The sequence below is a fragment of the Sciurus vulgaris genome (genome assembly GCF_902686455.1).
Source record: "Sciurus vulgaris genome assembly, chromosome: 14".
Lineage (NCBI taxonomy): Eukaryota > Metazoa > Chordata > Mammalia > Rodentia > Sciuridae > Sciurus > Sciurus vulgaris.
In genome coordinates, this window is record NC_136475.1 from 64,689,244 (window position 1) to 64,833,422 (window position 144,179).

Sequence of the window (144,179 nt, forward strand, 5' to 3'; positions counted from 1 at the left end):
GCTCATTTTTGTTCTTTGCAATAAAATATTTTTCTCTCTCTTTCTTGGTTAGCTCAGCAATGCATTTAAATGCTTGCACCATTTTATCCAGGATCTCCATGTTCTGTGGCAGGGGGCTTCTCAGAACTTTTAGCCTGCCAAATGGATAGCCATATCCTCAAGTCATTCTTTACACTGAAACTAGACTGCAATCTCCAAATGTGAATCTGGTCATACCTCAGTTCATTGTCTGCTTGTCATCAGTGCTTTCAGCTACTGTAAGAATAAAGCCCACATCCTTAAAATGACCCCCCGCAGGCCCTGCCTGTTCTGGAGGCTTCTTTACCTCATTTTGTGCCTTGCCCTTCTCAGTTCAGTTGTAACCTCCTTTACTTCCTTGAAGGAGAAGTTTCTTTCAAGGTCAAGGCTTTTACATACTCTATTTTTTTTTGCCCTGGCTCACTTTGCTTGAGTCAGCTCCCCTGCTAGAACGTAAGCTCCATGAGGGCAGGAATCCTTCTTTTGTGTTCAGTGCTGACTGCTCCATACTCTGGTTACAGCAGCACTCCACCAGTATTTGTCGAATGATTGGAATCATTCAAGAGTGAATGCCTAAGGAGTGAACACTTTCTCTTCTTCACTTCTCCTATGTACCTTATCTTTTAAATAGGACCATGGATTCTGTCCTTAGGCTAGAAATTTGGAGACATCTTGGTTCCTCTTTCTCTTTCATTTCCAGTTGCTAATCATCTTCCTAAACGTCTAAGAAGAAATCATTGTTGCTTCCACTGCACAGCCTGAATTCATTATTTTTTGCTTGGATGAGTACATATATTTTCTAAATGATTTCATTGGTCTAAGTTGGCACCTGCCAGCAAGTTTTTGTTTCTTTTCTTCATAAAATCATTAAATAACTCCTCATCAATGCCTCAGTTTGACATGTATATCTTTTGGTTACCCTTCCTCACTCCCTTCCTCACCTCTATTCCACATACATCCCAAGCTCTAGTTAAACTGAACGAACACTCATGGAACACTTACTATATGTCATGCTCTGCACTAGGCACAGTAACACACATAACCTCAGTAGATTCTCAGAAACCATGCTGTGCATTCCTGGTGAGTAAATGGAGATATAGAGGGGAGAAGTGGCTTGGCCTCATGGTCATCTGACTCATCTATGGCAGAGACAGGATTGGAAGTTGGGTCTTCTGAGACTAAAGCCCATGTTCTTCCTGCTGGTGTTACCAGAAAAAAAAAAAAAACCAAAAAACAAAAAAACCTGCAGGATCTCTTGGGAAAGAATGAAGTGTATCATGTTATCACCAAGGTAAATGGAAAACTGATGTGATGTTCATATAACAATTGGATAAATTAGATGCCAGTTAAAAGAAATGTACTTGTAAAGGGTCCCTGAAGGAAGTTTGCATGTATATGTATGTGATTTTCTACCCCCCACTTCTCTGCATCTCTTCCTTTCCTGTACTATGGACCAAAAACATAAATAAATAAACAAACAAACAAACAAACAAACAAACAAACAACTGTGCTTAGAGACAAACTCAGACTTACTCTGCTTCTGGACAGGACTGGAAGCCTGGCTGTATATTAATAATTGTGACAAGGTTTAGAATTAAATTTTCCTCTGCTTGAAAGCTTATGGCCCACTTATTATTTCTTGGCCCTCGTGTTGTTGTTTTCCTCCTGTCATTCTTACCTAGAATGAACTCCTGGGACCTACACGTTCCCCCTATTTTTTTTTCCCCCTTGGGAATGGCCAGATCTCAAGGGCCCTATCATTGGCTCTCAGAGTTCTGATCCTGGCAGTCTGAATTAATCCATCTGCCTATCCTTGTTTTATCTCAAAATAACTTTTAAGTACCTCCACTATCCCAATAGACTTCCCCAACCCCCACAAGTTCTGATAGTTTTAGGTCCATTTCACACACTGTTTCCAGAGTAATCTACTTACATACAAGTTAGGACTGTGTCATTCCTTTGTTTAAAATCTTCAATAGTTTCTGGTCAGCACAGGCTTAGCATAGATGACACCTGCCCTCCAACAGTTTTGTCTCTCAAAATGTAGCAATACTGTCAAAAAAAGTCCTTCCTCCCATTAGTCTATCCCTTTACTTTGTCTTGTATTTTCTTCTTAATGCTTTCAAGGGGTCTGCCATTACAGTGCACTTTCATTCATTTATTGTTTGTCTCCGTGGGTGGAATGAATGCTTTGTCTTTTTTGTTCACTCCTATGTCCTTCCAGGGCCTAGAAGAGGACCTGGCATAGAGCAGGCATTCAATAAATAATTGTTGAATGAATAAATAAAAAAATGAAACTTTCCCCTCTATCTGAAGTTCCTTTCTCTTTCGTGGTTTATATTGCTCTATCAGTAGTAGTAAGCTTAGCAGTCACTTTCTTACGAAAGTGTTTCTAATTACAAAGCCCCTAACAGAATCTGCAGAAGGTGTCTCTCCTCAGTACCTCCATGATACCTCGATATGTGAAATAAGAATTGCTATGAGGTGAATATTTGTGTCTCCCCAAAGTCTGTATGTTGGAGTCTGAATCCCCAGAGGGATGGCAATTATAGGAGGGGTTTTTAGGAGGCAATTAGATTTGAGTGAGGTTGAGAAGGTGCAGGCTTCATAATAGATCAGTGCCCTTACAGAAAAGGAAGAAACTAGACTTCTCTGTCTTCACCATGTCAGTATAGAGTAAGGAACTGGGCCCTGACCAGGCACCAAATCTGTTGGCACCTTGTTCTTAGACCTGCTTACCTTTAGAACTAGGAGAAATCAATGTTATTTAAGCCCCCAGTCTATGGTATTTTGTTACAGTAGCCTAAACTGGAAAACTAGTTGTAACAATACATTGAGTACTTACCATATGCCAGGTATATGCCCAATGCCTTATATGTTATCTCATATAATCTCCAGACTAACTCTATCAAGTAGGTGTCATCAACCTCAGATTGTAGACAAGAGAACTGAGTCTTAGAGAGGATTTATTTTGCTTAAGGGTACCAATGAGATTAAGCAGTTGACCTGAGATTAGAACTCAGGAAAGTCCTTTTTTGGAATAGTGGATGAATAGAAGGATACAAGAAAACATGTCATAGTACGCAAAATTAACACCACATACACTGTGTTCAATTATCTGTGTTCAATAACCACTTTTTGTACTTCTCAGAGAGGTGATAAGATTGGTTGACTTATATTGTTAGCTTTGTACATGCCAGTTTTCTCTGAAGATACTCCAAAACAGAATGAGCTGTGTATCCCTTGGTCTCCAATTCAATCTGATGCAAATATGGAAGTAAACTGACTTACACAAAACATGGTACAGAAACCTTCATCAGATGTGGTGATCAGGTGAGGACTTGAACCAACTTCATTAGAAGGTGGATATGTGTATGGAAAGTCATTTAACTTTGATGAACCTAGGTTTTAGCCACTCTTATAAAGACATTCTCAAGAACTGACTGCTTGTCTCTTGTCAAAGACTGCATTAAACTTGAGTTCACTCTCCCACTCCTCAACTCCTGTACATTCAACAGGAAAACAAATATTGCAAACACCCAGTCTTCAAAGTGTAGCTTTGGAGGGGGTAAGAGCGCCAGTTGCAAGATATGATGGAATGGGTGCCAAGAGATTTCTATGCTGACTTTTTGGAGATTTAGGCAGAAGCAAAGAAATGGCAGGACAACTATGTCATTATAAAATTGCTGAAAGGAAACAAGCAAGAACATTGCATGCTGAGGAGAGTCTGAAATTAAACACAGTACAAAGAAAAACAGAATATGTTATAAATGTGCTTTATACTCTGGAAAAATCCAATAAGATTATGAATTTGATAAAAATGAAAGCCCCAAGGTATTATGATAAAGCAACAGAATTACAGGCAAGAGATGATTGTAGAGACAACACAATTCCATTGTAGATAAAAAAAATGTACCTTAAACACCAAGTGGCAGAATAAACAAACGATAAAGTCAAATTGCTGGCATGAAGTCATATATATATAAATAGATCAAGAAATATTCTGCTTGAGGTATAATATGTTGAAACAGTAAAGATATCAAAAAGGAAGAGAAAGAGAGAAAAAATGTGCCTCTGTGCAAAAGGAAAGTACACAGAAGAGAAGAGCTTTAGGAATGGCATCAAACATCTTCCCATCATCTTAGATCATCTAAGATGGTTAGACTATCTTCTAACCCTGGGAGACAAGGAGCAACATCTACAGAGAGCTGAAGAAATGTGCAACCCCCTTGATCTTAGACCTTCTTACCTCTGGAACTTTGAGAAATCAATGTTATTTAAGCCACCCAGTATATGGTATTTTGTTATAACAAAAGTTTTCATTAATCTAAAGGCAACAGGTAAGTATTCATAAATATGAGAGCATTTGTGGAACATGACAACTATGGTTCCCCAAAAGTGCTTCCTTAGAACAACAACGATGTCAATCAAAGAATGAATCCAAATATTGAACTCAGCAATGGAGGAGGTGGTAAAGGATCACTGAACCCAAAGACATTGAACAGGACAAAATAATTGGGGGATTGCAGTGTTGCGATAGAATGGAAACATGACTTGTCTTAGTTAAGAAGAGTAAAATGCCAAGATAAATGTGGAGGTAAGAGAAGGAGGAGGAAGAAGATGAGAAAGAAATGATTTTAATATCCTCATAATTCATAGTAGGGAGTCAGTTGATATAATCTAAGACTGAAACATGAGGTTATGACTAAGGAGAGCATAATGGTTCCAACATCTTAATGTACTTCATAATCTTTTTTCTTGCTTAAGAGGAGTATAATATTTTAGGTCAACAAGTCATTTATATGAAGTTTGGCAATTTCTTTAATTTTACTTCAGCTTATTTTAATTCTGTTAAATTCATGTAAAATTAAATTTAACACTTCTAGTTAAAATATTATTCATAGTATAGTCCTAAAGTCATAAACTTATTTCTATACATCTCTGCTTCCCTACCTGAGAGGAGAGCTGAGAGTTTAGAGCAGCTAACTCCTGCCTCAGAGTTTAAAGCAGAGTTTTCCAACTTTTCTGTGTTCAGAAATCCCTTGGGACCACATTGGAATGAGACTCTGCCATTGTAATAAAACCCCTAGGTGATACTGCTGCTGGCCTCACTAGGAGCAGCTCAGTATGTTATCCATGAGGTCACTCTAGTCCTGGATTACTTGAGTTAGATTTCTGATGCCACTACTTAATGGCAGTTCTATGCCTGAATTTACCAATCTAAAATAAAGAACAATAACAATATCCCCACATAACATGCTTAGAACTATGCCTGATAACAGATGATGACTATAAACTATGATGAAAATTGGCCATTTTATAGTCATTCATATACCCTGGAATAGAAATCTAACTTTTGACTTTCAATTTCCCCCTCTGCAAAAATAACTACCTCCCAGAGCTGTTGCAATAATTAGAAATAACTTATGTCAGAGGTGCACATTAGTCTGGCATGGTAGAGATAACCAATAAATGATTATCAATGATCATAATTATATAAAATTATAATGTAATAATACTAATAATTTCTTTTAAGAACCTATATAGTCTTAGCTCTGCCAATTCATTTGTTCAGCAGTTCTCACTCACAATTTCTTCATTTACTTACTACTTAGGTTTTGGATGTATTCTATTTGTTCAGCAGCCTGGCTCAGGTGCAGGGAATACTTCAGTAAATAAGATATAAACAAAAACAACAACAAAAAATTCCAGCAGAGCTTTTATTCTAGTAGGTGAGAAGAAACAAGGGAACAATAAGCAAAGCAACAATAAGTGTTATGAAGAAAACTAAACCCAAAGGACTTAAAATCAGCATACTACACTAAAGCAGTCACATTAATGTTTATAGCTGCTCAATTCACAATAGATTGTTGAACCAAACTAGATGCCCTTCAATTGATGAATGGATAAAGAAACTGTGATATATATATACACACAATGGAATACTACTCAGCCATAAAGAAGAATAAAATTATGGCATTTGCTGATAAATGGATGGAGTTGTGTTCCATCCAGTGGAACCGGCGCAGAGAAAGGAGACACCACCAATCTTTAGTTTGATGAGATTTATTGCATCCTCCCTGTTTCTCTGTCTCCTTTCTTCTCTCTCTATCTTCCTTCTTTTTCTCTCTCCCTCTCTCCTCCCCCAGGCTCCTATCCTATCAGTCAATTATAGCAAAGCTTTCTCTCATGCAGAAGAGCATGCAGAGGAATGCCAGCATAACGCTATATAAATCACGAGCTGTCCATGTGCGGCATGATATTAGATAGCCAATCCTTGAGCCTGGTGTTAACACATCATAAGTCTCCAAGGAACAAATAACGGCAAGCAGCCTTTTTGGGTACTTCCTTATTTTGGTAGCCAGTGCCCTTTGGCTCACTGCCAGGCGCCATCTTGTCCAAGATGGCCCTCAACAGAGTTGGAGAATATCATGCTAAGTGAAAAAAGCCAATCCCCCAAAACCAAATGCCAAGTATTTTCTCTGATAAGTGGATGATGATACATAATGGGGGGCGTGGCAGGGAGGTAAGAGAAAAATGGAGGAACTTTAGAGGAAAATGGGGAGGGAGAGGTTGGGGGAAGGAAAGATAGTGTACTGAGACAGACATTATTACCCTATGTACATGTATGATTACACTAATGGTGTGAATCTACATTGTGTACAGCCATAGAAATGAAAAGTTTTACTCCATTTGTATACAATGAATCAAAATGCAGTCTGTAAAAATAAAAAAAAAATGATAAGGAATGGATAATGATACTGGGGTAGGGAAAGAGGGTATTAGAAGTGGGTCTGCCTGGGAAGGCCTCGCTGAGAAAGGGGCAATTGTGTAGGTACATAATACAGTGAGGAAGTAGGTCTTGGGAAGGTCTAGGGAAATTATTTCCAACAGGGGTTCTGAGATTAGGAGGTCAGTGTACTCAGTTCTGAGGGAGCTCAGTATAATGTTAGGAGATGGAGAAAGGCAAGGCCCAATCTGTACTCTCCAGACTAAAAATCACAGTTAAGTAGTTGGTTGCAAGCAGCATTCAGAAAAATAAGTAAATACATAAGTAAATCAGAGTGCAGAGTATTTTGTTAAGAGTAGTATTTGTCTGAGAGCTGGACATGGACACGCTTGTGTATACCTCCTAGTGTTTCAGTCAGCTTTTTTGTTGCTGTGACTAAATGACTCGACCAGCACAACTGTAGATGAGAAAAGGTTTATTTGGGGGGTTCATGGTTTCAATGATCTTTGTCCATAGGAGGCCAGCTCCATTCCTCTGGTCTCCAGGTGAGGCAGAACATCATGGTGGAAGACTATGGCAGAGGGAACCAGCTCACATGATGGCTGGGAAGCAGAAAGAGAGGTCTCAACTTGTCATATGCAAATATATTCCCCAAAGCCATGCTCCCCATTCCCGCCTTGTGCAGTCAGTCCACTACCACTCCAGTTACCACTCAGTGAATCCCTATCAGGGGATGACTTCACTGATTGGGTTAAGACTCTCACAACCCAATCATTTCTCCTCTGAACCTTCTTGCATTTTTTCACATGTGTAGCTTTTGGGGGACACCTCGTATACAAACCATTAACACCTAGATTATAAATTTCTTACTCTTGGAACCAGTACAAAAACATTTCCCATACACAGGAGAATTATGTAGCACCTTTCGGTTTATGCTTCATTCTGAAGGTCAAGAAAAGTCAGTGAAGGAGTTTGAGCAGTGGTGTAACATGGTTATTGTTGTCAAACCTTTTGATTGCTGTGTGGGAAACTGACTAAAGGGAGCAAGAGTAGAAGAAAACAGTTACAATCTTGCTGAATTGCCTCTTGCCTGTAGCACTGTGGTTTGCAGAACAGTGTCCCCTCCTTCCATGACTTCCATGTCCTCATCCATGGAACGTGTGACTATGTATGTTCGATGGCAAAAGGGAGTTTGCAGGTGTGATTAAAGTTGACATGAGTAGGTTCTCTTGATTATTCAGGTAGACACTATCTAATCACAAGTCCTCATGCATAGAGAAGAGAGGCAGAACAGGTGGTCAGAGTGATGTGAAGTGAGAAGCGTTACTTTCTATTGCCAGCTTGGTAGATGGAGGAAGGGGCTATGAGCTAATGCATGTGAGTGGCCTCTAGTAACTGGAGAGGGCAAGCAAGTAGATCTGAGAGCTCACAGAAACATGGCTCCTCCAACACTTCGATTTTTGGTTGTAATGTGTGCTAGATAGCCAGCCTACAGAACTGCCGTGTTACAAATGTGTGGTGTTTTAAGCCTCGTGTGATATTTTGTTATAGCAGTAATTGAAGAGTGACATAAGCATGTTGCCTTGCAATCCTGTCTCACCTCCTTCCTCCTCATGGATCTCTTCAGCATAGTGGCATAAGTTGCCTGGGCAGACCTCACTGCCCTCTGGCTTCCTCACAGAATCCTCCACTCCTTCCTGCTTTCTACTTCATGTCAGTTTTCATTCTGAATTCCCAGACCTTCTCTCTGGTTAGTCCCAGTAGGAATGACTAGGAGTATGGTACGCTCAACCTGAAATCTTTTGTTGTCCAAAAGGGATATAGAATAAAGCTGAGGAAATTTGAAGGAAAGGACTGAGCATGGGGGAGGATTGCAATTAGCTCCTTTCATTAGAGGAACTTGTTTATTTTCATTAAAATGCCAAAGCAGGTGGATTATCTCATAAGCTGCTGCCATTAAATGATGAAAAGTTGGTGATTAATTCACTCCAGGTTTATCATGACAAAGGACAATGGTTTGATATTTCACCTTCAAATATGGGGTAGAGCAAATAACATTTAACAAACTCTATAAATATTCAGGCAACTGGGGCCAACTTTGTGTTTTGTCACTGTTGACTAGACCAGAATTTCTCAAGTAACTATGGGCCAGATGGTCTTCAGGTAGGAATGAGTTATTATCATTTTTATTTATGAAAGTACATCATTTAATTGGTCTAATGAAAAATATTAAGGATAATTACTTATGGTAATTTACTCACTTATGATATCTTGGAATGGAGAAGAACTTCATAATTTTGACAGTGTTCTCATGTGTAAAACTCATCTCATTCTCATAAACATCTTCTTTGGTAGGGAGGACAGATGTTAGTTAACTCTTCTGCAGGTGACAAACAAGGGTTTCCAGGATACTTTGGGCCCATCCAAAGTAAGTGGCAGAACCTGGAACCCATGGTGTTTTTGATTCCTAATTAGCGTTTGACCTGTTTTCATGAAAGGTTCATCTTGTTTGTGTGATGTCTTGGGGAAGATGATTCACAGGAACTTAGTAGCATTGGCACTTTGAAATTTCATGGTTTTGAAACATTTCCAACCATTCAAACAGAGAGACCCCTCTTCTTGGTGACCAGTGAAGAAGGAATATAATTTAGATACTTCACGATGACTAGGGTGTATTGTTTTATGAATGCTACTTATTATATTGTGAAGTTCTTAAAGAAGGAAATGAGAGGGAGGGAGTATAAAAAATGGTGGAATGAGACAGACATTATTACCCTATCTACATGTATGATCACATGAATGTTATGAATCTACATGGTGCACAACCATAGAAATGAAACGATGTACCCCATTTGTGTACAATGAATCAAAATGCAGTCTGTAAAAAATTAAGAGATAAATAAAAAAGAAAAAGAAGAAAAAAAGAATTTGGGTTGTTGGTACCTTTCCAATGTGTTTGTGCATAGCCGGTCTTTTAAAGTTTGTTTTATTGTCTGTTCTCTTCTGTTTTTATCTTCTTCAGGACCCTATTTTCTAATACTCCCTTGTTTTCTCCACCAAGAAGTTAGGAGAACACGTCTCACCTATGGAACAATCTGTATGAGCTTTCTGACAGCCTACCTTATTGAATCTGATGTATCCTGACTGGTTCTGATTCCTGAAAGTCTGACTCTTAGCTATTATAAATAATGCACTATTAAAAACAGTCTATGAAGATTATTTTTAAAAAATATTGCTTAAAGTCTTATATGAATCTGAAAACAAATATGGAATTATATGTGTGTATATATATATTTGTAATCTAATATATATGTAAGATTACAAATGTGGCATCTTGGAATTGGTCCTCATTGACAATTTCTTCTATGATGCAGCAACTAAGTAACAGAGTTTAAATAGCAGATTGCAAAAAAGATCAGGATAATGTCAATTTCATATGTTGTTTAATTTATTATTTCTGTAAGTTTCTTGTCCAAGTCTTACTAATCTTCAATCATGCTCTGCTCTGCCATTTATAAATAGGTTCTAATTTTTATTTGGTAATTAAATCAACAGTGTTCATATATTGGTCTGAGAATGCAAATTCCAACACTGTTTGTTCCCCTCTAAGACTCTTGCACTTTAAGCCACATTACTGATGCTCATTAAAAATGCAGAAACTATTTTTTGGGGAAATGTCTTTACTTTATAGGAGGTGGTTCATTGAATACCCAAGGTATTCACAATGCCCAGGAGAATCTGAAATGAAAACATTTTAAAAGAAAATAAAAACCATGTAAATGTGCAAAGGCAAAAGGTCATGATCAGGATAGAGAGCGAATTCCAAGGGCATTGACCTATAGTGTACTGGAGAGCCTCAGGAGCTTGTCAGCTGGGAGGGATGACAGAGCAGACTCAAACTCTTGCCATGTGAGCCAGAATCCCTTCTCCTTTCTTAGATTGTCTGAAGTTCTTCCCACCTTTATTTCACCACCTCTGCTATGGAGGCAGTGCAAAATAGGATGCTGAGATGCAGGCTTCCCTTGAAAAGTGGCACGAGAATGCCAAAGAGGATGCTGACCCCTTCCCCATCTAGGCAGATCTAAGTTTCACGTGCAAAGGCTTTTCTACCAGCACATTGAGCTGATTAAGAGCCTCTTAGGAGAAATGCAAATCAAAACTACCCTAAGATTCCATCTCACCCCAATTAGAATGGCGATTATCAAGAATACTAGCAACAATGGGTATTGGCGAGGATGTGGGGAAAAAGGTACACTCATACATTGCTGGTGGGGCTGCAAATTTGTGCAGCCAATCTGGAAAGCAGTGTGGAGATTCCTCAGAAAACTTGGAATGGAATCACCCTTTGACCCAGCTATCCCACTACTTGGCCTATACCCAAAGGACTTAAAATCAGCATACTGCAGAGATACAGCCACAACAATGTTCATAGCTGCCCAATTCACAATAGCCATTGTGGAACCAACCTAGATGCCCTTCAATTGATGAATGGATAAAGAAACTGTGGTATATATATACCATGGAATGTTACTCAGCCATAAAAAATAATAAAATTATGGCATTTGCAGGCAAATGGATGAAATTGGAGAATATCATGCTAAGTGAGATAAGCCAATCTCAAAAAACCAAAGGATGAATGATCTTGCTGATAAGTGGATGATGACACATAATGGGGGTAGGAGGGGGGCAAGAATGGAGGAAGGAGGGACTGTATAGAGGGAAAAGAGAGGTGGGAGGGGTGGGGAGGGAAGAAAAAAATAACAGAATGAATCAAAACTATTACCCTAGGTAAATGTATGATTACACAAATGGTATTCCTCTACTTCATGTACAAACAAACAAGATGTGTCCCATTTGTTTACAATAAAAATAAATTTTTAAAAAGAGCCTCTTAGGAGAGTGGTACAGAAGAAGCTCTAGGGATACATTGCCTGGATTCAAATCCTGGTCCTTCAGCTAACTAGTATTGTTGCCTTGAGCAAGTCACTGAGCTGCCCTGGGCTTCAGTTTCCTCGTCTAGACACAGGGCTAATGACAGTACCCACCTCATCACCTTGTCATAGAGGCCAGTGGACCAGTGTGTGAAGCATTTGGATCAGGGCCTGACACAGTGATAAATAACTGTGCCACATTAATCAGTATCACAATTAATACTACTAAACTGCAGACTCTTTGAGTTTATTGACTGTATATTTAAAATTTCCATATCACAGTGTCTAGCAGAGTACCTGGCACCCGTAGCAGTTCAGTGAGAAGGTTGAATCTGTGCATTGCCTTCTTCACCACAGCACATTTCCTAAGAATCAAACCTTAATAACTGACATTCAAATTTTATATTTCTAGTAACCAGTGTGTGTTAATAAAAGGTCAGGTTCAAAACATCAGATTGATGTTTTAGTCCAAAATGCTGGCATTCAAAGCTATTTTTCTGTTGAGAGAAAATACACACATAGACACATATTTATATGTATGATTTTTATGACAAACACCTATTTTAAAATTTCCATCTCTTTTTGGTTATCCAATGAGTGATCTACGATTACAGACTGGAAATTGATCCAGTGTCTGCATAGCAGTCCTTTTCCAAATGGGTAATACCTTGGGATACTAGGGTACCCTGCTTTACATGCCTCCCATCAGCACTGAGTACCTTATTACATTCTATGCAGTTTACTTATGTATTATGTTTGTTATTTACTATCTGCTTGCCCCCAGCTAGAATATAAACTACATAAGAGCAGGAGTCTTTCTTTCACCAATATATTCCAAGTGCTTAGAATAGTACTGGCTTTAATAGTGTTGAGATAACATAAGTAAATATTGCCTAAATGAATAATCTGATCTCATATGCTTAGTCATCTATCTATCTGTCAATCACTATCTATCTATCCCTACCTCAATATAGAAAAATACTCTAAATTTGAAGGCACAGGTTTTCCTGGGGGTCTTCAATGGGTTCTATTGCTTCTATTCCTCATTATCATGTAGATTCCTGATTCTCATTTAGTAAGATTATGCTTTCTTTGATGAAAGTGAGTTTAGATGGTACTAATATTTGATCCTTAACATAATCAACATAATCAAAATACTGACAGGGCATTAGAACATAGTGTATTTGAGAAGAGAGGATAATTGTTCAAAGAATTCTATGTCAGTGTCACATAAACGTACAGATCTTTCCTTTCTGAGAGAAGCCTTAGAATGTATTCCCTTCAACTGGGGAAGCTCCTGTGTAAGGCACTCACGAAACCTCTTGACTCTTTAAGGTGGCATCATTTCAATCCATTTGCAATGAGCCTAGCTTGTAGAGGGCATGTTTGAACTTTGTGGACCTGAACATTGAAAAGAGAGTTTGAAAAGTAGGCTGAGTTGAATTTCCTAGTGCCCGGCATTGTTTAAATGAAAGCAATTCACTGATAAGATGGATAAATTTTTCTTTGAATTTCTTCAAATTAAATATTTCAAAGTGTTTGAAATAGGTATTCTCTTTCCTAAATTCACTGGTGATTTCATCTTCTTAGGAGATACTAATAATCTATCCAGTGTGCTGCTGAATTTCTGTACAAATACCACCGTAATTTGGAACCTTCTCTGAATTCAAGCAATTCACTTTTATTCCTATTTTCAGACACTTAATCCAGGTGAGGGAACTATTCCCTAAGAAACTAGGAAGTTAGGAAGGCTTGTGATTTTACTTAATGATTTATAGTGCAGTAAACACAAATCTATTATTTAGCAGGGTCCACAAGCTAACGGTTTTCTGCATGTTGATCTTAATCGTTTATTATTAATTAATTAATTAATTATTGTAATGCAGAAAATTGAACTCAGGGTATCATTCATGGTAGACAAGTGTTCTATCACTGGGCTACATACCTATTCTTCATTTATTAATGTTTTAAATAAAAAGCTTTATTAATATGGTTAAACAGAAGTTTTTACAGACTTGTTTGTTACAAATGGTTCAAAGTCTTGAGGAAAAGAGACACTATTAAATTTACTAGTCCATGGCACAGAGTAGAATCTCTTAATATGCACAAAAGAAAAGAGACAATTAGAATGGATGCCTTCTTCTCAAAGATCATTTTCTTGGGAGTTAACACTTTGTTATCGTGTGACAGTAGGACTGGAGAGTGCAGGGGGAGACTTGGATCCAGAAGACTGGTAAAAGGGACAGAGAGTTGGCAGTGTATACCCAGTGACTTGGGGATCTTCAGGGAAGTGGGACCAGCTAAGGTACTTTTTTTCCAGAACACTCTGCTTCTAGAACATTTTAAAAAATTCCAATATCACAAAGTCAACAAGGATTTGTAAAGTCAGAGAAAAGGGAATGTGTTTCCATGAGGCATGGGGGGGCTATAGTATGGAGAAGAGCCACACTTTTTTCTTCTGATTTGGTCCCATAACTTCTCTGAAATGACCAAGATAACTGAACTCTCAGGATCAACCTGGGATGTGGGTGTGGCTTTTAAATTTTTTTTCATTAAAAAAAATTTTTATAAGGGAAGCTAAGGGATGGAATGCCACTGTTCCCCGTTTGTGATGCGACCACTTTCAAAGCACAAAGCAGCATGTTTCCCAAGTGTTTCATACTCCCTTCCCAAAACTAAAGCTCTTTGCTCCATAACAAGAAATAAAATGTTTCAAATGACAATAGGTCTGAGTGAATGAAAGTGAGCAATGCTGATTTGAAACAGACCAACGGCCTCTCTCAAAAGAGAAGTAGAAAGGGTGGCTGGATGTGAACTTGCAGACTTAGGGTTTGCCTGGGGTCTGCATGTTTATCTGCAAAAAATCTCCTTAAAATTTTCTGTTGCTATGGAAGAAAATTATAATTGAGAACATAAAAGCAATCTTATCTTGCAGATTCCCTCTTCCTGGCAGAACGAGACACAATCATTTTGCAAAAATGATAATGCTAGTTTTGCTGTAAGATATAGGAAAACAGTAAAATGTTTGCTTCAAAAAATAGATTTTATCATGGAGAAGAAAATAAAATCTAACAACACTAGCCTGGATTATACACAACATGTCCCAAAGTAACTGAAGTTACTCTCTCACAGAGAAACCAAAGCATAGAACAGGTAAATAAATCCTCGTCCAAGGCCCGAGAGGCTGCACCTTGTTCTCTGAGGCTGCAGAGGCGGAGGCCAGGATGACTCATCATGACCCTTTCTGCTTTCTCCAACTTCTTTGTTTTCTTTAGCCCAAGCCTCTGAGTCTCTGGTCCTACACCTCCCACAGGTCTTTGGTCTCTGTTCCTGAATGAGTAGGTCTGTTCATACAGAATTTGCACATTTAGAATTCTTTGGTTATTTTTACCTCTGACTGATGTGACCTAAAGATAATTCATTTCCAAGAATCACTTCCTTTTCCTGGACGTGAGCTATTTACTGATTGTCATTTAATGCTCTATGAAAGGCAATTTGTGTATTGGTAGCCTGAGGTAAATAACAACATTAAATACCTCTTATAATTGATTGCATAATTCTCTTCCTAAAAAAAAAAAAACAACAAAACACCCATGTCTGTAGTTTTTCAGTGTTAAAAATGCCATTAGTAAACCATAAAACAAATAACCTCAGTTTCTTACCACCCTTTAAAATACATATTTCATCTGCAAGGTATTGTTACACAGAAACATGGGCTATTGGGATTGGATTGGATTTTTTCACCTGGGTAGCCTCATTCCCTCACACAGGTGGCTAGTTCTTCAGGTAAATGGTGTATTCCTGTGATCACAACATGAATAGTTACTTACTGGGTATCAATGATTCTGTTAAGTCCTTCACATACACAATCCCATTTAGTTCCTACTAGAATCTTAAGAGAGAACTAAAGCTTGGAGTGGTAAGTTCCATGACTATGTTGAAACTGGTCTCTGAATGGAAGTCACTGACACAAAAAAGAACCTGATCTTAACTTTTTGCTTTGACAATAACCCTGAACATTGTCATCTCTGTTAGCTTTGACTCATGGATTCACGATTACCTAGGGTAGCCCTTTCTCTCTTTGAGGGTTAGAATTCCTCATTTTGCACTGATGTTGATGGACCTTAACATCTACCCATTGGCTCTAGTTGTCTCCTTGGGGCCTCTACCCTCTTCCAAATTTATTGCCCTGCCCAGAGTGGCACAGAGTGATGAATCCTAATAATATCAAACCACCTGTGGTGGTGCATACCTATAATCCCAGCTACTTGGGAAACTAAGGCAGGAGGATTGCAAGTTCAAGCTAGCCTCAGCAACTTAGTGAGACCCTGTCTCCAAAAATATTTTAAAAAAGCGGGGGGACAGGAGGATATAGCTCAGTAGTAGAGTGTCCATGGGTTAAAAAAAAAGAAGAAAGAAAGAAAATGACATCAACCTAATGCTTAGAAACATACTAGTCACTACTAACAATTAGTCTGCAGTCTTTTCTGATTCTAGCCTGATACCAGCTTCAAAGTACACTATGGGCTACCTATTTCTCTTGTTGAGAAAGCTGAGGCTTTTATTATTCAACTTAATTTCTCAGTAAGCAGTCACCAAGCTTTCTGGACCTGAAAAGGTTTACTAAACTCTCTCTCTTTTTCTGAGTGCATACAACTGGAAGTGGAAGAGGGGATAGGAACAAGTCAGATCCAATTTTAAAGGGATGTGTTTCATATAATACAAGGTTACTTGTTGAGATACCTGCTATCTTGTATTTTGCCTTTAGATTTTGGCCTTTATGCCACCAGGAGTTTAAGTCTTGAAGAGAAAGCTGCTTATAATAAATTCTATCTAATATATTGATTTTATTATATTTTACTAATTATTGTTACGTTGAAAACCAATTTCTTTTCAATTATAGTCTAAAACTAGAGGATTTAGGTTTTCTTACTTTTTCCTCTTTTATGCTTATTTTATTCTTTTCCTGTAACTTTCATTGCTAAGTTAAATATCATTCTATTTTATAGAGTGAAGTTTGTGCATTTCAGTTTCATGACTCGTTAAGAACATTGATGATAACAGATCATTTCCAGTAATTTATGCCAGCAAGGAACATTCTAGAATCTATTATTTACTATAAATTTTAATGAAGAGTCCTAACTGCTGCATATCTTTCAAAAAAGCAATAGTGCATCAATGTGGGATACACTATTGTGCCTTCTTCTCTTAAAAGTTGCCTGAAATATACCCTTGTAATGAGCCAAACACAGCTGAAATAAAATCATTTTTTGTTCCAGAGATTAGAAGACAGAAAGAGGTTTCAAGATGGCGGCCTAGAGGGTGGCTGCCTTTCATGTTGCTCCAGGACTCAGGATTCAAAAGAGGAGATATTGAGACACTTGGGACCAACTCAAAGCAGCCAGGTGACTCTCACCCGTTGGGAAGGTGTCCCGGATGGGACGGTGGTCCCGAAACGCAGGAAACTTTGTGAAGTAGAGCTGCCGGCGAGACGCCCCTCCCCCCACTGGAGCAGTGAACTTGGACAACTGGGAGCCCCGTAAAGGAGGCCGGTCGGCACAGCGCTGGGACTCGGAGCAACCACTGGGGCTCCGGCGGCTGCCCAGAGGAGGAGTGGCGAGCAGAGCTGTGTGGACTCAGGACACCGGGGCCTGCCCTGAGGAGGAGGAGGAGGAGCGTGGCCACTTGGATTCGGAGTGACTGCACCAGAGCTACAGGCGGTTGCCAGAGGAGAAGCCGCGCGGCGAGCAGTTTGGACTCAGAACGACTGCTTCTGAACACCCGGGCCTGCCCTGAGGAAGACGAGGAAGAGGAGCACGGCTGCTTGGATTCAGAGTGACTACACCAGAGCTACAGGCGGTTGCCAGAGGAGGGGCTGCCTGGCGAGCTGTTTGGACTCAGACCACTTCTGAACACCGGGGCCTGCCCGGAGGAGTAGGAGGAGGAGGAGGAGGAGCGCGGCGGGTCGTGTGGACTCACAGTGACTGCATTAGCGCTCCAGGCGGCTGCTCAGAGGAGAAGGCGAGTGGTGAGTTGTTTGGACTTAAAGTGACAGCGCCAAAACACAGAGGGGCTGCCTGGAGGAGAAGCGCGGTGGGTCGCTTGGTCTTGAGTGGCCGCACCAGAGCTCCGGGCGGTTGCCCAGAGGACGCGTGCAGCGGGTCACGTGGATTCAGAGCCACTCAGAGCGACCGCTCCTGAACACCCGAGGGGTTATTTGGAGAAGGAGGAGGAACGGGGAGAGTCACTTCGACTCGGAGTGATTGATTGCCCAGGGCTACGGGTGGTTGGTGGGTGGAGGAGGCACCCAGTGAGTTTCATGGACTCCTAGTGACCGCACCGGAATACTGGGCGGCAGTGTGGAGGATGAGGCGTGTGGCGGGTCTCTGGGACTCAGAGCGATTGTATGGGGCCCCACGTGGCTGCTCAGAGGAGGGGCCGCATAGCCAGGCGATTAGGTGCAGAGCAGGGTCCCAGGATCTAGGCAGCTTCTTGGTGGAAGAGCCGCACAGAGAAAGGCTTAGGGCGGAGCGAAGGTTCCAGGCCTGTGGGCAGATTCTCTGAGGAGGGGCAGCCTAAGGAGATTCATCTGCGAAGGGTGAGGCTCCCAGGCCCAGGAGGTAGGGCCGGGCCCCTGGGAACTTTGCAGAGGAAGGCAGCCCAGCCCAGGTGGTAGCTGTAAATTGAGGGGAACCTCTAGGAGGGAACTGACCAGCGACACCTCCCCACCGGGTAAGTCTTCCCTGCCGGGTGATGTTTCCCCACAAGGACGGTAAAACCAGAGACTCAGGCCCAAACAGGCCTTGCCTCAGCCCGCAGCCTAGTTCCCCTTTGGATGACCATTGGTCAACAAGTGGAGGCACCTCTGCCCACTAGCAGGGATTATACCCCACCTGAAGGCCACCACTCCTAGAGAGGCAGCTTCCTTGTGGAGCACCGCATTATCAACTTCCTCCAAGGCTTCAGCCTACTGAAGGCTAAGGGGGGATATATATAGAAATCTTCAGGGACATTGTAAGTCAATAGAGGAAATCTGCAATATCTCAGCGGTCCACTGATACCTGAACAATATGAGAAAACAAGGAAAGAAAATGCTGCAAACAAATCTAGATGTTACATCAATAAAACCCAATGACAGCATGCCAGAAGAAATGACAGAAAAGGAGTTCAGAATGTACATAATTAAAATGATCAGAGAAGCAAACGATGAGATGAAAGAGCAAATGCATGCACTGAATGATGAGATGAAAGAGCAAATGCAGGCATTGAATGATCGTACCAATTGACAATTAAAAGAGCAAATACAGGAAGCAAAAGATCATTTCAATAAAGAGATAGAGATATTGAAAAAAACCAAACAGAAATCCTTGACATGAAGGAAACAATAAACCAAATTAACTCCATAGAAAGCATATTCAATAGGATAGAACACCTGGAAGACAGAACCTCAGACACTGAAGACAAAATATTTAACCTTGAAAACAAAGTTGAACAAACAGAGAAGATGGTAAGAAATCATGAACAGGATCTACAAGAACTATGGGATATCATGAAAAGGCCAAATTTAAGAATTATTGGGATTGAGGAAGGCCTAGAGAAACAAGCCAAAGGAATGAACAATTTATTCAATGAAATAATATCAGAAAATTTCCCAAATCTGAAGAATGAAATGGAAAATCAAGTTCAAGAGGCTTATAGGCCTCCAAATACACAAAATTACAACAGATCCACACCAAGGCACATTATAATGAAAATACCTAACATACAAAATAAAGACAGAATTTTAAAGGCTGTGAGAGAAAAGAACCAAATTACATTCAGGGGGAAACCAATATGGATATCAGCAGATTTTTCAATCCAGACCCTAAAAGCTAGAAGGGCCTGGAACAACATTTTCAAGCCCTGAAAGAAAATGGATGCCAACCAAGAATATTATACCCAGCAATACTTACCTTCAAATTTAACGATGAAATAAAATCCTTCCATGATAAACAAAGGCTAAAAGAATTTACAAAAAGAAAGCCAGCATTGCAGAACATTCTCAGCAAAATATTCCATGAGGAAGAGATGAAAAACAAAGAAGCAAATCAGCAAAGGGAGGAATTATCCTAAAGGAATTGTCAAATAAAGGAGGAAATAAGTTATGTCAAACAAATAAATAAATAAAATTTTAAAAATGAACCAAATGACTGGGAAACCAAATCATATCTCTATAATAACCCTGAATGTTAATGGCCTGAATTCATCAATCAAAAGACATAGACTGGCAGACTGGATTAAAAAGAAAGATCCAACAATATGTTGCCTGCAAGAGACTCACCTCATAGAAAAAGATACCCATAGACTAAAGGTGAAAGGATGGAGAAAAACATACCATGCACATGGAGTCAGCAAAAAAGCTAGAGTATCCATCCTCATTTCAGATAATGTGGACTTCAAGCCAAAGTTAGTCAGAAGGGATAAAGAAGGTCATTTCATACTGCTTAAGGGAAGTATAAATCAGCAAGATATAACAATCATAAACATCTATGCCCCAAACAGTGGCTCATCCATGTATGTCAAACAAATCCTTCTCAATTTCAGACACCAAATAGACCATAACACAATAATACTAGGTGATTTTAACACGCCTCTCTCACCACTGTACAGATCTTCCAGACAAAAATTGACAAAGAAACCATAGATCTCAATAACACAATCAATAATTTCAACTTTACGGACATTTATAGAATATACCATCCAACCAAGAGCGAATACACTTTCTTCTCAGCAGCACATGGATCCTTCTCTAAAATAGACCATATATTATGCCACAAAGCTAATGTTAGCAAATACAAGAAGATAGAGACACTACCATGTATTCTATCAGATCATAATGGATTGAAGTTAGAAATAAATGAAAGAGTAAAACACAGAAACTATTCCAACATCTGGAGATTAAACAATATGCTATTATATGATGAATGGATAACAGAAGATATTAGGAAGGAAATTATAAAATTCTTAGAGGTAAATGAGAACAAAGAAACATCATATCAAAATCTCTGGGACACTATGAAAGCAGTACTTAGAGCGAAATTTATTTCATGGAGCGCATTTAATAAAAGAAGTAAAACTCAACAAATAAATGACCTAACACTACAGCTCAAAGCCCTAGAAAAAGAAGAACAGACAAGCACCAAAAGTAGTAGAAGAAAGGAAATAGTTAAACTCAGAGCTGAAATCAATGAAATTGAAACAAAAGAAACAATACAAAAAATTGACAAAATAAATAGTTGGTTCTTCGAAAAAATAAACAAAATTGATAAACCTTTAGCCACACTAACAAAGAGAAGACGAGAGAAAACCCAAATCACTAAAATTCGGAATGAACAAGGAAATATCACAACAGACAGGATTGAAATACAAAACATAATTAGAAGCTATTTTGAAAATCTATACTCCAACAAAATAGAAAATTTCGAAGACATCAACAGGTTTCTAGAGACTTATGAATTGCCTAAACTGAACGAGGAGGACATAAACAATTTAAATAGACCAATTTCAAGTACTGAAATAGAAGAAGTCATCAAAAGCCTACCAACAAAGAAAAGTCCGGGACCAGATGGGTTCTCAGCCGAGTTCTACAAAACCTTTAAAGAAGAGCTCATTCCAATACTTCTCAAAGTATTCCATAAAATAGAAGAGGAGGGAACCCTCCCAAACTCATTCTATGAAGCCAATATCACCCTGATACGTAAACCAGACAGTGACTCATCAAGGAAAGAAAATTTCAGACCAATATCCTTAATGAACATCGATGCAAAAATTCTCAACAAAATTTTAGCAACTCGCATACAAAAACACATTAAAAAGATAGTGCACCATGATCAAGTTGGTTTCATCCCAGGGATGCAAGGTTGGTTCAACATCAGGAAATCAATAAACGTAATTCACCATATTAATAGACTTAAAGTCAAGAATCACATGATTATTTCAATAGATGCAGAAAAAGCATTTGATAAAATACAGCACCCCTTCATGCTCAAAACACTAGAAAAAATAGGGATAGTGGGAACATTCCTTAACAGTGTAAAGGTCATTTATGCTAAGCCCATGGCTAATATCATTCTAAATGGTGAAAAACTGAAAGCATTCCCCCTAAAAACTGGAACAAGGCAGGGATGCCCTCTTTTACCACTTCTATTCAACATCGTTCTTGAGACTCTAGCCAGAGCAATTAGACAAACCAAAGAGATTAAAGGGATACGAATTGGAAAAGAAGAACTCAAACTATCCCTGTTCGCTGATGACATGATTATATATTTAGAGGAACCTGGAAATTCCACCAGAAAACTCTTAGAACTCATAAGTGAATTCAGTAAAGTAGCAGGTTACAAGATCAATGCCCATAAATCCAACGCATTTTTATACATAAGTGATGAATCTTCAGAAAGAGAAATTAGGAAAACTACCCCATTCACAATAGCCTCGAAAAAAATAAAATACTTGGGAATCAATCTCACAAAAGAGGTGAAAGACCTCTACAATGAGAACTATACAACACTAAAGAAAGAAATTAAAGAACACCTTAGAAGATGGAAAGATCTTCCATGTTCTTGGATAGGAAGAATTAATATTGTCAAAATGGCCATACTACCTAAAGTGCTATACAAATTCAATGCAATTCCAATTAAAATCCCAATGACGTACCTTACAGAAATAGAGCAAGCAATCATGAAATTCATCTGGAAGAATAAGAAACCCAGAATAGCTAAAGCAATCCTTAGCAGGAAGAGTGAAACAGGGGGTATTGCAATACCAGATCTTCAACTCTACTACAAAGCAATAGTAACAAAAACGGCATGGTATTGGTACCAAAATAGAAAGGTAGATCAATGGTACAGAATAGAGGGCACGGACACAAACCAAAATAAATACAACTTTCTCATACTAGACAAAAGTGCCAACAATATGCAATGGAGAAAAGATAGCCTCTTCAACAAATGGTGCTGGGAGAATTGGAAATCCATATGCAACAGAATGAAACTAAACCCATATCTCTCACCATGCATGAAACTAAACTCAAAATGGATTAAGGACCTCGGAATCAGACCAGAGACCCTGCAGATTATAGAAGAAAAAGTAGGTCCAAATCTTCACCTTGTTGGTCTAGGATCAGATTTCCTTAACAGGACTCCCATAGCACAAGAAATAAAAGCTAGAATCAACCACTGGGATAGATTCAAACTAAAAAGCTTTCTCTCAGCAAAGGAAACTATCAGCAATGCAAAGAAAGAGCCTACAGAGTGGGAGAATATCTTTGCCAATCATACTTCAGATAGAGCACTAATCTCCAGAATGTATAAAGAACTCAAAAAACTCTACTCCAAGAATTCAAATAATCCAGTCGACAAATGGGCTAAGGAAATGAATAGACACTTCACAGAAGATCTACAAGCAATCAACAAACATATGGAAAAATGTTCAACATCTTTAGTAATAAGAGAAATGCAAATCAAAACCACCCTAAGATTCCATCTCACCCCAATTAGAATGGCGATTATCAAGAATACGAGCAACAACAGGTGTTGGCGAGGATGTGGGGAGAAAGGTACACTCATACATTGCTGGTGGGGCTGCAAATTAGTGCAGCCACTCTGGAAAGCAGTGTGGAGATTCCTTAGAAAACTTGGAATGGACCCTCCATTTGACCCAGCTATCCCACTCCTTGGCCTATACCCAAAGGACTTAAAATCAGCATACTACAGAGATACAGCCACATCAACGTTCATAGCTGCTCAATTCACAATAGCCAGACTGTGGAACCAACCTAGATGCCCTTCAATTGATGAGTGGATAAAGAAATTCTGATATATATATATACAATGGAATATTACTCAGCCATGAAGAATGATAAAATTATGGCCTTTGCAGGCAAATGGATGAAATTGGAGAATATCATGCTAAGTGAGATAAGCCAATCTCAAAAAGCCAAAGGACAAAGATATCGCTAATAAGTGGATGATGACACAGAATGGGGGGGAGGGAAGGGTTAGTGTTAGGGTTAGAGTTAGGGTTAGGGAGGGGGACAAGTATGGAGGAAGGAAGTACTGTATAGAGGGTAAAGATTGGTGGGAGGGGTGGGGGCAAGGGAAACAATAACAGAATGAATCAAACAACATTTCTCTATGTAAATTTATGATTACACAAATGGTATGCCTTTATGCCATGTACAAGCAGAGAAACAACATGTATCCCATTTGTTTACAATAAAAAAAAAGTAAAACACTGTAAAAAGTAAGAAGAAAGCTGAATGACAGTAGAGAAAAGTCATGATATGTTTCAGACTAAAAGTTAATATAGTTAGTATTCAAAGAACAGTTACTAAGGAATGAATACCCTGGTCTTCCTAACGGCAAAATGGGCAAGAACCAGCAAGTGAAAAAAAGGAAAACTGATCAATAAACATGTGGAAATTATATTCAATATAAAAATACAAATATGGATACAGTAATTTTTGCAACTTTTGCCTAGGTGATCAAAAACTTAAAGCAAACTAATAAGCACTGCTGACAATGATGTGGCAAAAGGGACCACCGTTGTGGGTACAAATTATTACACATCAACTGAGACTTCCTAGATTTTCATGCCTAGGATTAACATTGGCCAAATGCATAAGGATAGGTTTAGAAGTGTGCTAAGCCCTGTAGTATTTATAACAGTTGACAATGCAAGGCACCAAGGTGTCCAACTATCCAGTATTAGTTGAAGAGATTGTGGCAAATCCATGTAACTAAGACAATCAATTAAAATGGACTTGTGAACTTCATTCATCTGGGCAGACTCCCATCATTTATTAAATAAAAGGGAAGTTGCAAAACTAAAAAAAAAAAAAAAAAAAAAAAAAGAAAAGAAGAGAGAAAAATATTCATTTACCTAAATAAAATATTTCATTGAACATGTCACCTTGAAGCTTATTTTATTTTATTTTTTTGTAGTCCTGGGGATTAAACCAGGGCTTCATACATCCTGGGGCGCTCTACCACTAAACTACAACTTGAAGCTTAATGTCCTTTGGAGGTAAAGTTTACATATGAAGAAATGAATGCATCTTCAGTGTACAATTAGATGAGTTTAGCTCTATGCATACTCTTGTCTGACCACAACTGCAAGCAAGATGCTGAACATTTCTGCTCCTTTGTGCTAATTTTCAAGTAATCCCTAAACCAGTAACATTCATTGCTCTGTTCTCAATCACTGTAAATGGATTTCAAATTACTTTGACTGCCATAAATGGAATTATGTAATTGTATGTCTGGGTTTTTTTGCTAAAAATAAAGATTTGAGATTCATTCACATTATCAGTAATTAAGCAACATTCTAAATATTATTTTATTGTAAAAAATACCATAATTTGTTCATCCAGACTCCTTTTAATAGATATGTGAACTGTTTTGAGTTTTTGATTAATATGTAAAGAGGTGCTTGAGCAAGTCTTTTTTTGTTGTATTGGTGATTGAACCCAGAGATGTTCTTCTACTGAGCTACATTCCCAGCCATCTTTATTTTTTGAGACAGGGTCTCACTAAATTGCTGAGTGTCTTGGTACGTTACCGAGGCTGGCTTTGAATTTGTGATTTTCCTTCCCTAGCCTCTTGAGTACCTAGAATTACAGGTACAGGGTGGCACTACTGCACCTGGCTTGAGTTAATCTTTTTGAACATACATAGTTTCATTTCTCCTAGGGAAATATGTAGATATAAAATTGCTATGTCATAGGTAGGTGAATACTTAACCTCACAAGTAACTGCCAAACTTGACTTTGTAAGAAATTGTCAAACCTGACGCCTCTTTATTACTCTAATAATTCGAGGACTTCCCAGCTGAATCCTAAAGACTGCCTTTGTTGTGGCGGTTTTTCTTTCCTTAATTAATAGCTTCCAATTTGACTTCCAATTCTTTGAGTTAGTCTAAAAATAGGTTCAATGTCATTGAAGTGCTATTACATAAGAGTCTTAAATTTTAATTCAAATAAAGGGTAAAATACCATAAATATTTTTGATGTGCTTATGGAATATGTTGCATATCCTCAGAGAAAATGTCAGGTTAAGATAAAATCTGTAGGAAGCTGTTCTAGGTCTCTCTATCTTAGTGATAAATATCAGAAGGGGTCCAGCAGGTGGAGGTTTTCAGATAGAAGAGTTCCCAGGGCTTTATGGAGAGTGATCGATCCATGGTGAGTCCAGAAGGCCAGCATTTCCTTTGTGTTTAGCAGTTCCTTACATTTCTTTATGTTCTCAAATAATATATTGCTTAAATTTGCATTTTTTGACATTTGTATGAAAGGAAACATATTGTAAGTATTTTAAGACTCACTCTGTTCACTTTTTATATTAGATTTATTCATGTTGATGCATATAGCTACAGTTTGTTCATTTATTCTTTGAACATTTGGTAGTTTATTCATTTCTACTTTTGGTAAAAAATTTTTGAGTTGTTTCTAGTTTTGGTTTACTTCATTATTAAAAACAATGCTGTTCTAAATATGTTTGTTTGTATTTCCTGATTAATATATGCAAAACTTTCTCTAGACTAATCTTGGGAGTAGAAATTGATGGATTTTAGGATATGTGGATTCTAATTAGGTAGGTAATACTAAGTTGTTTTGCAAAGTAGCTCCCTACACTCTCAACAATGGTATGCAAAAATCCTCTTTGTGTCAGCACTTTGTATTTTTTGGGTATTTAATTTTGCCATTTTGGTTGATTTAAAAGGAAATCCTGTGGTCTGATACACATTTCTCTGATAACTAGTGAGTGTAGTGCCTTTCTATATTTGCCATTTTTGTTTCTGCTTCTGTGAAGTGTCTGCTTGCCTTTTGCCCATTTTTTTTCTAGTAGGTTTTCCTTTTTAAAAAAATTTGTAATTTTTCTTTTTTACCTTTTTTGTAGATTATGTATTTGGCAATTGACTTCTCAGCCTTAATTCTGAAGTAGTTGAATGTATCCATGGGGCCTATGTTTCTTTGTCTTGTTAATAAATTCTTCCTTATCTGGAGTTCATAAAGAAATTCACCTACATTTTCTTCTAAAATATTTTCAAGTTTTACTCTTCTTATTTATGCCCTTCAATTTTATTTTTTTCCCATTTGAAAAATCATCTGCTCCTGCACAGTTTCTCTCCTGGTCCTTCCTACCTCTGCCTCATCTCTGTCATGGAAGCCTTGTACAGTCTCATAATTCTGTTCATGGGTTCTTTCTCACTTCTCTTAATCTCTTTCCTCTTTCTATGACAACACCACAAAATCACTTGGGGTTGTAAAATTCTCGAAGCAATATCTAACTAAATAGCTTCTTTAAAAATCGTCCCCTTTTGTACTCTGTAAAAGTTTGCACAAAATTGCAACTGTTTGTTCTTTGAGCACTTGACATACTTGCCTGTACAAGTTTATATGAAGAAGCTTAACTACTGATTAATTCATTTCACAAAAGGAATTTTCAGGTTGGTAGAACATTACCCATAATGTAATGTTCTTCTGTTACTTCATTCTCTGTTGTATCTGTAGTTGTATTCTTATTTTAATCACATTTTTGTTTATTGGTCCTTTCCCTTTCTCTCTTTTTAAAATTAGTATTGCAAGGATGATTATCAATTTAATATTCTTTTTGAAAACTGACTTTTGACTTATTGCATTTTCTCCATGATCTTTTTATTGTCCACTTAGTGTTTGTTGTTGTTCTTACTTCATTATTTGGCTTTCTTTTTGCTTATTTACATTGCTTTTCCCCAAGGTTTTAAGTTGAAAGCTTAGACTATTAAATTTTAGACTTTCACACTAAGTAGTAAAAGCATCTTTGGCTATTAATTTATCTCAAAGTACTATTTTAGGTGTATCCACAAGTTACACTCTGTGAGAATTTTCCTCTTTAGTTGTATTTTACAGCTTCCTCTGTGAGTATTTTGATTTTTAATTCATTTTAGACAAGCAGCACAGGGACTTTGTGTGTCTACTATGTGCAAGGGTCTTTTCTAGACCCTTGGGATATAGCAAGTAGAAAGGCCTCTATGGTAGTGAAGTTGTTGTAACCTACCCCCAACCCTTGGATCACCTTTGAAGTCCCTTGCAGACTGTTTCCATACATGCAGACATTCCCCTGCATCTTTCTGCCAGGAACATTCTGTAGCTACAGAAGTAAACCTGGCTATATACATACATCAGTGTCCCAGGTGTGAGTGTCAACTAATGCAGTACGGGATGATTCTGAAGCACAGTCCCTTCTGTCCGCTGAGATTTCCCAGTGGGATGGGACTTTAGTTTCCCCAGTGGTAACCTGCTCAGTAACACACACTATGACTTTCCCCTCTTTTCTGTCTCACTGAACACTCACTGTGATTCTTGGTATCACCTTTTAAATGAACTACTTGCACACCCATCTTTAGTTCAGGTCTGCTCATTCTAGTAGGAGAGTGTACTAATAAAATATTTGACAAGGTGATAAGTGCTATGGAAAAACAGATCAAGGTAGAGAGTATTTGGAATGATAGGCAAGGGTTTGCAATTTTATATAGGGTGGTGTAGGTAGGTGTCATTGAGAATGTAACATTTGAGTGAAGATGAAGGAGGTGACAAGTTTACCAGTATGGTTCCTGGGGGAGGAGAATTCCAGCCAAAGTTACCATTAGTGAGCAGTGTGGGTGTGTGTGAGGGTGTGGTATGTACTTGGTGTGTTTGCGGAACAGTGAAGACCTTAATGTGGCTGGAAGTGCAATGTAGAAATTAGTAGGAAATAGATTAAAAATGTAGTGGAACCAGTTGAAACTAGGCATTTTAGGCCATTATATGATTTTGGTTTTTATTCTGAGTTGGGGAGTCACTGGAAACACTGGATATGGCTTCTAGTGGGACAGAGGTTGATGGGGAGATGGTCTCAAGGCCATCACCACAATTCAGGTGATGATTAAAGTGGTGCACCTGAGAGGGGGTGGGAGTAGTGAAGAGGGTGGAAGTGGTCACTGGTGTAAATATTTTAAAGGAAGAGTCAAAGAGATTTCCTGATGATTGAGTATGGGATGTAAGAGGAGAAAAGGGGGCAAGGATGAGTTCAGAGTTTGCCTTTGGCCATCCACCAAGATGTGCAGGCTGTGGGTTTAGGGGCAGGAGATTTTGGACTAGTAACTTCAAGGTGTCAGCTTATCGGTGAGGTTTAGAGGCCTGAGACTAGATGATATTACCAAGGTGTGGTCTGAGCCACTGATTACCTCAACATGAAGAGGTTGGAGAGAGGAGGAGGGCCTTGTAAAATTGACTTAGAATCATTAGAGGAATTGATTTTGATGGCCTGGGAACCAAATGAAGAAGCATTTCAAAGATCAACTCTATTAAATATCATTAAGTGGTCATACAAGATGAGGAATGAAAACTGGTCATTGAATTTGACAAGGGAAACACTGTTTAACAAGATAAATTTCTGTGGGATGGTGGGGGTGAAAGTCATATTGATATAGGTTTGAAACATAACCAGAGAAAATAAACTGTAGATTTAGAATAGATAAATATTTTAGGATTTGTAACAAAGATGAGCAGAGAAATGACGCAATCTATGGTGGAAGAAGAGACATGCACATCTTGTCATTCATTTTAAAGTTGGGAAAATTAACTGTTTGAATGCTGATGCAGGAAGAAAGAGGAGAGAATTACTGGTATAAGTGTAGTATTGGAGGAAATGAAGAGTGTCAGGTGCTCAGATGATCGGATAGTAACTGGAATTTTATAGATGATAGCAACATGCAGTTTTAATTATATTATGAATATGTATTGAACATAAAATGTATCAACAATGCAAACTACATCTATGGTATACTAAATGATCTTTAAAAATTCTTCTGTGTAATGACTGCCCAGACTAAAAATATTTCAGCACTCCAAAGCACACCATTTGCATCTCCACATAATAACTTTCCCACATCTAAAGGTAACTCCTATCAGGAATTTCATAGCCATTTCCTTTCTATCCTTTACAGTTGTCAACTTATATACACATCCCTCAATATTATTTAATTTTGCCTGTCTTGGACTTTATGTATACCATACATACTTTTTTGCTTATGCTATGAGATTCATCTACTTTCTTGCATGTAGCTGTAGTTTTTTCATTCCAGTGTCAGCTATACATCGAAATTTAGGTAATTTCTTCCATTTTTTGGTGAACAATGCTGTTTGCATGAGTTTTTCTTGGGTATTTGATTACACGTTAATAGAATTGTTAAATCATTGAGTGGGAAGTATTTTCCATTTTATTAGTTCACAAACTTTTTCAAAGTGTATCAATTTGTTCTCTTAAACCATCTATGTAGGAGATTTCCTTTGTTCCAAATATTTACTGAGTTTGAGATTATCAGACTTTTGAAAATTTGAAAATGTATTTTGATATGTAACATTGTCTTATTCTGATTTTACTTTTTATTATCCTGAATATTAAGAAGGTTGGGCATTTTTAAAATTTGTTCTAATTAATTATACATGACAGTAGAATGCATTTATACATTTTGAAAGATCATCCATAAATGGAGTATAAGCTCTAATTTTTCTGATGATGCATATTGCCGGATCACATCAGTCATGCAGTCATACATGTACATGAGGTAATAATGTCTGTTTCACTCTGCTATCATTCCTTCCCCCATAGTCCTTCCCCTCACTTCACTCCCCTCTACCTAATGTAAAGTAACCCTATTCTTCCCTATTCCCCCTACCCCCTTATTGTGAATTAGTTTCCATATATCAGAGAAAACATTCGGCCTTTGGTTTTTTGGGGTTTGGCTTATTTCATTTAGCATGATATTCTCTAACTCCATCCATTTACCAACAAATTCCAGAATTTCATTCTTCTTTAAAGCTGAATAAAATTCCATCATATATATATATGTGTGTGTATTTTCTTTATCCATTCATCTGTTGAAGGGCATCTAGGTTGGTTCCATAAAAAGCTGCTTTTTAGCGAAAGAAATGATCAATAATGTGAAGAGAGAGTCTACAGATTGGGAGAAAATCTTTACCACATGCACCTGAGATAAAGCATTAATCTCTAGGATATATAAAGAACTCAAAAAAACCAAATAACCCAATCAATAAATGGGCTAAGGAACTGAACAGACACTCCACAGAAGATATAGAATCCATCAACAAATATATGAATAAATGTTCAACTTCTCTAGCAATTAGAGAAATGCAAATCAAAACTACTCTAAGATCTCATCTCACTCCAATCAGAATGGTAATTAAAAGGAATACAAGCAACAATAAGTGTGGGTGAGGATGTGAGGAAAAAGGTACACTCATACGTTGCTGGTGGGAATGCAAATTAGTGCAATCATTATGGAAAGCAGTGTGGAGATTCCTCAGAAAACTTGGAATGCACTCACCATTTGACCCAGCTATCCCATTCCTCAGTTTATACTCAAAGGACTTAAAATCAACATACTACAGTGATGCAACCACATCAACGTTTATAGCAGCTCAATTCACAGTAGCTAGATTACGGGCATCTTCTGATATGTTCATTAGCCATTCATGTTTTGTTGTCTCCTCTTAAAATTCTTTTGTGAAGTGCCTATTCAAATTGTGTCCACTTAAGAAAAAATCTTGACTATTTGTGTTTTTTAAAATCGATTTCTAGCAATTTTAAAAAATAGTTCTAAATTCCTTTAGATACATGTTCTGTGTCAAATATTTTTTTATATAGAAAGACATGTTTATTGAAATAATATATCTGATCATTCTAATATTTACTGTCTGTAGATCTGATGCTGCTGTTTATCATTTCTTCTCTTTTCTTCTTTGTTTTTTTTTTTCTCCTACTGAATCAAACATTTAAAAGCATTTTGAACTCTGAGGATTTATTTATGATACCTTATGCATCATATTGTGGAAAAAAAGAAGTAAAACCTATTTTTCTTAAGTACGATATAGAGTTGATTCAAGGCAATCATAGGAAGCTGCTTTCTTTTGCTTTACATATTTCTTGAATGAGATGGAAATTGCCAGGGTCAATCCTAGCAGGTTAGAAACGTCCATCCAGGCCAGAGGGGAAAATACTAGACAACTAATAATAGACAGTGAGGAAAGCCAGATGATTCTCCCTTTTAGATGTTGATAAAAGGAACCACAAGGGGAAAGTATTTTGCTTTTAAAAGTGACTTCACAAACTGCCTGCTTAAATTCACATTAGAATAGAGCTCACTTTCTTTTTTTTAATATTTTTTATTGTTTCTTTTCAGTTACACATGACAGTAGAATCCATTTGACATAATGATAAAAGCATGGAATATATCTTGTTCTAATTCACTTCTCAGAACCTCTCCTTCCCTCTCCCCAACCCCTGCTCCCTTCTATTGATCTTTCTGCTATTTGCCCATAGTTATTCTTTTTATAAATTACTTTCTTGTGGATGTACATGATGGTGAAATTCACTGAGGTATATTTATATATGTACATAGGAAAGTTATATCAGATTCATATAGTGTGTTTAACATTTTATTTAAAGTCTCCCTAACAAATAAATGCTGAAATGTACATGTTTGGAGACACCATTTACTAACATATGAATGTGACTTACAATAGAAATCTAACATACATCATTTAAGACCACAGAGGACTTATTGATCTGAAAAACTTTTTTTATTAATTTGAAATCATCAGTTTTGACATTTGAAATGTTTTTAGTCAATGGTTAAAATTTATTCTTATTTTGAATTTATTCTTATTTTGATTATAAGTAAATAAATTTCATGCATTTTCATATGAACAAAAGCATATCAATAGAGATTATTGCTAATAATTATGAAGCAAAAACATTATTGTGATATTATAATTTTTATTGTCCTTTTATTAATTTTCATTATTTAAGTTAATTGGATGATTAATTTAAATATTCAAATCTAAATTTAAATATTTAAGGTATAAAATATGTGAATTTTAAGAAATGGCATTGCACAAATGGATGGTAAAAATATAAACTTTATTCTGTAATATCATGTTCATTGAAAGGTTAAAAATCTTAAGGTTGAAGCTCAATAGCAAGTCATCCTTCATTAAAGAAGAATTAATTTTGATATGTTTTAGTAATATTTCTTTAAGTTCCTATGTACCTAGTAAAAGTAAAGCATTTATTTTGAAACTTAAGTTTAAATCAAAACACAAATTTATCTTGCTAAAATTTTACAGAGATGAAACTATTGATTACAATAATATTTCATCAGGTTCTCCTAAGTATTTAATTAAAATCAAAAGCTTTTATATCAGATTTGTTAAAATATTTGAACACTTTAAAATTGGGATAAAGACATATATTACCAAAGTTATTATAAGACTTATTATACTCATTATTAAATTAATCCTAGAGATATTGACTCTATGAACTAAGGTCTACTGCTTATTGCCTTAGAACATACTGTTATGACTACCTTCCTTCCTAGGGTTAGATTTACATCTCTAACTTTCTCAGGTTATGGGTTTTGAATTATTGAGTAGTTTTTGTTGAAAACAAAATTTGAATTATCATCTATTGGAATCTGGTTGCAATTACCCAAGCTGAGATGCCCTGCTTTAGGCTAGGTTCCATTTGAAAGAAATAAACCTGCTATGCAATGGAACTTTCTAAGCTCTGATTATTCAGAACTTGGTATTTACCTCGAATGGTAGGTTAAGTTCCTCTTAGATAACATTATATACATTGTCCTGAAATGATTATATTTTGACCTGCTTTGCAAGCATTATTAAAAAATTACACCTATATTAGTACTTTATTCTAATTAGCGAAGTCATTCAGGTTCCATCTCCTAGGAAACAAGGGAAGAAGCCTGCCTAAAAACATTTCCCTTTTAGGATATTTGACTAATCCATCCTCTTGGAACCCAGTTGTTCTGTGTATTGCCAGTAGTGCTGATTAGCTTTGGGGCATCTTTCCGTTTGATTGTTGTGTTTGCCCACTAGTGATGACCAGTCTTATCTGTTCTTGGAACAATTTCTGTCATTACCTAGAGTATTTGACTTAAATTTCTTGTGTCTCTTCTATTTATGTAGGAGGAGAACAATACTTTTGCATGTTTTATATATTAAATAGAGCAGAATACTCACACATATTAACTTCCTCTTCATATTAAGATTAATTCAAAGTGATTCTATCCTAGTATAGGATTATTTTCCTTTGTAGTTTGGTTAATTACTCCTCTTTTTAAAAAAATACTATAAGGAACATTTAATTGCTCATTTTGTACCAATTGATGGTAGTTGTTCTTTTTTTGATTCTCAAGTCATTTCAGGTGGCTAATGAGTCCTGTAAACTGTCCCCAACATCACACACATTTTGAAAGTACACCAAGAATACAAATAATCCAATCAACAAATGGGCTAATGAAATGAACAGACACTTCACAGAAGAAGATCTACAAGCAATCAACAGATATATGAAAAAATGTTCAACATCTTTAGTAATAAGAGAAATGCAAATCAGAACTACCCTAAGTTTCCATCTCACCCCAATTAGAATGGCGATTATCAAGAACACAAGCAACAACAGGTGTTGGTGAGGATGTGGGGAAAGAGGTACACTTATACATTGCTGGTGGGACTGCAAATTAGTGTAGCCACTCTGGAAAGCAGTATGGAGATTCCTCAGAAAGCTTGGAATGGAACCACCATTTGACCCAGCTATCCCACTCCTTGGCCTATACCCAAAGGACTTAAAATCAGCATACTACAGAGATACAGCCACATCAATGTTCATAGCTGCTCAATTCACCATAGCCAGATTGTGGAACCAACCTAGATGTCCTTCAGTTGATGAATGGATAAAGAAACTGTGGCATATATATATAATGGAATATTACTCTGCCATAAAGAATGATAAAATTATGGCATTTGCAGGCAAATGGATGAAATTGGAGAATATCATGCTAAGTGAGATAAGCCAATCTCAAAAAACCAAAGGACGAATGATCTCGCTGATAAGCGGATGATGACACATAATGGGGGGTGGGAGGGGTTAGGGTTAGGTTTAGGGTTAGGGTTAAGGAGGGTGGCAAGAATGGAGGAAGGAAAGACTGTATAGAGGGAAAAGAGGTGTGGGAGGGGTGGTGGGGGGAAGGAAAAAAATAACAGAATGAATCAAACAACATTACCCTATATAAATTTATGATTACACAAATGGTATGCCTTTACTCCATGTACAAACAGAGAAACAACATGTATTCCATTTGTTTACAAAAAAAAAAAAAGTGTCCTTTCTGACCACAGTGAGATGTTGTGTTCGTTTCATGATAATTTGCATAGGATGAATTACTTCCAAGTTTCATTATTCCTTTTGATACAAAGGGGTGTATATGAATTTTGATGAGGAGCAAACATTTTGAGCTGAATTACTTCTAATGACAGAAATAAAACAAAATATTTTTGCTTAAGGTCTTGAGTTCATATTGATTTCTCACTTGGGACAACTAATAACACTAAATCCTTTAAACTTTAGGTTTGGTATAAACCTTATTATGTCATTGAGATTTTTAATCTCTTATCCATACTGATTTTATACTCTTTTTTAATTGAAATATTTTGTGTCTCTTCCATCAGTATTTTGAAGGGAGAAGAAAAGGGATTTGACTAGAGATATCATAGTATTTTTGAACTGACAAGGGCTTTTAAAAATCATCTAGTGCTCTCCTTTCATTTTATAGATTAAAGATGGAGCTCTCAAAGTGGGCAATTTGATCTAAGTTCTCTGGATGTGTATATGTGTCTTGCACACACAAACACAAATATCTTAATTTATAATAATTTCAGTATTCTGTCCAGAAGTCACTTTGGTGAGTTCCCTATCAGCAAGCTGAGATGCCCAGGCAGATCTGGAGATGGATCAGACTGTGCTGGGGTCCAAATAAGAATGATGGTCCCTTTGACTCTCTCTGTGAGAGACTGCTCTGAGGTTGTCCCTGAGAGTAAGGGTTAAATCAGGCCCTTCCCACACCAGCCTCTGTCAGCTTAGAAACTGAAGGGATTATCATATTTAGGATGGGAGGAAGTGTGATGGCAGAGGGACAGTCCAAGTCTCAGCTCACTCAGAGCTCCTACAGTCTGTCTCCTACGACTGTTCCATATTTTCAGTAATTTTAAAGACAATGGTCTTCTGATTGAATTGTAGCATTAAAAAATAGGTAAAACAGAGTAGATAATTTGAGAATTCTGGAAATCCTAAGACTCATCTAGCTCAATTTCCTTATTTGCACAACAGTAAAATAAATCTGGTTTAAGTTTTATAGGACTTTAAATTATCATGGCGTCAGAATGCATAATGAACAATTTGTTCTGCTAACTTTTTAAAGAGTTAGAATAAAAGTAAGCAACACTGCACTGTAATTAGATACAAAGCAGTTCTCTGATTAAAGTGGTTTTGGGTTATTAGAGTTAAAAGTTTCTACATAATATTTTAAACCATTTCAATTTCAAATAGATGTCAGATAAACATAACCAGTTTGCGAGACTCATTAAAAACACATTTTGTGCTTTTGCTCCAGAGCAGAAGCTGAGGGATGAACATCCATTAGTATTACCATCTTATGTTTAATAAAGTACATTTAACGTAATAATTTAAAATTGCAGGACTGTTATCCTCCATCCCTGGTAGAAGCTTTTCTTTAATTATACTTTGCTGTATTTGTTTCTTTGGATCTCTTTTTGGAAAGGCCACATGAGTAAGAGCACAATGGTAAAAAACAAATTATTCATCATTGGACAAAACTGCTTTTTTGCGTGTATTAGAACTTAACATTGTAGATAACTAGGAAGTGTGCTGGCATAACCTTAGTGAAGTTAGGAAGACCTGAGTATGTTTCTATGATGAATAATCTTAAGAGTAGTGTTTTATACATACATGAGTGTTTTCAATATTATGAAATACCCTCCAAAATATAATACTGGTCAATCTGATTACTTTAACAATTATAAAGAACAAAGATGAGAAATTAAAGCTTTCCTTTACAAGATTTGTCTTTAAAAGCTGTCACAGAGTCAAGGAAGTAATTTGATAAAGACAGTAGTCGACTAGAAATAGAAACTGCTATTTAGCTCCTGGAATAAAGCCCTGGAAGCAGATAGTTACACTGCTACATTTTATAGACTTCACTGGGCTATTAGCTTTATTGTTCATAGCATATTGATTTATGCAAAAGAATCAGCAACCTTAACTATTTTTTAGAAGAAATGAACAGTTATTTTATATTAAAACTTAAGAAAAAAATCACATGGTTCATTTAAATTCACAGTACTGCCTTGGTAATTTTCATTACACTAATTTGAAAATCTAATAACTCATCTCTGAAATCCCCTCGTCTGGCACCTTTCTCTTCTTAGCAAAATCTAATAGGGCAGAATTTCACTGAAGTCTCATGTCATAATAATCTCTCTCCTTTTCTTGGTTAGGGAAATTTTTTTCTTAACCTACTTTAAGTAAGTCCGGAAAACAAAGTGATTAAAATACATGTAGTGACTCACTGTTCTTAGTTTTGTACTGTAGTTGCTTCCTAAAGTTCTGTACAAGATATTCATTGTAAATTTGTTGTGAGGGTACATATATACCAATATTAGCACTCTATAACTCAGAAATGTAAGGAAAATGGTTGACCTGTTTTTAGTTTATAAAGTATATTCTTTGTCCCCAAGCTCTGAGATTCCTAGGAGGAAAGAAAAACTTAGTTTTTAAATAGAAAGTAATTAAAATTTTTCCCAATTTAAAGGTTTTAGAAAAGTGGATTACAAATCATGCAAGTCCTTTCTCACCCTGCCTAAGATGATTTTCACCTTGCAAAAAGAGCCCATGTCCATGTAGTGTTGAAGGAGAGCACCATGCACATTTATGGATTTCCCATTGAGGGATTTATTGTGGTGACTCCTGGGTGACAGTCTATCCTTATTGCTATCTATCTTCTGCTGCTGATGGGAGATGATTGGTGTGATTCTTGGTTTGTTCTTTGGCATGGCCAACATACATTGATAGCCTTTTTCTTGGTTGCCTCTTTCATCCCTTTATGAACATCCTGGATTCAGCTGTCAGTGGCCGTGGTTTCCTAGATTCTAGCTGAGTCTATAATTTGATCATTTCTTGGAATAGTCTCTCCTATAAGCATTCTACCAAAGGATCAGTTGTCCTTTATCTACAGTGACTTTATTATTGAGTTCATGAGCTGGAATTCTGCTACTTACTGCATCTCCCTGGGACCTGCAGGGAGGAGTTCTGCATCCTCTGCTTACCTGAGTTGACGAATCACACCACCCTCTTTTCTTACCCTACATTCATGCAGGGCCTTCTTCAAGGTGGTCTCCCACTACAGTTCCAAATGGAAAAAATGGCACAATTCCTCTGCTTTTGGGTTCTCTGGCCTCTCTGAGTGCTTATCATTTCCCCTTAGGTTTGGTCCTGATTTTAAGGTACCTTTGGAACAGAACAGGAGACAGGGAGACCTAAATAACCTCCTATCTATTTCTTTCTACTTAGTTCCTTTTGCCTTGGTTAGAGGGGTTTATTATTATAATTTCATCCTGTCTTTAGGGTTTTCCTTTATTCATATTCTTCTTCTTTCTTAGGTGGATCTGATTTTCCTTTATTGGGGGGCAGAAAATGCTTAAGGATGATGAGAAAAGAAATCTAAAGATAAAATAGATCAGTTGATATTCCAAAACTCTCTGCATTATATTCTTCCTTAGAATATTCCTGGAATGTTCATGCTATACCTACTTTAGTGAGAGAAATTAGGAAACAGGCCTGTGTGCTGAGGCTTCCCTGATGTGTAAACATATCAGTCAGTGAGTACTTATTGAAGTCCCCTTATTATACTTGAAGCCTTAGGGATATTCTCAAAGCTTTGAGAACTCTGTCCTTAAGGAACTTACTATCTATTCTGGGAGCTAAGACTGACATGTATTGATTAAAGATGGCAAATGAGTATTCAAGGAAGCAAGGCATTCATAATCCATAGGCAGAGTGATTGGTTCCGGCTTGGCTGGTAAATGTTTCACATCCAGGAGGTGGTAGACTGTCAGCTAGTCTTAGAAGAATGGATAAAATTCCTATGAGTGGAGTGGAGGGAAAATGATGACCCAAAGGAAGGACATGACTATAGGAAATGTATGAAGGGGAGTGCAAAACATTTATTTCAAAACAAAATATAGCCCATCAAAAAAAGAGGTCATCTATGAAAGAGAAGCTAAGAAAATAAGACTGAACAGAGTCTGGGAATGTCATGTCTTGAGACATGGCAGTGTTGGCCCTGATGGATAGGCCTCTGAATGGAACACACTGGGAAGAGTTATGAGCTGGAACTTACTCTCAGTGCAACAGGTGGCTGCAGTGGATACAGTATGTACAAGTCCTAATAGAAATGGGTGGTCAGGGCATAAGCTCCAGAGAATGTAAAAACTGATTAGTTTTAACATAAATGCAATAATGAGTAAATATGGAGGGAAGCCAGGTAACTTCACATGGCAGTAGAGCAGGGAATTCAGAGGTTACTAATACTTGAAGACTAGATGACTGCAGGGGAAGTTTGTTGGTAATTGGAGAGGTTCCAACCCAAAGAAAGACTCTAGTTCCCAGAAGGGAATTGGCAGGAACCTTATCCTGGAGGGAATAATTAGGATAATGAAGCAGCCTTGATTAATGGCAAGGATCATTTAAACTCTTTGGGAATCTCACCAACTCTTGGACTTCCAATGGTCCCTCTAATGGATGACATGCAAACGTATGTGCCCTGCTCTAGGCAGTTTACTGGAAAGAATGGATTTTGGAGTCAGACAGACCTGGAAGTCATACAATGTCAGTTGCACCATTGACGATATGTCTGACCTGGACACAGTAACTTTAATATCCACTTAAAAATCTCTAAAGTAAAGATTTTGCCTCATAATTAAAGAGTCATGCTGAGAATTGTTGGTAGCAGAGGTGATATATGTAGACTGACATATAATAGATACTGAATGAGAATTAATGTTTCTTCCACTTGCTGATGTCACTCTCTCATTGTGATATGCTTGGAGGCTCATTCACCTGCACACCCACACCAGTAGCTGCTATTGAATTCGTTGTTCTCACTCTCAAGCCTGCTTTTCTTCCTGTTTTCTGTGTTTATGACACCATCCTGCTCCCTATCAGTAAGCCTTTTAGCCCAGAGGCTTTAAAGGATGCAGAACTGGAATCAGGGTGAATTGACAGATGTGAGATGTGCGAGTGCAGGATGGGAGATTTGACATTTTGATACATTGTTCTTAATGCATTTTGTGTTAATTTTTATTTTAAAATATGTCATAAAATATCATTTATCTTGATAACTGAGGTTTTCAGTGCCTCCTTAAATATTATACATGAGGTGAATGCTTCCCTATCTCACCCTAAATGATGAACTTTCTGCAAACATATTTTTTCTGCATCTTGTTCTTACAAATTTGAACAAGTTTTCCCACATTTAAAAACAGGGACATATCACATGAGAATCCAGCTTTCAGGATTCCCTTGAAAAGTCTGAAAACTGGCAACATCAGATCTATATTCTCCACAACAGCAATTGGATTGGGATGAATAGTAGCTACCTTTTTTAATTGGGCCACAAACTCCCATTTGCCAGACTTTACATCTTTCCCTCTTTATACATATTCATGTGTTTCTGTACTTTATCTATGTACCCCATTTTTTTCTTCTCTCATTCATTACTATTTTCCTTTTAAAAGCATGAGATAATCAACTTTTAAGGAGAAAAGGGTTTACTTTGGATTGTAGCTTTGGTTGTTTCAGTCCATAGTCAATTGGCTCCTTACTTTTGGACTTGTGGTGAGGCAGTAAATTATGGCAGGAGTGTATGGTAGAGGAGGCTGCTCACCTCATGATGGTGGGTGGGGAGGGAGAGAGGGGAATTGGTGCCCTTTCAGGGCATGCTCCTAATGGCCTAACTTTCCCTAGGCTTAGGTCCTAAATGTTCTACCACCTCCTAATAGCTTCAAAGACTGGAGACTAAGCCTTCAACATGTATATCCAAGCTAGAGCTCTTGTATTATTTCTTTGGCTAGCCCTTCTCCATGTTGTACTGTATCCATGTCCATAAACTCCAAGATAAACTCCAAGTGGTAATCAAAGATAATCACTGTAAGAGAATGCAGTGATTAATAATTATGTAACCCTATTTACAGGCAAGAAAGCTGAAACACAAGAGGGTTAAAATACTTGTTAAAGGTCATACAATCAATATGTGAAATAAATTTTAGATTCAAGTTCTATGTCTTTGAAGAAAAACATCACTGCTTTAACCTCCTTTATTAATTTTATGTATATTTTAGCTTGTCCTCTTCCCCTGCTCCACAATCCTTGAAAGTTAAGTGAACACCTAAATCATTTTCACTGATAGAACAGTCATCCTCATTTGGGGATCTAATCATTTCCCCAAGGTGCAAAAAATTGGGCTCAATCTGCTGGGATACTATGGAGAGGGTGGAGCAAGAGCCCTAGAGACAGCTGGTACAAGATAGAATGGGTGTGTTTTTGCTGTGATAAATCATAAAATAGAGGGGCTGGGAGAGGAAAGAGGATGTGTACCTCCTTAAGTTGACTCTGGGTGACATCTGCCTTGGGGAAAGTCAGGTCACTTAGCTGAACTGAAAATGGGCCATATTTCCTCTTCATTCTCCCATTTCCCCGTATGTCACAGTTGGGAAAATTATGGCACAGGACTTGGGGAGTTTTCTTTCCCTTGCCATCACCTCAGTGAAGATGGTATTGTACCAGGCTGGCACTTTCTAAGTTTCTATTTTAATTCTGGAGAATTGAGGCATAAAAGGCTAAGAAAGTAAGAGGGGATTTGCAAGAACTAATGGGTGTGGTCCGTGTTAAGTCAGTATTTGTTAACTGGGATGGAAATCGGGGGTTGAAGGTGAGTCTGTAGATTGCTGCCTAAGAGTTGTGATAAAGAGCTTGTGAAGGAAGGGTGTTTTTATTTTTATTTTTAAAAATGTGTTACCCTGGTTAGGCTTCAGTTCTAGGTTTTTCTAAAACTAATCTAGGAGTGACTAGGAAGACATTTTAATGTATGCTAATTTTGTGGGTTCAATCCAATCATTCAGAGACCTTAAGGACAGATCTGAGGCTTCCCTAAACATGTTCCCAGAATACATTTTGCTGGTGGACAGAGGCTTCAGTCTTAGCCTGCTGAGAACCAAGGTATGGACACTAAGGATACCAATATTAGATCAGATACTTTTATAACATCAGTGAAAAGTTTCCATCTAAGATAAAGTGGCTCACAATGACTAGAATAAGAGTGAAAATTTGATAGGGTGATAAGCATGACCTAGGTTCCAAGTATCCAAAATGAAACCGATTTTATGATTCTCAGACTGCAACAACTGAGGTTTCTCAAGTTAAAGAAAGCTCATTTTCTTGTTTTGGATGTTAAGGACAAAATGTCAAGGGACTGCATACTTGAGAGACATTAGCTCTGTCTCTGGAGGTTAGTGACCTTCATTGTGCTTATCTTGGAGACCTCATTTAGGAGGCAGGAAGAGCTTCTGAGGGAAATAACAATACCCACTCCTGATTGTCAAAGCACTTCTTAACAAACCACCTCTCTTCTTCAGTCTCCTGCTTTCTGTCCAAGTCCCAACCCTTTATCACATTCTTCCCATAGAGGGACATCTTAAACATGCCTCTTTGCCTAGGAGAAGAATGTTATTGAAAAGGGCTTTGAACTTAAACTCAGGCAAACCAATTGATCTTTGAGCAGTGTGTTCCTGCTCCTTGGCATAGCTGAGTTAACAGGGTCAGATCTGGGTGACTCCTAAGTCATTGCAGAAGTTGAGCAGAAGTGGCATCTAAAAAGAAAGGATAAAGGGAAGGGAGATCAGAATGGAAAATTACTATTAAAGTGTAAGAAAGTGTAGGTGTTAACAAAGAGTGAGAGCATTGTAATGCATTAATGAATGAATTAACCTCATATTTTATCAGAGTATCTCTGCTTAGGGCTTCATTTAAGCAACATTGTACAAAGATCTAGAGTTCTGAATGTCCTTTTGAACCATCTCTTAGAAATGTTTACAAAGAACTACTAAAAATATGTCCAAAGTTAGTGCTTCAGTCTGGTAAGATTTTGCCTTAAAAAGCAGTACTCAATCTTTTTCTATAATGAATATTTTTTTTTCTGGGCAATAGTTATATCATAAAATCCATATGGAGGAGGCTTAATAAACTTTCAAGTTGGAAAAAAAAATATAACTGGGTTTCAGATAGGGTTGACCTGAGGTATATATAAAAAAAACCCCAAAGCACCAGAGGCTTACCCAAGTAGAGGTTTCTTTCTCCAGTGGATGTTGTCTGGAGGCATGATATTCAGGGCTGGGGTGGCCACTCTACCACCATGAGGGTAGTGTTTCTGCTGCACCACCTTGGAGCTTGGTTTCCTTTCTTATCTCATAGTTTATGGCTGCAGTTGTACTAGTCATGATGTTTGTATTCTAAGCCACAAGAGAAAGACAAAAGAGGAGCAATTTCCAGGTCTATTATAATCTTTTAAGATGCCTCTAAGTGACTTCATGTAGCACATCTTCTTATGTGTCAGGGTTCAACATTTAATCCTTTCATGCCACCTTTTCATGCAACTGGAAACATGATTGTTCAGCAGGTACACTGTTGCCCTGAGTGACTAGGGCAGTAATGAGGAAGCCAAGAGCAAAAGGTCTATGCCACATAAAGAATGAAAAGTCCAAAATATTAAGTATTTTGTCTAAATGAGAGGGAAAACCAGGTCAGAATTCTTACAGTTCTGTTGTCTAATGGAATAACTGTTCTATTGGTTTATCACCACGAACTGGAACATTCTGAAAATTTCTTGGTGGGCTTCTACATGGTTTCGAAAGATGCTATGGTGTAACTGGAGAAGGGAGAAGAGAATGTCATTGGACTAAATGTTAGAGTACCTGGTTGGGGATGTGTATGTGTGCATGAAATGGCCTTGTGACAAACAGGTGAATCATTGAGGGACTGGCTGAAGAATGAAGCCCTTCATGTATGCCAAAGCATGATTATAATGGGCAGATATTGGAAGGCAGACCTTTTCTTTCTTTCTCTTTTTCTCCTTGCGAGACTCTACTTTTGTGATGCTTTGTATGATATTTTATTCTCTTTTATTTGAGAACATTTTTATAGTCACCTTTTGTGACTGGAACACATTTATACAGATCCAGCTGGACATCTTGGAATTCACACACTCTTGGTGTTAGCTGGATATTGGAGAGCAATGGTTAGAATCTAAGCAATAATTTTCACGCCAAGATGTTGGCGATTACAAAAGCCCATTGGGGAACTTTTTAGTGCTAATTGGAGCATGTAGTTCATCACAGGATTTCCAAAGCTACAAGAAGACATTCAGATCTGATTTAAATGAAGTCCCAGAGGCAACATTTCTGCAAAGGGGCAAGATTTGTGATTTCGATCTTATCCCTCTCTCCTTACCTCCCTGACTTCCATCTCTTCTGGAACATTCAATCTACCATAATGGTCTGTAGGATTTTGGTGATGGGAGGTGGGGATTGTGGAGTATGGAAAGTGCTCTATTCGTATACAGCCTAAAACCTTATAGTATAAACAGACCAACCATTGTCCTCTACTTTAACCCAGAAAGGACATAATTACTGGGGAATAATACTACTAAACCAATTATTTTTACTATGTATCATGCTTTAACAGCTAGTTTTTAGGATATGGTTAAGAAAAGATTAAATCACACCATTTCATTTTACTATTTATTTTATAGTACTGGGGATTGGTGCATACTAGTAAATGCTCTACCACCAAGCCACATCCCAGGCCCCAATAAGAATATTTAAAAAGTATCATGTTCATATGGTTTCTTAATAGATTTTCTAAATTCTATGAGTAGATGTTCTAAGCCAATGGATTTTCTAAGTTTATTATGGTATTCAGAAATGTATAAGTTAACTGTTTAACAATTATTTATAGCTCAGTGTCTTGCTTTCAGAGCATGGGACAAACCTCAAAGTGTTTTATCCCCAGAAATCTGGGGGTGGCTAATCTTATCAGCATTCTTATCAAACTTAATATAATTTTAACCTAGGAGTTTGCATCTATATCACGTTTAATGATACTTCTTAAACAAATCTTGTGGGCTAATGAAAGATTTAGCAGCTGATCACCAACCTCCTTATGGGTTTATACTTACATTTCACTCTCTCAAGAAAAACACGTTGCTTGCCTTTTTTTTTTTTAATAATTTTTTAGATGTTGATAGACCTTTATTTTCTTCATTTATTTATATGTGGTGCTGAGAATTGAACCCAGGGATTGCCACATGCTAGGCAAGCACTCTACCACTGAGCCACAACTCCAGCCCCTTGCTTTCTTATTTTGCAAATGATCAGACCTATTTTTCTCTCCAAAATATTCTTGGGATTTTGAGAAAATAAAGCAAAATATTTTCCAAAGAAATTTAAAGAAATAAAAATTTGAAGTGAACAAATTAAGATTAAAAATGTTAAAAAAGTAGTAATGTCCCATACCAAGAGAAAACTTGGTTTTATAGCAGAATTAAGTACAGAAATAGATTATCAAAACATAATAGTTGTGAGCTTAGATGCAAAAACATTGTAAAATTCAATGCCAACCAAAATTTATGACTAACAATGTCATTTCAATTGTGTTATAAAAGAGAAGTTTTTATACCATTTTTGGTTATGCTTCTGTGAATGTTTAAAAAAATGCCCCTATTAGTAAGATAGGACATGAGGGATGGGAGAAATTTACAGTGTTTTCATTTAACTGCGATTTAGTAAATGATTTGATTTGTGATACACATTTATATTGCACATATGCATATTCATATACATGCATATACATCTGCATATATAACAAACACATACATATTTTCCTTGTATGTGTGTGTATGTACCTACTCGTAAATGGAATATATACACACATCTCCAATGTGATATATACACAATGGTTAGGTTTGCTGTGAATGGGCTTTCTTACAGCTCTTCAATGCCATCTCCCAATTATGAGTTAGCTTGTGGCTTCTGTGTCTTAGCTGTTAAGTTTCGCTGTGTGGGAGCTGTTGCCATGGTACATATTTGGTGTCATAGTGGTGGCAGAGTATTACAGTTGCTCATCCTCACTAGAGCAAATTTGAGGAGTGAATTAACCACGAACTACTTAAAAATAAAAATATTATGCTGGCTTTCTTAAAATTGATAAAACAGAGGTAAAAGCTAAGTAATTTTAATATTTAGAGAACTGGTTCAGTCACAACACAATTTCTCATACAGGAATACTTCTTCAGGTAATATTTGGCACTCCTTTTTCTCCTCCTTACTTTTTACTAAGTATCAAACACTTTCTTTTCTCCTGTATAATCTAGTGATCTTAATTTGGTCTCAAGTCTCAAGCAATTTTGCCTTCAGTGGTCACTTTTGGGTGCTGGTTTCTTTTACCTTAGTGAATAATAAGTCTTATTGTTTCCAAAGAAGTTTGATTGTATTCTCTTAATTTCTGACTATTGAGAGGAGTTCCCATGATCTAACTTTTTCCAATTATAGATATTCATTTCTTTAAAAAATGAGAATAATTCTGGTGAAGGAGAAATTCTGAGACTGAGTCCCTCCACGTCTTCCCGACTCTTGTTTGACTTATTGGAAGGATGATAATCAGGTTAAAAGTTTTGTAGCTCTATTACAGTTCACCCAATAAGTACATGCAAAGCACTCAGAAAGTTATTTCTAAAGTGAAGAATCCATGAAAAAGCATGTGAGCAAGCATTGTGCACAAATATGAAGGTCTGCATAATTGTAGGACTCTGAAGACATTTGGAGGGGATATGGTCACATAGCAGAGCCTTCCTTCAGTCTTTTTTTTTTTTTTTTAGCATATTGAAGAAGGGAAATAAATTTTCATGGAAGTTTACAAGTTGGGCTTTTAATGTTTCAGAAGGGGTTTAGATTAGCCAGGGGTAGGAATTACTTGACTTTAAAATTTTTTCAGAAATTGGTCACTAGAAGTAATTGTTGTTCATGACAGTGGAATTTCCACTAAATGTTTTTAAGAACAGAACCAACTAAAATTTGTTTTGCATCTAGAACTTTGAAACTGGGGAATGGATTAAGTGATCTTCAGTTAGTTACTTACACAAATATGTAATTTTTCCATTGGTATGAAATCAGAGCTCTGCTCATAAAAACCATTACCTTTGTATGGCAAAAAACATTAATTGGAATAAAAAATTGTCCTAATGAGACTATCATTATTATTCAAATATTGTTGCTTTACTTATGGAAGGTAAGCATTTAAGAATCATTTTTACTGCAAACATAACCATTCTGATTACTTTGAAATATAAACAATGGCATTAAAATGCATGTTGGGAGTTAAAAATATTTTTTTTCCAACTGTTGTGTAATCAACTTTTGCTTTTTCACATTTATAAATAAAAATGGTGGCAGCCTTATAACACTGAGGTTAGAATTTGGAATATGTTGCATTATTTTATTTGCAGGATCATGTTTATCTTTCTCTTTGATTTGCTTAGATGAGAATTAAAATTAGTTTTCATTTCCTGAATATATGAAAACTCTTATTAGGGAGAAACAACTCAGAAGCATATTAAATGACAGGGAAGAATTAAAAGTTGAATTAAAAATCACCTAGGCATAATCAAGCATCTTGTTTAGGATACTCAGTGATGAAATTTTTGTGCCTTGTGTCCCTTGTTAAGATATTAATTTAAGGGCATTGAAAATTTCAGAAATAAATTCAAGGGAGGCATTTTGCACTGGACAAAAAGCAATTGGTGATGTGGATTGGGATGTTCTAGAGTTCTCAAGAAGCCTTTGCCTATATTTTATTTTTGTTTCTCTTTTCTTTTCTCCTTCATTCCTTATTACTCTCTCAGGCTATTTTTACCTGTCTTTGTAAACCTGATAATTGCTTGAAACTTTTAGGTTTTCAAAAATAGAGTTACTCAGACCAGGGCATAGGGAAAAAGAAAACTGAACAATTTGGAATTTAATTTATTCCATGCATATTCAGATGAAATCATTTTCATTATATAAATTTCAGTGTACACATTCAAAGATTCATTTTTTTTAAGGTACCCTTATACCTATGCTTGGCAAAAAGTATTAACCTTTACCGCGGGACACAAGATTCTTGCTATTTTCTATTTTTAGGAAATTAAATAAAAATTTGAATAAAAATTTCCTATTTTTATTTGAAGTCAGTATGATAAACTTTGAATGAAAGGTTATTGTAAAATTCAATTCCTAATTTTAAACTGTTCCTTAGGAGAGGAGAGGAGAGGAGAAAAGGGAGAAGAGAGGAAAGGAGAGATTATGGATATGAAGATCCAACATGATATATCAAAGCACACATCCTATACTAATTGTATTTCATGGGCTGGAAAACAGAACAAAAACAAGTCATAACAACAAGAGAAGTCACTACCATTATACTTTAGTCACTTGGTTTTGAGATAGGAATTTTTTTACATTTTAACATTTATAAGATTAGGGTATATCATAAAATGGATGTGTGTATTTACTTTGGCAGTTAATTTTTCCTTTTTTACCCTAAAAGCTATAATTAAACTGATATTTCTTTTATAGTCCACAGAATATTAGAACCAAAGAATATGTCATGTTAAAAATATAGGATCCAGCAATCTCATACAAAGGAGAGGAAAACAATAGAAGAGGTATCTGCACTCCATTTATTGAGAACAGTATTCATAATAGCCAAGATATTAAATGAAGCAAAAGTGTTCATGAGTGGATAAAAAAATGTAGTATATACATATGATGGAATATTATTCAACCACAAAGAAATATGAAATTCTTCCATTTCTGGCAACATGGATGGAATTGAAGGACATTAGGTTAAGTGAAATAAGCGAGGTGGAGAAAGATAAATATTGCATTTTCTCAGTCAGGTGGAAGTTTAAAAGGTTATTTTCATAGAAACAAAGTAGAGACTAGGAAAGGTGGGGGAGGAGAGATAATGAGAGGTTAGGAAATGGATACCAAAACAGGGAAGAGGAAGATACTGTAGTGTTCTCTAGCACAACATGGTGCCTATAACTTATAGACATGTATTACATATCTCGAAATAACTAGCACAGAGGAGCTCAAAGCTTCTCAACACAAAGAAATGCTAACTACTCTGAGTTGACCATTACACATTGTATGAACATATTGAATTTTCACATTGTACTCCATAAATATGTACTATTACTATGTGTCAATTATAATAAAATTTAAAAACTACAAAGAAGCAAATAAGTCAGAAGCAAGCAAACAATAACTGAATAATCCTTCCAGAAGTTTAGAGTCCTTTGTGGGCAGGGCTAAACAACAATGCCATGGTCATGACACAATGTTAGCTTAGAGATATGGAGGCCTCTATTATACTCCAAACTGTTTTCCTCAGTTCACGTCAGCACTGATTAGATGCCAGTCACACGTCAGGCTCTGTGCTAGGCACTAGCCTTATAAAGATGAGCAAGATGAATTCTGTACATTTTCAAATAAAACTTAACCTTTCAGTTAAAAAATTCGGCTCACTTTTCTAACTATGTAAAATCACCATACATTAAATGAATAACACACTTTTAAAAGTTTGAAAGAACCCAGCAAAAGCAATTTAATGGAAAATGTAAATCAGCTATGTTGTGCTCTTTAACCTGAAGTCAGAGCCATGGGTTTAACAGTAATGGACATATGACTCATTAGGACCAAGAGAGGCTGTAATTTTAAAAGGAGCATGATATTTAGGTGACAGTTTAAAAGGCATTAAATTACTGTATTCAACCTTGTATTTTACAAATCTTTAAAGAGGGGAACAACAAATATTGTAACAATGTGACGGTCCATCTTTCTATTTGTAACAGCACTTAATTGCCATTATGACAGTGAATTAAATTGCATTGATTAAAGATTGTTTCAATAAAAGACTTTAAAAGTAGTCTGGAAGAGGCTGTTCTTACAGACTCTTTTAAATATATTGAAGACCTATCTCTTTTGACTCTTTACTGTTTCAGATATTAGCTTTAATATAAGGACTTGTTAATTAACCACAAATCATATGCAATGAAGTCTCTAACTGTGATATTTGATAAAATAAAACTTAACAACTAGTTACATTTATTAAAAATGTAAGTTGAGGATACTGAAAAGTGCCTACATTCTTTCCATTTCAAAGCTGGGCTAGCAAGAGAGGCCAGTGAAGAAGTGAGGGCTAGGGGCTGTTTGACCAGGGCGTATGAGAGGTGGGAGGCTGAGAGACCAGGCCATATGTAGAGGGTTTCTTATGTGGTCATCCCCTGGAAAGAGTGTCTGCCTGCTTTGTGCCTGTGTACAGTCCATCTGGGATGGACCAAGGTCAAGTCTGCAAAGCTTTTCTTTATCCTTGAATTTACTGTGATGTGGACTGGGAGACCAGTGCTGCTACTCCTAGTTTTATGGTTTCCCAAAATTCTAATTAGGCTCGGATTTGTTGCAGGTGCAGAAAAGAGCTGGTTCTCCCTGTGTCATGGATGTGGTCTGGGCCCAGGTGGTACTTCCTGTCAGCAAGTGCATGTGAAGAGAAAGCCTGCATGGGAGACTGGCATGGCAGGTGGTGTTGGGGTGTATTTGCCCTTTGGGCATCAGCAGGAAGCAGGTGATAAGGCTGAGTTGTGCTGGTTTCTCTCTAACTATATTAGAGAGAAGATCCAAATGCTACATCAGGGGAGACAAAATGTGGCCTGAAGGAAAGACATAGAAATAAGAATTTACAGCCACTGAAATGATATTGAAGTTAAAATAATAGGAACAGGGTGGAAGGGAGGGACAGTCAAGTCTTGTTTCAACTGCTAGCGTTGTTTTGAGGCTGGCAGAAGAGAATTCAGTGGGACTTTATTTCAAACTCCTTAGAAAAACACAAGAGGTTTTCATAAAGATCAGGTTAAATTCTCTCTTGCTTCCTTTCTCCTTGTCAAATACTTTTTGATGTTTTTGGTTCCTATCAAATCAGCTTTTCAATTTGGCAGTTACAGTTATTTCTGAGCATGTCTATGGCTATGTCTACCTGTATGTCTGTTCCATATCTGTCTCTGTATTTCTCTATATCTATGACTTGCATTTTGAGCTAAAACAGAGGACACATATTCTTAGGAAATGTGATTGAATTTTATGTTTGGACAGAGGGACTGAAAAACACCTACTATGTTATTTAGACAAAGGGTGATGCTTGATTGGAATATTTTCAGATGAGGATACACCCTAGGAAACATACATCTTATACTATTTTGAATCCATTAAAGATAATAAATAAAGGAAACATTATACATTCTTTAGAAGACAACATTGCTCCATGATAATCCTGTGACAGCTCTATTCTGTGAACTGCTATTTGCATTTCTTTAAATAGCATTATGACAAGAGATTGGTAAATATATATATATATATGTAATATTTATAATTTTGGACATCTGTAAAGGTACAATTCAGTGGCACAAAATATATTTATAATGTTTTGATATTGTTAAATGTTGAAAATCAAACTCAATTGCATCCTAGTCAAAATTTCATGTCCTCATCTGGTGAAAGCATTAGAGGGAATGATAAAATGAAACAAAACAAAAACTTGGTAGAAGACTGAAGAATAAACTAAGTTGATTAAAATTCAAGTAGAGTTTTTTTTTTTTTAACTGACACTGATTTTTCTATTTTTCTATCAGTTTTATAAAGTCATAAAACACTACCCTAAAACCAGATGGAGTGAAAAGAAATTGTATTTTCTAGATATAAGATGCTTTTTCAAATAGATATTTCTTCACTTTTATGACTACGCTCTGGGTTAGAAAAATGTTGCAATAACACATCAGAAAATGATATGTTTAAGAGGAGATTTCATTGTTGTACCAAAATCTATGATAGAATTTTAGACTTAGGCTAGATGATACATTAGTGAGCACCTAGTCTGAATTCTTCATTTTATAGTTAAGGAAAATGAAGTCCATAAGGATTTATCTTTTTTCCTAACCATCTCTCTGCCCAGAACATGCTTTGTTCCAGAAAGTACTATAAAGTAGTTTGCAAGAATACATAAAAGAAAGAACATAAATTGGAAGTAGGTGAAAAAGGCAAGGTTAAAAAAAAAAAAAAAAGAGTAGCATCAGACAAAATAGGACTGAAACTAGGTCAGAAGAGTACACCCTTAAATCTCAGGCATTTGGTAGGACTTTAGATGTTCTACTGGTCAATGTGCAGGAGGAAATCTGATTAGTTCAGTTACTCCAAAGGTAACTGAAAGCCATTTGGTTGTTCATATGAACAACTACTTAGAATGCGAGGAAGAAATACCTTCTGTGAACCTTGCTAAGAGAACATGTCTTCTAAATCAACAACATGTTGAGGACTTCATTGCAGGAGACAGAGCAACAAATTCCTAGGGCTGTTTGTGTGTGTGTGCGCGCGGGCGCTCTCTCAACTACCAGCAGATTACCCTTCTCCTGCTTGCCATTTGGTAAAGTCTGAATGGTCTGAGCCCTTCTCTGTCAGCTGGGACTTCCTGGGAGGACACTGGTGTGTAGAGCCCACCCAGGTGCAGTTGTAGCTCCTTTTAATTTCTTTCTTTCTTTTTAAATTTTTTTAAAAAAATTTTAGTTGTCAATGGACCTTTATTTTATTTATTTATATGTGATGCTGAGAATTGAGCCTAGTTCTCGCTCATGAAGCGCTCTACCACTGAGCTACAGGCCCAGCCCGTGGAGTTCCTTTTGTATTCAGTGGTCAGAGACTCTAACTTTGCTTTTCCAGATGGTTGAAAAGAAAGCTATGAAGCAGCAACTTGAGACTTCCTGGAGCTGAGCCTTCACTGAAATCAGTTAATTTAGGCTTGGAAATCTGGAATGCTTGTTACCAGTGCAGATTTCTGCGCTTCATGTTTACTCAGATTCAAGAAGGTGGGCTCAGAAATCTGCGTGTGATGCAGGTATGAGAACCCACACTTTGAGAAATGCTGGACAATCTTCTTGGAAGGAATATCTATCATTTGATCCTTTAAGGGTGGTACAGATATACGTCAATCAAAATCTTTATAGGAGGTTTCTTATTGCTTTCTGCCTAGATCTTTGCTATGGCCTTTCAAATGGCTTAACTGTCTCAAGGACTGTCCCCATTCCTAATAATCTTTCCTATTGTTACCTGCATGATTTGTGAAATGGAAATCTGATCATGTTACTTTTCCACTTAGAACTCTTGTATCTGGAATGAACGTCCAACTTCCTTTTCAAGGCATGTGATACCTCCCACAGCCCTCGTCCCTGCCTGCCTTTCTGGCCCTTCGCCCATGTCTGCTTCACTCACACTATTACACTGTGGCAGTGGGATGCCTTTCTCTTAATGCTCACCAACAGAACTCTCTTCATTTTTTAAGTCCGACCTGAAGGACACCTGCTTATTGAGGCCTATAAATCTCTATACACGTATCACATTATATTGCATTTTCAGCTTAAAAATTGATATGATTTGCTAGATTGAGAACTGTCTGAAGGTTTCTGCTTTCTTTTAATGTAACACATCTAGTATGTAACACAATTATCACATATCACTCAAATATATTTGTTAAATAAAACTGAAAGAGGATACAGACTGATAAAACATGACTAGAAAGAAATATGCCAAAATGAAAATCATAGAAAATGATAGCCTTGGTAGTGCTGGGGATTGAACCCAGGGCCTTGTGCTTGCAAGGCAGGCACTCTACCAACTGAGCTGTACCCCAGCCCCTACGGTGATTTTTAAAAGTTCCTCAATCTCCTATAATTTTGTAAAATCATTTTTATAATGAAAAGAAGCACACATAATTTGAAGGGAAATGATATAGTAGAAGAAGCCTGAGGGCAAATGTACTTCCAAGAGAACATTTTTCAAGAAAGGCTAATTAGACCTTGAGCTCAGGGAACTGGTTAAAAAAAAGTACAAAAGAAATAAGGAAAAAAGAAAGAATAAAACAATGACTTGAAAAAGGTAGACCTAAAAAAATCATTCTATATATACTTTTCTCATTTATTCATTCAAAATGCTTATGTCTTTAAATCATTTATATCCCACCTTGGTGTATTATGTGAGACTTTAAATCAACTTATAAGGAGACATAAAGTCTAGAAAGACCAAGCAAATTAAAATTACTTTAGAAATGAGGCAAAAGAAACACAAGGTCAACAAAGTAAAATAAAAGCAAGAAACATTAAAGTCCATCAAATGCAAGCTGTGAGGTTCTATGTGCTGGCCAGAGGAAGCCACAGGTCTGGCCTTTCTAGGAAGTTGAAAAGTGGTGATATGATTCATAATGTCCATTACATAGAATCAAGTCGCTCATTTGGCAATTATAGCTACTAAGATCAGTGAGATTTTCTCGTGGATCCTTAAGGAAAAGACATAGCACAGTGCAAGGAACTGTGTGCTCACCAGCATTCTTGAATATAGAAGGGCTGAGGTTCATGGATTGATTTCTTACCAGGTTCCTCAGTGTAGGAAAATATAACGGGTTCTATTGACTTGTAAATATTAAGGAAACTTTTTAGTCCTAGCTTGTTTAAATTATTAAAGATATGATTCCACAATTACCTAGCAATATAGATCAGTTATTCTCCAAGTCTTGGCCAGAAAATATAATTATTGGATTATCTGTACACTCACATTTTAACCTTACTGAGAAAATCCACATTTCTGGATGATTGACTGAAGTATATACAGTCAATTTGCCTTTTCTCTAGACCAAAATGATCAATGACCAATAAGATCATTTTCTGACGATATGGCCTAATGTAGCAGATACGCTGGGAGTTCATTTTTTAAATGTGGACTTATGAATGTCTCCCATTCCCACTACCCTACCAAGAGATTCTACTTGGTAGTTTGGAAGTAGAGTTCTGTTTTATATAATTGCTTTGGGAGTCTTTGATGATGAAAGAATGTTTATGAGCCACACTTAATTAACACTGTCTTTCAGTATTTAAAAAGAATAAATGGTCTGTATATACATTAGTCAGCCATTCAAAAATTTGAATTTCTTAGTCGAGTTAAAATGTTGTGTGCAGACAATTTGAGATTGTATTTCCTGCCCATACATGGAATATAGCTGATCTATATTGTCAGTTATTTGTGAAATGAGATTTTTAATAATTTAGCCAAGCGAGGACTGAGAGAATTTCCTTAATGTTTACAAGACAGTGTGAAACAAAGGTTTACTCTGGAGTCAGTATTAACAGTCTTAAACTACTTTGGAGCTCACTCTAAAATATGCATCAAAAAAAATATGCATCAACTAATGATTTAGAACTCAAGTTTCAATAAGATAAATCATGACTGACATAATTTTAAAGATTTAAAGTAGATGTAACCAGAATAATTTAAAAAAATTAAAGTAGATGTAATCAGAAGTCCAGTTTGGCAATAAGAAACCTTTTTTTTTTTTTTTTTTTCTTTAAAATATATCCAGTTTTAAGCAATGTTATCTTCCTGGTGTATCCTGCAGAATAAACTTGTTGCAACTGCAGCCTTAAAGTGATTCTCAAGAACTCCCAGCTCCTTGTATGGATATTCCTTGACTTATTGGGATGTTGTGTCTCCACAGATTCATCATAAATTGAAAAAATTATGAATCAGAAATATATTTAATGCACTTAACCTACTGAATATCAACTCTTACTAACACAGACCACTGTGGAGCATGGAGTTGGCCCTTGTGAGTGCATGGCTGACCAGGAGCTGCAGCTTACCACACAGTCCAGCATTGGGAGAGAGTATTTGTGGTACTGCTATCACAAGCCTAGGAAAAGCAAAAAGTCAAAATTTGAAGAATGGTTTCTACTGACTGCATTCTGCTTTGGTACCATTGTAAAGCTGAAAAATCCTAAGTTAAACCATCAAGTTGGTGACTGTCTATACTCATGCCTTTGTTTAATCCCCACCTGAGTGTGGACCAGATTTACTGACTCAGTTCTAACAAACTGAGTATGATAGGAACAATGACACAGCACTTTTAAGATTAGTTCATAAAAGGACTATGGGTTCTGCCTTGAGTGCTCTGTCCTGTGCTTTTTCCATTTCTATCTGACTTCTCTACTCACCCCCCTCATTCATTCATTTCTCTTCCTCTGGAGGAAGAAGCTGCCATGTTGTCAGCATCCCCATGGAGAGGCCCTCATGGCCAGGACCTGAATCCTCTCGTTAACACCAGGAGGAACTGAGACCTGCCTTCCAGAACAAGTCTGGAAGTCAGTCCCCTATTTGCAGTTGAGCATGACGTATCCTCAGCCTTGATGGCAACGTCATGAGACATGGCTGAGTGTTCTTGTCAGGTACTTTAGTCAGTCACAAAAAGCTGACTAACATAGACGGTGACTTTTTGAGCTGTGTACTCTTCTCTTCCCCCCGCCCCAATTATTAAGAACTTTTAGGCAGGCATTAGTGAGGGAAAAGGCTCAGAGGTGCACAGCAGTTTGGAAGGGCCTGATAGTCACGTGTTGGAAAAATAGACATGAGGCAGGAAGTGAGAAGGAAGGTCAGGGAATAGATTTGGATTTTTAGACAGAACAAGACCAGAGAGGAAAGATGATGTGGCAAAAACAGTCAAACCTGGGTGGTGCTTACACCTACTAATTTTAACTTAAGGCGAGATTTTCCCATTTGTAAAGTGGTAATGGCGATGTGTAACACATACAATACTTTGTTGACTGTAAGTCATATGATCTCTGCTTATGAATTTTATTGAAATATGTATGTTAAACAAATCAGAACTTTTTAGCATTTCAGATGCCTAAAATACAGTGTCTTTAATCAGAGGCAATACTTTTATATAAAATCTTATTATTGAAACTGTGCCTTTAAGAAGGAAAATTATAGAACTCAGGAAATAATTGAAAAGGAAGTAAGGATACAAGGCTGTAAGGAACTGTATCTTGCAAGCTCTTTGGTTTTCCATGAAAAATGTCTTCTTTATCTTTCACAGTGAAACTAAGAGTGGAAATTGGAGGCTGAAAGGGGATAAAGGCTCAAGAAGCATGTGGCTTTAGAAGGTTCTCAGAGCTTAGGGTTGCCTCTGTGGAGGCCCTAGGAGAGTGAATAGGCTCATAGTTACAAGGCAAACTTCTGAGGGCTGCATGGCTGAAGGAAGAAATTGCAGTGGAATTGAAATGCCATATTTCTCCATATGAATCCAAAGGGAGTGATATAAGGGAGGGAAGAAGGAAAATCTGAGGACTGAACTGGTTGTGCCTTTTGAGTGTGCTCTAATAGCATTATCATGATGTCATAGTATATTGATTTAATGACCACTGAACATAGGAAACTGTAATTAAACATACTCTTGAGGACATGATCATGAAGTACTACTCTTGTGTAATAAGAATTAAACATTTTACATAATAAAAGCAAGGAAAGGAGATTTTGGATATGTACTGTGTTCTAGAATCCAAATTTCCTTTTATGAAAAATATTTTTCAAAACAAATCTCCTCATGTGTTTCCAGTGGAAAGATTTCCCTCCTCAATTTGCCTTGTCTTCTAAGCTGTTGAATTTTCTTTTCTTTTATTCCTCTCATTCCTTCACTAATGTTTTTTATGCCAGCCTCTTTGTATCTTCCCGGATGTAACAGCTCCCCTCCTTGTGCCATCTGCTGCCTCCTACGTGAGTCAACCCCAGTAACAGAGGAGACTCTGCATTCACAGTAATAGTGCATTCAGGGGAATGTCTTTGATTTTGTTCTTTTTCACTTTTTCAGATGTAACCGATTACTGTTAGCCACATGCTTCTGACCAGACAGCATGGCCTGAATAATATTTTAAAGGAAAATAGCTTACAGCTGTTGGCTATTTACTTTGCATACATTTTGTATCATCTTGATTATATTATTTGGTCTGTAACTGAAGAATTAAATTATCAATAATCTTAAACAGGTAACCAAGCATCCATGTGATTTAGGGAACATATAGATGATATATGATGAATGTCAGAAACTCTCCTGTTGTAAAGCTATACACTATCTTTAAAGACACCATTTTAGTTTCTACCAATACCACAAATAGGAGTAGTAAAGGAAAAATTATACACATAATATACTAATGGGCTATGTTTTAATTTTTATGCCATTATTTTTCAGGCCAACTCAAAGGGAAAAATACTACATTTAAAAATGCCTAAACATATTCATGTGGTGGCTTGTTTATTTAAATGAGGGTAATTTAATGTGTTGTACCTATATGTCAAGGGTTACATTACAATTCCATGAACCAACTCATAAATCACAAAGGAGGCACAAAGAACAAAGGAGCGGTGAAGGAAATCCTAAGAGACACTGTAATAGTGTACTTGGCAGCACAGAATGTTGAGTTCTGAACAGACCAGAGAGACACAGCTTCTGCCAACAATAACTGAGAGGGAAAATAGTTTCCACAGTAAATCCAAGTACAGGGAGTGTGGCTGTATCACTATTAAAGAGCCCACAGAGACAGATTAAAAGAAATCATTATTTATGCCTTATATATCACATGAATGGAGGTAGTTTACAAAGATTCACCTATGTCCACAAATTACTTAAATGAACCAGGGCTAGTAGGCATGTTTTTACTTCAAACGTTGATTCAGGTTGATGGCAATGAGTAAGGTAAATAATTTTTAATTTGCATACTGTAAGGAACATTAGAAAATATCATTTTAAAAGATTTAAAAAACTTTGAACAGTTTATTTGTTTTTGAAAAGGGGTGTCAGCTTTTGCTGGGGTAATGAACACATCCAATATCTCAATGGCTTTCAAGGATATTTATTTCTAATTATTTTGAAAGACAGCTTCAGATCAGCTGTACTACTTTGGCTGGGCTCTCTGGGTTCAGCTTCATGGGTTTTCCATCCTCAGGGCCAAGGCTGAAGGAGCAGTGTCTATTGGGTCCTGCAGGTCTTGTGGCAGTAGGCAAATAGAAGACAGGCAGAGCCCAGAATTCAAGCATATTTATGCCCCTGCTAGAAGGTGACCTGAGAGATGTCTGCTCACATTTTTTGGTCAAAACAAGTCATAAGTCTAAGCTCAAAGTCAGAGGAGTTGGACTTACATTCCTCTTGCTGAGAAAAATTGTAAAAGTGGGAGGAAATAAAAAATTGTGAACAAAGAGCACAGTATGGACTGTTGGTAAAAGACAGGTCTCTAATTAATATTTTGGAAGTTGTCTTTAATAAAATCTTCTGTGAAAGACCATTGAAATGATCCACAGTTGATTCTAAGCCCTCATTTGTTGTCAAAGCATATGGAAAATTTCCTCCCTGAAATTTTCTTTTTTTGTCTCTGTAGCATTTTTCTTAGTTCTCGTCTTTCCTGTCTGAAGACCTCAGTATGCTTTCTTTAATTACCTTTTTTTCCTGGGGTCCTGGAAAAAAGAATTCCCAGTGGTCCTTTCATCGGCCCTCTTATAGCTAAGCAATTCCAGTTCCAATTCCGTGTGAACACAACTCAAGAACTGTAGACTCACCTGTCTTCTGGGACCTCCATTAGAGTGTTTTTTGGCTCTGAATTAAATATCGTCACTAGAAATTCATCAGTTTTCTATCTAGATGTGTCCCTACCCATTTCCATATTACCCCCGTCAGCATTATTTTCTGGGTCATTCTGACTCAGAAGGTTGAATTGTGTTTAACTCCTGCCTCCTCCCAACACCCACTTCCAGAATGCTAAGTCACAGCACATCCCATGATCATGATGTACCCTGTAGCTGTCCATTCATTTCCACCATCATCACCTGGTTTTCTTCTTCAGTCCATTCCAGCCACTCAAACTAATGCACATTCTCCTGCAGTGTTCTCTGCTCTCTAGATTGTCTTCAAGACAAAATTCATTACAAATTCAAAATAATATACAAGACTTTCACAGTGTCTCTAAGTCAATCTTTTGAGGTTATTTTCTAAAAGTTAATTTCACTTTTAGGGAACTTAATATGACTTGAACACATTCAAAATTTCTGGCTTACTTTATTTGATATATATTTTTTACTCTCTGTAATATACTCCTAGCCCCAACTTTTGTTCTGATGCTACCTGTGCTTTTAAATTCAATCAGAAAGACATCTCTTCCAAAAACTTTGATAGCTGTTGGCTTGTGTCTCTTCTGTGCATAGATTTGCTTTGTGTTTCAGTGACTTAAAAAATTCTTCAACAAGAGACTATAACCTTTTGGGGAGCAAGACTGAATATTACTCATACTTGTAATTCCTTGTAGCATCTAACCCAACACTGTATAAATAAATTAATTTACTAGTATTAGTTGGGGATTGAACCTGGGGCCTTCCACATGCTAGGCAAGTTCTCTACTGCTGAGTTACATCCCCAGCCCCTATAAACAAATTTATAATGTTGCCTTTAGAATTTAATTCAGGAGTCAAACTCTCTGACACATAATAAGCACACCATAAATGTTAATTATAAGTGTTCTTTTATTATTATTAAATTTTTAATAACTGCTAGTAGAATGTGGTTACCTCTACTTGAAAACAGTTTAACATTATTTCCCACCTTTTTATAAAGTGATTAGTAAATGAGAACAAATTCTACTTAGAGACCATTAAGGAATGATTTATATTTCTATTTACAATGAACATTCATTATGAGCTTTCTTTAGGGGTGTTCAGACCCATTCTTTGTACAATATTAATTTCTATATAGGGTGTTTGGGCTTAGCTTACATAGTAAAGGAATTTCCTGAAATAAATGAATTCTCTGCAACCTGCCAAAAAGATCATTAAAATAACCATTAAGTCTCCTTAGAAGATAAATATAGAAAGAAGCACTTTTTATTATGACTTGCTCAACAGCTTGAGTTATCCCAGTTATTATTCTCTCTGAATAGTTGTTACCTACCACATAATTGCCTTGTTTCCCACTATGAACTTATAGAATTATTCAAAAATAGGTCACAAATCAGTAGGTAGGTGAGAGAGTGTGGGCTGATCCACCACTAATTTCAGTTTTTAAAATATAGACTTTAAATTCTCATGTTTATTTTAAAATAATGATTAAATGTCATGATTTTTGGAAATGAAAATGTCTCAGAGTCACTACATTGAACATTTTTTGGTGGGGAAGAAAAATATTTTTGAGTTTCCCATTGGAATTTCATATAATTTAACTGAAAATATGTTTTTCAGTAACTGTGCAAAATAGCAGTTGCACTTTTGTTGTCCTTCCTTATCTCCATGTGTCTAGAGATTATCACAAGGAAATGAAAGGTTACATTGAATTCTTATTTCTCAGACCTTTGAATAATACTGAAGTTTCTATGTAAATATATTCTCAAAGTAATGGATTTTAAACTTTTTCAAAAGAGATCTTACTCTTTAGAAGTTTTTCAAATATGTAAAATAATTAACCAAAAGAGGGATGTTTAAGGTTAAGTGTTTATATATTTATAACAGGTCATATTTACCTTACTTTTAAAGGTATGCACCTTCAGGCATTAGGAACCAGGTATTTTACTTCTTCAAGTTGTAAAAGAGGCACAAAATGCAAATTTATAACCAATTTCACATGTGTAAATGTTAACTATGAATGATAATTTAGCTTTATTATGGACCAGACATGTGCTTATATTCAAGTTATTTAGCTACTTTAAGTCTTGCATTTCTTATGTATAAACAAGAGGTAAGTAGATTTTCGGTATCAAGTACTAAATTTCTTTAGGCCCCACATCAAAATTATTCTATGAATAGAACCCATAGATGGCAGTGCCATATAATAAAACAATGAAAAGAAAAATGATGATTTTGGATTTGTCCATATTAAAAAAACATAAAATCAAACTCATTTTTTATGGAGTTTCAAATGGGAAATAAGCGTAAAGAAAATGGCCATCGTAATAATCATATTTGTTTTTCTTTTGTTTTATAACATTCAAGTAACATGAAATCCTAGTTGACACAAAATGAAGACAGGAAACTAACGTCTCCAATGCATTGGAAAGCAAAAAAATTATGAGGTTTCTTAGGAAATATTAGAGACCTCAATTCTGACACAGAAAATTGGACTCTTGAAAAAGGACAGTAGAATAACATCCCTACTGAAAATAAAGTTAAACAACAACAATGACTGTAACAAAATTGCAACTGAAACTGCAGTGACATTTAGCTGCGTGGGAAACACTGGCTGCTTGAGGGAGAGACAAGATGGCGGAGCAGGAACCGGAAGTGCCTCCGGCCGCTCCTAGGCAGTAGGCCTGCGCCGCGGGAAGACTGCTCCTCAGCGAGATGAGTAACGGGGAACCTCACTGAAATGTAATACTGAAATGATGATGATGATGATGATGATGATGATGATGATGATGATGATGATAATTCATAGAGGTATGGAAAGCCCGTACCTTAGAGTCGCGCGGGCCAGGCCGCCAGCAGAGAAGAGCAGGAGCAAGGTCAAGAGAGGCAGGTGGCCGGTGGATAAAGAAATTAAAAAATAAAAATCGACTTCGGGAAACCTGTAGTTTAGAGAAGGTTGATTTTAATAAACGCAGAGTTAGTGGGGTAAGCATCTCCGTGAAAGAATTGGTGGGCTGGGGTGAAAGCTCTGGGTGGGCGGCGGGCCCTCTGGCGTGCTGAGCCCTCGGGCAGGTGAGGAAGAGGCCGGGGCTGGCGCTGGCCCTGCGCGCCTCGCACAGCTGTGGACAGAGACTGAGGGGATTAGGGCGTGTGGGGAAGGGACTGGAAACTCACGGGAAGTTACTAGCTGCGGAGGAAAAATTTCAGACGATGCCTGACCCAAAAAGACAAAGAAGGTTTTACCTGGACTGTTCAGTCTCTGGCTCCTAAGGGAGAAAAATCCCATAATAGTTGGAACCCTCTAAGCTGTTGCCAAAACCCTTGCTGTGACCACCATGTGCATCTGCAATCCAGAGTGGATAATTCACATTCAGAGCAGTGAAGGTGAAACCTGTGGCGGTTTAGTCACTATACCCTAAAGGTGGATTTTTCTGGAAGCCCTAGAAATCCAGAAACCCAGCAGAGATAGAAAGCTCACCAACAGGGGGCCGTGGACCCCAACAAATGGAAACCCCTCCCTAGAAGTCTGCATCAGCACCATTCAGGATTACACAGTTCATCAGCACACTGCAGTCTATCCCACCCCAAAACGGAAGATTGAAAGCCAAGAGCTGCTTACACCCAACTGGCAGCTAGGAGAGGAACACAAGGACAGTGGCCAAAAATACAGAGCCAAAAATAAGTGTAAACATGGAGAACACATACCTGCCAACAGATTTGATCACCACAGTGGAAACAATCACTCTATCTCTCATTAAGATTTTTTTCTTTTTCCTTATTTTGTTTTTCTTCTATATTCTTATTTATTTTTTACTTTAAAAATTTTTAACTTTTTTTTCAAAAATTTAAAGCATCATTTTATGATATTGTATTTTTCTTCACTTTTTTCATTATGCATGATTTTGTATGTGAGTGTGTGTATGGGTTGTATATTCTCTCATTGCATGGATAGGTTTGAATGTATATGTACATAAATTCATATGACTTATACATTAATAGCTCTCACCTGTGTGTATTCATTATTTAGCCTAGATTAGACTTAGGTGGGGTACAATTTTATGAGGGTTCAAGTTGTTCCCAACTTACATTTGCTGGTTTGTTCATACCTAGATTTTCGGTACTCTTATCTCCCCTTCTTTACTTTCTTCACCCCCATAACAGCCAAATTTCCCCTTTCTCAGCTCTTCTCTTTCTTTTTGGCATTACTTTGAGTTAATCTAGTATTCCTTCTTCATCACAAATGCCACCTGCTCCCTATCTCCTGCCTCTCCTCTGATCACCTTTTCAAACACTTAAAACTTTCTCTTGCCTTCCTACCCTATCATCTCTTAAGAAAGTAATCCCATTAGATAATAGAAATTACATAGATTATGTAATTACTACCCCATTCAAGTTGTTGTGATTATTAACACAATGGACAACATAGTAAACACCTCTGCCAAATGCTGATCTAGTTCCCAGTGTTTTTAAAAAAACTTTTGGTATTGGTTTTAAATGCTGATCCCACCATTCCTATAGAGGTTGTAGTTAGTGCTAGATGTCAAAGTAGACACCCGTCATTTATCTTTAGTATATACAGCTGTTGCTGACATTAATGCCATATCTGGCTTTCCCTTTCCACTAAGAGGTACTGGAAAGGGATTGGGACACTTCAAGATCACAGAATAGAGATCCTGCTGCTAAGAAATACATCTTAATCAAGCAACAGTGAATCTCATCCCACATAGTAGCTAACCCCACCTGAGTCTTAACATCATTCCATCTCAAAGAATTAAGGAGATAATCCCCCCGCCCCCACCAAAGCAACAACCAGGACCCAAGGAAGAACGATCAGAGAGGCACTTCAAGTCTTACTCCTTGACATTTACCCATATACCAAAAACAGAAGTCTCTGAACAAATAAGACAATTACACACAAAAGGGCACGTGTAAAAAAGAGGAAGAGATATCTATCTCAATTACTGTGCAAGCCCAAGACCTCTGAAAACATGAAGAAACAGGAAAATAATTCTCCCCAAATTCACAATCTCCCAACATATGATCCCACTGGTATTTAAGTGGACAAAAGTCCATAAATTGATTATAAAAAATAAAGTATTAAAATGTTCAGTGAGCTAAAAGAAGATCTAAGGAAGAATTAAAGATAGCAAAGACACGAGATGAAAGACTATTTCAATGCAGAAATAGAAACACTGAAAAAAAAAAATCAGAACTCCTAGAAATGAAAGAAGCAATCAGATTAAAAACTCTTTTGAAAGTATTATGAACAGATTAGCTGGGGCAGAAAATAGAACTTCAGGCCTTAAAGACAGGGCCTGAAGTACACAGAATTCAATAAAGGAGAAAAAATGATAGAACATGATCAGAATATACAAGAACTCTGGGACATCATCAAAAGATCAAACATGAGAATCATTGGGATAGAAGAGAACAAGGAGATAAAAGCTAAAGACATTAAGAACATTTTCAATGAAATAGTTACAGAAAACTTTTCACATATCAAAAATGATATCTACATACAGGAGGCATACAGGACCCCAAATAGACCTATTCAAATGATGAATTCTCTAAGGCACCTTCTCATCAAAATTCCTAATACAGAAAATGAGGAAAGAATATTAAAAGCTGCAAGAGAGAAAAATCAGCTTACATGTAGAAGCAAACTAATAAGGCTTATGTCTGATTTCTCAATTCAGACTCTAAAAATCAAGGAGAACCTAGAATGACATATTCATAGATTAAAAAGAAAAAAAAAACCAGCCAAGGTCATAATCCCAAGAAAGGTCAGCTTCAAATTTGAGGGGGAAATATAAAACTTTCCAAGACAAGAATAGGTTAAAAGAATTCATGACCACCAAACCAGCACTACAAAAAATACTCAAAGATAAACTGTACACAGAAGGTCCTGAAAACAAATCCTAAAGGTTCCAAATAGGTGAACATAAGTAGAATAATAATCCACTAAATGAAAATCAAGAGACGATAAAATATAGTAAAAAAAAAAAAGTAGTAGGAAACCACAAACATATCCATAACTAACACTGTTTATGGTCTCAACTCCTCATTCAAAAGACATAGATTAGCAGAATTTGTTAAAAGCCAACAAAAACAAGGTTCAACCATACACTGTTTACAAGAGACCTATTTCACAAAGACACCCACAGGAAAAAATATTCCATGCAAATAGATCTTCAAAACAAGCAGGAGTAGCTTTCTCATGTATGACAAGATAGATTTCAAGCAAAAACTAATCAGAAGAGACAAAGAAGGCTACTACATTTCAGGTAAAAGGAAAAATCCAACAAGAGGATATAAGAGTAGTGGGTATTTATGCCTCAAATGTCAGCACATATAATTATATAAAACAAAGCAAAACAAACAAAAACTCCATGACAATATATCTCAGAATGACCCCAACACAATAATATTGGGTTATTTCATCATATCCTTATCATCAGTAGGTCATCAAAACATAAAATCACAGGAGTTTTCAAGATGGCAGCCTAGAGGGTGGCTGCATTTCATGTTGCTCCAGGACTCAGGATTCAAAAGAGGAGATATTGAGACACTTGGGACCAACTCAAAGCAGCCGGGTGACTCTCTCCCGTTGGGGAGGCGACCCGGATGGGACGGTAGTCCCGGAACGCAGGGAACTTTGTGAAGTAGAGCTGCCGGTGAGACACCCCTCCCCCTGCTGGAGCAGTGAACTCGGACAACTGGGAGCTTCGGAGAGGAGGCTGCTCAGAACAGCGCTGGGACTCGGAGCAACCACTGGGGCTCTGGCGGCTGCCCAGGGGAGGAGTGGCGAGGAGAGCTGTGTGGACTCAGAACACCAGGGCCTGCCCTAAGGAGGAGGAGGAGGAAGAGGAGCGTGGCCACTTGGATTCGGAGTGACTGCACCAGAGCTACAGGCAGTTGCCAGAGGAGAAGCCGCGTGGCGAGCTGTTTGGACTAAGAGCGACGCTTCTGAACACTGGGGCCTGCCCTGAGGACAAGGAGGAGGAAGAGGAGCGTGGCCGCTTGGATTTGGAGTGGCTATATCAGAGCTACAGGCGGTTGCCAGAGGAGGGGCTGTGTGGCGAGCTGTTTGGACTCAGACAACTTCTGAACACCGGGGCCTGCCCAGAGGAGTAGGAGGAGGAGGAGGAGGAGCGCGGCGGGTCATTTGGACTCGCAGTGACTGCATCAGAGCTCCAGGCGGCTGCTCAGAGGAGGAGGTGATTGGTGAGTTGTTTGGACTTAAAGCGACCGCTCCTGAACACAGGGGGGATGCCTGGAGGAGAAGTGCGGTGGGTCGCTTGGTCTCGAGTGGCCACAACAGAGCTCCGGGCGGCTGCCCAGAGGACGTGTGCAGCGGGTCACGTGGATTAAGAGCCACTCAGAGTTACCGCTCCTGAACACCCGGGGGGTTATCTGGAGGTGGAGGAGGAACGGGGAGGATCACTTCGACTCAGAGTGATTGATTGCCCAGGGCTACTGGTGGTCGGTGGGAGGAGGAGGCATGAAGTGAGTTTCTTGGACTCCTAGTGACCGCACTGGAATACTGGGCGGCTGTCTGGAGGAAGAGGCGTGTGGCGGGTTTCTGGGACTCAGAGCGATTGTACAGGGCCCCAGGTGGCTGCACAGAGGAGGGGCCGCATAGCCAGGTGATTAGGTGCACAGCAGGGTCCCAGGATCTAGGAGACTTCTTGGTGGAAGAGCCACACAGAGACACGCGTAGGGGTGGAGCGAAGGTTCCAGGACTGCGGGCAGATTCTCAGAGGAGGGGCAGCCTAAGGAGATTCATCTGCGAAGGGTGAGGCTCCCAGGCCCAGGAGGTAGGGCCGGGCCCGTGGGAACACTGCAGAGGAAGGCAGACCAGCCCAGGTGGTAGCTGTAAATTGAGGGGAACCTCTAGGAGGGAACTGACCAGCGACACCTCCCCACCGGGTGAGTCTTCCCTGCCGGGTGAGGTTTCCCCACAAGGACAGTAAAACCAGAGACACAGGCCCAAACAGGCCTTGCCTCAGCCCACAGCCTAGTTCCCCTTTGGATGACCATTGGTCAACAAGTGGAGGCACGTCTGCCCACTAGCAGGGAATATACCCTACCTGAAGGCCACCACTCCTAGAGAGGCAGCTTCCTTGTGGAGCACCGCTTTATCAACTTCCTCCAAGGCTTCAGCCTACTGAAGGCTAAGGGGGGATATATATAGAAATCTTCAGGGTCATTGTAAGTCAATAGAGGAAATCTGCAATATCTCAGCGGTCCACTGATACCTGAACAATATGAGAAAACAAGGAAAGAAAATGCTGCAAACAAATCTAGATGTTACATCAATAAAACCCAATGACAGCATGGCAGAAGAAATGACAGAAAAGGAGTTCACAATGTACATAATTAAAATGATCAGGGAAGCAAATGATGAGATGAAAGAGCAAATGCAGGCATTGAATGATCACACCAATCGACAGTTAAAAGAGCAAATACAGGAAGCAAAAGATCATTTCAATAAAGAGTTAGAGATATTGAAAAAAAACCAAACAGAAATCCTTGACATGAAGGAAACAATAAACCAAATTAGGAACTCCATAGAAAGCATATCCAGTAGGATAGAACACCTGGAAGACAGAACCTCAGACATCGAAGACAAAATATTTAACCTTGAAAACAAAGTTGAACAAACAGAGAAGATGGTAAGAAATCATGAACAGAATCTACAAGAACTATGGGATATCATGAAAAGACCAAATTTAAGAATTATTGGGATTGAGGAAGGCCTAGAGAAACAAACCAAAGGAATGAACAATCTATTCAATGAAATAATATCAGAAAATTTCCCAAATCTGAAGAATGAAATGGAAAATCAAGTTCAAGAGGCTTATAGGCCTCCAAATACACAAAATTACAACAGACCCACACCAAGGCACATTATAATGAAAATACCTAACATACAAAATAAAGACAGAATTTTAAAGGCTGTGAGAGAAAAGAACCAAATTACATTCAGGGGGAAACCAATACGGATATCAGCAGATTTTTCAATCCAGACCCTAAAAGCTAGAAGGGCCTGGAAAAACATTTTTCAAGTCCTGAAAGAAAATGGATGCCAACCAAGCATCTTATACCCAGCAAACTTATCTTCAAATTTGACGATGAAATAAAATCCTTCCATGATAAACAAAAGCTAAAAGAATTTACAAAAAGAAAGCCAGCATTACAGAACATTCTCAGCAAAATATTCCATGAGGAAGAGATGAAAAACAAAGAAGCAAAACAGCAAAGGGAGGAATTATTCTAAAGGAATTGTCAAATAAAGGAGGAAACAAGTTGTGTCAAACAAATAAATAAATAAAATTTAAAAAATGAACCAAATGACCGGGAAACCAAATCATATCTCAATAATAACCCTGAATGTTAATGGCCTGAATTCATCAATCAAAAGACATAGACTGGCAGATTGGATTAAAAAGAAAGATCCAACAATATGTTGCCTACAAGAGACTCACCTCATAGAAAAAGATACCGTAGACTAAAGGTGAAAGGATGGGGAAAAACATACCATGCACATGGACTCAGCAAAAAAGCTGGAGTATCCATCCTCATTTCCGATAATGTGGACTTCAAGCCAAAGTTAGTCAGAAAGGATAAAGAAGGTCATTTCATACTGCTTAAGGGAAGCATAAATCAGCAAGATATAACAATCATAAACATCTGTGCCCCAAACAGTGGCTCATCCAGGTATGTCAAACAAATCCTTCTCAATTTCAGAAACCAAATAGACCATAACACAATAATACTAGGTGCTTTTAACACGCCTCTCTCACCACTGAACAGATCTTCCAGACAAAAATTGAACAAAGAAACCATAGATCTCAATAACACAATCAATAATTTAGACCTAACGGACATTTATAGAATATACCATCCAACCAAGAGCGAATACACTTTCTTCTCAGCAGCACATGGATCCTTCTTTAAAATAGACCATATATTATGCCACAAAGCTAATGTTAGCAAATACAAGAAGATAGAGACACTACCATGTATTCTATCAGATCATAATGGATTGAAGTTAGAAATAAATGAAAGAGTAAAACACAGAATCTATTCCAACATCTGGAGATTAAACAATATGCTATTATATGATGAATGGATAACAGAAGATATTAGGAAGGAAATTAAAAAATTCTTAGAGGTAAATGAGAACAAAGAAACATCACATCAAAATCTCTGGGACACTATGAAAGCAGTACTTAGAGGGAAATTTATTTCATGGAGCGCATTTAATAAAAGAAGTAAAACTCAACAAATCCTAACACTACAGCTCAAAGCCCGAGAAAAATGAAAACAGACCAACAGCAAAAGTAGTAGAAGACAGGAAATAGTTAAACTCAGAGCTGAAATCAATGAAATTGAAACAAAAGAAACAATACAAAAAAATTGACAAAATAAATAGTCGGTTCTTCGAAAAAATAAACAGAATTGATAAACCTTTAGCCACACTAACAAAGAGAAGACGAGAGAAAACCCAAATCACTAAAATTCGGAATGAAGAAGGAAATATCACAACAGACAGGATTGAAATACAAAACATAATTAGAAGCTAGTTTGAAAACCTATACTCCAACAAAATAGAAAATTTCGAAGACATCAACAGGTTTCTAGAGACATATGAATTGCCTAAACTGAACGAGGAGGACAAACACAATTTAAATAGACCAATTTCAAGTACTGAAATAGAAGAAGTCATCAAAAGCCTACCAACAAAGAAAAGTCCGGCACCAGATGGGTTCTCAGCCGAGTTCTACAAAACCTTTAAAGAAGAGCTCATTCCAATACTTCTCAAAGTATTCCATAAAATAGAAGAGGAGGGAACCCTCCCAAACTCATTCTATGAAGCCAATATCACCCTGATACCTAAACCAGACAGAGACTCATCAAGCAAAGAAAATTTCAGACCAATATCCTCAATGAACATCGACGCAAAAATTCTCACCAAAATTTTAGCAAATCGCATACAAAACATATTAAAAAGATAGTGCACCATGATCAAGTGGGTTTCACCCCAGGGATGCAAGTTTGGTTCAACATCCGGAAATCAATAAACGTAATTCACCATATCAATAGACTTAAAGTCAAGAATCACATGATTATTTCAATAGATGCAGAAAAAGCATTTGATAAAATACAGCACCCCTTCATGCTCAAAACACTAGAAAAAATAGCGATAGTGGGAACATTCCTTAACATTGTAAAGGCCATTTATGCTAAGCCCATGGCTAATATCATTCTAAATGGTGAAAAACTGAAAGCATTCCCCCTAAAAACTGGAACAAGGCAGGGATGCACTCTTTCACCACTTCTATTCAACATCGTTCTTGATACTCTGGCCAGAGCAATTAGACAAACCAAAGAAATTAAAGGGATACGAATTGGAAAAGAAGAACTCAAACTATCCCTGTTTGCTGACGACATGATTATATATTTAGAGGAACCTGGAAATTCCACCAGAAAATTCTTAGAACTCATAAGTGAATTCAGTAAAGTAGCAGGTTACAAGATCAATGCCCATAAATCCAACGCATTTTTATACATAAGTGATGAATCTTCAGAAAGAGAAATTAGGAAAACTACCCCATTCACAATAGCCTTGAAAAAAATAAAATACTTGGGAATCAATCTCACAAAAGAGGTGAAAGTCCTCTACAATGAGAACTATACAACACTGAAGAAAGAAATTAAAGAACACCTTAGAAGATGGAAAGATCTTCCATGTTCTTGAATAGGCAGAATTAATATTGTCAAAATGGCCATAGTACCTAAAGTGCTATACAAATTCAATGCAATTCCAATTAAAATCCCATTATGATGTACCTTACAGAAATAGAGCAAGCAATTATGAAATTCATCTGGAAGAATAAGAAATCCAGAATAGCTAAAGCAATCCTTAGCAGGAAGAGTGAAACAGGGGGTATTGCAATACCAAATCTTCAACTCTACTACAAAGCAATAGTAACAAAAACGACATGGTATTGGTACCAAAATAGAAAGGTAGATCAATGGTACAGAATAGAGGGCACGGACACAACCCCAAATAAATACAATTTTCTCATACTAGACAAAGGTGCCAAAAATATGCAATGGAGAAAAGATAGCCTCTTCAACAAATGGTGCTGGGAGAATTGGAAATCCATATGCAACAGAATGAAACTAAACCCATATCTCTCACCATGCACGAAACTAAACTCAAAATGGATTAAGGATCTCGGAATCAGACCAGAGACCCTGCATCTTATAGAAGAAAAAGTAGTTCCAGATCTTCAACATGTCAGCTTAGGACCAGACTTCCTTAAGAGGACTCCCATAGCACAAGAAATAAAAGCAAGAATCAATAACTTGGATAGATTCAAACTAAAAAGCTTTCTCTCAGCAAAGGAAACTATCAGCAATGCGAAGAAAGAGCCTACCGAGTGGGAGAATATCTTTGCCAATCATACTTCAGATAGAGCACTAATCTCCAGAATCTATAAAGAACTCAAAAAACTCTACTCCAAGAATTCAAATAATCCAGTCAACAAATGGGCTAAGGAAATGAATAGACACTTCACAGAAGAAGATCTACAAGCAATCAACAAACATATGGAAAAATGCTCAACATCTCTAGTAATAAGTAAGATGCAAATCAAAACCACCCTAAGATTCCATCTCACCCCAATTAGAATGGCGATTATCAAGAATACGAGCAACAACAGGTGTTGGCGAGGATGTGGGGAGAAAGGTACACTCATACATTGCTGGTCGGGTTGCAAATTAGTGAAGCCACTCTGGAAAGCAGTGTGGAGATTCCTTAGAAAACTTGGAATGGATCCTCCATTTGACCCAGCTATCCCGCTCCTTGGCCTATACCCAAAGGACTTAAAATCAGCATACTACAGAGATACAGCCACATCAATGTTCATAGCTGCTCAATTCACAATAGCCAGACTGTGGAACCAACCTAGATGCCCTTCAATTGATGAGTGGATAAAGAAACCGTGGTATATATATACAATGAAATATTACTCAGCCATGAAGAATGATAAAATTATGGCCTTTGCAGGCAAATGGATGAAATTGGAGAATATCAGGCTAAGTGAGATAAGCCAATCTCTAAAAGCCAAAGGACGAATGATATCGCTAATAAGTGGATGATGACACATAATGGGGGGGAGGAAAGGGTTAGTGTTAGGGTTAGAGTTAGGGTTAGGGAGGGGGGCAAGTATGGAGGAAGGAAGCAGTGTATAGAGGGAAAAGAGGGGTGGGAGGGGTGGGGGGAAGTGAAAAAATAACAGAATGATTCAAACAACATTGTTCTATGTAAATTTATGATTACACAAATGGTATGCCTTTACGCCATGTACAAACAGAGAAACAACATGTATCCCATTTGTTTACAATAAAAATAAATTAAAAAAAATTAAAAAAAGAAAAAAACCCACAAAATCAGTAAAGATATTTCCAACCTAAATAAATCTATAAATCAAATGAACCTGATAGTCATCTGCAGAATATTTCACCTGCAAACAGCAGAATCTACCTTCTTCTCAGCAGCTCCTAAAACTTTGTCCAAAATAGATCATATTTTAGGTCACAAAGTAAGTCTTAGCAAATGCAACAAAATTGATATAATCACATGTATCCTATCAGGTCACTAAAGAAATAGAATTAAACTAGAAATCAATAGCAAGAGAAATAATAGGAACCACATAAACATGTGGAGATTGAATAATACTCTTCTAAATGAAGAATGGATCAAAGAAGAAATGAGAGTAGAAATCAAGAAATTCTTTGAAATGAATGAGGTCCAATATATCAAAATCTTTGAGACTGTATAAAAGCAATGCTGAGGAAAATTTATAGCATTTAGTGTCTACATTAAAAATTAGAGAGATACCAAATATAGGCTTATTCTCTACCTTAAGGCCTCAGAAGAAAAAGTATGAACTGTTTTCCAAATCACAGAAGACAGAAAATAATTAAGATGAGAGCCCAAATTATTGAAATTGAGAATGCACAGAACACACAGGATCAATGAAACAAAGAGTTAATTCTTTGGAAAATAAGATTGATAAATCCTTAATCAAACTAACCCAAAGAGAGGGAAGACCCAAGTAAATAAAATTTGAGATGAACAGGAGCTCCACAGAGCATTCTGAAACCAGAGGATCTTCAGAAACTATTTTGAAAATTTAAACTCCAACAAACTAGAAAATCTAGAAGACATTGACAAATTTCTAGACACATATGACCTGCTCAAATTGAACCAGGAAGATACAGAAAACCTAAACAGATCAATATCAAGTATTGATATTGAAATTGCTTGTAACAGCAATTAAAAGTCTAAAAAAGAAAAGTCCAGGATCAGATGAATTCTCAGCTGAGTTCTACCAGAACTTTAAAGAAGAACTAACACCAGTTTTTTTCTCAAATTATTCCATGAAATTGAAAGGGAGGGAACACTTCCAAATATATCCTATGATGCCAGTACAACCCTGATACCAAAACCAGACAAAGATGCATCAGGGGAATAAGATGGCAAACCAATATCCCTGATGAACATACATGCAAAATTCCTTAATAAAATATTATAAAACCACATTGAAAACCACATAAAAAAGAATACAAGAGGGATCAAGTAGGTTTCATTCCAAGGATGCAAGATTAGTTCAACATATACAAATCAATAAATGTTATTCACCACTTAAACAGAATTAAGGACTAGAGTCATGTGATTATTCAATAAATGCAGAAAAGACCTTCAATAAAACCCAGCAACAATCCTTATATTCCAACAGTGATTCAGCTGAGGAAGAAATCAGGAAAACTATTTCATTTACAATAATCTCAAAATAGAACAAAAACCAAACCAAACTAAACAAACAGAAACCTTGGGAATTAATCTAACCAAGAAGGTAAAATCTCTACAATAAAACTTGTACAACACTGAAGAAAGAAATTGAAAATCTTAGAATAAGGAAAGACCTCCCTTGTTCTTGGATAGGCAGAATTAATATTGTCAAAATGGACATACTACCAAAAGCACTATACATTTTCAATGCAATCCCCATCAAAATACCAGTGAATTTCTTCACAGACTTAGAAAAAAACTAATCCTTAAATTCATTTGAAAGAATAAGAGACCCAGAATAGCCAAAGCAATTGCAAAACAAAACAAACAAAACAAAACAAAACAAAAAAGCAATGTAGGAGGCATCACAATACCCGAACTGAAATTATGTAAATTATATTACAGGACTGTAGTAACAAAAAGAGCATGGTATTAGCATCAAAATAGACATGAAGGTCAACATAAGAGAATAGAAGAGAAAGAGACAAGTCCACATAACTGTAGTCATCTGATATTTAACAAGGGTGCCAAAATATATGGAGAAAATACAGCCTTTTTAACAAATGGTGCTAGGAAAATTGGATAGCTATATGTAGAAAAATCAAACTATGTCCCTCGCTCTCACCCTGCACAAAAGTAAAACTGAAATGGATTAAAGTCTTAACAATTAGACCAGAAACTGCAACTGGGAGAAGAAAACAGGGCCAGCATTCCTTCATATAGGTGCTGATGCCAACTTCCTTAACAAAACTCCCAAAGAGCAAGAAATAAAACCAAGAATCAGTAAGTGGAATGATAGCAAATTGAAAAGTTTCTGTACTACAAAGGAAATAATTAAGCATGTGAAGAGAGAGCCTACGGAGGGGGAGACAATCTTTGCCAGCTGTTGCTTTTTTAAAAAATTATGTTTATTGTAAACAATGGGATGCATGTTGTTTCTGTTTGTACATGGAGTGATGGCATACCATTTGTGTAATCATACATTTACATAGGGTAAAGCTGTTGCTTTGATAGAGAATCCAGAACATATAAAGATGATATCATATATCATCTTTATATCATATATCATCTTTATATGATATCATATAAAGATGATATCATATATCATCTTTATATGATATCCAGAACATATAAAGAACTCAAAAACTTAACATCATAAAAAGTTTGATTTGATCAGACCCATGAAAATGGTTTATATTTCAGGTGAAGCTCATATTAATGAAATCCCCAAAACATATTCAATAAACTTATTTTTTTTAACAAAAAAAAAAATCCCCAAATAACTCACTCAATAAATGGGCAAAATAACTAAACAGAAATTTCTCTAAAGAGGAAACACAAGTGGCCAACAAATATAAGAAAAAATATCTGTATCTCTAGCAATCATGGAGATGCTACATGATTGAAATTACACTAAGGTTTTATCTCACTCTAGTCAGAATGTCAATAATCAAGAATATAAACAATAATAAATGCTAGCAAGGATGTAGGGAATAAAGGTACACTCTTACATTGTTGATGGGACTGCAGGCTAGTATAACCACTCTGGAAAACTATGGAGACTGCTCAAAAAACTAGGAATGGAACCATCATGTGACCCAGCTATCTCACTCTTTGGTATTTTTCCAAAAGAACTGAAATCAGCACACTATAGTGATACAACCACCTAAATGTTTATAGCAGTGCAATCCAGAATAGGTAAATTGTGAAATCAACCCATATACCCCTCAATAGATGAATGATTAATAAATCATTATACACATACATGCCGTAAAAAGAATGAAATAATGGCATTTGCTGGTAAATGGATGGGATAGACGTCATTCTAAGTGAGGTAAAGCAGACTAAGAAACTCAAGGCTTGAACATTTTTCTCTCATATGCGGAAGCTAGAGAAAAGTAAAGGAAAGGAGGAGGGAAGCATAGGCCATTATAAAGATTTAAAGATGATTTAGTAGTTTCAAAGGAAATTGAGAGGTAGAGTGGGAGAGATGGGTAAGAGGAGGCAACACAGAATGAATTCTTAAAAATCATGTTATGTGCATATAAATATACCACAGGGATTTTAACCTTTGTGTATGATAAAACAATCAATGAAAAATAAATAATAATAGGTGAGTGAAAGGAAGCCTAGCAGAGTAGAGGAGGAAGAACAGGGGAGGGAGGGAGGATGAGAGGGAAAAGAAGGGAAAGGGAAGATCATGAACTGAAATAGAATTCTATGCATGTATGATTTTGTTAGGATGAACCCAACTACTGTGTATACCTATAAAGCTGTAATTAAAAAACAAGTGTATTACTTCAGGAAAATTTACAATTAAATCACAAACTTGATCTAATAAAAAGTCAGCATGGTAGGATATTTTGAAGTTAATATTATATTACTACCTAATGGTATGAAGTATCTTACTCTAAAACAACAAAATAGTTTCTCTTGAAGGAAAGAGTTGGGATTGGTTTTAACAAAGTGACAGGAATTGCCCACGTTGCATTTGCCATTGAATTGTAGACTAGATGATTTTAGGGAGTTTGAAGATAGACATCTGATCATAAAGAATGAGAATCTCTTAGTCACATTTAAACCAACCCCTTGTCCCAATCATTGTGATTGGGAATTAAGAAAATTAAATTTTCATCAAGATAAAATTTCTTTAGAGTTATATTAGAACATGCTACAAATATATTATAATGCATGTAAAATCAAGACATAAAATATGAAAAATTAAAAACAGTTTTTTATTTCAACTTCCTCACCTTGCAAAATTATCATCACCATGATGAAATTGGACAAATAGGCAGAAACAGTTATAATCATGAACTGTATAGCCCAAATTGTCGGGGTCTTAAGCCCCCTTGCTCTTCTGGACCAGCGACAAGGGAAGGGGACACTCCCCAACAAGGCCACACCAGGACAGGTAGAGCCGACTGACTGTCCACACGCAGCCCTCTGGGCAGAGGACAATCAAACGTGTCAGGGAGACCAGACACAGCAGAAACTCATTTATTGAGGAAGTCACACAGCTTTTATGTAGGGTGAAGGCTAGGCGGGAACCAATCAGCTTAAAGGTCAGCAAGGCACGGGGGTTCACTCAGGTGAGAGTCCCATAGGACTATATGGCAAGCATGAGCTGATCATGTTCGTGGAACTGTTGTTGACCAATCCCTGACGGTGGTCCGATTTATTGTCATTAACCTTTGAAAAGGCCTTTGGGGCCTTGATCTTGCTCTCTTGCCAGGGAGAAGGAGTCAGCCTGAGTTAGTTAATGTGTCATTAGTCCCAACACCAAATAACTAAAACTACAGGACAGAGAGGGTTCTGATGTTTCCCTATGAATTACATCATGGTGCTACAGTAAAAAGGGAAAACTACATTCAAATTTATAACACCAAATATTTTATTGTATAAGAAAGACAAATCACATATCTTAACTGCAAAAGAATTTAAGAAAATTACTATTATTCTTGCAATTCACATATGTAGCAATTATAACATGGGTGCTGGAGTCTAAAATGCCTCTACTTATACACACAACAGGCTTTCTTAAGTATTGGCTTCCCTCTGTAGGACAGATATAAAATTCTCATGTAGGATAGTGACACTGTTCTCCAATTGCTACAGTCTCTTGGAGCGCACATGTATATCTTGACATGGCTGATAATGTGTAAGTGGAGCGGGGAGCTTCCTGGAGGTGGTGAATTCTGGACACCAGATGCAATGCAGGGGAAAAATGAGAATTAGGAATCTAAGGAACAGCAGAGGCTGAGCCAGTTTTCATTATTTAGAAAGAGAATAACCATTATGGCTTTCTCTTTAACATGAACTGGGGGTGGTTACCTTGAAAAACTTTGTTTTTTCCAGCCCTACTTATTCAGATTTCCCTACTTTCTGTTGCTAGGGTCTGGTTTTTGCTCTCCGTCAGCTACTTTGGTGTGTGTTTATGTCCTGTGGGGTGCTTACAACTCATCCTTACTTCTCATTTGCCAAAAATTTCCCATTCCCATGAACTGGCACCTTGGACAGTCAGGGGACAAGTCGTGTGTGTATGTGAATGTGTGTGTGTGTGTGTGTGTGTGTAGTCAGAGGAAGATCTCTCTCTATATATGTATATATATATATATACATGTATATATGTATATAGAGACATCTATATATATCTACATGTACATATATATATATATATATATATATATATATAAAGAGAGAGGGAGAGAGAGAAATATTTAACTAAGTCAGGGTCTGATGTAAGAATGGGGGAAGGGCTATACAGGAAGCTTTTGAAAGACAAGAAGATATCTGGATTTGGTATGATAGAAAATGGTTACTGAGAGATACAGAGCAGAAAATTGCTGTACTGAATATAATCCCATCACAATGCTATACACATTATATGTTGCATGTTATATATTACATAATGTTATATATTTAATTTATAACATTTGTGAGTAACAATGTTATGTATGTATTATTTGAGAGTAACACTCTGCTTAGGGAAAACTTGATCTGGATCAGAACGTAAGCTCCTTGGAGGCAGACGCTCTTCCTCACACTCTCAGAAGTCTCTTACTAAGCCTGAGGTCCTAATTACTTAATAGATATTGACTGACTGAGAGCAAGGTAGTTGTGAAATTTCCTACTTTGAAATAATTTTGTCTATTAGAAAATATTTCATATTATCTTTGCCATTTTTATTTTCAGTCTTTGTAAGAAAGTAAAAGGGTGAATAACTTCAGACAAATTAAGCAGAGCCCACATACTGCTTTTCCTCTGTATATGCTATTAATTTTTTGGAATTAAAATAAACTTATTCTCCCTCTGAGTTAAGCCATTTTTTGTGATCTTGATATCAAACAGGTTGCATATTCTTTATTTTTTTGAATTTTTAATTTGTTCTAATAAGTTGTACATGACAGTAGAATGCATTTATACATTTTGATAAATCATACATATATGGAGTGTAATTTCTTATTTTTCTAATTGTACATATTGTAGGATCACATTGGTCATGCAGTGATATATGTACATGAGGTAATAATGTTTGTTTCATTCTACTGTTCTTCCTACCCTGGAGGTAAGCCTTTTCTGTACAATTGTGATCACAAACACACTAAAACACCATATTCAAGAGGAGCAGAAAACCAAAATTCATATTAAAAATTTGTAAATGACTGCATTGGATTAAGATTTTTTTGTATTATAAAAATTGTGACACATAAAAATAAAAGCAATAGCATAGTTTGATTATGGCATAGTATAGTCTACCTTCAGCATTTCACTTCATCTGAAATTGCTAATCTAGCCATAGGAGAACCTGCCTGTCATCATGTAATGGCTGAATTCCACTTTTGTTTTTCTCTGAATCATTATTTTTTTTAGAGTTGATGTTTAACTATTTATGATACAAATGGCAGATATTATCTCAGAATTAGGGAGAATAGCAGTAATAAAAATATTTCAATTTTTACTTTTGAGTTATATTTTGCTATCACATCTTTACTTATGCCAAAAATAATAGCAGAGAACTTACTTATCTCTCTCTACTTTATTAAAGTAGCTTATGTTAAAGATATTTAGTTGATACAAATAATTATGATGTAGGAATATCTAAAGTTCTAAAATTATCATTAGAGATGAATCACTCTGTGTCATCAATTCTTTTTTTCTTCCCCACTCCCCAACTCCAGTGGTTAGCCAGAAATGTTAGGTGCTAGAAATGTTTGGCAAATAAATAAACAGGATAAACACAAAGTCAATATTACCCTGCCAGAAGTATTTATTTACTCATTCATTCATTGTTTGTCTTCATTGGGAAATAAATGTCATGAGGGGAGTTTCTTTTCTTCACTTTTGTATTCATGGTACCTGGAACAGCACTTGGCACATAATACTAGGGTTTATTGATATTTGGTAATATTTATTGATTTAATGAATCAATAAGGGTTTTAGGACAGAGATATGTAAACAATTGCAGTGGAACTAAATGTGGAGCACAGTGCTTATAGATTTCATGAAAGCTGAAGATACAAACACACTAGTAAAAGTCAGCAAACTATAAATATCATGGTTACAAATAAGAGATCAGAAGGAGTGGCCTCCAGTCAGCTTCCAGTGCTTTTCTGCCTTCTTACCTGGTAATCTCCTTTCTACTTTTTAAGAAAATTTAAAAATTAAAAATAAAATATTATTTTCTGATTTGTAGATTTCTTAGTATAATCCATTCCATCTGAAATGTTTTGTTATAACCACAAAGTAAGCCTAGGAACAATTAAATTAAAAGTTTTATTTAAGAATTTCTTACTTGGTTTCAGAAAATACCAGAAATGCAGAAAATTTACACAAGAGTGATGTAACATCAGTACAGGAAATTAAGAATGAAGGAGAAAAATAAGTGAAAGGAAAGAATAGAACCTTGACTGATACTGTATTACAAAAACATACCATAGCAGTATCAGCAAATTATAGCAGGGGCTAAATCCAGAATAGACCTACTACCTATTCTTATAAATAAGGTTTTATTAGTCACATCCATTAATCTGTGTACTTTCTATGCCTACATGCACACTACAATGGCAGGGTGGAGTAGTTGTGACAGAGTTAATTTGGCCTGCAAAGATGAAAATATTATTAGAGCATTATAATCTACACATAGTATTTGGGTTCATTTTGACAAAATCATACATGTGAGGAATTTCAATTCCTATTCCCCCCTTTCCTCCCCTTCTCCCTCCTTCTATTTGCCCTCCTCTACTAAACTTCCTTTCTTTTATATATACATGTTACAGTTTGGATATGAGGTGTCCCCCCAAAAGTTCACATGTGAGACAATGCAAGAAAATTTGGAGGAGAAATGATTGGTTTATGACCTTAACCCAATCAGTTAATTAATCCCTGATGGGACTAACTGAGTGATAACTGGAGAAAGTGGTTCATTTGGGGTGTAGCTATGGGGTATGTATTTTGTATCTGAAGAGTGGTGTCTCTCTCTGTTTCCTGATCATCATGTGAGCGGCTTCCCTCTGCCACACTCTTCTGCCATGATGTTCTGCCTCGCCTCAAGTCCTGAGGAATGGAGGCGGCCTTCTATGGACTAAGACCTCTTGAGACTGTGAGCCCTCAAGCTTCTTCCTCTGCATTTGTTCTGGTTGGGTCCATTAGTCACAGTAGTGAAATAACTGACTAAAACGTATACATGAAGGTGAAATTACCCTTGGAAACTTTATATAGGAGTATAATATGATTTTAAATTAATTCCATTTTTCTTCTCCTTTCCTTTTCTTCTTTTCTTACTCTTGTTCTTCTACTTCACTGATCTTGCCTTGATTAGTTCTCCTCCCCCATTGCCTTCTTTCCCTTACTTTTCTCTTGCTTCCACATATGAGAGGAACCATTTAGTGCTTGAGTTTCTGAGTTTGGTGTATCTCACTTAGCATGATCTTATCCATTTACCAGCAAATGCCATTATTTCATTCTTCTTGATGGCTGAGTAGAACTCCATTGTGTATATATATACCACATTTTCTTAATCTATTCATCTATTGATGGGCATCCAGGTTGATTCAATAATTTGGCTCTTGTGAATTGTGCTGCTATAAACATTGTAGTATCTCTATTGCTTTAGTATGCTCTTTTAGATCTTTTGGGAAAATACCAAAAAGTGGGATAGCTGGGTTATATGGTGGTTCCATTCCTAGTTTTTTGAGAAATTTCTCCACTGCTTTCCAGAGTGGTTGTACTAATTTGCAGCCCCATCAACAATTTAAGAGTGTACCTTTTCCCCCACATCTTCACCAACATTTATTATTGTTCGTGTTCTTGATAATTGCCATTCTGACTGGAGTGAGATGAAATCTTACTATAGTTTTGATTTGTATTTCCCTGATTTCTGGAGTTGCTGAACCTTTTTTCATATGTTTTTTGGCCCTTTTTTTTTTTTTGATAAGTTTCTGTTTAGTTCTTTTGCCTCTTTATTGGTTGGGCTATTTGCTTTTTTGGCATTGAATTTTATCTGTTCCTTTCCAAAAAAGTTTGCTGTTCCCTGCCATAGAATGCTATATACTTACAATGAGTAGGCTCTAAATTTGCTTTTAATCTTTCTGGTTGGTAATGCATATCAGCTTTCCAGCTGAAGGACAGTTATCTCTAATACTGAAGACAAGAAGACTATTTCTTCTGAGTATTCTTATCAGAAGAAACTTGAACAATGTAATGTATAGTGCCCCTTGTAAGACCCTCAGATGACACAAGGTGAATAAATTCTATGAGGATATTTCTTAAAATATCTGGAATAGTTCTCTTCAAATAGGCTAACGTCATCACACCAAAGTTCAGTACTCTAATGTAGGAAATACTTTGGTCAACCCCAGCATGTGATATCTTACATAAGCATCTCAATTCAATGATATGATCCTTCCTTTAAATTCTTCCATATGTAAAGACTTATTAATATTTAATACTTTACAATTTGTTTGATCATGGACAAATTACTTTGCCTTTCCTTTTATTCATTTGGAAAAGTTTAAAAACCATATCACAGGCAGCACAAACTACATTTTCAATAGTGTGATGGTATTAAAGGGGATGACACATTTGTAGATGTTAAAATTTGGGTGCTCATCAAAGTAAATGGCATGGGGTATGATTGGTTGGTGGCAACACTGAGGTCAGGTTGCCAGGCATCATGATAAGCAATTTGAGCTTTAGCCTTTGGCAGTTGGTCTTATTGGTCTCCAATAAGATTTTCAAAGTCAATGTTGGCTTCACTTCTTTTAGCTATATACTGAAGAAAATGAAGTAATTTAAAAAACAGAACAAGGCCACCATTCTTTTTCTTGCCCCAAAGCAACCCCAAACAGATGTTCTTTCCTAGCATAGTGTGAAATGGGTCTAACAGATTGCTTCTAGTAGGTTCCTCAGCATTTCACTGCCCTTAACTTTTTAAAACTACCTCCTTGGAGTTCATAGCTGTCTTCCCTCAAGGTCAGGACTTTACTGATTCCTCCCAGTATCCTTTTCCTGCAGTGTTTTTAGCACAAACACATGCTCTGTCTGTCAGGTACAGTGTAAAAATGACTTTGCTGGAAGGCGTGGAGATTTCTGGGCACCAGCCACACACGGAGCAAGCATTACAAGCAGATGGCCTCATTACTAGCTCCAGCACGAGCCAGATAGAAACGGAGCTGGGACTTTTACAGAATGTGACAGTTATGGCTGTCTGATCTTCAGTTCTGTACCTTGGTCTCAGGTCCTCTCCTCAGGCTCAGTTCAAAACAACTCTCTTTGGATTCTCCATTTCATATTTTTGCTCCCTCACTTAAATTGCACTCAGCATGATAAAAAATATAAATAAAACTTCTCCTCTAGTTGCCTTTTCTATATGTGGATGGTTTTACCTACTGGTGTTTTTTTTTGCTCTGATATGTCCAAATTCCCTTGTGTTCTTCCCTAGTTCTTTAGTCTCTGCCAATTGGTCTCTTGGTTTCCAATTTTCTTCAGCCTCTTTCTGCAGTCATCATCCTGGATTACATGCTGATCACGTGAGTATTTCTCAGTCTCACTTTCCATTGCCTGTCAAACTGTTCTAAAATTAGCACACAAACACCTCTCCTTTTCTACAGAAACGTGGTTGTAAGACAATTTATTATAAATTCTGGGTAGGGTAGGGGGTAAGAATATTTTGACACATTGATTTTTAAGATTGTGAACTGATAGAAAGAAGAAAAACAAAAAGAGAGGCAGGCGAAAGCCTAAATACTTAAATTACACTCTTTCACACTCCTCATATTCAAGTGCAGACAGGTTGGCAGGCTCTCCCACTTGTTTCAATAAGAAGAGACAAGCACTTCTGTCTTGTTTGCTTGTCTCCTTGCAGTGTGGACAGGAGGCAGTTTCCTAATTGTCTTCTTTTGAGTATTACTTTTGTAGTTTAGTATGTATCCTCAAATATATTTTAAGGTCATTGAAGGCAGGGGCCATGGACTTACTACACTGTATATTTTGTAGGATTCAACAGGGTCAAGATCATCTCTTGCTATTGTTTTACTCCAGTCTGATTTCATCCTCAGGCTCTTGGTGGGGATAAGCTGGTTGCTAGTTGCTCCCCTCCTGTACCTCAATATCAACTTCAATAAAGAAGGAAACATCTCTGTAAATAGTTGAAACAAGATATATAGACCTGACAATCATTTGCTTGAATTGAGTAGCTGTGACCAGAGGGATGAAATGGCCCAGTTGGAGGAGGAAAGAATGCAGGAGTTGGAACAAGAGTCACCTCCATTTGAAGAATACAGACTTTAGTGGGAGAGGGTGATCCTCACAGGAAAATTGAATTTCTGTTTCCGAAAGATGGGTCAGTGGATGATGGCTATCTAACACTATAGATATTTCCTACAATGTTCTTATTAAGAATTTTCATAAGGATGGTACTCTGCTTTTATAACCCCTTTGAAACTTGAACAACAAATGCTACATGACTCTTAGAGAGTTAGAAGTTTCCCAAGAATAGCTCAGTACAGATATGATGGAAGTTTGGAAGCCAGGGAAGACATGCTAAGGTGACAAGCCATTGTTAAAATAAGAGTTTTCTGAGGATTTGGGGACCTCTTTTTGCCTGCTTAGTAAAGTACAAAGTCAGAGCATGATCCGTTAAACCCAGTTTGTTTCTATTTAATCTCATGCCAGTATCTACTGTACCTTCTGTAATACAACCTAACATAGTTCATCAGTCTCTAAACACGTCATGCTGTTTCATGATTCAATGATTCACCCCATCACTATCCTTTATTTATTTTACAAACTTTAAATTAAAAAAAAATAAAGAAACATGCTCAGATCAATGGCTTTTTGGAAGTCTCTTCTTTCTTGGAATGCCATTTCATGCTCTTTCCAAACTGGTACATTTCTGTTTATTCACTAGGATCAAACTCAAACTGTACTTATATGAAGGTTTCAGGAAGAGTCAGTTGCCTCTAGCTTAAATACCTGGGTGGATGTTGATAGTCTTAAAGTAAGGAGGAAGAAACTAGTTTGACTGTAGGGAAGTTGGTAGAGATAATGAGCTGCAGTTTGGGCAGATGATTCTGAGGTCCCTGTATAGGGATGTCTGGTTGGAATGTAGGTGCACAGAATCTAGATACTTAATAGTGCAGCCCAGTATGAAGATATTGATCTTGGTGATGCCACATAAAGATGGTAGATAAGATTTCTCAGTGAGAAAATTATCAAGGGTAGATCCTTGGATATTTAGGAGGACAGAGGCAGAGTGATCTGTATTAGAGTGAGAAGGAATGGAGAGGTGTGAGGAGACTAAAAGAAGCTAATCTCTGTGGTTAAACAGTGACCAAAAGACAGTGTGTTTGGAGGAAGTGACTGTCAGGAAAAGAATGCTGAAGATCAATGACTGACTAACAGCTTTGGCCAATTGGAAAGCATGGGTGATGGTTTGGAGACAGAATTTGAAAGAAACTTGGGGAGTTTCTATTTTGGATAAAAAGTGCCCAAAGGCAGCCCTCCTGAGCACCTTGTGCTGAGAACTAGAGACACAAAGTGTTTTCTAGCACAGATTAAAAAATTGGAGTTGCAGCCTTGACTCTATCTTGCCTTTGGTAAAGGACATTCATTACAACATCATAATGGATTTCTTTCCAGCATATTTCCTTTGAAGAGAGAACTCCATTATGTGAACATAATAACGGAAAAATACAACTTAACAATCATGTCAATAACTCTTTGGGGACAAAGCTGACCAAATACATTATTACATCCTACCACATAGCACAAAAATGAAATCCACTCATCTGGATAGAAAGGAGCAATTATTACCTTGTTCTCACTAATCAAACTTTGTTCTCTATTATATCCTCAGGACCTCTATTTTTCAAACACAAAAAAGATGATTTTACAGTCATTAAATTGCTCATTGTTGGTTCCCTGGTGAGGAAGAAGTCACAAACATATAAAAGAAAAAGTATCAGAATATGTGAGTTTCTTTTCAATATTTTAGTATGGGTCTATTAAAACATCTAACTTATAGTTGTGGTAGTGAGAGGTTATATGGTCATGGGGTTATGACTGGTGGTAAAAAGATCTTAAAGGCATCAAGAGATGTGTTCTCTTGTTGTTGCATTACCTGGGTCCAATCTTCTAGTCCTATAGGTCTGGAAATTTAATAAATAATTTATTCAGGGAAATTCAAGCTTTGAGAAAAGAGGACATGAAGAATCTATTTGAAATCCATTAAACTAATTTTTATGAGAAGCAAAAGTTGTTGTTAAGATATATACCTTCCCAAAAGCCTATGTGGAAAATTAAAGCAAAAATCAGAAGGTTACCTGATGAGTGTATGGAATCAGAACAATATTTAAATGACCTTGTCTATTAATCTGTATTACTTGGTCTGGCCAATGAAGTGGACATATTGCCCATATTCCAATATTAACTTTGATTTTTAAACCTATTTGAGACTTTAATTAATGCAAATGTCTCTATAATCCAAAGTTTATGCACAGAGCCTTTTCACATATTTTAGTGCTTTCAAAGACTGCAGAAACTCAGATTTGAAACCCCAAATCAAAAGACACCAAATTACAGATACATAGTCTAGACACTTCTTTTTCAATGCTTAAACAAGTCTTTTCAATTTATGCCCCAATATTTAGATTAAGTAGCCCTTTCTTTCTGCAGGCAAATAAATTCTAGCACTTTGTGGCTCATTTTTTAGTTTAGTTCAAATAAGGAGGTTGAACTAGGTGTGGTGATGCATGCCTTAATCCCAGTAGCTTGGGAGTCTGAGGAAGGTAGATTGTGAGTTCAAAGCCAGCCTCAGCAGCTTAGCAGGGCCCTAAGCAACTCAGCAAGACTGTCTCTAAATAAAATATAAAAAAGAGCTAGGAACTTGGCTCATGGTTAAGTGCTCCTGGGTTCAATCACCAGTTAAAAAAAAAATCAAAAAACACAAAAACACCAAACCAAGGAGGTTGGTGTACAGGTATATTCCTCAGCCAGGATGTAAGAACACCTATAGTCCTGCCTATTCTATAGAATCAACAGAAATGAGTCTCGCCACTCCCCCTGTGACATCATAGCCCAAAACAACAGGGCCAAATGGTCATGGGTTGAAACCTCTGAAACCATAAGCCAGACTAAACATTTCCTCCTTAAAACTGTTTATCTTAGGCATTTTATCACAATGGAAACCTGACTATCTTAGTGACTGTCCCAGTCAGGGTCTCCACAAGAAGGAGATGGAGTGTTCAAATTAGGACAATTTTGGGAAGAGATTGAAAAAGGGACTAATTCTTAAAACAAGGGTAGAATCTAAGAGATCATGAGTGAAGTACAGGATCTCAGAGCTGTTATTACAGCTGGACTGACTAGGGTGAGAAACATCATCAGGGAAAGAAGAAAATGTGTAGGGAGGGTCTGCTTCAGGGACACAGCCAACCAAGGTGAAACTAGAGGGAGGGAGGGAGGGACATAGACCTCATTTGCCTTCAATTCCATTATTCTCTGGTATCGCTTTCTGGGATCTGCTATTGGTCCACTCTTGAAATTCAAACAAGTCAGCCTTCTGGCACAGGAAAAAAGTGGTGAGGAATGGGCCTTGGGGCTGCAAGACAAAAACATTTGGCACAGAGCCAACAAATCTGGGTTTCAATTTTGGTCCCAGCATTTATCAACTTTTCATCTTTGAACCAGAAGTAAGTTCTATAATACTCAGCCTTGTACCTCTTGGGATTTTAAGGATTTAAATGAATAATATAAATGGCAAAACATCAGCTGCATCACATGACACATAAATACCCAAGGAACGCTACTGACTGTTTGTTGAATGAATGACTGCCAGAATAATTTAGAAAAGATTGGTCAAAGCAGAACCTAAGATGTGATTTCCTTTCACAATTTATGTACCCTATAGAAAATTTTTTGATGTGTTCATCTGAATACTATTTACCTAACACAATTAGATAAACACTATTTTTGAGGAAGGGCAATATGCGTGAAAAAACAAAATAGTTGTTACTGATAATATTTGATGAGTGTTCTCAAAAGTTGAAATTTGATGTTTACATGCCTTTGATGAGTCAGGATTTCTCAATTTTCTAATTTTTGAACTAAAATACATGAAACTAAGCATCTCTTAAAATCTACAGAATTTTAGAACTGAAAATGGTTTACGGGAATCATCTTCCAAGATTCTTATATTTTAGAGTTGATAAAACTGATACTTAGAAGTGTAACTCATCCAAGGCTAATGACCTTGGGGGTGGTAGAGCTATAAAGAGATCCAGGATTTCCAGCATTAGTCTAAACCATCTCCTTCTAGGTTTTGATTAATAACATCCTAAGAACAGAACTGACTGAAAGTTCTACACCTTATAAATCAGCATGAAACTTGCCCAGAGGGTAGAGTAAGCTTATGAATTCAATCATCATCCAGATTGCAAGAGACAGGAGTAAATTGAAGCATTAGAGTTTTGTTTTGTGGAAGAACCTCTTTCCATAAGTGATCATCATTATACTGCTCTCTGGGTGCATATGAACTGTCTTGAGGTTCTAAAAATAACATGTCTACTTCCAGAAAACTTGAAATTAGACTCTGCATTATAGAGAAAAACCAGAGTGCACTCACTGGAGAGAAAGGATGACTATCTGTAGTCTTCATGTGACCAAGAAAAATAAACCAGCTATCTGAATTCATAGTGAAAACTAACTCACTTATACACACCCAAAGATGGTAAAATTATTTCCTTTAACATTTCCCAAGAATTTGAGTAGCAAAACTCAGAGGTTATGACTTAGGATGTTATATGTGTTATTTATTCTAACAAAAAAAAGAAAGTGAAAATTTAAATGAAAACAGAACACCATCATTTATCCTCAAGAAAACCAGATTTTTCTAGAATTTTATTATCCATCTTTCCTACTATATCTCCTCTAACAAGAACTACTTTTAAGGCTGTTGAAGCACTTCAGGACTCTGAGAAGACAAATTAGTTTAAGGGCCAAGGCTAAAATGGTGTTGATCTCTTGCTGTGCCCAGTGGAAGGGCCGTGGAACAGTTCCTGAGATGCTTGTTTCTTTAATGAGGAAAAACCCCACTCTCAAATGCTTCAGGAAGAAAAGCCAACATCCACCCTAGGGAATCAATCACAGTGTCACACTTTCCAATTAACTTCCTTTTTATTGTCCTTCATGGATAGCCTTTGAAGTATGTTTCAATTAACATAAAATTTAGGGCAGGAATTTTATTTATATAAGCCTCTAAAACACTATGCACATATCCAAGATGATTACTATGAACAAAATCAATAAATACAATTATTATTATCTACTACCAAAACATGAAAATCTTGTGAGACACTGTTCATAGTGGTGGTTATGAATTTGAAGACCTTGTGAACTTAAGCATCTCTGTACTGCAGTTTCTTCAGCTACAAAGAGGAAGAACAGCATGGTTCCTCACATAGGGTTGTGGCTACAATTTGAGGAGTAAATTGTGGATGTGCTAAGATTAGGCCTTGACATAGTGTGCACTGTAAATTTTAGCCATGTCATTGTATTCATTATTGTCATTAGTACATTATCTTTTGTTATTTATGAAACCCATATGGAACAATCAGCTTATTATAGTCCTCATCTTATTCTCATAGTAACCTTGAACTTTGTAGGAAGGTGTAATCGGTGCCATCTTACAGCAGGGGAGGTCAAAGTTGAGAGTGCTTAACAGACTTGTCTAAACACAGAGAGCTACAATTCAAAATGAATCTTTCTGACCATGTCACTGTGTTAGCATCCAACTGATTTTTCTGTGCTTATGAAGAATTTCTTCTAAACCCTGATCATCTGCAAGACCTTGGGACTGAATGACAAAAGTAGGAACTTCTGCAATTCCATAGTATATCAAAGTCTTAATTATGTGTTTTAAAAATTAAATGTTGCTTTTATTGGCATTTAATATATGCTTTTTGTTAAAAATTATAAACTCGTACTATTAAAAAGAGAGTAAAAATACAAGTCTCTTCACCTGGGGAGAAATACCATCAACTCACTGGTGTATATTCTCCTGCTATCCATGTTCCAAATGTCATCTAGTGCTATCTTCTGTTCTTCATTTGTCATAAAATCTTTGCAGTTTGCCAACCATATTTCCATAGAATAAATAAGAATCAACAGTATAATCTTTTCTACTATGAGTAAGATATTTTCTTTTTATTAAATCTTTGAGAGGCACAAAGCCTAGACTGTGGCTAACCAGTAGAGTTTTAGAGTTTAACCAATATTTTTAATGGTTGTAAAGCAAAATAAGAACATGAAAAGGAGATGTAAGAACATCAGAAGCCATGCAGGAAAGTAGAAAATCACTGGTGGTTGAGAATTCTTTGCTTTTTTGCTTAGGTCTCAATGTTATTTCATTTTAATCAGTCAGTGATAATGGATAGACTCCATACTCTTTCTCCAGCCAAGACCCTTTACTGACTTCTGTTGTGAAGTGCGAGGCTTTAATTTTTTTATGCAAAAGAAATAAATGATAATAAAAGGACTTCCCTAGCTTTCAGACATTTACAATTTATTACTTTGCCAATGAATAAATAGAAGGTGGTAAGAGCAGAAGAAAGGAAATTTCAGGACTCTTGGAAAGGCTGCATGGGTTGCAAGTAAATTCCCCTCACAAATTCTAAAGAGTTTTTTAAAAAATGGGTCTTTTTTTTTTTTATTTTTATTTTTTTTATTGTAAACAAATGGGATACATGTTGTTTCTCTGTTTGTACATGGCGTAAAGGCATACCATTTGTGTAATCATAAATTTACATAGAGCAATGTTTTGGAGAAGTTGACGGCGCAGCCTGCAGAGTTGGCGAGTGTGCATGGCACGCTGGCCAGTGCAGGATGGCGGCACAGGGGATGGAGTGCATGAGTGTGGTGGCTGGGTGGAGTTCAGTTTACTCTTTCTTAGATGTGAGAGGAAGAGAAGGTCATTTCATGCCTTGCTGATAAAGGTAAATTCCTCTATCGTGCAAAATGAATCTTAGAAAGAAGTCAGGGTATTTCAAGATGGCGGACTAGAGGATGACTGCATCTTCTGTCGCTCCAGAACTCAGGACTCAAGAAGGGAGGTATAGAGAGACTTGGACCAACTTAGAGACGCTGGGTGAGTCGCTCCCACTGGTTGAAGCTTGGCCCAGGCAGCAGGCCAGGACAGTGGGCAGCTTCTTGGAGCAGGGCAGTGTGGCGAGAGGCTTTCCCGAGCAGCCCAGCTCCATCCGGCAGCAGGCCCAGTAAACAGCCAGCTTCTCGGAACAGGCCCACCTAGTGAGAGGCTTTTGGAGCACACCCAGCCCCCAGACCCACACCCAGCGGCTGGTCTCAGTCCTCAGCGAGCTTCTCGGAGAGGGCAGGGTGGCCGAGAGGCTTTCCAGAGTAGCCTGGCTCCATCCTGGGGCAGGCCCGGTCCACAGCCAGCTTCGTGGAGCAGGCTGGCCCAGTGAGAGGCTTTCCACACACACTGAGCCCTCAGTGGCGCCCCAGTTCAGTCCACAGGCAGCTTCTCGGACCAGGGCTTGGGGGCCAGAGGCTTTCCTGAGCAGACCGGCTCCATCCGGCATCAGATCTGGTCCACAACCAGCTACTAGAAGCAGACCCGCCTAGTGAGAGGCTTTAGGAGCACACTAATCCCCCAGTCCTCCACCCAGCGGCTGGCCAGGGGCAGCTTTCTTTGGAAGCACTGCATTCTCAAGTTCCTCCAAGACTTCAGGTTACTGAAGGCTAGGAGGTGATATACTGGAAATCTACAGGGACACTATAAGCCAATAGAGGAAATCTGCAATATCTCAAAGTCCCACTGATATCTGACCAATATGAGAAAACAAGGAAAGAAAATGACCCAAACAAACCTAGATGCTCTATCAATAAAACCCAATGACAGTATTGCAGAAGAAATGTCAGAAAGGGAGTTCAGAATGTACATAATTAAAACAATCAGAGAAGCAAACGAGAAGATGAAAGATCAAATGCAGGCATTGAAGGATGAGATGAAAGAGCAAATGCAGGCATTAAATTATCCCACCAATCAACAATTAAAAGAGCAAATACGGGAAGCAAAAGATCATTTCAATAAAGAGTTAGAGATACTGAAAAAACAAACAAACAGAAATCCTTGAAATGAGGAAACAATAAACCAAATTAAAAACTCCATAGAAAGCATAACCAATAGGATAGAACACCTGGAAGACAGAACCTCAGACATTGAAGTCAAAATATTTAATTTTGAAAACAAAGTTGACCAAACAGAAAAGATGGTAGGAAATCATGAATAGAATCTATAAGAATTATGGGATTCATAAAAAGACCAAATTTAAGAATTATTGGGATTGAGGGAGGCTTAGAAAAACAAACCAAAGGAATGAACAGTCTATTCAATGAAATAATATCAGAAAATTGCCCAAATCTTAAGAATGAAATGGAAAATAAAGTACAAGAGGCTTATAGGACTCCAAATATACAAAATTACAACAGACCTACACCAAAGCACATTATAATGAAAATACCTAACATACAAAAAAGACAGAATTTTAAAAGCTGCGAGTGAAAAACAATAAAATTACATTCAGGGGGAAACCAATACGAATATCAACAGATTTTTCAATCCAGACCCTAAAAGCTAGAAGGGCCTGGAACAACATTTACCAAGCCCTGAAAGAAAACGGATGCCAACCAAGAATCTTATGCCCAGCAAAACTTACCTTCAGATCTGATGACAAAATAAAATCCTTCCATGATAAACAAAAGCTAAAAGAACTTACTAAAAGAAAGCCGGCATTATAGAACATTCTCAGCAAAATATTCCATGAGGAAGAGATGAAAAACAATAATGCAAAACAGCAAAGGGAGGAACTACCCTAAAGGAACAGCCAAATAAAGGAGAAACCAAGTCCTGCCAAATAACAAAAATGAGCCAAATGACCGGGAATTCAAATCATACCTCAATAATAACCCTGAATGTTAATGGCCTGAACTCATCTCAAAAGACATAGGATGGCAGATTGGATTAAACAGAAAGATCCAACAATTTGCTGCCTGCAAGAGACTCATCTCATAGAAAGAGATACCCACAGACTAAAGGTGAAAGGATGGGAAAAAACATACCACGCACATGGACACAGCAAAAAAGCCAGAGTATCCATCCTCATATCAGATAATGTGGACTTCAAGCCAAAGTTAGTCAGAAGGGATAAAGAAGGACATTTCATACTGCTTAAGGGAAGCATAAATCAGCAAGACATAACAATCATAAATATCTATGCCCCAAACATTGGCTCATCCAAGTACGTCAAACATATCCTTCTTAATAACAGAAATCAAATAGACCACAACACAGTAATACTAGGTGATTTTAACACACCTCTCTCACCACTGGACAGATCTTCCAAACAAAAATTGGATAAAGAAACCATAGATCTCAATAACTCAATCAATAATTTAGACTTAATGGACATGTATAGAATATACCAATCAACAAAGAGTGAATACACTTTCTTCTCAGCAGCACATGGATCCTTCTCTAAAATAAACCATATTTTATGCCACTAAGCTAATGATAGCAAATACAAAAAGACAGAGATACTGCCTTGTATTCTATCAGATCATAATGGATTGAAATTAGGAATAAATGACAGAATAAAAAACAGAAACTACTCCAACACCTGGAGATTAAATAATACACTATTGTATGATGAATGGATAACAGAAGACATCAGGAGGGAAATAAAAAAATTCTTAGAAGTAAACAAGAACAAAGACATATCATATCAAAATCTCTGGGATACTATGAAAGCAGTACTTAGAGGAAGATTTATTTCATGGGGTGCATTCAACAAAAGAAGTAGAAATCAACCAATAAACGACTTAACACTACAGCTCAAAGCCCTAGAAAAAGAAGAGCAGACCAACACCAAAAGTAGTAGAAGACAGGAAATAGTTTAAAATCAGAGCCGAAATCAACGAAATTGAAACAAAAGAAAACAATCGAAAAAATTAACAAAATAAGAGTTGGTTCTTGGAAAAAAATAAACAAAATTGATAAACCCTTAGCCACACTAACAAAGACAAAGAGAGAGAAAACTCAAATTAGTGAAATTCAAAATGAACAAGGAAATATCACGATAGACACGATTGATATACAAAACATAATTAGAAGCTATTTTGAAAATCTATACTCCAACAAAACAGAAAACCTCGAAGACATCAACAAGTTTCTAGAGACATATGAATTACCTAAACTGAATGAGGAGGACATACACAACTCAAATAAATCAATTTCAAGCAATGAAATAGAAGAGGTCATCAAAAGCCTACCAACAAAGAAAAGTCTGGAACCAGATGGATTCTCAGCTGAGTTCTACCAAACCTTTAAAGAAGAGCTCATTCCAATACTCTTCAAAGTATTCCATGAAATAGATGAGGAGGGAACCCTCCCAAACTCCTTCTATGAAGCTAATATCACCCTGGTACCTAAACCAGTCAGAGACATATCAAAGAAACAAATTTCAGACCAATATCCTTAATGAACATCAACCCCAAAATTCTCAACAAAATTTTAGCAAATCGCATACAAAAACATATTAAAAAGATAGTGCACCATGATCAAGCAGGTTTTATCCCAGGTGTGCAAGTTTGGTTCAATATTTGGAAATCAATAAATGTAATTCATCATATCAACAGACTTAAAGTCAAGAATCACATGATTATTTTGATAGATGCAGAAAAAAGCATTTGACAAAATACAGTATCCCTTCATTCTCTAAACAATGGAAAATATAGGGATAGTGGGACAATTCCTTAATATTATAAAGGCCATCTATGTTAAGCCCATGGCCAATATCATTCTAAATTGTGAAAAACTGAAAGCATTCCCCCTAAAAACTGGAACAAGGCAGGGATGCCCACTTTCACCACTTCTATTCAACATTGTCCTCGAAACCCTAGCCAGAGCAATTAGACAGTCCAAGGAAATTAAAGGAATACGAATAGGAAAAGAAGAACTCAAACTATCCCTATTTGCTGATGGCATGAATATGTATTTAGAGCAACTGAGAAATTCCACCAGTAAACTTTGAGAACTCATAAGTGAATTCAGTGAAGTAGCAGGAAATAAGATCAATGCTCATAAATTCAATCCAAATCAAAATCCAACTTTTTCATAAGTGATGAATCTTTGAAAGAGAAGTTAGGAAAACTACCCGGTTCACAATAGCCTCTAAAAAAATAAAATACTTGGGAGTCAATCTAACGAAAGAGGTGAAAGACCTCTACAATGAGAACTACAGAACACTAAAGAAAGAAATTAAAGAAAACCTTAGAAGATGGAAAGTTCTCCCATGTTCTTGGATAGGCAAAATTAATATTCTCAAAATGGTCATACTACCAAAAGTGCTATACAGATTCAATGTAATACCAATTAAAATCCCAATGATGTACCTTACAGAAATAGAGCAAGCAATCATGAAATTCATCTGGAAGAATAAGAAACCCAGAATAGCTAAAGCGATTGTTAGCAGGAAGAGTAAAGCAGGGAGTATCGCAATACCAGAACTTCAACTCTACTACAAACAATAGTAACAAAAACGGCATGGTATTGGCACCAAAATAGACAGGGAGATCAATGGTACAGAAATAGGACACGGACACAAACCCAAATAAATAAAGTTTTCTCATAGTGGACAAAGGTGCCAAAAACATGCAATGGAGAAAAGATAGCCTCTTCAAGAAATGGTGCTGGGAAAACTGGAAATCCATATGCAACAGAATGAAACTAAACCCCTATCTCTCACCCCGCACAAAACTCAACTTAAAATGGATCAAGGACCTCGGAATCAGACCAGAGAACGTGCATCTTATAGACGAAAGAGTAGGTCCAAATCTTCAACATGGAAATCTTAGGATCAGACTTCCTTAACAGGACTCCCACAGCACAAGAAATAAAAGCAAGAATCAATAACTGGGATAGATTCAAACTAAAAAGCTTTCTCTCAGCAAAGGAAACTACCAGCAATGTGAAGAAAGAGCCTACAGAGTGGGAGAATATCTTTGCCTCTCATACTTCAGATAGAGCACTAATTTCCAGAATAAATAAAGAATTCAAAATCTCTACATGAAGAATACAAATGGGCTAAGGAAATGAACAGATACTTCACAGAAGAAAATGTACAAGCAATCAACAGATATATGAAAAAATGTTCAACATCTCTAGTAATAAGAGAAATGCAAATCAAAACTACCCTAAGATTCCATCTCACCCCAATTAGATTGGCAATTATCAAGAATACTTGCAACAATAAGTTTTGGAGAGGATGTGGAGAAAATGGTACACTTATGCATTGCTGGTGGGGCTGCAAATTAGTGCAGCCAATCTGTAAATCAGTGTGGAGATTCCTCAGAAAGCTTGGAATGGAACCACCATTTGACTCAGCTATCCCACTACTTGGCCCTATATCCAAAGGACTTCAAATCAGCATACTGGAAAGATGCAGTGACATCAATGTTCATAGCTGCTATTGTTCCACAATAGCCAGATTGTGGAACCAACCTAGATGCCCTTCAATTGATGAATGGATAAAGAAACTGTGGTATATTCATACAATGGAATATTACTCCGCCATGAAGAATGATAAAATTATGGCATTTGCAGGCAAATGGATGAAATTGGAGACTATCTTGGTAAGTGAGATAAACCAATTTCAAAAAACCAAAGGACGAATGATCTTCCTGATAGCGGATGATGGTACATAATGGGGGTTGTAGGGGGGCAAGAATGGAGGGAAGGAGGGATTGTATAGAGGGAAAAGAGGGGTGGGAGGTGTTGGGGGAAAGGAAAAAAATAACAGAATGTATCAAACAACATTACCCTATGTAAAATGTATGATTACACAAATCGTATGCCTTTATGCCATGTAGAAACAGAAACAAAATGTATTCCATTTGTTTACAATAAAAATTAATTAAAACAGAACAAAACAAAAAAAGTGGGTCTTTGTTCAGGCATTAGTATAAATTCTGTTAAAAAAAATCAAAACACAAACAGAATTTAGATCAAGCTAGCTATTAGTGGGATGGAGAGCACTTTCTGGTCTTGTCTACTATTTTATTTCACTTTCCCACTTTATTTAACATTTCCAATAATTCAGCTCCACTTTTTTCTGAGTGAAATGCCTATAATGAAATAAAAATCTAGAATCAAATGAAAAATTATAAAAGTTAGGACACAAGGGAAATAGATTTTTCAAACTAAAATATAGAGGAATATCTAGGAACTCTACCTTCTTGGTAATTTTAATATTCTAGCTTAATTTACAACTGGTTTTCATGGAGTTAGAATAAAGGGATCAAATTCAATGCCTTGATGCACACTCAGCTTATTTTGTTTCATTTACTTGAAACATTGGAATTCTCTTAGTTTCGTGGGTTTTTTTAATCTGAAAATTGCTACGTGACTTTGAGTCACTTAAATCACAGATAATGAAATGTGTTCTTTATAAGGATTTTAGTGCTTGATTACAATTTTTATTTTTTGGATGCACTTGCTGATAACTTTTCAGGGGATTTGAAATGAACTGTTACTGTCATCTGAATGATTATTTCTAGAATCTAGTTTTCTTTCATTAGAATTGAATTGTACAACAGAAATGCACAGCCAGTATGGACAAACAAAAACAGCGACCCTGCATAATGTGAACCAATCTTCTTTACACTGGTATTAAGAGGGATTTTGACTTAGACAGCCATCATCTGCATTGAGATTCTCAGCATGAAAGTCCTTTTAAAATCACTGTGCTTCCTTAATTACTACATGCCCCAAATTGTCTTTTCCTAGTTCTATCAATACTTACTTAAATTAATTTGTATTTTGTATTCTAGGTGGGTAAAAAATATAAGTTTTCACTTTAAGTTATTTGGAGAATAATAGTAGCCATGTTTGATGAACAAAAGAGACCCAAAATCTACTGTTATAATTCTTGGCCTAATTTACCTAATAGAAAGTAACTGAGTTCCATTGTTCTGAGAACTGTTTCACCTCTGAGATCTTATGATTCAGTATAAAGATGCCTATCCTGCATATGTCAGGGCATCAACAAAGCCTGCAGTATTATGGAAATCTTCCTCCTGGTATATTAATCATTGATTTGTTTTGTCACTGTTGTCAGTTTTAAAAATGGTTCTGCAAGAACTGACCTGCAAACTGGGACAAGTATAGGAAAGTGACAATTGAGAGAGGCTTTTACTTTTTTCTTCTCTGCCAAGGAAGAATCATAGCCAATGCCCACAGGAATAGTGTGAACACAGGATTTCTTCCCAATTGCACATAAAATTTCTGCACACATGAATACTGAGGTCCTGGCTGTATACAATAATCAAATATGCCACAGGCTATCTGAAAGATCCAATAGACTATAGTGTCTTGACTATATATGGACCCTTTCTTCCATCCAACTCCTCCCTGTTTTGAATCTTTTGTAGGTGCGGAGCTGCAGTGATGATGTAATACATAATGATGTCATGTGATGACTTCAAAGAAATCAGTAATTTTTTTTTCTGTCTTCAGGTTAGACAGGTCAGAGTACAGTTTTTTTTTTTTTTTTTTTTTCCCATACCAGGATTTGAACACAGGAACACTAACCCATGAGACCACATCCCAAGTCCCATTTTTTTTTTTTTTTTTTTTTTGAGGTAGGGTCTGGCTGCTAAATGGCTTAGTGCCTTGCTAAGTTGCTGAGGCTGGATTTGAACTTGTGATTCTCCTGCCTCAGTCTCCCAAGTCACTGGGATTACAGGCATGTGCCACTATGCCCAGCCAGAACATAGTTATTGAAAATGAAAGTGGTTTTGCCTTTAGGCATTAGAATTTGTCCATTGGCTATCTAATGTGTGGATATTTTCCTTAGTAGTATTAATTTGGGACACTTTGACCTTCAATAAGGAAAAGAATGTCCTGGGAAGTCTGGTTGTGATCTTAGTTTCCTCAAATAATCTCTCTGAACAATGAGACAGAGAGTCCAGCCCTATCACTATGTACTAGACATTTGTCATAGTGGAGGTTACCTATTATCTTTTGTCTAATTTTTCTATACTTGGGAAAACCTCCAAGTTAATGAAGAGGGCCTTACTGTTACAGAAGTGAGAACCCAAATTCCTAGTAATCCCTTGTTTCTATGGTGCAGGTGGACTTTACCAGTCAAGTGCCCATTGCAGCCATTGCTTCAGTCATGATTGATGGGAAGAGACAGTTTGATACTTGGTACGATTTTGTTGGTAGAGGTGATAGTTGAAGCATCTAGTTGTTGACTTACTAAAAGTAAAATTAGATTGTAAAATGGGTCCTAATTTCAAAATACAAACAACAACAACAAAAAGCCAACCAACGAACCAAACAACCAACCAAACAGACAAAACCAAAACCATTCAGGAATAATGTCTGGAATAAAGGAAAATAAGAGGTTTGCATAGTAGTGTAAATGTTTAATGATTGTGACCACCTGCCACCAGGGACTGATTCTGATTTTAATAAGTCTGACAAGTCCAAGAACCTGCATTTTTAGTAGAATGGTAAAGGACAACCTATTTTAGGGATTTCTTACCAGAACTTTTCTTTTAATCTCTCAGCTATGTTAAAGTTATGTATCTTCGATTTACCCAAAGAATATTGAGTTGTAAGGAAAAAAGACACTAGGTTTAGTACTGTCACATTGGCAAATCTGCTCTATGTTCACCTTACATGAAACTACTTTTAGCTTTTATCATTTTACTGGGAAAATCATAATCTTTAATCTGGTCTTATTTGTAAAGTAGTTCATTCTTTGAGTTTAGTCAAAACTGTCTATATCCTGCTGGCTGCCTTATGGAAGTAAATACCAAAAGCCTCATGTTATTTGAAATGTTAGAGATAGAAAATGTGCACACATTTAACTAGATGCATGCTAGGAATTGAATTCTATTTGGAAAAAATTGCAGAGGTAAATGTTTGAAATAAAGTTAGGCTTTTCTTATGCTTTTCATGATCAGATCAAATAATCTGTAAGTAAAGCCTTTAGCAGGAATCTGTGTAAGACCAGGTCATTACTTTTGGATCCTTTCCATGACTAATTAAGGGCATCAAAGAAGATATATATATATATAATATATATATATATATATATACAGAGAGAGAGAGAGAGAGAGAGGAGAGGAGAGGAGATGAGAGAGAGGAGAGAGAGAGAGAGAGAGAGAGATATCCCCACTCAAGGACTTGGTGATTTCATAGTTCACATCACCCAGGATCATCTCATTAGAATTTCACTCAAATGCTCTTGTGTAGAATTTGCACAGATGGGCCCTTGGAATGAGAATTATTATGTAAGGGCTGGTCATTTCAGAGATGAGTTAGCATTCTTCCCTTTCCCCACACTTCCATAGCCTTGCCACTGCATAACAATTCTTGAGTCCACAATGCAACAAACTGAGGGAGAAATGTCAACAACTGACAGGGCTTTTTTGAGGTCTTGATGGTCTGTCCAGATAGTGCAACTAGTGCAAATGTGGTCCGTACACAGATGCTTTCTTCTTCAGCTGTTGTACATAATTTACATGGATAATTATTCCTCAGTTAGACATAAGGGAAAATGGATGAATTTCAGTGTTTTTTAAAAGCTTACTACAAAACTTTTTTTCAGTAAGATGTTTTTTATTTCCATGATTCTTACATAAAATTTGAGAGGTTACTAATCAGTTTGGAACTTTAAAAATGCCCATGGGGAAATAAAATGAAACACCTATGGATGAGTGCAAGCTTCTTCAGACATACACAGGATTCCTCTACTAACAGTGATGAAATTGATTCAATGTTCAGGTTACTGCTCTTCTGATTATAATTTAGTTTATTTGCGTGAACATTTATTGAGTATCTACTATGTGTCAGGCTTAATGTTGGTACAATAATGAATGGCACATGGTGCCTGTGTTTAAGATCCTCATATTCATATATCTCTGAGATTCACAGATAGAAAACACTGCCAGAATTGCTGAGTATTAATAAATCCATGATGAAAATTACTTTGATTAGGATTTTTCTTTAGTGAGGGGGTCAGGATCTTCATAGCAAAATCAATAATGTAATAAATATCTAGTTACTGCTCACTATTCCCAAATGGCCACAAATTGTATAGAGCGATGTTAAAAGAGGCCATTCAATGAAAATGGAATGAGTTAGTCAGCTGTGCTTACTACAGTGAAATATTATCTTTTCTTATGAGTGCAGGCATTAATGTTTATCATAACATTGACCTACATTACCTGATAACTGATAAGAGTCTCATTTGAGCCTCACTACAGTCTGAGGTAGAGTTAGTAGGTGAGAGGTTTTAGTTGCAAACAATCAAATTCAGCTTGACTAGTTCACCAAATACACAGACATATAAATGGTATTAGAAAAATTCTTTGAGAGGGCTGATTCAGACCCAAGGCTAAGTCTCTGGGAACCACACTCAAGAGCAGTCCTTGGAGGTGGCAGTGAAGAGACTTCCTTTATGCCACTGTCCCAATGAAGATGAAGTGCCAGCAATTCAAGCTTTCTGTCACTGTCATGGCCATCAATACCCATTTAACTTTCATGTCAGGAATTCAACCTTGTGACCAAATAATTGGTATGTTTAAAGTCAATGGTATCATGTAATCGTAAAAATAATACAAATGTTATCCTATTGTCATCACCCCTTCAGCTCATTCACTTGCTCTGCATCCTGTATTTCTGCCTACTTGAGTTCTCCAACCACCAAATCATGAGCTTTCCCAGGATAAGGAGGATTATGTTTGGATGTTGGGGAATGTGCTGACCATTTTGGAGGGTCCTAACTTATGGAGATAGGGTGGTCTTGGGTAAAGAGCTGTGGCGGGCCAGAGGCAGTGTGAAGGCTGGCAGGGAGCAGGGTCTGAGAGCTGATGGATAAGAGGAGCAGAAAGAAGATTGGTTATAACAAAGGAAAAAATTATTAAGATCTTTGCTGTAGTGAACACAGCCTTAATATCAACTCATGTTACACTAAAATCATCAAATAAAAATGAATATTCTTTAGTATTTTCATGTCTTTAGATTAGAGATTATATTCTAGGATTATTTTCAACAGAAATGACAAAAAAAAATTCAGAACTGTAAGTAATTTCTGGATAAGAGTGATATCTAAGAGGCAACTCCTACTGAGTACAACTTCACTGATTCCATTTTGCCATACATTTCTTTAGGGTTCATTTGTATTTGTCCACTCATTTGATGATTTCTACCTGCGTTAAGGTACTATACAGTGATTCAGGCAGTTTTTAATAATTGAGAGAAAGATTTCTTTCACCAGTGGAAACCACAAAGTTCCCCCTCCCACCCTTTAATGAAAAGACTTCAAATAATAATATGTTTCAATGACTCTTTTTGAAAAGAATGATATCAACAAAATGATTTTGAATTTTTCTGCATACTATAGGAATATTTCTCAAGAGAAAAAAAGCATGTGACTTTATACAAAGGAGAATCTGGGAATCAAAATCATGACTCCAAATAAAGTACTTATGTATTCTAAGAAGACAAGAAAAATACCATCAAATATGTTTGTGGTAAACTTGTATTTAGGTATGTAAACTTATGGAAGAAACCCATGTAGCTGTAAGCGCACATTGGGGCATATTTTAAAAATTGCATTTATATTTATAATTTATGATATTTAGGAACTAATTATATTGACTGACATTAATTCAAAGGTTATTTTTCTTCCTTTGATTTAATATATTTGAGTCTTAATTATAACTTCTTTGGTATTTTTTTGGTCAGAGATTCACTTCCCCAATTACAACATTGTTGTTTTGGAGCAATGTAATCAATTTAATGATAGCTTAGTTTATGGCAATTTCTAGGAGAGTATTGTAGTGAAAATTAGAAGTAGAATATGTGTGTACTTTCCTTGTAGTTTTCTGTAAGGATGCCAGGATTTTATAAGATGTTCAATGAATATTCCAAGCTATTTTAGGTGAAAAAATTTCCAAACTACATGTGTAGAATATTTCCTTTTGTGCAAAATGGAGTAAGGTAAACACAAACTTATTGGTACTTGATTTTTTTAAATGTAGACGTATTCTTTAGAAAGACACACAGACATAACAATGGCAGTTGTCCTATTTGAAGTTGTGGAAGGGGTGGGGGACCAGATGGATTGGAGACATGACTGGGAGGGAGATGTTCATATTTTTTACTTTTGAACTTTGTGACTATACTATTTGCTAAAAATTATTAAAACAAACAAAAGCAAACATTTTTGATTAAAATGAGTAATTACTCTTGTGAAATTGTTTTTATAAGCAATAAAGTGGTAATTTTTAAAATTCTCTTTATTCATATTCTTTATACCAAGGCTTTCTAAATAACCAAATCACAACATCTGGGGCATAAATTACAAATAAATTTTACTGTAATTACTTTTCAGTCAGCAATTCACTTGAAAAACTATAAATTTCCTGTGAATATCCATATGTCCAATTTTACAAGTCCATAAATTTTGATGACTTTTTCAGAAACTTTGGCATTAATGGTCCACAGAGGAAATAAAAAATATTGAAAAGATTAAGAATTAAGTAAAGGGAACAACCAAGTACATGAGCCTCAAAAGTAGAACACACACACACACACACACACTCTCTCTCTCTCTCTCTCTTTTTCTACAAATGATAGTGTTTGGGGAAGTTTTCTAGATTGCTAGTTTGAAACAGTGTCTATGAAAACCATGAAGACTTCTTTTCAGGGCCCATATTGGTCTGTTTTAGTCAGCTTTTTCACTGCTGTGACTAAAAGACCTGACAAGAACCATTTTAGGGAGGGCTCATGGTTTCAGAGGTCTCAGTTCACAGACAACCGGCTCCATTCCTTGGGGCTTGAGTTGAGGCAGACCATCATGGTGGAAGAGTGTGGTGGAGGGAAGCAGCTCACATGATGATCAGAAAGCAGAGAGGGACCCCCCGTTCTCCAGATACAAATATATACCCCAAAGCCATACCTCTGATGCTCCCCTCCTCCAGTCACACCCTACCTGCGTTCAGTTACCACTCAGTTAATCCCATCGAGGGACTAATTAACTGATTGGGTTAAGGGTTAAGGCTTTCATAACACAACCATTTCACTGCTGAATGTTCTCATATTGTCTCACATGTGCACTGTTGGGGGACACCTGCTATCTAAACCATATCATGGTTTAAAGATCCCTTCCAGCTCTGCCAGTCAGTTGTTCCATAGCAAGAAGGATATAGGAAAGCAAGAAAACAGAATCCAAGACAAATCTTTTTAAAGCAAGTTTCAAGAACTTGGGGTTGATTAGCATGATCATTCTTTATCAGGACATCATTTGACCTGGTCAGCTTAAACAAGGAAAATGATATTAAACATATCATAGGATAACTAGTGTAAACAGAAGGAAGAAATTCTTGATGATAAAAGTGCTAATTAACAAGACAATCAGTAACCTGGCCATCTTTAAAAGCAAGATCAAAAGTTCCTTAGGTGGTTTAGGCATTTGTTCTTTTTGTGAGCCATCAGTAAATATCTCCATGGGTCGTTTAAGAAGTGCCACAGATAAATTATCAGTTCATTGTATGAATGATTCAATATCTAAGTAAGGTTTTTTTTTTTTAAGTTTCATATTTTCAAGCTGTGGACCTTAATGGTACTTTTTAAATTTTGTAGATACTTTGTTTAAAGCACTAGTTATTGTAGTCACAGTAGCTACTTTGGATAGTTTTAGGAATGACTCATTTAATGTTTGTATTTAGTGCAAATGAGAAAGAATTTACAAAATTAGAAATCAACATTCATTTAAATTTGCATTATGTTTCATAATTTCCCTTATAACCAACCACCTCACTCTTTCACAGTATTGTATGCCTTCAAAACATGTATTTGACTTGATAGCTTTTATGATTCCTAACATATTGCCAGTACTCAGGGTAAAAATTAATCCTGTAATCAAGCTCAAAATTATCAAATTCTTCCAAGAGAGAACAATGTGTACAGTAAGCACACACTCTCAGCTCAGAATATCTTTAGCATAAAATGGCTCAATAATCCAGACTGGCAAGAAATTGATTTTAGGCTTTGGCAAAATTTTATTCCTTAAAATTTATTATTTTTGCAGTTGACTTCTATTTTAAATTACTTTCAGTGGTGCTATATGTTAACACAATTTAGTTACTGGGAACCTACTGTATCAGTGCTGTTCCACATTTTGAAAACTGAACAATTTTACAGATCATTAATAGTATATTATTTTGCTGCATGATTCTTTTGACTTCATAAATAATTGCAAGATACGGAGAATCCTGGAAGTTTACTAATGATTAGAGATTCTTAAGCAGGAGGGGATATTGAGAAGTTTGCTATCAACTAGACATTTCCCTCAAGTGACTGTAATATCGAATCATCCTGGACAAGCATACCCAGTCTGTTATACAATTTCTCCACAAGGAGATGCCACAACTTGTTTAAAAACTTGTTTCCATGTTTATCAGCATTCACTATGAATGTAATCAATCTAAATCTCTTAGGCTACATTTCAGGATTAGATTTGTTTGTTTAGTAAAGTAAGGGAAGAAAATGGGTCATCTTGTATGTTATTTCCCTTAGCTTTTTATTTGGAAACATTTCGAGACTAAAGGAAATGGCCATTTGTAGTCTCTTATCCATGCTTTTGCCACCCATGTGTTTTCAGTTACCTATGCTCAACAGTAGTCTGCAAATACTATATGGAAAATTCCAGAAGTAAACTATACCTAAGTTTTTAACTGTGTATTGTTCTTACTAGCATGATGAAATTGTATCATTTGGCTCCATCCTACCAAGGATGTGAATGATTTCTCTGTCCAGTGTATCCACAGTGTATATGCTACCCACCCATTAGTCACTTACCAGTAGTTTTGGTTATCAGATCTACTAGTTATCAGATTGACTAATGATATCACAATGTTTGCGGTCAAGTAATCCTTACTTTACTGGCCCTAAAGCACAAGAGTAGTGATGTTGGCTATTTTATTGTAGTATATTGTTATTTTTGTATTTTATTATTGTTAATATCTTACTGTGACTAATTAGTAAATTAAACTTTACCATAGGTATATTTGTATAGGAAAGACATAGTATATATAGGACTCATACTATTCATGATTTTAGACATGCACTGGGGATCCATCCCTGAGGATAAGGATAAAGATAAGGGGGCGCTAATGTATATACTTCATTCAGTTGTTAGCATTTTATCACATTTCTTTTCTTCCTTCCTTCATTCCTTTATTCTAGTCTGTTATTCAAAGTTGCAAACATTATGGCACTTCTCTTTTACCTACTTCAGCTCCTAAATCCTAAGAATGAGGACATTTTTCTATGTAACTAGAATGTCTTTCTCACACCTAAGATATGTTAATTCAATAACATCATCTATTGTACTGTTTCCATACAGCTTTTACAACTATTTTAAAAAGTAATATCATTAAATTTGATTAAGGTTTCCCCCTCTCTTTCAATCTGGAACATTTGCTGGTCTTTTTCTTATTTGTTTTTAATGACATTGACTTTTTTTTTTTTTTAAGAGCACAGACATATTGTCTTGTAGAATCCCTATATTCTGAAATTTTTTTCTAATGATTAGACTGAAGCTGAGCATTTTTGGCAAGATGCCACATAGATGATGTTGGTATTTTTTTTATTGTATCATACTGAGACAATGGACAATCAGGTTGTCTCACTGTTGACAATGCTAAATTTGCACATTTGATTAAGGTTTTGAATGTGAAATTACTCTGTTAATTTCTCTATTAAGAAATGAAATTTTGTCTTTGTAATATATCACCTGTAGGATATTATGCACTATATTTATTATCTCTGAACTTTTCACCCATTTGTTTTGGCGTCTGATGACAATTCTTGTCTGGGTCATTTATTACTTTGGTGAAGGAAATGGTGTTTTCCTGCTTTAGTCCTTCCATCTGCCTTTGTCAGCAAATATTCTTCTGCATTTGCATCTTTGTTATAGTTGAAGTTGGGAGATCAGCCTTTTTCCTTCAGGAAATACCTGCCAGTGGTAGTCAACTTTGCTATTTGGCTCAGATGGTCAGCACGTGCTGCTGAGGAAGCCAAGGCCCTGGCTTCACTGCTCATCTGGGGCCAGTTACCCGGGCTCTGATTCAAGGCCATGGGTATAATTTTCCTTTTCCAACTCAGGATTCTGTGCCAGTGGCCACCTGGGAAACAGGGCATCTAATTGGGCTAGAGCTGTACAAATGTTTCTAATTCAAAACACAAGCTTTATAAATAGTGAATCATCTTTTATGTCATGTGGAAGATGATGATTATTATAAAAAGTCTGTATTTTCCAACTCACTTCGTTAGGTCTTTATAAAAACAAACAAACAAATACTTAAGGATTTTTGTGAATAGCTTTTCCGTCTCTGGCAAGTATTCAGGAAAAATTACCTTAAGTAAGAACCCTGGTGAAAGCAATTAAAATGAGAAAAATATTTTTATTACTAAAAATGATGTAAAATATATTCTAAAAAAAGAAATTTTCAGATTACAATAAACAGAAGGAACCTGTTACCAAGAAACTTACTGTTATATATCCTTGAAAAATTGTTTATATTTTTAAATTTTTTATTGACATAAAATTGTACATCTTTATGAGGTACATTGTAACATTTCAATCATGTATACAGTGTGTAATGATCAAATCAGGGTCATTGGCATATCCATAATCTCAAACATTTATTATTTTTTTGTGTTGGGAACATTAAAAGTTCTACTAGCTATTTTGAAATATACAATTAATTATTGTCTGCTGTAGTTATCCTACTATGCCATAGAATATTAGAAGTTATTTTTCCTATCCAACTAAACCCCTGTACATATTAACCATTCTCTATCTCCCCTTTCTTGAGGTCCTTCCAAGGTTCTGGCAACTAGTATTCTGTACTCCACTTCTGTGAAATCAACTTTTTAGCTTCCACATGTAAGTGAAAAAGCATGTGGGTATTGTGGGGATAGCTCAGTGGTAGAATGCACACTTAGCATACATGAGGCCCTGAGTTCTATCTCCAGAACAGCAAAAAACAAAAACAAACAAGCAAACATGAGGTATGTGTCTTTCTACTCCTGATTTATTTCACTTACCATAAAATTTTTTTTTAAAACAGAACAATGACAGATATGAAAGAAAAAAAATTTGAAAGATCTAAAACAAACAAACAAACAAAAAGCAAAAACAAAACCCCCGACATTATCTGAATAAAATAATGACAATAGTGTCATGTTAGGGTTGAAAGGCCAAATCTGAAATACTGGGTAATAGTAGCCTATAAGTCTAGGAAGGAAATGATCAATGATAATGTGTTTTAAAGGCCTTTTATCATTCATGGATAATTTAACATTTGACTTGGTTAACTTAAGCTAGCATGGTAAAATATTAAGGGTAATCACTAGAAGAATAAAAATCGGGTACGTAAATTCCAAATCAAAGTATGCAAAACAGTGCTTTAAAGAAAAAAAAGTGAAACAAAAACTCAATAAAAAAAGCAAGAAAAATGGATAAGTGAGATTAACAAAAAATAAAATGGTAAGAGGAAGTTCATATGTGTCAATAATTGTAGTAAAGATAAATGGACTTGTAACTCATTGGTTGATTATATAAAAGTATCCAGCTGCAATGTGTTTACAAGAGACCTGCCAGACACTGAAGATTGGATAAGCCTTTCAGGTAAACGCTGTTTCTTTGAGACACATCTAAAGCATTAGGAGACACAGAGGTTGAAGTTGAAAGGGTGGCAGTTATCAGGCGATGACTAATGAAAGAAACCTGGTATGATGGTTTGAGAATTAGAAAAAATAGAACTTCAAATCAAATGCCTAATATATTCAGAAGGTCACAACCAAATAAGAAAAGTTTGGTTTCATCAAGAAGAATAGAGTTATTCTGGATGAGATAGAGGAGAGTGAAAGGAGGGGAGGGGGATGGGTGTAGGAAGAACGGTGGAATCGGTCTGAATTATTACCCTATGTGCATTTATGACTGCATGATTTGGTGTTATTATGCATCATGTACAACCAGAAGAATGAGAAATTAACCTCTATTTATGTATGATGTGTCAAAATGCTTTCTACTGTCATGTATAACTAATTAGGATAAAAAATATTTAAAAAGATTGCTCTGAAATAGAAAAAGTAAGATATAACAATTTTAAATATGTGTGTAACAAATAAAATCACTTCAAAACATGTGAACTAACAAACCTACTAATCATAAGGAGAGATTCAATATCCTCTCCCATTATGGATAGGAAAAATGGGGGAAAATTAATGTCTTACAAGATTAGGACAGACAAATACAAACTTGATTTAACAGACATACAGAATTTCTATATTTAACATAAGAGAACACACATTCTTGTCAAGCTTTTATAAATAAGACATTTATAAAAATTGATTATGTACTGGGCAAAGAAGCAAAATTTCTATCACATTTCAACGTTATTGTTTTAATCCAAACCTCTGGCCACAGTGCAATTAAGACAGAGCTTAAAAACAGAAGAGTGGCTGGGTGGGGTGGTGCATGCCTGTTATAAAATAAAAGAATAAGAATTGGAAAGGAGAAAATAGTAGCACATGTACTTTGATTAAAATTTCCAGCTAAAAAGAAAATATTTCAGATTATATAAAAGCATCCAGCTGCAGTGTGTTTATAAGAGACCTGCCAAAAGCATAAAAGAATGAAAAGTTGAAACAAAATGTTGAGGCATAAAAGATTACTACTTAACAAGTTTCAAATCACTAGAAAATTGTACCAGTTCAAAATTTCTACCAACTTAAAGACAAAGCATTTGTAGATATGCACAAAAGTATGTAGAGAATTTGCTAAATCTATTAAAGTGGAATATTTTAAAATATTTCTTTTAGTAATTGACAGATAGAATATGTTAATAAAGGCTCTTTGGAAAACCATTTGACATTTTAATGACTTGTGCTAACCTCCTGACCCAGGACTTCCATTCCTGCTCCTCATGTGAACCAAGATGATTTGATCAGCAATGATTGTAATTGTAAAATGTTTCAAGCAATCCACCAATTGGTAGTGGGCATTGGATGACTTAAAGCATTTTGCTGCATTGTCGTAATGTAATCATATGTGATTCTCTTCATAAAGAGTAGTGTGAGATTAATATACAAAAATATTGGGAACAAATTGTGAGGGACACAGAACTGGTGCACACCTGGGAGCACCTGGAAGCATCTGAATGCTTATGTTTTATCTTTTAAGATAGGAGCAGGCAGCAGCATGAGTTCTCATTATATATTCTGCTTACATTATAAATATTTTTGTACTTAATAGCATAAATACTCTGATGTGAATAATACAACTAAGATTGAGCACAGAGGAGTGGGACTTTCAGAAGCAGAACAATTTGGGTTGGGGAGGGTCTGAGAAATTAGGAAATAAGAATTAGATATGTTAACATGATAGTTTTCTTTTTTTAAATGTGTACAGATTTAGAAGATGTTAAAAAAATTAAAAATATGTATGGGCCTCTGCAACTTCTTCAAATTCTTAATGTCCTTTAATTTGGAGTAAAAATTATATCTGTCATAATGGGTTATCAGTATTAAATAAATAGGTGTTGATTCCTTTTTTCCCTTCCTAAGTTCTTATTTCTTTTTTTCTGTGTCATCCTGATCTTTGCACTTATGACTCATTAGAGCTTAGATAATCATCTGTCCTCCCACCCTGAATTTGCTGAGTGAGTGGGGTGGAACAGTTCAACCTGTGCATACTCAGGGCTGAGGGAACACACATTTACCTGTGATAATACCCAGGGATCCAGAACAGATAAAAGTCATATTCCTGAGTCCAAGCAAGGAGTCTCTACTGAATAATTGATGAAAGGGGCTGGGTGGAAAAAAACTAGGTGTAAAGAATGCTGTAAAAAACCAGGGGTAGATGTGAGTGTCTATGTGGGTGGAGAGCCAGGCAGTGATTGAGGGGCCCGGAAAACAGATTCAGAAATCGTAAACAGGGAAAGGTAATCGAATTGGATAAATTTAGAGAACACAAGGCAGTACTTTTAGCACTGTTTGGTAAGAGTGAGTTGTGATTATTTTATAGGAGTCAAAAAATAATGCTCAGTCCTTCTGTTTCATCTTTTAAAATATTGTTTTTATTTTCTGATTTCTATACCCATAATATTTCATCCACAGGTCATAATAGGAAGTTGAACTTCATTAATGAATGTGTTACTATTCTAGAAGGTTATCATTTGCATGATGAAAATGGATAATTTTGGCAGACAGCAAATAAAACTCTGGTCATTGATTTCTTTGCAAGAGGGGAAAAGTCAATTTTAGGTGAAAGGAACATTTTAATCATAAAGCAGTGAGTACAAGTTGCATTAAAATTAAAGAGCTAAAACATTAGCTTTATTTTTGGATTTCTTAATATCAGTCATTTTAATTCCAGTCCCCATACCCCTGATGTTTTCTGATCACGTCCCTAATGATTCCTAACTGTCAAGCCAGGGAAAAATATTAGGACAGGTCACCTTTTAGTGGATAAATAAATAGCGTGTGTATACTCAGCCAACTCAGAGTACGTGGAGGATTACTCTGTGTTCCTTTCTCTGCAAAACAACACACCACCACCACCAACACCAAGCTAGAGATCACCTTTGGTCAAATGATTAAAATCTGAGTTTAAAAACACTTGAAAAAAAGTGTCTCACTCAGATAATTACTAAGCAACCTTAAGATTAACAGATCGATAAGATACAAATAAGTGTTTTCTTTATCACAAAGTTAAAATTGAATGCCTACTGGATCAATAATAAATCTAATAACAATATTCTTACTGAATCAGTGTGGGATGAGAACAATTAAGAAGATTAATTTGCTGCCATCTAGGAGTACTGTTGGCCACCCTTAGCTTCGCCCACCCTTAACTCTTTTCCTTTTTCTGATCTTACAGTAGCAGATATTTAATTGTATTATTTATTAATTTAAAATTATTATTTTATTTACTTTAAATTATTAAATATTCAATTAACAAATTTACTTTAGTTTATTTAAGATTATTTATTTGAACATTATGTTGTTACATGTATACAATGTATAATAAATCAAGATAATAAGCATTTCCATCCCCTCAAACATTATTATTTCTACTCTTTTAGCTGTTTTGAAATAAAAAATAAATCATAACCAATCATTTATCTACTGTGCTATGGAAAATCAGAGCTGATTCTTCCTTTCTGCGTTTTGGTTCTCCTTTTTCTAACTTTTTTTCTGTTGTGTCTGCATCGTCTTCCCCAGTCTGTAGTGACCAGTCTTCCATTCCAGTCTTCCATGAGATCTACTTTGTGGTTTCTGAAAATGAATGAAAATATATGGGATTTTTCTTTCTGTTTCTTGCTTATTTTGGTTAACATGATGACCTCCAGTTCCATTCTTGCTGCTGCAAACAATAGGATATCACTCTTTTTATGGCTGAATAGTATTCCAGTGTGTGTGTGTGTGTGTGTGTGTGTGTGTGTGTGTGTGTGTATACATCACATTATCTTTACCCATTCATCTATTTATGGACTTCTTGGTTGATTCCATATCTTGGCTATTATGAATTTTGCCACAAATAAAAGTGGGAGGGTAGGTATCTTTTGTATATAATAATTTCATTTCCTTCAATCTTACCCAGTAGTAGTAGGATTGTTGGATCTTATAGTAGTTCTATTTTCAGTTTTTAAAGAAATCACCATACTGTTTTCTACAATAGCTATACTGATAAATTCCCTCCAACAGTGTATAAGGATCCCCCTTTCTCTATCTCCTTGTCAGTGTATACACACACACACACACACACACACAAAGATATATATATATATATATATATGAAATGAAAAAAAAATATATATAAAGATATATATATCTTTGATTTTTGGTTACAGCCATTCTAACTGGCATGAGATAATATTTCATTCTAGTTTTAATTTGCCTTTCCCTGATGAATAATGGAGTTGAACATTTTTTTCATGTATCTAGTGGCCGTTTGTGTGTCTTCTTTGGAGAAATGTCTATTCAGAACTTTAGCTCATTTAAAAGTTGAATTATTTGTTTTCAGGGTGTTAAGTTTTTTTAAATTCTTTATATGTTCAGGACATTAGTCCCTTGTTGGATGAATAGTTTGCAAATATTTTTTTTTTTCGTTCTGTAGGTTAGGAGGCAATTTAGTAGTATAAAAACATGTGGGAAAGTATTGTCTTATAATAAGAAAGAAAAAGACATCTGTTTTCAGATCTTAGTTTTCATGGTGGTTTGCACAGTTGTCATATCAGATACCAGCTCTGGTTTGAAGAGGTTGTGAAGGCTTGGTTAGCTCTCAAGAAAGGTGTAAGAATTGATTAAGATAAAATTTGACCTCTGGAGAACTTTTAAAATTATATGTACATTTCTCTTAATGAAGTTCAATTTAAACAAATGAACCACAAAATAAACACCAAATTTTGGAATTGCTGTGAAGCAGTAAAATATATGAGATTTATGTGGGACTTAGAAGCAAAAATTTTGTTTAATTAGATGCTGAAATGACTTATGGATAAATTAGATTTTAAGGACAATAATCATATAAATAGTCATGTGACTATCACAGGCTTACTCCTCTGCCTCCTGTTAGAGGTCATTGTTACTGAATATTTATGGGATAGGTCTTGATATTATACAGCTCCTTAATAACAAGTTCGTATTTATACATAGAAGAAAAAACTCTTGTTAGTAGCTGCACTGTAATTTTTGGAACTATTTTGAGTAAATTCTGTTCAACTGTCTTCTATAGATTCAACGATATATAAGAAAACATTTTAAATGCACAGAAAACATGAAATAAACTTAGTAAAATCAACACAATAGTATCTCACCTTAACATCAGTGGTAAAAGGGCAAAAAAGGTTTTGCTTGTTTTAGAAGTGAACTGGTTGATAAACTTAATATCTCATCATTAGTATGATTTACACAGTCTGGGCTGGGGTCTGGAGTTCATGTGTTTAAGTCCTCCATGTGATTTTAATGGGTTCTCAGTGTCGACAAGCACTGGGCTAAACCAATAATAACTCCTGGATGCTATTTGACTGTCCTCTGTTCTCTCCCATGTGAGAAAGCAGAAACCAGGGTTTTTCTTAAATATAGGGATGTGGGGCTGGGGAGATAGCTCAGTCAGTAGAGTGCTTGCCTTGCAAGCACAAGGCCCTGGGTTCGATCCCCAGCACCGCCCAAAAAAAAAAAAAAAAAAAAAATATAGATGTATAAGAAATCTCTACACTGTAATTAACTGGGGAGCTTTATAAATACTGATGTCTGAGTTCTGGGGTGAAGAATCACTGCCATAAGAAATCTAAGAATGAGACAGTGAGATAAGGATAATTTAATACTTAATGTAGTCTAATTTGTATTTTTAAAAGTAAATCCTCTGAAAACTAGTATTAAGTTGAATCATATGAAAATATTTTTGTGTAAATAAAAAGTCATATCAGCAAATATGAATCATTAAAAATAACTTACTGCATATTCAGAGTGACTGCAATATTTTAGCACCAATGCCAAGAAGAGCCACTCTAAAACTTATTCATTTGTAAAGTGAAAGACTGTCTTAGGTGAGGATTATGATCATGTTGCTGATAATGGTGATGATGATGCTGGTGCCAATGATGATAGTTAACATTTATCAAGCACTCCCAAAGTGTCTGGTTATATGTTAAATGCTATACACATACTGTTTCATTACTCTTCATCTAATACCCTATTACAGGCACTAATACTACAATCCCATGCATAGATGGGGGAACTGCATCAGAGGGAAGACAAATAACTTACCCAAGACCATGGGGTTATTCTGTCAAAGAACTGTGATTGACTTGAACTGCCTAAAGGAGGATTGTGTTTTCAACCCCTGTAAGAAGGCACCTCTCTGAGGACTGTGGCGAGTCTTTCCAGGGCTCAAGGTTATAGTTCCAGGTCAGATAGAATAATGTTCTATTTCCTTCTGGGCCTGTGGAGACAGTTTGTCACTGCATCCTGATTGGTTGAATTGTAGTTTGCCTCCTGCTCTCATCCAGGTCATAGAAATCACCCAGATGTGATCTTATCTGAAGTCACGAAGGGAATTCCCCAGTGTTTTCCCTTTTCTTAAGTGGGTAGCAATGTATGTGACACTGGGTTAAACAATGGTGATGAGAAGAGTGATGAAACAGTTCTGGTCCTCGAGAAGTCCCAGCCTAGTAGGAAAGAAAAATAATATGGTGGATAATAAGCTCCATTTGTTTTGTAAACAAAGTCGAATCATGATAGAATAGGGTGGAATAATTCTTCCTGGTATACAAGTGTGAAGGATTGTAGAAACTTTCACAGGAGGAACGTTTTTAGAGGGCACATTTGAAAGAAAATGCTCCAGGCTTTCAAGAATGGAGGGATGGAGGGGTGGGGGGAAGGGGAAAAATAACAGAATGAATCAAACAACATTACTGTATGTGGATTTATGATTACACAAATGGTATGCCTTTGCGCCATGTACAAACAGAGAGGCAACATGTATCCCATTTGTTTACAATAAAATAAAAAAAAAAAAAAAAAAAAAAGAATGGAGGGATGCTCTGGCAAGCAGAAGAAATGACCATCGATTTTCCTGGTTGTGAAAGGGTTAGTATTGCAAACTTTGGAAACCTTTGGCTACTTGTGGCCCAGTTTGAAACTAAGGACTGATGTGTAGAGAATGGACAAAAGTACTTCATGCCATGGTAAAGGTTTGAATCTTTATCCTTTAAACAGTTGGGTTCCAATGAGCCATTAAACAGTAGAATGACCTCTTCACATCGAGAAATGTCAGATTGTAGAAGATGAACCAAATTTCCTTGCCTAATATTATGGTACATTAAAAAAAAAAAAAAGAAATAAAGGGACATGATCGAATTTAGGTATCCTACAGGAAGGAGCTGGGGTTTGCTAAGGTTAAGATTATGGCTCCAATTTGACTGATTCCTGACCCCACCACCAGCTGAGTAACTTTTCTCCACTGGGCCCTTTCCCCATGATGTGCTGTCTCACCTTGGGCCCAGAGCAATGCAGTCAGTCATCTATGGACCAAAACCTCTGAAACTGTGAGCCAAATAAACTTCACCTCCTCTAGGATGTTTTTGTTTGGTAGGGAGTACAGATGGGCCTATGAAGAAATAATTATGTGTTTTACCTATGAAAATACATGGATGTGGTATATACCTGGACTAGGTATGCCAAGTTAAGTTCTTAAAGATCCTACCACTGTGAGCCTGTTTGAAGTTGTTAGTATTTTTACACCCTTCTGACACTTCAACATGCTATCAGTTGGCTCATGCTGTCACACTGTTTGTTCATATGTGTCTCTTATAAAACTCTTGCCCCCTCAGTCAACCTCTTGTCCACACTCCCAAACAACTTTCTATAGAATCAACTTGTAAAGTTGTATTCAACTTTCTATAGATTCAACTTTCTATAGATTCAACAAGTAAAAGGTGTGGTTCTTAAAAAAAAAATAATCATCATCATTATTATAATTTTCCATTTTAGCAATGGGAGAGCCTTTAAGATGTGATCTAATACCACCTACCAGCATAGAGTTTCATGTTTTGTCTTAAAAGAACTAAGGTAGGGAAAAAGATAGAATTATACATTCATTTCCAGAATAATTAGTATAGGGAAATAGAATAGTACTACTTGAAGTAACACTATGTGTTGCATTACGTTATACCTAAACTTGGAATTTAAAAAATTAATAAAACCAAGTTTTGAGATTGCTTAGGTCTTGAGCAGGTCAGAAGTTAGTGTTAATTTGCATTTCTCTAATTACTAGAGATGTTGAATACTTTTTCATATATTTGTTGATCATCTGTATATCTTCTTCTGTAAAGTGTTTGTCCAGTTCCTTGGCCCATTTATTGATGGGTTCTCTGTATTTTTGTGGTAAAGTTTTGTAAGTTCTTCATAAATTTTGTATATTAGTGCTCTATCTGAAGTGTGTGTGGATCCCACTCTGTAGAATCTCTTTTCACATTATTAATTGTATCCTTTGCTGAGAAAAAAACTTTTTAGCTTACTCCAATTAGAATGGCTATTATTAAGAACACAAGCAATGTTGGTGTGGATATGGGGAAAAAGGCACACTCATACGTTGCTGGTGGAGTTGCAAATTGGTGCAGCCACTTTGTAAAGCAGTATGGAGATTCCTCAGAAAACTTGGAATGGACCCACCTTTTGACCCAGTTATCCCACTCCTCGGTTTATACCCAAAAGACTTAAAATCAGCATACTACAGTAACACAGCCACATCAATGTTTATAGCAGCTCAATTCATAATAGCTAGATTGTAGAACCAACCTTGATGCCCTTCAATTGATGAATGGATAAAGAAACTGTGGTGTATATACACAATGGAATATTATTCAGCCATAAAGAAGAATAAAATTATGGCATTTGCAGGTAAATGTATGGACTTGGAGAATATCATGCTAAAAACCAAAGACTGAATGTTTTCCCTGATAAGTGGATGATGATACATAATGGGGGTGGGGGTGTGGATGTGGGGGTAAGAGAAGAATGGAGGAACTTTAGATTATGTAGAGGGAAATGAGAGGGGGAAGGGTTGGGGGTATGAAAGATGGTGGAATGAGACAGACATCATTACCCTATGGACGTATTTGATTACATAAATGTTGTGAATCTACATCATGTACAACCATAGAAATGAATAGTTTTACCCCATTTGTGTACAGTGAGTTAAAATGCAGTCTGTAAAAATAAAAAAAAATTTTAAAAATGGTTAGTGTTATAATTTTCTTCAGGAAAATTATAAGCAATTTTAGGCATAAAATAAGATCCAACATTTATTGGTAACTCATTGTTTGGGAAGTAAATTTCATCATAAAAATTATGATGGTAATTAATTTGATATTGGAAGACACAGAAATTTAACTTATAATGTAATGTAAGTTAGAATTATCTTGGGAATGAGTCAAACTAATTTCTGCAAAAAACATGATGATAGTGGGAGGGGGAGTAGATTTAATAGCTCACAAGCCCTGAGTAAGGGTCATACCCAAGTTGGTCACTATCACATTTCTAATGCCTAACAAAGTAACTTGCATTACTTTGGTAGGTGCTTACTAAATATTTGTTCAATGAATGAAATAGACCACAGGAATGTCAGAGTTTGAGTTGGATTTTAGATAGGATAGAAGCTAAGGATTTGAATTCCCTCAGGATTCTCTTTGTTAGCATTTTCATTTTCTGCTTCTTGGCATGTTTCATTCTTTCAGAACAAGTCATTGTTGTGGATGGAGACTTGGTCATAGAGAACACATATGTGCACATTTAGGTTTTACATTAAACAAATTATACTAAAACCAAAAATCTAAGGGGAATTGTTTTCATTAGCCCAGTTAGAGTTCAGTGCTTAATATTACCATCAACCATGGCAGGTAGAACCATATAAGAACAGAGAGATACCCCATTGGAAGTGTATATATAGTTGGCTGAAGGAAGATTGTGCTAGTAAGTTTATACTCTGCAAATTTTATCATCTTTTAAGAGAAGGGTTTAAATAAAAAGGAGATATTTAGGGTCATTATAGTATATTTTCTTTATGATGATTTAAGATGATAAGATCTGAAGGACTAGAGTCTTCAGATATGCAAATAAAACACTAAAGTGAATTCAAGTTATTATGGTGAAGCATACTAGAAAAGTTGTTAGAATGAATGAGAAGTAATGAAGAAAAAAAGCAACCTCGGAGTAGATGTAAAACCTCCAAGTAGATTTAAAAAATGTGATTTCATTCAGTTAAACTTTAATGCATTTATTGAATAGCATTTATGTGCCAAGTATTGCAAATAGATCTGTTAAGTTCAGTAAGTCTGTAAGGCAGACATTTTTTGCCAAAGCATCTGGAATCCATCATTGTAAAACTGAGTCATATGAAACCATCCAAATGATGTAAGCAATGAGAAAACACAAATATACTTAGAAAATTATAGAGAGCTTCTTGCAGACAGTGTTTACCCAACTTAATGAAAACATGGTTGATGTTAGGAATTCCACTCTTCATTTTCATAAGTCTTGAGCCTCAACCACCCAATGATGTAGCTATATGTCCTTGTATATATGTTGATGTACACTGGACAATAATTAAGTTGCCAATCTTGTTAACCATTAAGCCAACAGGCAACAAAACCTGTGCTGCTACAGAAGTTTCCCACTTTGTTCTTTGTCGAGGACATGTAGACACCCAAATGGGTCTTCCTTTCATCAAAGGTGAAATGAAAATATGAGAGGCAGTCTGCCTTGCTCAGGTTTCCTATACACTGTTGTATAGGATTGAGCTCCATGTCTACTTGGGCAATTAGGTATTGACTAGATAAGGTAAGATAAAAGAAAGTGGGTAGGGATTTCTCTTTTACTTTGGAAACCTGGTGGTTGAGCCATTTAGAGTTCTTGGAACTGTTGGAAGTTCTAACTGTCTTTGGTCCTTGACATACTTGTCTGCTGAGAATGGGCATCTTTGAAGGGACCATCGTCTGCATGTGGTAGAATCGCTACCAACAGTAGCCCTTACCAATAGGCACCTTAATTAGGGCATAGTGCAGTTCCAGAAGCCTACTGCTTCCCTGTATGTCCTGAGGAAGCCTCATATTCAGACTTTGTGAAGTTTTGCTCTATTGATCAAAAAATTTCAGTTGAGCTTGTTCTGAGTTTCAGAGTCATAGCACAGTGGAATGAATTACATGGGAGGAAGTCAACATAGTCCCTTCATGTAGGGAGGCATGGTTTAGGTATGTTACAGGAGAAATTTTCGTACTGTAATGAGGGACTAGAATATAGGGTCATCAGAGTTCACTCAGATTTCCAAATCAACAATTCTATCTGTCTGATAAATTCAATTCTATCTGTCTCTTAAACTGGACTATAAGAGGTTTATCTCTTGAGTGGGGGGTGCAAAGGGGTGGGGACATCATGACACTTGAAAATCATTTTCCTCATTCCTTCCTCATTCTTGTCTCTCACTGCAGTAAGGATCTTGGTTGACTTCTTACTTGCTGCATCCTTGGCTGTTGCTTGCCTAAATGTGATTTCCATGTAGCTGGTTAGAAATGCAGATTGTTTCAACAAAGGAAAAAGAGATCTCTGGAAATAGTTTCTTGTTTCCATTACAAATATAAACTGTTAAAAATTTTAAGCTGCTAAGCAGTGCTGAGTTTTGCTGTTTGGTTGAAAATATGATCAAATAGAGAGACAATGCCTTATCCATCACCTTTTTTTCATTATGCTCTCCTTGGGTTGCCAGCACAGCAGATTATCAGAATCTTGATTATGTTCTGAAGTAGGTACAAACAAATCTTTTCATTGTTTTTTCAGGTGATTTTAGAGACCAAATAAGTATCTATCAATTGCTCGTCAAAATCAAAAGTGTAAACAATTGAAAATTATCAAAAGGGCCAAGCTGACATTTCATTTAGCTATCTAAGATCTACTGAAACAAAGCACTTCAAATTTGAATAATATGAAGTATTATATAATTAAAATGTCTGGAAACTGCTTCTCAGTTTCAGTTCAATAATTAACTACAAATTTATATACAAAGCATTAATCAAAAACACTGTTATGTACTGACTTGTCCCCTATATATCACTTGGAGTTAATGTAATTCTCTGAGAGGTGGGATCAAATTACCATATTTCAGATAAAGTAACTGAGGTTGAGAGAAAGAATGAACCTAAATTTTCATGACCGAATTCAGGTCTGCTTTTTCTGAAAACCCATGTGCATTCCAGGACATAAAAACAGCCTGTCTTCGGGCAGGCGCGATTCTCTTCACATTGAATGCATGCTGCAATTTTCAAAGGACATTGTGACTTTCTGAAAAATTTTTTGAGAGTATGACTATGTGGGGTGGTGAAAAGAGAGAGTGATAGGTAAGGGTGGTAGCAAGAAGGTTGGCTGAGTTCTGAACATTTCAGATTGGGGCTGTACATGGGACAGTATTTGGCTTTTCTTTCATTCTCTTTGAAGAATGTCTAGATTATTAGACAAATAAAATTTCCAACACCAGAATTAATTATATTGGTTCAAGTTGTAGGTTAAAGTCCTATTCAAACATTTTATGACATGTTTTTTTCATCTTGGTTTATTCTGCTAAATGATTTTCTATTCAGTTTGTTTCTTAGCTTTCTTGCAAGTAATAAAACTTAATATTTTATGTTCCAAATGTGAAAAAATGCACAATGGTAGTGGTGGTCAAGGTGATGATGAAGGGCATGTGTGTGCATTGGGCCAACGTTAAGATGACAACATTCTTCTGGAATTTGAAACCACATGGAAATAGAGTTTATAGCTACCTGTATAGTGTGAAAGTGTTGAAAGAAAATGTGTAGAAAATATTTTTTCTTTTAAATGTAGACTAGTATACTTACGTAGGTTGTTATTGATCTTTATTTCATAATGGGGATTATTGGCAGTGGTGGGTCAAGAAGATTGGCACATAGGTGTACATTACATTGAACATTAGTGAGTGGAATGTCTGGAAAAGCATGGAAATAGGACTTCCTAACCTGGAACAGAACAACTGGTGTATTCCACGTTCCTGAATAAAGTCGGCAACCAAGAGAGCTGTAAAACCTGACCAACCATGAATTTTATATCTTATAAGAAATCTCCATGAGGTTCACAGCAACAGGGATAAAATGAAGATAGCAGAAAGTGTTCATGGAAACCACATGTAAAATAAGCCTTTAATATTTAACCAACTTTTAACTGAGCTCAGTTGCCTTTTACTCCTCTGGACTTTAAGGAACCAATGCTGAGTGAGCCTGGCTTGGAGACCTATTAGTGCTCAAGGAATACCCTCTGAAAGTCCAAATGTGGACCTTAGGCTACATTTCCCCAGAGGGGTCCCCCACATTTTTATGGGAGAACTTTTCCTTTTCTCAAATATTGTGTCTCCAGAGATTCAGGGGAGCAGATACAAAAGATGAAGGTAGAAAAAATCCTTATGTGGGAGTCAGGTCACCTGGCAGAGAAGTCCCTTGGTTGAGTCCATCTCCTTGCTGGGAACCATTTCAAGCCTGAAGGGATGGATTTGAAGCAGAGAAGGCACAACCTCGAAACTGATTAGGAAAACAAACAGGTAAAGCTCTACCTGTTTTCTGATGAGAACAACCAGGTTCAATCAATAGGTCAGACATTGTTAAATTAGACCATTGACATGAATTAGTGAATCCCAGAGAAGCCATTTGATATGTATGGCAAGAACATAGGATGCTAGAAGTCAATCCTGACCCACACTAGGTGGGCGCCTTCTCTGACAGTCTGCCTTTGTCTGGTACTGGCGGGATAGTCCAAGCTCAACTTCTCTCTCTGTGTCCACAGACCCTTAAAGAACACTTACTCTTGCCAGTTAAGGATGAAGGCTTTGGAAATGAAATCATCTTCTCAACTCCCATCTCTCTGAACAATGCCCTAAGGGGCTTCCTTCTCATTCTGGGTGGGGGGAAATACACGTCCTACTCAGGTTTCTGCACCACCCTCCAGGCCAGTAACTCAGAACTCCACAATGTTTGTCTCCTGTTCACTAAGTTTATAGGGCAAATGAAGCAGTGGGGCAAGGGTTAGGAGAATCAGGAGGACCTGGATTAATGACTTGAGGGTACTGGAACATGTTTGGAGGTTTGACACAGGTTTCTGACCCTCAGCAGAGCACTTCCAGTTAAAATACGAAGTGTTCTGTCTGTTTATTCAATTTCGGGTCCCAGGTGCTAATTCAGAAGCAATAAGAAATGTCCCGCTCTACTTCTTGTTATGCTGTTTTAACTCCCTGTGTGATGGTAGGTTTGCCTGTGGTTTTTTTTTTTTTTCTTCCCAGAACTAACCCTCAAGATCTCTGAGTAGAGAATAAGAGGACACTGCTAAAGCATAGCACCTGAGAGAGACTGTGTTATTTATTATTAACACAATTATCAAAATCACGACCCCTTGGAGGGTAAAAGGGATTCACTAAGCTAAACAGGATTCTAGGACAATGCATGTTGACAGGGTTTGCACCTGGAAAACCAGGATATCTGGTTAGGCTAGCTACTCACCTCTGGATGGGTTGGTTCTTTCTAGCAAGAGTTTATGTGGTTGTGCCAGTATGAGGATAAAGGCTAACAAGTGTGTCCTGGTCTCCAGAAGGAGGAAGATTTTTAAATGTTTATGACTGGTGAAGGTCATGCTGTTTGGGATATTTTCCCTGTCTTCTCTGGAGGTTAATGATATAGAGGAAAAAAGTTATAAAATTATAGAAGACGTCACTATATGTAAACTCAATTTCACAACCTCTGAAGATTATAAAGGTGGATTGTGCAATGGACCCTTCCATAAGGAGTTGATGATCTAGTGTTGGAGGAGAATGTGAACAAATAGCCATAGGACAGGGTGACAGTGGAAGTGTCTTAATGGAAGGAGCAAGGAAGAGTTTCCAACACCGTTTCTGTCCCGCATGTGGAAAAAGCAAGTTCTTTTGAAAGAGAGTACTTTCAGAATATCTGGTAATAATTTGACTATTTCTTTCAGATGTTAACCAGAAACATAGCATAGGAAGTGATCACATAATAGAATGATATTTCACACACTGTGTTAATATGAAGTTGTATTTTGAATCTCAATATGAAATTGTATTTTGAACTTCATTGTTTTAAAATAAGAATCAGCAATCATGTTTGGAACCACTTTGCATGTCATAATGTTAAATCTGAATAATGCATAAAGACTATCCCTGGGGAGAGAAATGAATACAAAAGACACACAATCTAACACTATTTAACCAACATGTGAAAAAGTCATTTTCCCATCATTTGTTAGTTTTTAAAAACCTTTATTTTGAGCTCCAGTAGAAATTTCCAAAGCATGAAAAAATTTATCCTATAGCAAGTTGACATAATTTAAAAGCTTATCCAAACCAATAAAATAATAATTCACAGATAAATTCTTTAGAAACTTTGCAAGAAACATGCACTGGTTTCCTTAATTGGTTAATGATGAAGAACATTTTGGGCAACAATGAGGAATAAGTTTTAAAATAAAATCTTGGCTGTATAAACAGGACAAGCAGCAACTATATCAAAACATTTGGAAATAAGGAATATTTGTTTTAATGGAAAGGAGATGAAAACCTGGAAACCAATAGTTGCTATGAAGAGCTAGTCAGTGATATCATTGTCAAATACATAGAGAAAATGTATTTGTTTCATAATAAAAATAACTGAACAGTAATGTCTGATATATAAATAACAGTTTAATGTATATTTATGCATATCAAAAGGTTTTTGTTTTTTTCCTTTATATTAGAAAATAGAGGTTCCATTTGTAGGGGAGGATATATTTTTTTCTGAGCAATACTTTGGGTACAAGACCTATTTACTTCTATTTATTCAAAACACCTTCATGTTTTTCCCCTATGCTGAGGACTAAACCCAGGGCCTTGTGCATGCTTGGCATGCACTCTACTACTGAGCTATGCTCCCAGCCCCATTTCTGTTCATTCAAATAGTAGATAGACTGGAGGTAGTCTAATTTCTTCATATGGTAAGCTAAACATCCTAGCATGGGGCATTGCCTTTCTATCACCCACTTTTCAAGGCACAAATTTGCCTGTCATAGTTGAAAACATTTTGCTTTGCAAAGTCTTGTACAACTATTTTTTCACTTGATTATTTTAAATATCTCTAGACTATGAGAACATAGCTCCTTCTTCCAGTAGGAGAAAGAAGCAAAGCGAGGTTAAGGAACTGTTGTAGGATATCCAGTCAGGAAGGAGAGGAGCAAGGACTGGAAGGCTCACCTGTGGTTCCTAGGCACTGGAATAGTCCCACTCCATCATGTGGCCTCTACCTGATCTTTGGAGGCAGGGGAGAGAAATTCAACTGAAGAAACTCCTGTAAGAAAAATAATATTCCACGTCCATATAAAATCAATAGCTCAGGGGATCTTTTTATGTAATACCAGGGTGTCTAATCTTTTCAATAATCATATAAGTAGGAATTTAAAATGTTCTTTTATAGGTAGGGAAAGTGAGTTGTCCAAACTGGCACAAAGAGAGAGTGATAAAACAGGAAACTTGAATTCCATGTTTTTGATTCCTGGATCATTTAAAATACCACTCATTACAAAAGAATTGTCCCTTTGTTTCAATATTGGATCTCAGCTTCCTAGTGAGAAATGGACCATTTGCTGATGCTGACCACAGAAATGGGTTGTGGGGAGACACATTTCACAGTTCTTATGCTTACTGTTCTCATTCATCCAATACTTTATCACTTTTACTAAATTGCTATTACTTTAAAATTTTGCATTAGAAGTTTTTTAAAAAAAATTTAGATATTATCCTTGAAAATTGTCAAAGAATCTGCATCTCCCCAATATGCCCAAGCAAATAGCCATAAAGGAACTGGATCCTCATTTGGTTAACACATTCCTGATATTTAGGTCAAATTGTTGCTTTCCGTAAGGTGCATATGTTTATGACCTGCCATAGAACTTTATTTTTCTCCTTGTTTTCAGTAGCATAAAAGTTCTTCAGTGGAGTTCATAGGATAATAGATCCAATCATGGTGTATTCTTGGAATGAAATACACAAAGCCTCCTCCCAATACCAAGCATGGATTGTGAATAAGAATTTGGGGGAAAAAATAGAGTTAAGTCAAGGTCTCTCTCCTTAGAGTCCTAAAAGATGGAGATGTGTGAACACGATTACTTTACTATGCAAGTGTTAGAAAGAGTGGGGTTGATGAAAAACCAAGGAAGCATAAGAAGGAGGTGAGGTGAATAGGACTTGAATTTATGGAGAAACTAACATAAGGAGACTAAAAGAAGAGAACATTAAGAAAACCTTAAGCCTAAATATTTTCTGAAAAACAATTGTACAATATTAGTATAACTGTGGAATAATTGTATATTTAGAATTAAGATTAGCAATTGTGAAGAAACTATTAGATTTAATATTTGGTGGCAAATTTGTGTTTTATTTAGTCTAACTTAATACATAATACTTTATTGATTTAAGTTCACAGAAAAACTGAAAGCAAGGCTCAGAGATTTTCCCTGTTCATTCTTCTCTCACACAAGTACAGACCCCCCCCCCCCCATTATCAACATCCCACACAAAGGGGTGCAAATGTTGCAGCTGATAATCTTACACTGACACATCATAATCCTAAAGTGCATGATTTAAATTTGAGTTCAATTTTGGTGTTTTACGTTCTGTGTATTTGGACAAATACATAAGGATGTGTATCCACCATTATAGTATCATACAGAATATTTTCAATGGCCTAAACATTCTCTGTACTCCACCTATTTGTTCTCCCCAACCTACCTTCTGGTGACCTGTGATATTTTTACCATCTCCATAGTTTTGCCTTTTCCAGATGTTATATAATTGAAATCACAGTATGCAGCTTTTTCTGATTGGTTTTTCCTTTAGTAGTATGCATTAAGATTCCTCTGCATCTTTCCATGACTTCATGATTCATTTCCTTTTAGTACTGAATAATATTCAATGGTTTATCCATTCACCTACTGAAGGACACTTTCCAAGTTTTGGAAATTATAAATAAAACTGCTACAAATATCCATGTATAGGTTTTTGTGAGAGTATAAACTTTCAACTCCTTTGGATAAATACAAAGGAACCCAATTACTGGACTATATGGGAAGAGTATATTTATTTTTATAATAAACTGCCACCCTATCTATTCATTCTGCATTTTCAATAGCAATGGATGAGAGTCCCTGTAGCTTCTCATCCTCTTCAATCTTTGTCGTAAATAATCTGAATTTTGGTCATTCTCTTAGGAATGTAGTGATATCTCAATATTGTTTTAGTTTGTACTTCTTTAGTGACATATTACTGTGGTCTGAATGTTTATGGCCTTTTGAAATTCATATGTTGAAATCCTAATCGCTACGATGATGGTACCTTCTTTTTTTATATTGACACATAATATTTGTACACATTCATGAGGTTCAATAATTCAGTACATCTCTACAATGTGTAATGGTCAAATCAGGATGATTAGCCTTTTCATCTTCTAAAACATTTGCCATTTTTATGTGTTGGGAAAGTTTAGATTTCTCTTTTCTAGTTATTTTGAACTCTATCTTACATCGTTGAATCCTATAGTAATTGATGGAAAATTAGGTTGGTTACACATGTTGGCAATTGTGAATAGTGCAGATTATCTGTGATATATTGATTTTATTTCTTTTGTATATGTACCCAGTAATGGGATTACCAGATCACATGATAGTTCTATTTTTTACTTTTTTGAGAAATCTCCAGTTTTGCATAATGAGTATATTTACATTTCTCACAAAATTACTTACAAATGACCAAGAGGTATACAAAAAAATTGCTCCACATCACTAATCATCAAGAAAATACAAATCAAAACCACAAAGAGATATCACCTTGTTCCAGATAGAATGTCTGCTATCAAACAGACTAAAGAGCAAGTGTTTGTGCTCCCTTCTCCTAATACCTGCGCAATACTTCTGTCCAAGGACTGTTTGTTAATGTAGCTTTCTGAACTTTCCTTTAATATACTTGTGAGTATATCACTATCCTATTACTTTAATGATTTTTAAAAGTATTAAAAGAAAAACTGGTTACCATGTTAAGAAGTTTATGATAAGAATCCAAGTATTTATTAGCTTGAGGTATGAAGAATGACATTAAGTGCCCTGTGTCCTTCACCATAGTGACACTGAAACCTGAGGGATTACATATTGGCGAGGATCAGACATGTACTTAATGGTCCATCTGTTTGTACCCAATATTGGTGTTTGTACCCACTACTGGTGACTTGGTAGTTTTATTTATTTTTTCATGAATTCAGGAGCTATCTCAACAAATAAAACAGTGAAACACAAAACATCCCACAAGTTTTTCAGGGTTTTATTAAGATTTTTAAAAACTGCAGATAAGAAAAGCAATGTACTGATGCTACTATATTTATACTTTTTTTAAAAATTTATTTTTATTATAAACAAATGGCATACATCTTGTTTCTCTGTACATGAAGTAGAGGCATACCATTTGTGTAATCATACATTTACCTAGGGTAATAGTTTTTGATTCATTCTGTTATATTTTTCTCCCCCCGAACCCCCACCCCTCTTTTCCCTCTATACAATCCCTCCTTCCTCCATTTTTGCCCCCCTCACACCCCCCATTATGTGTCATCATCCACTTATTAGCGAGACCATTAGTCCTTTGTTTTTTTGAGATTGGCTTACCTCACTTACCATGATATTCTCCAATTTCATCCATTTGCCTGCAAAGGCCATAATTTTATTCTTCTTTATGGCTGAGTAATATTCCATTGTATATATATACCCCAGTTTCTTTATCCATTCATCAATTGAAGGACATCTAGGTTGGTTCCACAATCTGTCTATTGTGAATTGAGTAGCTATGAACATTGATGTGGCTGTATCTCTGTAGTATGCTGATTTGAAGTCCTTTGGGTATAGGCTGAGGAGTGGGATACCTGGGTCAAATGGTGGTTCCATTCCAAGTTTTCTAAGGAACCTCCACACTGCTTTCCAGAGTGGCTGCTCTAATTTGAAGCCCCCCCAGCAATGTATGAGTGTACCTTTTCCCCCACATCCTCACCACACCTATTGTTGCAAGTATTCTTGATAATCGCCATTCTAATTGGGGTGAGATGGAATCTTAGGGTAGTTTTGATTTGCATTTCTCTTATTACTAGAGATGTTGAACATTTTTTCATATATCTGTTGATTGCTTGTAGATCTTCTTCTGTGAAGTGTCTATTCATTTCCTTAGCCCATTTGTTGATTGGGTTATTTTTATTCTTCATGTAGAGATTTTTAGTTATTTATATATTCTGGAAACTAGTGCTCTATCTGAAGTATGAGTGGCAAAGATCTTCTCCCACTCTGTAGGCTCTCTCTTCAAATTGCTGATAATTTCCTTTGCTGAGAGAAAGCTATTTAGTTTGAATCTATTCCAGTTATTGATTCTTGCTTTTATTTCTTGTGCTATGGGAGTCATGTTAAGGAAGTCTGATCCTAAGCTGACATGTTGCAGATTTGGACCTACTCTTTCTTCTATAAGATGCAGGTTCTCTGGTCTGATTACAAGGTCCTTGATCCATTTTAAGTTGAGTTTTGTGCAGGGCAAGAGATAGGGGTTTACTTTCATTCGGTTGCATATGGATTTCCAGTTTTCCCAGCACCATTTGTTGAAGAGGCTATCTTTTCTCCATTGCATGTTTTTGGCACCTTTGTCCACTATGAGAAAACTGTATTTATTTGGGTTTGTGTCTGTGTCCTCTATTCTGTACCATTGATCTCCCTGTCTATTTTGGTGCCAATACCATGCAGTTTTTGTTACTATTGCTTTGTAGTAGAGTTGAAGTTCTGGTATTGTGATACCCCCTGCTTTACTCTTCCTGCTAAGGATTGCTTTAGCTATTCTGGGTTTCTTATTCTTCCAGATGAATTTTGTGATTGATTGCTCTATTTCTGTGAGGTACATCATTGGGTTTTTAATTGGTATTGCATTGAATCTGTATAGCACTTTTGGTAGTAAGGCCATTTTGACAATATTAATTCTGCCTATCCAAGAACATGGGAGATCTTTCCATCTTCTAAGGTTATCTTTAATTTCTTTGTTTAGTGTTCTGTAGTTCTCACTGTAGAGGTCTTTTACCTCTTTTGTTAGATTGATTCCCAAGTATTTTATTTTTTTCGAGGCTATTGTGAATGGGGTAGTTTTCCTAACTTCTCTTTCAAAGATTCATCACTTATGTATAAAAATGCATTAGATTTATGAGCATTGATCTTATATCCTGCTACATTACTGAATTCACTTATGAGTTCTAAAAGTTTTTTGGTGGAATTTCCAGGTTCCTCTAAATATATAATCATGCCATCAGCAAGTAGGGATAGTTTGAGTTCTTCTTTTCCTATTTGTATTCCTTTAATATCCTTGGTCTGTCTAATTGCTCTGGCTAGAGTTTCGAGGACAGTGTTGAATAGAACTGGTGAAAGAGGGCATCCCTGCCTTGTTCCAGTTGTTCGGGGGAATGCTTTCAGTTTTTCACCATTTAGAATGATATTGGCCATGGGTTTAGCATAGATAGCCTTTACAATGTTAAGGAATGTTCCCACTATCCCTATTTTTTCTAGTGTTTTGAGCATGAAGGGATGCTGTATTTTATCAAGTGCTTTTTCTGCATCTATCACAATAATCATGTGAATCTTGACTTTAAGTCCATTGATATGGTTAATTACATTTTTGATTTCCAAATGTTGAACCAACCTTGCATCCCTGGGATAAAACCCACTTGATCGTGGTGCACTATCTTTTTAATATGTTTTTGTATGCGATTTGCTAAGATCTTGTTGAGAATTTTTGCATCAATGTTCATTAAGGATATTGGTCTGAAATTTTCTTTCTTCGATGTGTCTCTCTCTGGCTTAGGTATCAGGGTGATATTGGCTTCATAGAATGAGTTTGGGAGGGTTCCCTCCTCTTCTATTTCATGGAATACTTAGAGAAGTGTTGGAATGAGCTCTTCTTTAAAGGTTTTGTAGAACTCGGCTGAGAACCCATCTGGTCCTGGAATTTTCTTTATTGGTAGGCTTTTGATGACTTCTTGCATTTCATTATTTGAAATTGATCTACTTAAATTGTGTATGTCCTTCTGGTTCAGTTTGGGTAATTCATAGGTCTCTAGAAACCTGTTGATTCTTCAATATTTTCTGTTTTGTTGGAGTATAAATTTTCAAAATAGCTTCTAATTATGTTTTGTATTTCAATCGTGTCTGTCGTGATATTTCCTTGTTCATTTTGAATTTCAGTAATTTGAGTTTTCTCTCTCCTTCTCTTTGTTAGTGTGGCTAAGGGTTCATCAATTTTGTTTATTTTTACAAAGAATCAACTATTTATTTTGTCAATTTTTTCTGTTGTTTCAATTTTGTTGATTTCAGCTCTGATTTTAACTATTTCCTTTCTTCTACTACTTTTGGTGTTGCTCTGTTCTTATTTTTCTAGGGCTTGGAGCTATAGTGTTAGGTCGTTTATTTGTTGATTTTTTCTTCTTTTATTTAATGCACTCCATGAAATAAATTTTCTTCCCAGTACTGCTTTCATAGTGTCCCAGAGATTTTGATATGATGTTTCTTTGATCTCATTTACCTCTGAGAATTTAATTTCCTTCCTGATGTCTTCTGTTATCCATTCATCATGCAGTAGTTTATTATTTAATTCCAGGTGTTGGAGTAGTTTCTGTTTTTTATTCTGTCATTTATTTCTAATTTCAACCCATTAAGATCTGATAGAATACAAGACAGTATCTCTATCTTCCTGTACTTGCTAACATTAGCTTTGTGGCATAAAATTTGGTCTATTTTAGAGAAGGATACATGTGCTGCTGAGAAGAAAGTGTATTCACTCTTTGTTGATTGGTATATTCTATATATGTCCATTAAGTCTAAATTATTGATTGTTTTTTGAGATCTATGGTTTCTTTATTCAATTTTTGTTTGGAGGATCTGTCCAGTGGTGAGAGAGGTGTGTTAAAATCACCTAGCATTATTGTGTTGTGGTATATTGGATTTCTGGAATTGAGAAGGATTTATTTGTTGTATATGGATGAGCCTCTGTTTGGGGCTTAGATATTTATGATTGTTATGTCTTGCTGATTTATGCTTCCCTTAAGCAGTATGAAATGTCCTTCTTTATCCCTTCTGACTAACTTTGGCTTGAAGTCCACATTTTCTGATATGAGGATGGATACTCTGGCTTTTTTGCTGAGTCCATGTGCATGGTATGTTTTTTCCCATCCTTTCACCTTTAGTCTGTGGGTATCTCTTTTTATGAGATGAGTCTCTTGTAGGCAGCAAATTGTTGGATCTTTCTTTTTAATCCAATCTGCCATCCTATGTCTTTTGATTGATGAGTTCAGGCCATTAACGTTCAGGGTTATTATTGAGATATGATTTGTGTTCCTGGTCATTTGGCTCTTTTTTTTTTTTTTTTTTTTGACACAACTTGGTTTCTCCTTTATTTGCTATTCCTTTAGGGTAGTTCCTCCCTTTGCTGATTTGCTTCTTTGTTTTTCATCTCTTCCTCATGGAATATTTTGCTGAGAATATTCTGTAATGCTGCCTTTCTTTTTGTAAATTCTTTTAGCTTTTGTTTATCATGGAAGGATTTTATTTCATTGTCAAATCTGAAGGTTAGTTTTGCTGGTTGGCATCTGTTTTCTTTCAGGGCTTGAAAAATGTTGTTCAGGCCCCTCTAGCTTTTAGGGTCTGGATTGAAAAATCTGTTGATATCCGTATTGGTTTCCCCCTGAATGTAATTTGTAATTTGATTCTTTTTCACTCGCAGCCTTTAAAATTCTATCTTTATTTTGTATGTTAGGTATTTTCATATAATGTGCCTTGGTGTGAGTCTGTTGTAATTTTGTGTATTTGGAGTCCTATAAACCTTTGTACTTAATTTTTCATTTCTTTCTTCAGATTTGGGCAATTTTCTGATATTATTTCATTGAATAGATTATTCATTCCTTTGGTTTGTTTCTCTAAGCCTTCGTCAATCCCAATAATTCTTAAATTTGGCCTTTTCATGAATCCCATAATTCTTGTAGATTCTGTTCATGATTTCTTACCCATCTTGTCTGTTTGGTCAACTTTGTTTTCATGATTAAATATTTTGTCTTCAGTGTCTGAGGTTCTGTCTTCCATGTGTTCTATCCTATTGGTTATGCTTTCTATGGAGTTTTTAATTTGGTTTATTGTGTCCTTTATTTCAAGGATTTCTGTTTTTTTTTTTTCAATATCTCTAACTCTTTATTGAAATGATCTTTTGCTTCCCGTATTTGCTATTTTAACTGTCATTTGGTGTGATTTTCAATGCCTGCATTTGCTCTTTCATCTCCTCATTTGCTTCCCTGATCATTTTAATTATTTACATTCTGAACTCCCTTTCTGACATTTCTTCTGCCATGCTGTCATTGGATTTTATTGCTATACCATCTAGGTTTGTTTGGGACATTTTATTCCCTTGTTTTCTCATATTGCTCTGGTATCTGCCCCTCTAGTAGTGAAACTCTGGGATATTGCAGATTTCCTCTATTGACTAATATTGTCTTTGTAGATTTCCAGTAACTCACCTCTTAGCCTTCAGTAGCCTGAAGTCTTGGAGGAATTTGATAATGTGGTGCTCCACTAGGAAGCTGCCCCTCTAGGGGTGGTGGCCTTCAGGTGGGATATATTCCCTATCAGTGGGCAATGGCGCCTCCACTTGTTGACTGATGGTCAGCCAAAGGGGGACTAGACTGCAGACTGGGGGACGTCTGATCTAGGCCTGTCTCTCTGGTTCTACTACCCTGATGGGAAATCCTTGCCCAGTGGGGATGACTCACCTGATGGGGAAGTTTGCCTGGGCAGCTCTCCTCCAAGAAGTTCCCTTCGATCCAGAAGTACCACCTACTGCCTGGGCTGGGGAGCCTGGCCCTGCAAGGGACTCCCTTGCAGAGCAGCCCTCTGCTACGTTACCTGGGGACCTGAGATACTGCCTGGGCCTCAGACTCTCACTCTGCATCGAAGCCTCTCGCTGTGTGCCCTCCTCTGCAATGCTTCCAGTTGACTGAGTTCTCGGCTCCAGCAGTGGAGTCTCACTGGGCCACTCATCCACGAAGTTCCTTGAATTTCAGGACTACTGCCCCATCCGGGGATCCCGACCCATGGGAGAGACTCACCCGGTGGCTCTGAGTTGGTCCTGAGTCTGTCAATACCTTCTCTTCTTGATTCCTGGTTCCTGTCAAAGGTCTTCTAGTCTCCTGTGGGTGTCTCAGGAAGGGAGCTGCCCTTCCAGTGATGATGGCCACACCCTCAGGAATAATTCAAAATGCCGCACTAGCCTATAAAGAAGCCTCTGGCTACCTCCTCGATGCAGGCAGCCTGACTCACCTGCCAGCTTGCTCCGCGAATGTGACTGACCAGTGATGGCACCCGTCCTTGGTGCAGGGATCAGGCCCTATATTTATACTTATTCCCTAAATTCTGTTTTTCTCAAAACTCTATTTAATCTTTCTAAGACAGGTACAATCTCTCAAACCTAATGATTTCTGTAGAAAAATTCCTACTTCTGGAAAAACAGAGTAAGGTAATGAAAGTGCTCACTAAATTGGTGAAAGAACTTATTAGGAACAGAAGTGAAGGGTAGTGAGTGTGCATATTGAGTAATTAGGGCGTTGATGACTCAGTAAAGCTGATCACTGGAATCCCTTGGAATGAAATTTTCTCAGTAAACTTCCTCAGATTTATCTATCATTACAGTAATATGCTCAAGAAGCAATCCAGACTGTTCTGCACTAATTCTGTATTCATTTTGAATACCAAGTAATCCTTCTGAAATGACCTTCTTGGGTGAGAAGTTTGTACTTACATCATTAACGATTTTTTTTCTCTAAGAAAAATAAGATTTGCATGTATTGAAGTTAACTGTAATTTTTTTAACATCTGTCTTGCTTCAGGGGCAAATCACAGAACTTAATTTCTTATTTTTATGTAACTAAAAATATAGAGCACAGACAAGTAGATTTCTTTAACTGAAAAGAAGATAATTCCTATGAGCATAAGATACCAAGATGAGTAGAGGATTGATAAAATAGCCCTATCTTGAGCATTAACATCTTTCTCTGATTATCTTTATCCATCTTCAAGCCATCATGAACTTATCCCAGTTTCTTTTGAAAAAATATTTTCCTGTCTTTACTGAACATGTTCAGAATTTTTCTTTTCATTTTTCTTTAAACAATGTAATATAAAAATTATTTACATACATTTACATTATATTAGGTATTATAAGCAATTTAGAAAAGATTTTGCGCATACAAGAGGATATGCTTAGGTTATTGGTGAAAAAGAAGAAACGTGCATTGATGTTCATGACCTTTACAACAAGTAGAACTTCATCTTTTGCTGCTCATATCCTTCCAAATTTCTTATTGAGGACTGGGAATGTAGCTCAGTGATAGAGTGTTTACTGGACATGCTCAAGGCACTGGGTTCAATCCCAGAACTGAAGAGAAAAATTTGTGTGTTCACTAATCATTAAAGAGTCAAATCTGAGGTAACCATGTATTCCAATAAGCCCTCAAAACATAACAATTACCAACAGAGAAAGCCCTTTAAAGAAAGCCCTTTAAAGCAAAAAGACCAAATAACAGATTGTAATTTTTTCCAAGTGCTTTATGTGTGTAGTGAAACATTTTTGCAGACTAGACCAGTGAAACCAGTGTGTGAAAATATTTCTGTCACGTGTTTAAAGCATATCTACATTTTTGGACAATGAATGAGAAATTCTGATCTTCTTTAAGAATAGTAAGCAAAACTCATATGCACTAAACAAATAAGGTGTTATACTGATTTTCTTGTTGCAAATTTTGAATTTTGCATATTGAGATTTTTAAAAATCTTTAACTTCTTTTATAGTATCTGAATATATTCCTTGAAATATATAAATGTATAAATTTGGATTGTCTTCCACTTAAAATGCCATTTGTACAAGCTTTCTTAGAAAAAAAGAACTACTAGCCCCCAAAATGTTTATTGGCCTGATGAGTGTCAAAAAGGATGCATTTGATGGCCATGCGCCTGAGGAAGTACAACATTTTGCCTGTGCTTTTCTCATGTTTAGTTTTTATTACAATGACATGACATGGCATGGTTTCATTACAGTGAGTCCTATTTCTTTTAGGACTTACATCTATGCTAATTGTCATAGCTAATTAGAGCCAAAGTAGTCAAACCAACAAAATAAATGTCCTTTAAAAGAAACACTTTTTGACAATATATTTTACCATTATGTAGTTGAAAATTAAAATAATCTAACAAACACTGGTTCTTGGCTCAGAAGGGTCACATATCTTGGCATTAACTTGTATATCAAACATTTTGTGTGTCAGACACGACAGGTTTTTATTCTTCAACATCTAATATTGTTAGAAAATACCCATATCAGAGAGCATACATTTAAAACAATTTCTACTTCAATAAGAATCTGAACAAGGAATAAAATTTAATAAGCAAAAATTGATGTCACCATGAACAGTATACTTCAGACGAGTTCATGTCCCCAGGAGACCTTTCTGGGATGGGCATGGCCGTTTCCTTCCCCTCTGACCAACCTAAGTACAGGGAAATCAGTATGAATAATGAATTGTAAGTAGGCATGCTGAAGTCATTAGAATGGCAGGCTCACAATATGTATTATTATGCTGTTATTATTCTGAACCCTCATCACTGTGCATGCATGAAAATTTCAGTTGTTCAAGGTACATTTAATAGTGCAAATTACTGGGAGATATCCCAAACTTGTGGACTACCAGAACCTGGGAATAAAATGGGCAAGAGCACCAGAGCAGGGCCCTGGTCCCAACTGATGGTCAAGTACAACTGCTGCTATTGCAATTATTAGTCCACTTAGAGCAGCTGCTCTACCCAATCCCAGCTGTGAGTCAGGCATCATAAATGTATCATCTCTTTTAAACCTTGAAGACTCCATTTTAAAAAGGAGGAAACTGAGCCTCACTAAGATTAAGTGATTCTCTTCAGGCCACAAAGCTAGTAAAGGAGCAGAAAACCAAAGTCTCTTTTTCTCCAGTTTATCATCTCATAAATACCTCAGGCTTCCTGAGGTGAAAGAATAAAGTAGGATAAGAATTTTTTTCCATAGCAAGGGCTGGAAGACCTCTTACTGTTTCTTGATGTGTTTTTCTCCTAGAACAAACCTGTTAAACAATTCTACTAAAACTGCAATGATCCATCTGACTCACTGTAATGAAAGAATACTTAATACGAAGCAGGTTTTCTTCTTTTAAACACAGGTATTGTAACAGCTTAGTTTTCTAAAAGAGATTACTGTATTAGTCTAAAAAAATAGAATGAGTCATATAAACTACATTTTCTGAAAAAGGTCATTACAAATGGGTACTCAAAATTCACCAATTTGTGTCCCATTGTAAACATTTTTGTGTTCAGTCTGAAAAGGCTTCTCCAAAAGACAAGCCATGCTGAAATGACTTATCCCTAAAGCTTCCCTCAGAAATACCATACAAACCCTGTGTGGGAACACTGTTGCTAACCAAGGTTTAATGCAGCTTAGTACAAAGCAGATTGGAATAGATCTGCATGTGGCAGCTTCAGAGAAGTGGCCCTTCATGTCATATTTACTAAGGCTGATGCTCTTGACCACAGGGAGGTCATTTTGATGTAATAGGTTAATCTGGTAGGATCCCCATGAAGACCAGTCATTTTGTACAGATTCAGTGTATTCCTTTCTGTGCCTCTGCCAATGGCTCATTCTCTTCATTACCTCCTGTAATGAGGTGCTGTTCACATTCAACTGAACGGAACATACCAGTAAAAGAGGAAATGGGATCCCCACAGGGAGTTCTGGGAGCTGTGGGTGGTCTTCTGCTGCTTTCATCATTCAGGTAACAAAGTACAGGGTGTGGAATATGCCAATCTATGAAAAGATCTTGAAGTTTAGGGTATGAATTAAATATTGATATGAGAATAATTTACATCCTGTGCACTATAGCTGATATAGAATAATTTAGCTCCTTTGCTATATGACTTAGGGAGAAAGTCAAGATTTTACTTGAATGGCTCTAGAAGATGTGAAGTTATAAAATTAACTGTTGCTTCTGCCCAGCCCCTTCTCTTAACTCTGTCCTTTTGATTCTGGGCTTCTTGGTAGCAAGGAGAGTATATTTGTTCTGTGATGTAGTTGTCCATTCTGTAGCACAGTGGCACATACTAGGAACTAAAAAATGTTCGTTGAAAGAATAATAGAATCCTAGCTTAGAAATTAGACAATTTGGATATTAAAACCATAATACTCATATTTGCCAAACTACTTAATCCCTTCGAATCTTATAGGTAGATGGTGACTATCTAATGATATTCATTTAACTTTCTACTCATTATTTGAATATTGTTCGGTTTTAGCACTGTACGTTTTTGTTACCTCAGGTCCTTTGGAAGACTTCCAGCATGATCTTGAAGTATCTTAAGAGAGAAAAAGATAATGCTGCTTAGTTTTATTTTTCTCTTCTCCAATAAGAAGGATTACTTTCATACTGTAAAGGTAGAATCGATATGGCCAAGGGACATTGAGGTACAAGAGAGATGGAGCACTGGTTAGAAATCACCTGCATGTAGGTTTTCAATGATTTTTTTAAATGTAAGCACAAGTAGATTGCATCTGTGTGTAGCAATACCACTGTTGATGTGCTTGGGCAACCAACCACTTTCAGTAGTTTTAGAAAAACCACACAAATGGAGCAGTGTCAGGACACTGGATAAAGTGTCTTAGGTTTCGGTCTCTCCAGAGCAGACTCAGATAAGGATTTTGGTACAAGCAGTTATTGGGGAAGTTCAGGTGAAGCACAGAATGAGAGTAGAGGAATGAGACAGGGAGGGAGGAAAGCAAACAAACATGCGCTGATGAGTGAAATACTCCTGTTGGAAATGGGGCTTCTTCCATCTGCAGCCCCTCAAGGAGATTGAAGAACTTGCCTTGAGGAGGCGGGATCTGCCAGTGTAGCTCAATCCAACAAACTTAGTCTTTTATTAGAATTCCCTGGGGAAAATCCTGGCCTGCTCAGGTGTCTAGTAGGGTCCCCTGTCAGAGAGTGCCCTCTGGTAGATATGAAGGCAATATGTGGGAACTGGGCAGTGACCTTTGGGAAGACTGGGCAGGTATGGGTGGGGATCTAGAGGAAGGAGTACTCTGCTACAGAGAGATAAACTTAACTCCTATTTTTTAGAGATGGAGAAAATGTAAATTTCAGGATCTTTACATTAGCAAAATGGATACTAATTTCCAGAAAAAATTCCCACTATTTTTGAAATATTAGTGGAAAATAATAAAACAGCACAGGTTTACTAAATAATGCCAAATTAACTTCATTAAAAATACAGCTACTAGAGTAGTTTATCTGAAATCTTGATTTTAGAAGTTCATGGCACCTACATGACTTTCCTAATCTTGTAGACAAAATAGATGAAGTTGAAGATGGTCAAATTCACAGGTAACTAACAGTATCTACCATGTTGATGAATTGTTACTTGTCACCCTAGTTCAGTGTGTCTACTTATTTTAAAGCTAATCCATTTCCATTTTTCTTTGTTTTTTAGATGATAGGGATAGAACCTATGGTCTTGCACAAGGCAAACAGTCTGCCACTGAGTTATACCCCAGTCCTGATTCAATTTCTTTTGAAAAAAATAAAATGTACTTACACAGGAATTTTGAAGTGTCCTTTAATTGGAGGAAGTTTTTCCTCTCAGACATGAGGATCTTTGATTCAGGAGAAGGTATCTAGTGTTATGCTCTAAAACTCTGCACTGCACTTTTTTTTAAAAAATATAAATACTATGGATAAAGACATGGAAGATATTATCTGTAAATTTCCCAGCAAGGAGAAATGTCTACTCTGATGAGTGATACAACTGGGTTGAAGAAAACTCTTAATACCATAGAATGATGAATTGAAACTAATGATTGGTTTTATTAAGAAGTATGTTAGTCAGCTTTTTGTCACTGTGACCAGAATACCTGATAAGAACAACTTAGAGGAGGAATGATTTATTTTGGCTCATGCTTTCAGAGGTTTCAGTCCATGGTTGGCTGACTCTTAGGCAGAAACATCACAGAGGGAGGATATGGAGGAAGAAAGCTTCTCAACTCATGGAAGCCAGGAAACAGAGAGATATAGAGATGACAGAGACAGAAATGACAAAGACAGAAATAGAGATAGAGGGAGAGAAAGGGGAAGGGGCCAGGGACAAGATATGGTCTTCAAGTCATGCCTCCAGTAACCTATTTCCTTCAACCATGCCCCAACTTCCTACGATTTCTACCATCTTTCAGTAGTTAATTCAGCTGTCAATGGATTAATCTCATGAGGTTAGGACTCATATATCTAATCACTTCCCCAGAGTCCCATCTCTGAATATTACTGCACTGAGAACCAAGCCTTTAACCTATGAGCTTTTGGTGTATATTCCAGATCTAAAGCACAAAAGGGAGAAAATATAAAATTTTGCTTCTAGGTTAGAAAATAAAAGCATGCCAGTATAAGATGGAAGAATCTATTTTACAGTGTTCTTGTAGGAAAGATCCAGGGCTTTTAGTTCATTACAAGCTTAAAATGAGCCAATTTATTTCAGCTGCCAAAAACCCTAATGCAATCTTAGACTGAAGACATAAAATCATTATGTCCAGAACAATTGTATATCTTACTAGTTCAGTTGTATCTGGTGAACTGTGCTCCATTCTGAAGTGTATCACTTGATGAGAACATCAGGGGTCATTTGGATACATACTTCTTAGCCTGGGTGCATTTACCCTTGGTGGAATTCAAGGTGTGCCAGGCAGGCCAGAAGCCACAGAATAAATACGATGGATTTTCCATAGACACTGATTTTACTTGGGTATTTGGTGAGGGAAAGGAGAGTTAGTTAAGGGTTGAATAATTTGAAACTTCAAACTATTGAAACTACTTAAAAATAGTTTTGAAGTTAAAAGTTATATTGCTGTATTATGAAGCAGAATACAAAGTCCACACAGAATTTTAAGCTAACTCTAAGATATCAAAGATGTGTCAGCTTGTGGATGGTGACTTTAAATATTGTTTCCAGATCTCTGAAAGATGTGAGTTCAACCTTCTTTGCAGGTACTTTCAGTCAACAAATATTTATTGAGTACCTACTGTGTGCTAAGCAGTGATCTGAGTGTTTGAAACAGATCAATTAGCAAAACTGATTATAGCTCTGCCTTTGTGGGAACTCAAATTCTGAGTAGAAGTTTGAGAAGCAGAGCTTACTCTTAATTTTACAAGTGAAAAGATTAGAAGACACAGTTGGTTCAGAGTTCTTTTCCTCATTCTACAATTTGCTATGAATGCTGGGAAGTTATTTAATTTTTTAAAGTCTCAGTTTTCTCATCTATACCACTGTAGAACAAGACCTATCTACTTTATTGATGGTATTAATGAAATAATGTGGGCAAAACATCCAGGGAAGTATGTGATATAAAGTATTTGTTTAATTGGTCAATAAATTATGATTATTATTACAGATGTCAAGTGACTTGCCTAAATCTGCACGGTTGCATAGCAACCGCTTTGTGTTGAAACCCTTGATTCCTACTCCTGAGCTCTTTTATGACAGCACATGTCTCCTTGCTGTCTGCAAGAGAAGGGAGGCTAACTGAACTGAGGTAAAGCAAGGTCCCAGAGGATCCCTACTGGGCAGTGAGTGAGGGCATGTGGGCCCAGCTGCATCTCAGTTTGGCTCATGGAGCTACTCTGAGAGGACTCTCTTCTCCTACTCCAAAACTCAGAAAATAAATATTTGTCTTTTTTCTATTATTAAAGTAATTCATGCACAATAAGAAAAAAGTACAAATGCAGAAAATGCAACAATAAAACAAAAACACTGAAAAACAGTACAAGTTATATCTTAATTAAAATTGTGATGTAATCTGTCAGTTCTCTTTAGTATATGGTTTTATTTTCAGCAGAGTTGTAGTCCATGTGTTCAGTTTTCTATCTTGATTTTTATTATTAAAATGTATGCTTTCCCTTATGTAATTAGAACATTTAACATGTTTACAACTGCATAGCAATCTATACAGGATATAACAAATTTCTTAACAATTTTGTTCAGGGTGGACTTCTAGGCTGTGGTAATGAACATCTTGTGTGTGACTAGCCTTCATGGTAGTGAGTTCTCTCCTTACCAATAGGAGGAAGTGGTCTTGCTTTATGTATTTGAGTTTTAGGAACTCAAATCTGAGTTGTCCACCGCTCAGGCTTTTCCCAGGCAAAATCTTCCTTTTTGAGCATAGTTTTTTCACCTGATTACTTTTTTTCTTTGGATAGCTTTTTGACTCCTAAATCACCCCTGTTCTAGAATATATTCTTTGACTCTTCTTTGCCACTCATTTCACATCCACAGATTTATCCTATCTCCACCTGCCTTGCTTTCTTCTAAGAATCTATTGATGGAATCCACTGGTTAAGTGCCTATTGATGGGATCCACTGGTTAAGTGCCTATTGATGGGATCCACTGGTTAAGTGCCTATGAATATTTAACATTTAACATTTTGTGTGTGTATGTGTGTGTATGTGTGTGCGTACCTGTATGCACATACCAGTTTACAGTGTGAGCTGTAGTTTCAGACTATAGTACTAAAAAATTCTAGAACACTTTGAACTTTATGAGTTGTTAGACTCTATGTGGCTTGCATTTGGGTTAGGTAGGTATTAAAAATATATATTGCTGGGGGTATTTGTTGGAGAAAGTTTTTATACAGTGGGAAAACATTCCCTGCCATTCTGATATAGACTGTACACAAAAAGATGATCAATCCAGATATTCTCTAATTCAAAGAAAATATGACCCATATTTTTGATCACACCATTCTGCCTTTGCTGCTCAGAAATTGAGACAAATTTTCCCATAAAACACTGGAGAATGATGAAAGCCTCAGGGAAGAAAGAATATATTGTCTTTCTTTCTGGTGCTTTATGGAGTAAATGTGAAACATTGCTGAGCTTCATCTGAAGGTCAGAAAGTTTTCATGCGTGGATCATGTGGGTATCAGACTTACTGAATTAAGATTCAAAATGCATATCTAAAACTTGAGGCTGTGTACTGTTCCACATGACTGATTTTTCTTCCTGATACATCAGATATTCTTTTTTCAATATAATTAATCAGGGGAATGCACATGAAATTCTAAGTGACTATTTCATTACTCTTAACTCTTAGTTCATATCTGAAGTCAGGGAACAGTAACAAAAAATGGAAATAACCTTCCATTGTACCAGGAACTGTGAGTGCAAAATAATTTGAACATGTTGAATTGTAGAAGAAAGATATTTATGTACTGTTCAAGATCAAATGTTCATAAATCTGGAGTATTTGAAGAGTTCAGCTAGTAAGGAAGTTAGTAAGTGCTGTATGATCACTCTCCAAGTTGGTTGCTGGTATGGTTTTCTAATTTTGTTCAATTTTCTTTATAAACTTGTCCTTTGATATTTTTATAACTCTAACACTTTTGGAGTTTGAGGTAGATTTGGAGTCACAGATGGAACAAGTTTGATGTTTTCTCAAAAAGGTCGTCCAACTTCCTTAACTTCCAATGAACATTTATGTTTCTCTTGCTCTCTCTCCCCCCTCCCTCTCTCTTTCTGATTTTTTTTAATTTTACTTTTATATTATCTGTATCTTTTAGTGCTATCCCTCTTGTTATCACAAATTTCATGTTTCATAGAAATTGAGTAGTGAGAGCTAGGACTTAGGTCACCAGTCATGGCTTCTCCATTCCTCATGGATCTCACACTGGATGATGAAATCAAAGTCAAAGATTTTCACTCCACTCACCTTGTTATGCCTAAGGCTACCAGATGACCAGGTGTATCCTGCATCTCCATGGTTTGCTTTGGTTCTAAGACATGACTTTATAATAGATGCAAGAACAGATAGATCCATGCCCCTGTTCCGCCATACTGTAGTGGCTCCCAACAGACAGAAATGAGAATAAATGTGAAGGAGACCACAGTCCTTCCATAGCGCATGTGATTTTGAAGGAGGAGAAATCTAACATAGATTGAGAGAGGTGTATGACAGCTGCTGCCATTTCTTTTTCTTTTTAAAAAAGAACTGGGAGATCATCTCCCATTTAGGCTACAGGAATCAATCATATTTTTTTGTTCAGCAGTTACATATTTAGTCTCCTAGATTGACCATTTTGGTAAGTTCTAAAAAAGATATA

At 36.6% G+C, this 144,179-nt stretch overlaps 2 long non-coding RNA genes across 2 annotated transcripts; one reads left to right on the forward strand and one right to left on the reverse strand.

Moving 5' to 3' along the window:
• Positions 1–8,972: 8,972 nt before the first annotated feature.
• On the reverse strand, positions 8,973–77,348 carry LOC306643661. Its single transcript, XR_013759024.1, has 3 exons — positions 76,922–77,348; positions 43,022–43,195; positions 8,973–9,190 (listed from the first exon to the last, which is right to left on the reverse strand). It is a non-coding gene; the product is annotated as an uncharacterized lncRNA (long non-coding RNA).
• On the forward strand, positions 44,076–59,505 carry LOC306643659. Its single transcript, XR_013759022.1, has 3 exons — positions 44,076–44,237; positions 50,244–50,402; positions 58,645–59,505. It is a non-coding gene; the product is annotated as an uncharacterized lncRNA (long non-coding RNA).
• Positions 77,349–144,179: the final 66,831 nt, after the last annotated feature.